The sequence below is a fragment of the Pteronotus mesoamericanus genome, unplaced genomic scaffold (genome assembly GCF_021234165.1).
Source record: "Pteronotus mesoamericanus isolate MK-2021 breed Mesoamerican mustached bat unplaced genomic scaffold, CSHL_Meso_final scaffold_705, whole genome shotgun sequence".
NCBI classification, from domain to species: domain Eukaryota; kingdom Metazoa; phylum Chordata; class Mammalia; order Chiroptera; family Mormoopidae; genus Pteronotus; species Pteronotus mesoamericanus.
Window position 1 is genome coordinate 16,170,161 of NW_026555326.1, and position 143,758 is coordinate 16,313,918.

At 42.7% G+C, this 143,758-nt stretch overlaps 3 protein-coding genes and 1 pseudogene across 5 annotated transcripts in view; all 4 read left to right on the forward strand.

The window, feature by feature from the left end:
- Positions 1 to 29,577: 29,577 nt before the first annotated feature.
- On the forward strand, positions 29,578 to 29,748 carry LOC129062173 (40S ribosomal protein S29-like; annotated as a pseudogene).
- Positions 29,749 to 38,974: 9,226 nt separating this feature from the next.
- On the forward strand, positions 38,975 to 59,934 carry CGN (cingulin). Of its 2 annotated transcripts, none has more exons than XM_054562800.1 (21): positions 38,975 to 39,049; positions 44,210 to 45,092; positions 45,775 to 45,875; positions 46,001 to 46,070; positions 46,172 to 46,267; positions 47,724 to 47,851; positions 48,506 to 48,638; positions 48,895 to 49,107; positions 49,514 to 49,662; positions 49,915 to 50,047; positions 51,735 to 51,935; positions 52,279 to 52,485; positions 52,821 to 53,078; positions 54,003 to 54,173; positions 54,690 to 54,851; positions 56,067 to 56,156; positions 56,615 to 56,698; positions 56,811 to 56,929; positions 57,234 to 57,342; positions 57,729 to 57,892; positions 58,218 to 59,934. In XM_054562800.1, the coding sequence occupies exons 2-21, from the start codon at positions 44,244 to 44,246 to the stop codon at positions 58,357 to 58,359; spliced, it is 3,579 nt and encodes a 1,192-aa protein (XP_054418775.1). In that variant the 5' UTR covers positions 38,975 to 39,049; positions 44,210 to 44,243; the 3' UTR covers positions 58,360 to 59,934. The 2 variants fall into 2 exon arrangements, with proteins under 2 accessions (XP_054418775.1, XP_054418776.1); XM_054562801.1 differs by having other exon boundaries at positions 49,915 to 50,029.
- Positions 59,935 to 61,229: 1,295 nt separating this feature from the next.
- TUFT1 (tuftelin 1) lies at positions 61,230 to 94,233 on the forward strand. 2 transcript variants are annotated; one of them, XM_054563036.1, is made up of 13 exons: positions 61,234 to 61,355; positions 76,093 to 76,167; positions 76,571 to 76,672; positions 79,707 to 79,793; positions 80,328 to 80,417; positions 81,907 to 81,972; positions 84,233 to 84,346; positions 87,688 to 87,816; positions 88,385 to 88,479; positions 90,325 to 90,430; positions 91,118 to 91,201; positions 92,097 to 92,197; positions 92,788 to 94,233. In XM_054563036.1, the coding sequence occupies exons 1-13, from the start codon at positions 61,296 to 61,298 to the stop codon at positions 92,849 to 92,851; spliced, it is 1,173 nt and encodes a 390-aa protein (XP_054419011.1). In that variant the 5' UTR covers positions 61,234 to 61,295; the 3' UTR covers positions 92,852 to 94,233. The 2 variants fall into 2 exon arrangements, with proteins under 2 accessions (XP_054419012.1, XP_054419011.1); XM_054563037.1 differs by lacking the exon at positions 76,093 to 76,167 and having other exon boundaries at positions 61,230 to 61,355.
- Positions 94,234 to 119,099: 24,866 nt separating this feature from the next.
- SNX27 (sorting nexin 27) overlaps positions 119,100 to 143,758 on the forward strand; it is a 78,940-nt gene continuing 54,281 nt past the window's right edge. The window contains exon 1 of the mRNA XM_054563272.1: positions 119,100 to 119,413. Coding sequence (XP_054419247.1) covers positions 119,100 to 119,413 — 314 coding nt within the window. The remainder of the gene's footprint in view (positions 119,414 to 143,758) is intronic.

Below are 143,758 nucleotides of genomic sequence, written 5' to 3' on the forward strand. Positions count from 1 at the left end.
GGTGCGGCCCAATGGCACCAACAACTGTCATTGGAACAAAGGCAGTAAGATGACACTCTTTCTCAAGAGATATTCAGCCAAGAAGCTTTATGGCAGCTTTAAGTGAAGAACTTTTTAAAAGCCATTTTACTCTGAAACCTTTCTGGATTCAAAAATCACACATGATTGCTTATCAGGGTGGTTCGTGTATGAAAACTGCTTTGAAATCATTGTAGTAGACTCAGTAAAAGTACTGAATTCTAAGAAACTATAGACTCCACATCTGTGCTTTTTGCTTCGATTATGGCTGAGATGGATTGCTCAAAAAAATTGATTAGTCCATTCAGGACGACGTTATTTTCCCCAACCTCTTTTGCCGGAAGCTAAGAAATTTTGTCCTTTATTACCTCTCAAGAATATAAAATGTTCGTATTTTCCTTAGATATTTGAGGATGTTGTTGCTCTTTAAGCAACACACAAATAATATTTGCGCCGGAACCAAGAGAGCTTCTGATACCCACAGCGAGAGTCACCTCAAGAGGTCATTTCTCAGCTACGTATAAGAGCAAAGGATAGCACAAGGGAAGAAGATATTATGTACCCTGCCCAACCCAACTTCCTCCTTGGCTTCCATGGCGCTAGTTGCTGATTCCTCAACAAGGGTGGACTCTAAGGCCATTGCCTGGTGACCAGCTCCCTTTGTACCCCATCTCGAGCCCTAACACAGCCACACCGCCCGCCCCCGCCCCTTAACAACCCTCCCAGCCTGGTACTTATAAGGTGAGTGTGGCCACACTATGTGATCCAGTGGAGATCATCGTGCTCTCTGACTTTAATTAGGTGCCTCCACACCAGTCCTGACTCCAAACTGTTTAGAGATAGTATTTGGAGGGTGGCAGGAAGCAGATGACTTAAGGAAGGGATGGACTGAGCTAATCCCCTTTGGGTGGTGTTTCTTTGGAAACAACAACAACTTAAGTTTTGCACAAGACATCAACACGGTTATTTTCTTTTTTAAAAAAATGTATTTGCTCCATTCCAAATGCTAAATCAAAGTACTTGGTGCAAGATTTGGGAGATCTAGAATCATATTTATTTCCTCTCTATATTATATACACTCTCTTCAAAGCACCAGGCTATGAAAATAGGCAGTGGAAGTACGCATTCCAAATTGTGTATTCTTATACATGGGTGCCCACACTGCCACCCATTTTTACTCCACTTCATCCCATTTTATACCAAAAACATGAGTGATTTCAAGCACTCATTCTTAGAACTTCATTATTTGAATTGAGAAAATACTAATCCTTTTGAAAACACTTCTGAAGTCTTTCCATATCTGATCTGGAAAAGCCTATGGTGAGATAATAAAATCAATCAATCAGCAAAAGACAAATTCTACATCAAGCTCTAATCCTATTTTATGCTTTCCTGCAATAATTATTGTAATTTATTATACTGTTATTTGCCTCTTAAGTATTCTTGTTGAAACATATTTTGCCATGCTGAAGTGCCAACTTATGCTCTCTGCCAATGAGGTCAAAACCAACAGACTGTACCACATACTGCTGACCAATAACAATTAGCATACCATACTGAAAATGCATCCCGCATCCTTTCATTCAAAAAATATCTATTGAGTACTCATTATATGCCAAGGAGTGTTCTAGATGCTGGGAATACAACAACAGAAAACAATCCCTAAACTCATGTAACATACTCTAGTGGGAAGAAACATATACACATCAATAAATTTTTCTAATATCTGTTTCTAAGTAACAAATAGCTCCAAAATTTAGTGACTTAGAACAACAATTTTATTATTTCTCATGGTTCTGGGAGGTGATTAGGCTAAGCTAAACAGTCCTCACTTAGAATCTCATGTGTTGGCTGAGGCTGAAGTCATCTCAAAAGCTTCCTTAAAAATCTGAAAGTTGATGAGACTGTTGGCTTGGACAGCAGCTGGGGTTGTTGACCAGAACAGCTGGCTGTTGCCCTGTCAATGTGGCCTGGGCTCCCTCGTATCATAGTGGCTGAGATCCAAGATTGCCTACTCCAAGAGGACCACGCAAAGGTTGTATGGCTTTTTGTGACCTAGCCCCAGAGGTCACATAGCATCACTTCCACCACATTTACAGGCCCACCTTGATTCAAGGAGTAGGGGAACATCTCTTAGAGGGATTACTAGAAACATCGCTTTGTAGGAAAAGTACGTGGAACGGGAAATCTTCTTGTGGATATCTTGGAAAATATAACCTGCCACACCTTAAAGAAAGAAATATGTGTGTCCTGGTGTTTGGTGCTATGGATGGGAAAAAGAGCAGGATGGGAGAATTGGGAGTTTGGTGCAGAGGTGGGGTGGGGAAGTTGTTATTTATTGGGAGGTGGTTGGAGGAGGCTTCATCACTAAGGTGACATATGAGCACAGATGTGAAGGAAGTGAAGCCAAATTCAGGTTTTACTCCCAGTGAAAAGGAAATCATTGGAGGGTTTTGAGCAGAGGAATGTCATGACCTGGCTAACACTTTCAAAGGAACACTCTGGTTGCTTGAAGAGAATAACTGGTAGAGGAAAGGGTAGATGCAGGAAGAGGAGTTGGGAATCTATTGCAGTAATCCAGGTAAGAGATGACGGTGGCCTGGGCCAAGGTGGGAGCTGGGAAGCTGCTACTTCAGCTAAATGAGTCCTTTCTGCCGTGTATTGTTTATTTCACTGTGACCTATTTTTCTGTAATTTAGTTTGTGCCCTGGGAGACAGTTTTCACACATAACGGCTAGCAAAATGTTTGTGAGTGATGGTGCTTACGCCTGCCCCCAAAGAAATAAAGGAAGAATATCGGGCTGAATGTGAAAATGGGAGTTTTGTGGGGACTGTAGGCACCTTCGAAGAAAGTTCAGGAAACAAGGGTAAGGATCAACAGACAATCAGGGAAAGGAGTAAGCTCTTTGACATTATGAAAAGTGTCCTAACTATGCCACAGAATGAGAAAATTGATCAACAGTTGAATGACTGGTAGCTGGAAGAAGTTAGGATAGAGAGCTTCTATAACTCAGGGGATTTGAAGAAAACTCTACCACCTTGCAAAACTGGAGTAGCACCTCAAAAAGAACTATACAGTTAAGGTGCCCATTCCCAGAAACATAGTCACCATTTTAAAGAGGGAATGGCCATATCAATTTGGACATAATGTTGGAATATTGTGCTGTCTTCAGCTAACATACAAGTTTCTAGAGTAAAGTAATAGAACTGATAGTTGTGATCTCTCTTCTATTTGAGCCATCTTGATAATGATGGGAAACCAAAGCAGCAGAATAAATAACCTGGATGGAATCCTTAGAAATCAATCCACGTGTGCCTTCATAACATATTGGAGGGGTCTGTCTGAAAGCCCATCCAGTCTGGTATATTGAAGAAATTGGATCCAATACTGTTGCTAAAAATCTACTCATCTTCAGTAGCCAACTTAGAAAAATTGAATCTTCTCCTTACAGGTTTCTTAGAAAGAAGGTCAAAAGTTAATGGCAGTACCAAGTTGGGCATTTCACAGTTAGATAGCAGGAGAGTGTTTCTTTTCTACATTTCACGGAAACACTTACTTGCTTCCTTGGCTTATGTTTTCTGCCATGAGTTGAAAATTGGAACCACCTGTAGCTTGGAGAGTGTCAAGGCAGAAAGACAAATGATTTCAACATGTCTTCAAAGGGAGTGAGCCATGGGGGGCCCCCTGCTGTCCTTTTGCTAATATACAAACCCAATCAATCACTGACTGCTCAGGTTCAGTGTGAGGCTGACAGGTAGGTGCTGGGGTGGAGAGTGGAGAGGATTGGGAAGTCAGACAAGGCAGAAAGCAGGTTCATGAGAGACAATGCCGGATTTCTTTAAAAACCAGCATCCTGCTCCCTACAGCACACACTCAGGGTGGTCAAAACCAGGAGCTCAAAGAGAGCCGCTCATTTGGGAAAATCTAAGAGCTAGAAAAGCAGTGAAGAAATCTTCACCATCTGAGCATCTCCCAGCTAAGGATTGAAAGCAGATTGCACTGAGCCTGGAAGTCAGTAGCAGTCAACATGTGTGAGTGGAAAGGAGGACACTGAAATGCCTCGCTTGGCAGGGAAATTGTCGTGAAATGAAGGACAAGTGAACATCTCTGTTTAACCAATGTCAATAAAATATGAGGAACTTGGTTCAAAAGAATATGTACACCCCTTTGTTCACCAGAGCTTATTTATAATAGCCAAAATCTGGAAACGGCCCAAGTGTCAATCAGTAGATGAGTGGATAAAAAAGCTGTCATACTTTTACACAATGGAATACTACTTGGCTGTAAAAAAAGAAGGTAATTTTACCTTTTGTGACAGCATGGACGAACCTGGAGATTATTATGCTAAGTGAAATAAGCTAGTCAGAGAAAGACAAATACCACAATATCTCACTTATGTGTGGAATCTAATGAACAAAATAAACTGATGAACAAAATAGAAACAGAGGCATGGAACAGACTGACAGCTGTCAAAGGAGACAGGGGTTGAGGGCTGGATGAAAGAAGGTGAAGAGATTAAGCAAAAAAAAAAAAAGTGGCTATCACACACGCACATATATATATATATATTCTCTGACAGAACGAGAGACAACAGTGTGGTGATAGCCAGAGGGGAAGGGAGGTGGGGCTAGGTGGATATGGGCAAAGGGGGGATAAATGGGGACAGAAAGAGACTTTGCTTTGGGTGATGAATGCATGATGCAGCGTGTACATAATGTTTTGTTGAGTTGTACACTTGAAACCTGTATGGTTTTGTGACCCACTGATACTCTAATATCTTCAATTTAAAAAAATGGGGAACTCCGGAGCTGCTGCTAGATTTTATTTAAGAGCATTATTTGCTACCATCTTATGTTTAGAGTTGCTGAGGACCTTTCTAGGGGCTCAGAAAATTCTCAGGAGGTAAGAAATAGCCAGAGGAAGTTTCAAACTGTAGGTCTCTGAAGGTCTCTGTCTTCCAAATATATTTTGCAAGAAATGCAAGAGCAACAACTTCATCAATCATCAAGACTTCTCTGTGAGTTGCCTTGTGATTTCATGGAAGATAATAATTTAGTTAAACTTTGAATTAAATTAATATTATTTAAGAGGCACTCATTAACAAAGCTACACTTGTTTCATCTACATGGTTGCTACATAGTTGAGCAGGTATAATTATAAAGTAATTGAATCGATTCCATAAAGCTGCATGGAAAAATGAATTGGATTACTTTATAGACACGCCTGTTATGTGGCTTGTTCATTATAATAGGTTACAAAGTAAAATTTAATTAAAATTTCCTTTTTTTTCTCTCTAGGATATATTCTTTTCTAATTTAGCAGTGTTTCCATTTTAATATAGTCATGGATAATCTCCAGAACACAACTGTGGACATTAACTTACTGATTCATTCTTTCAGAGGACAGGAGGATTAATATCATTATTTGATAGATGAGAAGACTGAAGTATTCTCCAGAATTATGGTTTAAAGGTTTCGGGTATAGAAAGTGGTAAATATAAATATACCACTTATTGTCTTTTCTTATTGTCACAGCAGGAGTGAGAGGTAGCAAGGAGGCCATCTCCTGTGACAATCAGACTCATTGTTAATGCCTTTACTATTGACTGAAACATAAAGGTAATAAAACCCAAAAATATGAAAGGTGCCAAGGTTCACCAAGGAAAATAATTTAACCTTCATTCATCCAGGAAATAATCCACATTTCTAGGTTTGCATGTAAGTGCATCAGCGCATAAGCGCTGTGAGTCAGGTGTGACTGAGTTTCCCTTTCCTATGGCCACTGCTTCCTGGTGGCCTCTGAGCTCTGCCTCTCCTATTCATAGATCTTAGTCATATCCTAGAAAAGTAAATCTTAAATTTTTCTGCAATGTGAACCCCTCAAAAAACTCCATGAAAGCCATGGATTATCTCCCCAAGAAAAATGAACATTTGTACAAATATATAAAATGTCAATACATTCAAGCTTGAAACCCATTTGTGTCCCTGTGCATGAACCTGAGAGAAAGAGCCTCCAGACCTGGGCTCTTTGGACAAAATGCTTTACTAGCATTTTGCTCTTCCCATAGAAATGATACATCTCACAATAATCATATAAACATGTATACTAAAAAAAGAAAGTAGAGATTCCTCTCAATTTAACAAGTTAGTTATCATCATTATTAAAGTAGTAATTGTTATTACTATTACCATTATTATTTTGTCTTTATCTTTGCTGAAGATATTCTTCAATATCTAGGAAAGCCCAGGAACCTCTAATACCAGAAAGACAATCAGGTGGTCTGGCTACCTCAGCTAGTTGAATTGATACCATTGGAATTGAGGAGATTATCTTTGATTCAAGTCTTGAAAATATAGAGACCCTCCTGGGATTCCTGATCCTACTTCCCCTGATTCATTGGCTGTGGCTCATTGAATATTCATGGTTGTCTACACTTCCCAGCCTTCCCTGCAGCTGTCTTAGGTAGGGTCTCAAGACTGAATCCTGGAAAATAGGAACACAAGTATCAGTAGTAGGTTACTTCTTGTCCTCACTTCCCATTCAGGGAGATGGTAGAACCCCAAGATGGAAACAGCCTAGATGGCTAAGTCACCCCAGGGAGGACAGCGGAACTAGTTAGTGACTCGCCCAATATACAATGGACTTTACCAGAAAAACAACAACAAACCTTTATTATGCCAAGCCCTCTGAAATTCCAGGATTAGTTTGTTAATTCAGCACAGCCTAGTTATGCTAATACCTTGGTATAAAGATTGGATTAAAAAAAAGAAATTACCACAGAACACTTTTAAGGCTAAGAATGGGAGTCAGTATGGTTCACTGGATAGAGCTTGATATTACCTCCAATGGCAGGGTTATTATATCGGAGATAAAATACATAAAGTGCCTAGGATATTACCTGGCTTATATTAGTTACTCCATAAATGGTGGCTTATATTATTAATTCTTAGCATATCCTGTACCATAATGTAAGTTATTCTATGGGACATGATAAAATTTTACTATACTCATGGATGGCAGGCTCCCTATTCTGATTCCCAGATTTCTCACATTAGCGTATCTCTTCTAAATAGTATGGGTCTTGGGTTCATGCATCTTTTTTATAAAATTGCTGGAAATAATAACTTTCAAGAAATAAGTAGTAATTGTCTTTAATCTGACAAATATTTAACAAAAGCCTATATTTCTTCTACACATTAATTAACAAAATAAAAGATAATATAATATTGCCAAGTGCTAATTTAAGTGGTCCAAGCAATTAAAGAATATGACATATAAAGCGATGCTAACTGTGTGAGACAGAGAGTATATCTGGAAAGAGAAAGGAAAGCTCTATATAGGCTCAAGTCTTCAGTGAAAACTTCTTGAAAGGAGTATGATTCAGATCTTGTCTTGAAGGACATGGCTAAATGAAGGAGAAGAAGGAAGGCACTCCAAGTGGGCAACAGAATGATCAAGGTACTGATTGAAATGAAATGTTATATTCAATCATGTGAAATTGCTGGGCGGGGGTTGTAGGTAAAAAAAATTTTTCTAATATTGGCAATTTTGTATTGTTCAACCTAATAAAAGTAGCATTTGTGGATTGATACTCTGAAAGTTGCGACTATATTGGTAAGGTTTTATTTTTTACACTTAGTGGTAGGTATATAGGTTCCTTATATTGCTCCTTATTTCTGTGGTTCTTATATATTTCATAATCATCTTTTAAAATAATTTAAAGAAAAACCAAAAAAAAGTTTCATCAAATAATTTAAACAATCCCTTCAAGTAACACCAATTCTTTTTAGTAAAGTAATGCTCAGTTTTCTCAGCATTCTCAGACTTTCACCTTTTTCCCCAGCTTTTCTCCAAGTATACCAGGAGACAAGTATGGCTTGTGCAACCATATGGTGAGGGAGAGAGTCCAGAGCCCTACAAGGGCAGAGTTCTTTGACTCCTAGCCTCTAGGGAATCTCCACCTACCTGACTGCAGCTTGCCCTGCTGGTATTTGCAGCTAAAGTTTGTGGTTCAAGAACATGTACGTATAACTTATAAGCTGGCCTCCCTTAGGTCGCTCACGCCTCATGGTTCTCCTTCAAACTCCCCTCAGCTCTCTAGCTCTACAGGTCCCATTATGGTTTGTCTATGAGGCCCATTTGACTTTGACCCCAGGGGAGGTGGTGGGCATGGTTCACTCTGCAGTCTTCACTACTGTGTCACCTTGCCCCCCTAAGTTTGCCCCTCCAGCAAGCTCCTCAGCAAGACATTTAGATACTGTGGTCCTCTCTGACAGTACCCCAGGAAAGCGAGACCTCAGGGCCTCGTGCCTGACTACAGTTTGCATGTGTTTTCACATGATGTGTTATGCCAGAGGTGGATACAGAGCATCCTGTGCCTCTTCACAGGGGCCCAAAAGGGAGTAGGTCCCTGATATTCCCTCTAGTTATCTGATGCCCCTTGTCATCTTTAGACAGAAGCCTGGAGAGGGGAAATCAGGACACACATTTGACTATTCTACCTTTCCCCCTTTTTTCTCTCCCCCTTCTTCTTCTCATTATCCCCAGGACCAGAAAACATAGGCTTCTCTACCTTCCTCCACTCCGTGTCCTTCTCCCATGTGACAGCAGGCTTTGAGGCCTGGTAGTCTTATCAAATAAGAACTCTCTGAGTTAAGTCCTCCAAGATGGACTCTTGAGGGAGTTACAGAAATTTTTTTTAAATCAGCAAAGGAATTTAAGAAATCTTTTCAGCCCGGGCTGGTGTGACTCAGTGGATTGCACACTGGCCTGCAAACCAAAGGGTCACCAGTTCAATTCCCAGTCAGGGCACATGCCTGGGTTTGCAGGCCAGGTCCCCAGTAGGGGGCATGTGAGAGGCAAACACATGTTGATGTTTCTGTCTGTCTCTTTCTCCCTCCCTTCCCCTTTCCCTAAAAATAAATAAATAAAATCAGAAATAAAGAAATAAAGAAGGAAAGAAAGGAAGGAAGGAAGGAAGGAAGGAAGGAAGGAAGGAAGGAAGAAAGGAAGGAAGGAAGGAAGAAAGAAAGAAAGAAAGAAAGAAAGAAAGAAAGAAAGAAAGAAAGAAAGAAAGAAAGAAAAAACTTCTCTGAAGCCACTAACCTGGCTTAGAAAGTTCTTGTCTTGCTGTAAAATCCTATTTTGAATGTCAGAAGCTAAATATCTCAGTATTCACAGACCCCAACACCACCACCATTCCTTCTATAACAAATCCTTATCTCCCTCAGGCAGGTGGAAGCCAAAGGCCAACTAATGTTAAAGCTATTTACTCAGAAAGGAAAAAAGGAAAGTATGCCATTTTTCAAAGTACTACTTTTCTAATTACACTAAAATTCTCCTCATCCCGTTCCTCTCCTTCCGAGATTGCCAACAACTGCCCCATCTCCCCCATAGGTCAAAATCCAAGAGTTATTACCAGGTTGATACTCAGTATGTGGAACTAGCTGAATAACAGCCCTGACCCATGATGAATATGCCAAGGAAATAAAACCAGTTAAGTCAGTTCTCAGTGTTTGCTTTTGCTCTCTCCCAGGTACATGTGTGTACAGCTTTGTGAACATTTACCCTCCTCAGTCCACGCTTGCAATGATCCCCTCCTGCCTGGCAGGGAGATCTGTGGACTGTGCCTGGTGCACGACAGATGCCAGTTAATGAGGCATAACTTCAAGGAACATAAAATATCTCATTGATATCACGACTGTCATTTAGGCAGGAGGCCTTTGGAGGTAAATGCTCAGGCCCAATATTCAGGGAGTGAGAAAAAGTGAAGGAGAGCCTGGCAGCTGGTGAAGAGACCACCAAGTATTCAATGGCACATTACTGAACCTCGTCTAAGCACAGTTTCTTCAATTATGAGATGGAATTACTAGGACATTTCGCTGGCCTGATGCCTAACACAAAAAGGTATTGAGTAAATGTTAGCTACTAATACAGCTGTGAATAATAATATTGTTGTTGCTGGGTCTGTGACCCAGTACTGACAATGAAGAATATTTCTTTCACTATCAGCACACTCACCGACACATACACTTGGGCCTTCTGATGTGGATGTTGAACTAATGAGAATCACAAGAATGAAGTGAGTGTGGGCAGTGGGGACATGAGAGGAATAAAGATAGAAAATTCAGTCACAGACTGCAGCCCTGGTTAGTATGAAAGAGAGCTTCCCTGAGAAGGAATAAAGTCAAATTCAAGCATTTCAGGCTTTCATATTACCTATACAGAAAAATAAAATTTTTAAAATAAGCACTAAGGGAAAAGAAAAATTCTACAGTTGACTCTTGAACACCATGAGTTAGAACTGTGCAGGTCCACTTATAAGCAGGCTCTTTTCCAAAAAATGTACAGTTGGCCCTCAGTATTTGAGGGTCTTTCCCAGTGGATTCAGCCAACTATGGATCCAAAGCAGTATTTTCGTAGTTGGGAATCTGACTATGCATTCGTCTATGCCGTTTCATAAAAGGGACTTGTGCATCTTCAGATTTTGGTATCCACAAGGGTCCTGGAACCAATCCCTCAGGACACTGAAGGACAACTGGGGAGTCAAAAGATACGCATGAATTTTCCACTGCATGGGGTCAGTGTTCCTCACCTCTGCATTAAGGGTCAAATATAATAAATACAAATAAAATAGACACATGGGAATAACTGATTACATATTTCAGCAACCTAGGCTTCCTGGGAATGCACCAGAGACAGCTCTTTTGGACACAGTTGGAATATGTCCATGGCCCTATGGACACTGGGTAAAAGAGGGTCCATCAAAAAAAGAGGAGTTTGGCAAATTTGCCTTCATACTTTGTTATAGCTTTCCTTATGGAAATAACAGCTTTAAAGAGATAAATTATTCACAAATCATTATTAGCAGATGTTGAGATGGGAAGATGATAAGCAAGAAAGATAATTAAAGTCTACACTATTCATGAAAGAATATTCTTTATTAGGTAATATTTTTCTAGCCTTTTAGTCCCACTCCCTTTCCTTCTTTCCTTCTTTCCTTCCTCCCTCCCTCCCTAGTATTCCTTGTCAAACTGATTTTTCCAGTCACAAATTGAAAAATACAGTCTAGTGGATTTTCCTAATTATTAAATATTTCTGCAGGCTAGTTTAGCTATTCTGCCCAAAAAGGTGGTTTCTCTGTTTGACTTTTGTCGCCAGGATTTAAAAAGTCATTCCCAGGGGCCCTTGTTCTCTGGTAGCTGAGCACAGGATTGGGGAGCTGGAGGAGGAAGGGACAGATAACGCGAGAATCAATAGAACGAATCATTTCTGAACACCAGAACCATTAGTCTAGTGGAATCTCTTCTATATTAATTTTTTTAAATCCCTATCTTAAATATTTAGCACCATCTTTTACAATCACCCCGACAATAAAAACTCTGGTTTGGGAGCTCCCAATTACTCATTTTCATGGAAGAAAAACCTCTTTTAAAAAGCTAGGCTCCCCCGGGTTCACCCAGCGCCCGGCCCTCCTCCGGCCTCGGGTAACTTTTCCCTCCAGTTTGGTGGAAGGTTACATTAGAAGAAAATAGTCCCTATCGTCTAGAAACTTTTCAGGGCAAAAGAGGGCGTTTGACGTACGGGTGGGTGGGCAGTCCAGGCCGGGACTGTGGTAACCACGGTAGCCCTGGGCAGGAGGGCGCGTGGATGTAGAGGCGCCGGGCGGCGGGGGCGGGACGGGGTGGGCGGGAAGGAAGGAAGGAGGGGTGAGGAGAAAGCTCCGAAATCCAGGGAAGGCAGTGTCGGTCTGCGCTCCTTTGTGGTGCGCCCGCCACCCGGGAGGGGGCGCTGGCGGCCGAGGGGCTTAGGATGGGGCCGAGGTCTCGTGAACCCTGGAGGGAGTTTGGGTGGTCTTTTATCATTGATAACTTCTTTTTGTCATCATGATCTCTTGGGCTCAGACTGCGTTAAGGGAGCCATATTAACAGTGCAGAAAATGAGGTAGCCTGGAGAAAAAATTAAAATGCCATTTAAAGAATACAATTTTACCAACTTTTTCTCTCTGAAATTAATTTAGATGTAAATTACATCTTGAGAGGCCCGAAGAGCAGGCTCCAAGGCTCTGTCTTCTGCCTTCACCTGGCACTTAGAATAAGATTTTGGTGTGATGGTAATTTGGCCAAGTGGAGGTCGACTCCCCAAAAATCACCCTGGTAAGTAATGGACATTTCCATGGTGATAACTTTGAGTTTTTGTGTCACTTCATTCTAATACATGTTTCTACTTAAAGTGGGTAAGATTATATGTACCAAACTCAGCCCAGGTTTAATTCAGATTATTTTTTTAAATCTCAATGGTAGGTAATTTACCTAGTTTATCCCTATTCATATTTAGGGATTTTTGCTTTATTGCTACATGCATGGGTAAGTATCTTTTGCTATGTTGTTCTTAGTGTAGAGAGAAAGCACTCTATTTCTCTCTCTGCTGGTTGGCACTGTCAACAGACATTTGCAGAGGGCTTAGTTCAGGATACTGTTGGGTACTGCAGATTAAACAATCTGATATACCTGTTGATTTTATTAGAAACAGCACTTAGGCCTTGGCCTGGTAGCTCAGTTGGTTAGAGCATTGTCCTGATATGCCAAAGTTGCATGTTTGATCCGCGGTAAGGGCACATACAAGAATCAACCAATGAATGCATACATAAGTGGAACAGCAAATGGATGCTTCTCTCTGTCTCTCTCTAAAATCAATACATAAATTTTTTTTAAAAAGGAAATAGCATTTAGGATTTCATATACATGCCTTCTATACCATGCTATATGCCAGAAATCTTTGTGAAATGTAAACTCCTGTAGGGACCTGTTTTACCCTTCAGCGAAACGGAGTTAATCTCTTTGCAGTGTTGTGCATTTTAAAGGCTCTAGAGTATAAAAGGGACTCATTAAATGATAGCTATTAGTATTGTTTATCTTGATATCCTCCAAAGTGCTTTCCACATGGCAAACACTCAATAAATATTGGTTGAATGAATGAACATGCCACATCTCATACTATACACAGGGAAAATACCAGGATGGGGGCCGTGGCAGAATGACTTCATTTCATCAATAAAGCTTAGTGTGGAGGTGTCCACCCTATAGCCCTTTTTCCAGACGCAGGCTCTCTTGACCTTGGCATGTGAACACTTCAGATTTCAGGGGGGAAAAAAAGTGTGCTTAATTTAACTGGTAGGGCCTAACCTCTTGTTCAATACGGAACTTGAGAAGTTTGTTTAAATATGGAAAAGCTAAGCTCTCTTGACACTGATCAGGGGAAAAAAGGTTTCTCCCGTTCATGTCCAAAGCGATTAGTGGGCCCCAGCTTCCATTACATCATTCATTAGGAGAATGTGAGCTGGAAGCACATAGTCATGTGATTTGATGGAGGAATTAAAGATTGAATTTTCTTTGTGTTACTGCCCTTAGCCATATTTGCTTTTTAGTATGTTTGGAGAAAACTAAAGGAGAACATGAAGATCCGAAGATGTAGTTTATTTTAATGCTGTCAGACTGCGGAATAGTGGAAACTTGTTGAAGAAATTTACTGAGCTGTTTCCTTAGATTAAAGACTGGAGTGAATTAATTAAAAGCGTTCTTAGATACAACATGCCAGACCCCTGCTGGCTCATAAAAAAATTGTTCTTTCTGATTGATGTGATGTGACAGCTGGGCACAGTGCATGTAAGGCTGCAGGGGAATAAAACAAGAGCAATGCTGATGTGTTCAAAGACATGCAAGTGTTTGACTGCAGCTGGCTGTGACAAAAGTCAAATTTCCTTTTCCTCAAGCACCTGAGCTCAGTTGGAGCACAGACTTTGGCAAGGTGCTGAACTATTGGGTTAAAATGAAGTCACAACTTCAGAAGAGCTTCATAGATTTTGATGTGTAGGTGTTATGTTTCATGTTTTAGTTGTTGCTAAGAACTCACACCTTAAGATGGTCTTCCATTACAGAGTCATATCTGTGCCACTCAGTTTCTGGAGCAGTTGAGCTGAAAGTGGACTATGTCCATAACATAACACATGTCCATACTACACATCTCTGGAATGTTTGAGACAAGTAATGAATTGCAGAAATATCCTAAAATTTTTGGCCAAATTCTGGGCAATGTTTGGGTCTAACTGGTTTAGAAAGCACAGTTTTTTTCAGCCAACAATGACACCAGCATTGTCAACAATGTCAGCCAACATTAAAGCTAAAAACTATCATTGTTAATACATACCTGTAGTTAGAAATTGAATGTGCAGCTGAATATAATTGAGTTATTCATTCAATGCATATTTGTTACGTGCTAGGCCTTGGAGATACCCCAGTTCTCATAGTCTATTATAGTGCTGTTCAACAGGAATATAATTTGAGTCACATGTGTAATTTTAAATTTTCTAGTAGATACATTAAGACATTTAAAAGAAACCAGAGGAATTAATTTTGATAATTTTATTACACCATATATATCTAAAATATTATATTTAATATGTAATTAATATAAATTATTAATAAAATACATTCTTTGTTTTGAGTTAAGTTTTTCAAATGTGGTGTGTATTTTACACTTAGAGTACATCTTACAATGCACTAGCCACATTTCAGGAACTCAAAGCCACATGGGGCTGGTGGTTACCACACTGGGCAGCCCAGGTCGAGAAGAGAATGCAGATCAGTGAACAGGCAATTTCAATACAATGTAATAAAGGTATGGTGAGAGAAGTATAAGATACAGTCAAGATATATTAAAAAGGCTTATTTCCTACAGTTCTTCCTCCTTAAAAAAAAATCCCATCACTGTTTTTGCTTCCTTGCATGTCTGCCACCATTGTAATCCAAGCCAGCATCATTTTCCTAGACTTCCACAATAGCCTCCAAAATTGCCTACTTGCATTTAGAGTAATCTTTTTATTTTATTTTGTTTTTGAAGATTTTATTTATTTTTAGCAAGAGGGAAGGAAGAGAGAAAGAGAGGAAGAGAGGCATCGATGTATAATAGAAGCATTGACTAGTTGCCTATTGCATACCCCCAGCTGGGGACCTGGCTTGCAACCTTGGCATGTGCCCTGACTGGGAATCGAACCAGTGACCTTTTGATTTGCAGACTGACACTCAATCCACAGAGCCACATCAGCTACAGCTAGAGTGATCTTTTAAATATGTACATCAATCATGTCACTCCCCTGCTTGAAACTTTAAATATATGATGGATATGCATTGAACAAATGTGCAGTGATGGACATAAAGCGCCTGGCACAGAGCTCTGCTCACTAAGTTTAATTCTCCCCATATCTCCCTTTCACTCACTTGTGTCTGCCTCTGCCCTTCACCCTCTCCTTCCTCTTATCATCTATCAGTCTCTTATCATCTGAATTTCTTTTATTGCCTTCCACGTTCTTTCTATTTTCTTTTCTTTTTTCTTTATTTTCTCTCATTCCTGCTGTAATTTATTATAATACAGAATTTAAACAGATGTAAATTTTTGTGCTAAAGTTATTTACTTTGATGATTCAAGTTCTTCATTTAAAAATAGGAAGAGCTTGACCTTGTATCAGGATTAAATTAAGATGCTTTTTGTTTCCAAATGTTTTTTGGTTAACTTTTCTTGTAGATTAGAGAGCTTCTATAGAAAAATTACATGCTATCTTCTCCTTCTGGGAGGCAAATAATCCTCTTTCACATTTTGAGCAGGAGAAAATGGTGCAGTTACTTACTCAGGATTATCTAGTGTTTTTAAAAAAGTTTGGCAGAACCCAGGTGCCTGCCCACAACCTGTCTCTTAGGTAGAACAGTACTGCCTCCTCATAGTAGGGCAGTGAGGCAAGTAGATTATTCAGTGTCTGTGCAGTTCAGTAAGTGAATGAAATACCTAGTGAAATAAACCTTAGCAGAGCTGAGAGCTGGCAGTTTCTTTAATTTTGCACACTTTTTTGGGGAATCAATTTTCTTGCCTGAAGGAACAGCCAACATAGGCATATGGGCTGTTCCCTTTTACTTATGAGAAAGTAGATTTTGACTATCTGTGCACTGTACCGATCTGTCTAGCCAACACCCTTTCTCCCTCCCCTGAGAGCAAGGGGAGATTTGAAACTACAGAAAGAAGAAAGAACGTTATAATTCAAGAAGGATAATTCCTGCTGTCACGGCATGGTAGACACCAACACAAAACAAGTGAGGGAGAGTCTCATCCTAAAAAAAAAAATTTCTGTTTAGAAAGGCTTGGGCATTGGAATTAAAAACCAACAACTTGTTAAGTAGATGCTACATCCAAGGCAGCTCCATGAACATCTTTCTAATAAACCATTTTAATTTTTAAACCTAAGAAAAAACTTTAAATTTTTCCCAAGTGGAATTTTATACTAAAATGAGATCCTGCAGAGTGAGACCAACTACAGAAATACTTTAAGGTACCTCCACAGCCTGAAACATTTTCCTACCATTGACCATTGCTCCACGAACATCCAGAGAGTATGGACCACATTCCATCCTAACACTTTTACTTAACCTCTCACTACCAAGATTTACTGAGATTCTTTCTGAACAGAATTACTCTTGTGAAAGAAATAGTGGAAGCATGTTGTATTAGTTAGGACAGACTAATTTCTATAATAAATAAGGAAAATGGCTCAACTACAATAGATAGTTTCTCAGTCCTCGGATGGCAGGGCAGCCCTTTTCCATGCAGCCATCAGGAACCAGGTTAATTGAAGGCCTGCCAGCAAAAGGCATGGAGGAGCACTCGTGGGAGGTTTCCATGGGCCTAGAAGTAGGATACATCCCCCCAAATGCACTCCACAGACTGGCGTCAGTTTGCAAACAATTTGTTAATGGTACCTGACATGATAAATACAGAAATGGTAAGTAAGCCTTTAGAAAGTCTTATAACAATTTTTTAAAAGATCTTATTTATTTATCTTTAGAGAGAGGAGAAGAGAGGGAGAAAGAGATGGAGAGAAACATCAATGTGTGATGGTTGCCTCTCTCATGCCCGCAACCCAGGCATATGCCTGACTGGGAATCGAACCAATGACCTTTCGGTTTGCAGGCTGTCACTCAATCCTCTGAGCCACACTGGCCAGGGAAGTCTTATAGCAATTTTGATAAAGTAATTTTACCTGCTTGTTGAATTTAATACAAATTTTGGGTTTAAATTATGTCTTTTTAAATTTAATTTTCTAGTAACTCATTTGCACTGTATTTTACAAAAATTTTGGTCAACGATGGATTAGAAAGGAAAACAAGTCTTGTCTTTTGCCACATATAGTTTGAGAAGCACTGGTGTACATTACTTCCCTTCATATTCCTTCAGCTAGAACTTTGTCTCATAGTCACATCTAATCATAGTGGAGGCTGGAGGTGCGGTCTAGTTGGATGCAAAGGGAAAATGGGGCAAATGTGGATGTTGGTGAGCACAAGTCTCTGACACCCTTAGCTCACACACCCAGAAACACAGCCTAAAGTTTGAAATGGAAGAGAAAGAACTAAGTCCCCAGGGTAAGGTTGAGCTATGGGCCGTATATCCTTCCTACTCTTGTCCATTCTGGAGACCATTGCCAGTCACTGGCATTAGGTACAGCCAGAAGACTTTGGCTGCTTAGGTGAGAAGGAGCAATGTTGTCTTTATTTAATGTGCTCATATCTTTCACTTTCTAACTTTTCTTTCCATTCTCCCTGCCATGCCCTAATTCATTATTTCTTAAACTATCAAAATAGCCTCCTACAAGGGTAACTACCTCTAGCCTAAAAAAGAAATGGCCGATTGATGTTTCCCTCTCACATTGATGTTTCTCTCCCTCTCTTTCTCTGTCCCGCCTCCTCTCTCTAAAAAATAAATATTTAAAAAAATGAAATGAAGATAATAATAGCACATGATATTAATGATTGGACAATTTCGTATATGTGAAGTCCTTAGGACTGTGCTTGGCGTATAGCTAGTGCTCACTGTTAGCCATTACTGTGTTAGCAACAACATGATTAAATTCGGGGGCCTGACTGTAGCTCAGAAAGCAGGTGAACAGTAAGTGGTAGAGCCAAGATTCAGACCCAGCCTCACGTGAATCCTAAAAACTGCATCCTGAAAGGACCCAACGTGGATAGACTACAGGGTGGAAATGCCAGAAGCTGACTGGATGAGTAAAATCATACCCTTAGCTCTCCCATGACTCAGTGAATCTTCCCATTGGAGTCAACATCCTCATTTTTTAAAATTTTTATTTTTTTCAATTACAGTTTATATTCAATATTATTTGTATTAGTTTTAGGTGTACAGCATGGTGGTTAGACAATCATACCACAGGCCCCCTTGTGGCCACAGGACTCACAGAGCTCTTGGCAAGGAGGAGGAGGAAGCCAGAAGGGGGGGCTAAAGTACACAAATGGCTTGGCTTGCGCATCTATGGGAGAAAGATGGGGTATTCATAGAGGAGGGAGGCAGCTCACAGGTTCAAGAGAATCATGCTTAGCTTAATGCCTATTTTCCCAGTCTCAAGTCCATTCCCAGGGCTAGTAGTGTCTATCTCCCATAAAAATGAGGCCCAGAAAAGCAGATTATAAGACTTTCTTAAGCATGATATGAGGCATTTGAGACAAGAAATAGGAGCTATATTCCCCTCCCTCAAGGAACTTGTCCCCTTCCTCAAGGAAATGAATAAGTTATTCATTTGAGCAATCAGCTGGCAGAATTTATACAGTTAAGAGCCTGACTTTAGAGTCAGACTCTCTGGGTGTGCATTCTGGCTCTGCCAAGTGACCTTGAGCAACTTATTAACTTTCTCCGTGCTTCAGTTTCCACTCTTAAAATAGTAGTAGTAATAAGGTCATCATGAAGATTAAATGAGGTAATATTTGTAAAGTAATTAGAATAATGCCTGGCATATAGTAAGTGCTTAAGTGATTTTTAAATAAATACATTATATAATTAGATCATATATAACGTATAAATGAAGCACTCATTGTGTGGCTTAGCTCTGAAAAAGTCATAAATGGGGAAAATTACAGGAGGAAATAAATGAAGAAAGGTTTCACTGGTAGTGACACTACATAGTGGGCAGGATTTTGATACAGGTGTGGTCTAGATCCAGAGATCAACAGGCAAAGGTGTGGAGGCAGAAACTGGTGTGGCATGGGGGCGGATGAGGTGCAGAGTGAGAAGAAATGACTAGAGAGTAGAGTTGGAATTGGGAGACACGGAGAGTTTAGGCTGAGACCTGACTATGTAAGACTCTAAAAGTTAGATTTGCTATAATAGGCAGTGGAGAATTGTTGAGACTTTTCAGAGGGAAATGACATGCTGAAAGTGGTGTCTTAGGAAGATCCATCTGGCAGTGGTTTTCTGGAAAGATTTGAAAAGAGAAAAGATTAGAAGAAGAAAGGGCAGGCGGTAATTACAATAATTTAGGCTCGAGGTAGTGAAGACCTAATTTAATGTTGCATTACACATGGAAGAGATGAGGGGAATTTGAGAGAGACATGGTTTTAAGTTTATTTTCTGAAAATAAAAATAAGATATGCTTAGAGTTTAAAAAAATTGAATAGTTTATAAAGGTGAAAAATGAAAAACAAAAGCTTCCCTTCTGTTCCCTAGCCCCAGCCTGGCTCCACAAAGGTAACCATTCCTAAAAGTTTCTTGCGTATTTCCAGCACACTTTAAGTACTATATATATGTACATATATAAGTATAATATGTATGATGAGTCATACACACAGTTGACTGTTTTTCTCAATAGTTATGTTCTGTAAGCTTGCCTTGAACACTAAATTAGCAAATACTCAACTATTGCTCCTGGGGGAAATAGACGGTTAGGTTCTTGTAAGCCTCTGATCTTAACATTTTCAATGGATCAATACATAACCTTGTTTTTTGTGTGTTTCTTTTTAAAGACACCTTATTTAATATATATTTTTGATTAATTAACATGGAACTCATGATCAACAGCACTATGACTTATTCCTGAAGGAAGCCTATCTTAACATGCATTTTCTCTGTAAGGCACATCACAGCCTTCTTAGGAACACTAAACAGCACTTCAGCACTACATTTGGAGGCTATTTTAAATAGCAAAAGCACCAACAAAAAGCACACAAAATGCAAAAAACTTGGCACTAACTAGACCACAAACAGGATGCTTGTTTACTGTATGAAAACTGAAACAAGAAGGCAGGGCGTTGCTTTGTCTGACTTCAGCTGGAAATGTGCCTGTCCCTGTTACTCCAATTTTTTGCTGCTCTCTGTATGTCTGTGGATGACCTTGAAAGTGTTGTGAGTAGTACTGATTTGGGGATTACAAATAAATCTCAGCGAGTAGGAGAATTGGCAAATATAAAACCTGCAAATAATGAGGATGAATTCTATATAGAGGACCAACTTCACGGCCTATGGCCTGTGCACAGAACTCTGCATTCAGAAGGGCTGCAGGCTTGGTTTAAAAAGCTCTCTTATCCCGGCTTGAAAGTCTTAACTTTTAAACACGATTCCCCACATCATTTTCATTTTGTACTATTGGGCTACAAATTGTGTAGTTGGCCCTCTATGTATGTGTGCAGTATTTTTAATTTCGTAAATGAGATCATATTATAACTATTGTTGTGCCCTTCCTAACTTTCTTCCTTTCTTCCTTTCTCATGTTTTCCTTTTTAAAAACTCAATATTCTATCCTGGGAGATCTTTTCATATTGACATATACAAACCTACTTTCTTCCTTTTACCATTACAGTATAGATGTATTATAATTTATTTTTTGAGTGTCCTTTTGATGGACATTACTTTGGAATTTTACTTTTAGATATTATGCTGAAAAGACCATCTTTTTCACTGACATCCTTGTAGTACAGATACAGATATAGATACACACATACACAGTTTGGCATATCTTAAAATTATATTCATACACTACAGTAGCAGTAGAATTGCTGCTAGTCAATATTTGTATTTCAAATAATGATCATTATTGCCTGTTGCTTTCCAAAAAGTTTGTATTAATTTTTACTGTTACCAAGAATATTTGAGAATGCCTATTTTTTTTTTCCACAGCTTGCCAACTCCATAAATTTCCAAACACTAAAAAGTTTGCCAATCTGATTGGCAAAAAATGGCATCTTGTATGAGGGGTTACCCAAAGAAACCTGGAATTGTCTTCTGGAGGGCGGGCCCCTTATAATACAGGCCTCCCCCCTTAGGTGAGTGTTCGAAGGATCCATCTGTATCAGTGTACCAGCTGGCATTGTGAGAGGCTGCATTCGGCCTCAGTGAATTCTTTTGAAGACTCTCAACTCTTTTGCCGGTTTCCTGATGGGTGATTTACGAGTGCACCCACCCATACTGCACTGAGTGTTCAGCAGTTTTTGACCAAAGAAACAGCAAGACCCCATGCCCCACCCTTCCTATTTACTAGATCTTGCCCCGGAGTAACTTTTTTTTTGTTTCCCCAGATGAAAAAAGTCCTCAAAGGGGAACCTTTTACTGATGTGGAAGAGGTGAAACAAAAAATGCCAGAAGCACTAACAAGCATCAAAATCAACAAGTTTAAAAAATGTTTTGAGCAGTGGAAAAAATGTCTCTAAACATGTATTGCATCAAATGGAGAATACTTTGAAGGCGATTGAAGTTTAAACATGTTAGAATAAATACATAATTTCTTACAAATAAATTCTGGGGTTTTCTGGGTCCCCCTGTATAGTTGTTTTGATTTGCATTTATTTAATCATGTGTAAAGTTGAACATTTTTTCTATATGTTTATTAGTCATTTTTCTTTTTCTCTTTTTGTGCATTGCTTGTTGCCATCCATTTTTTATTTTCCTATTAGGTTGTTTGTCTTTAGTAAATTAATTAGCCCTTTGACTTATAAATATTATAAATATTTGAATTGTAAATATTATTTGAATTATAAATATTATTCTTGACTCATGAGTTTTTTTCTTTTGTTTGCAGCATTTTTTTTCTATACAGAAACAAAGCTTTTAATGTGATACACTAAAACATATAGATGAGAGATACAGTATTTTAAAATTCAGTCAACAGCATTTGATGACAGTTTAGATGTTGAGGGTTTGGGAGAAGAAGACATCAAAGTTAACACCAGTGTTTCTAGGTTTGTGGAATAATAATAGTGACCTTGCCAGTCCCCTTCAGCAGAGCTTCTCACAGTGATAGGTTCTTCCCCATGAGCTTAGGGAGCCAAAGTTTCAAAATCAAGAATTCATTAGCGTTTACTCTTTTTATTTTTTTTTAAATGAATGATGTAGGAATAGTTTCATATTTACAGAAAAATTGCAAAGACAGCAGCTATAAAGGTTCCTCACATACCCTACACCCAGTTTTCCCTGTTATTAACATCTTACTTTAGGTTGGTCCATTTACCACAATTAATGAGCCAATATTGATACATTATTACTAACAAAAGTTCATATTTTATTCAGATTTCCTTAGTTTTTAGCCTTATATCCTTTTTCTGTTCTAGGATCCCATCCAAGAGTAATAAGAGTTTCCTGCTTTTTATCATTGTCATCCCACATCAATTCACTGACTAATGGGTGCAAAACTCTTTTGAAATACCCATGCCCAACATACAGAGTAGACAAATAGCTGACTCTAGCTCCTTAGGCCACCTCTCCCTCTTGCCCCCAACCCCCCTTCTCTGAGGCTCCAGGCACCCTTCTCTTCCCCTAGTTCACTCTAGTGCTGTGCAGAATTCAACCTAGCAATGTTGAGTCTTCCTTTGAAGCCAAAGACTGCTTTCTAGCCTTCTTTCTTTTTCTTTTTCTTTTTTGTCTTTCTTTTTTATTTTTATTTTTTAGGTGTATTTTATTGATTATGCTATTATAATTGTTCCATTTTTTGTCTTCCCTTTATTCCCCTCTGCCCTGCACCGCACCTCCCACCAGCATTCCCCGCCCCTTAGTTCATGTTCATGGGTCATACATATAAGTTCTTTGGCTTCTCCATTTCCTATACTATTTTTAACCTCCACCTCTCTGTTTTGTACCTACTAATTATGCTTCCTCTTCCCTGTATCTTTTCCTCCATTCTCCCCTCCCCCTCCCCACTGATAACCCTCCATGTGATCTCCATTTCTGTGATTCTGTTCCTGTTCTAGTTGTTTAGTTTGTTTTTGTTTTTTTGTTCAGTTGTGAGTTTGCTGTCGTTTTACTGTTTATAGTTTTGATATTCTTTTTCTTAGATTAGTCTCTTAAATATTTCATATCATAAGGGCTTGGTGATTATGAATTGCTTCAACTTTACCTTATCTGGGAAGCACTTTATCTGCCCTTCCATTCTAAATGATAGCTTTGCTGGATAGAGTAACCTTGGATGTAGGTCCTTGCCTTTCATGACTTTGAATACTTCTTGCCAGCCCCTTCTTGCCTGCAAAGCTTCTTTTGAGAAATCAGCTGATAGTCTTATGGGAACTCCTTTGTAGGTAACTATCTCCTTTTCTCTTGCTACTTTTAAGAGTCTCTCCTTATCTTTAATCTTCAGTAATGTAATTATGATGTGCCTTGGTTTGTGCTTCCTTGGGTACAACTTCTTTGAGGCTCTCTGAGCTTCCTGGACTGCCTGGAAGGGTATTTCCTTTGCCGGATTGGGGAAGTTCTCCTTCATTATTTTTTCAAATAAGTTTTCAATTTCTTGCTCTTTCTCTTCTCCTTCTGGCACCCCCATGATTCGGATATTAGAACATTTAAAGTTGTCCCAGAGGTTCCTAAGCCTCGTCATTTTTTTTGAATTCTTGTTTCTTCATTCTGTTCTGGTTGAATGTTTATCTCTTCCTTCTGCTCCCAGTCGTTGATTTGAGTCCCAGTTTCCTTCCCTTTACTGTTGGTTCCCTGTATATTTTTCTTTGTTTCACTTTGCATAGTCTTCACTTTTTCCTCTATTTTGTGACCATACTCAGTCATTTCTGTGAGCATCCTGATTACCAGTGTTTCGAACTCTGCATCTGATAGATTGGCTATCTCTTTATTGCTTAGTTCCATTTTTGGAGCTTTGATCTGTTCTTTCATTTGGGCCATATTTCTTTGTCTCGGCACACCTGTTACATCGTAAGGGGTGGAGCCTTAGGTATTCACCAGGGGCAGGGCAACTCACCTCACTGCGTTGAGGCACTATATGTTGGGGAGGGGTCAGAGAGGGAACCGTGCTCCTTGCTCAGCTTTTGGCTCTCAGCCGGCTTTCTTTCCCTTCCCCCACTACTCACAAGCAAATTGGGCCCTGCTGGTGCTGATTCCCAGGTGGGTGGGTTTGTGTACATTCTAGGACCCTGTGGGTCTCTCCAATGAACACTCCTGTGAAGCTGGGAGTTTCTCCGGCTGCCACAATCCCCACAGGTTTTTACAGCTAGAGGTTTTGAGGTTTTCCTTTCCCATGCTGGAACCCTGGGTTGTGCAGTCTGTCTCGCTCCCCTGTTGTTCCTCCTGGTTTATTTGCACGTAAATGTGGGACCGCTAGCCACCACCTCGCCTGCCCAGTCCTCCAGCCACCACCTTGCCGCATGCCCTGTCCACCCCAGCTACCCATCTCCACCCTTCCTACCTGTCTGGATGAATGTTTCTTCTTTAACTCCTTGGTTGTCAGACTCCTATACAGTTCTATTTTCTGGCAGTTCTGGGTTTTTTTTTTGTTTTTAAATTTGTTGTCGTCCTTCTTTTGGTTGTGCGAGGAGGCAACGTATATCTACCTATGCCTCCGTGTTGGCTGGGAGTCTGCTCTCTAGCCTTCTTTACCAAAGGTTGTGATTGTCCCCTAAAGTTTACTGATCAATTGATTAAATTTTCCCTTACTCAGGGAGCTGGCTGGTTTTCTTGATAATTAGTGTTTACCACAATTCTAAGTAAGGAGTTTTTCCTTCTGGTATTAGAGGGATTAAAGACTATTATTGCTGAAGCAGAGAAGTTGGGATGAAGAGCTGGTGGACTGAGGAAGTTAATGCACCTGGTTTCTATGTGTCCTAAGTAAAGGTGAGATGCTCAAGTGCAGAAGTCCTGAAGAAGCATAGAAATCCAGCTTCTCTACACCAATAAGAAGTCAGTGCTTAAATAGAGATCTGAGAGTTGTCTGCTATTGGAGGTGGCAGTAGAAAGTAGGAGGGTGGGGGAAAAGAGGAGAGGGCAGCAGGAAGAACTTTGTCCATAGTCAAGGACAGGGAAAGAAGTAACCGTGAAGGAGACAGGGAGGGGCTGGAGCTGCAGAAGATCAGAGACAAAGCAGTGGTGTAGAAACACAAGGAAGAAAGAGTGTGAAAAACAAGGGGCATTCAGAAGAGGGAGGACTGGAGAAGGTCTTCAGTTTCTGAGTTCAACTGCAGAGGATGGATGAGAGGTATAAACTACATGGGGGCTTATACATGGGGTATAAACTACTTGACTCCATCAATGGTGAGTAGAAAGGAAAAAAATAGAACAGCTACAAGTTGCAAGAGCATGAGGAAAGATTCTCATATGCATCTTTGAGGAAAGTAACTCAGAGAGCTACTTATTAAAGACATTAGGGAAGAAAGACTGGTGGAAGTTAGGGTCTAGCTCTTACTAACTAGTTCCCACTTAACTAGGATGTAAGCTCACAAAAGCAGGGATTTCTGTTTTGACTTCTGCTATATTCCAGGAACCTAGAACAGTGCCTGTCACCTGGTAGGTATATAAAAAATGTTACTGAATAGTGGAGAAGAGCAGGAACTATTAAGTCTAGACAGGAGGAGGGGAGGCTGGCTTTGGAAGAAGGATATATAAGCACCTTGTCCTCTTAGACCACAGGGAAGATGGAGAAGTTATAGGTGGGGAAGGACCGAACTCACACCCAAAGCTCTGGGCTGAATGAGTAAGTGAGAACGAACTGTAGGAAGGCAGGCCTGTTAGGGAACTGAGGGCCAGAATCCCCTCCTACACAGGGAAGCCAGAAGCTGGCCTAGGACACCAGTTGGACGCTTTTCCCAGCCCTTTACATTCCAGCTGAGTCTTGTGAGCAATGAAGAAAGGGTGAAGTGACATGATTTAGGTTAATGAACTATGTGTGGGAAGTTATTTTTCTTTCTTCCCACTTTTGTACAAAAATTTTTTATGAATGATGCATCTTGTCTCATTACTCAGAGTACAAATTTGTGAGCTGATAACAAGAGGTTAAAACCCAGGGAGAACACATCCAACCCCAGCCACACCCCTAATTTCTGGTAGATGGCTATGTTTACTAATCTTGTTTGTGACATATATATGTATGTCACAACTGTAAAATTATATATTTACATTTGTGCACTTTATTGTATGTCACTTTTACCTCAATAAAGCTGTTAAGAAAAAGGAAAACAAGAATCTTATATGTAAAATATTTATGATCACATAAGTTGAATATTTATATATGCTTGCATATATAAATTGAAATAAAATAAAATAATTATTTTAGGAAAACAAAGGACAACTCAGGTAGACAAAACACAAGAGCGTCATTGTAGGATTCCCAGGCACACACCAGGATAAATTAGCCACACCCTCTCGTGGGAGGAGAATGAAGCGGAGCTAATCTTTGGTTAGCTGGGGTGAGAATGTTCTGTTCTTTTTGTAAACTTTTTGTAATTCCTTATTTAGCTGGCTGACTCTCTCCCTGTCCCCTCCCTTTCACAGCCTGTAGAGAAAGATGGCTTTCTTCTAGGGAAGGCAGTTGCTCTGCTGGTCCTAGGGTCCAGTTCTTTGTCTGCATATGCCACAGAACTTGAGAGACACCAGTCCAACTCACCAAATGGATGGATCCAGGGCCTGGCTTCTCTGCCTTCAGGACTCAACAATGAACCAGACCCTTGCTAAGGCCAGTCCACTTTGAACTTTTCTGAAAAGGTTTTGGAAACTATTTCCAAAGGATTTAAATTTAAGTGACAAAGTATTTAAATCACTCCCAGTTTGGTCTCTGCTAATGCATTGCAGTCTTAGGGCTTTTATGCTAGACCATAGGCATGGAACAGTGGCAGGGGCTGTTCTTAATCCTAAAGAGACAAAGTTAGCTCTTTTTTTTTTTTTTTTAGCAGTTTTATAGCTTTATTTGACAATAAGCAGTTAGTTCTCATTCACATTAACTGTCTATGGATTTTTGAAAGTGGTGACAGTTATGCAGGTGACCAATATATAAAGCTTGCTTGGTGAATCTTCATCCTCATTACATTTTCTTGGCAACCACACTGGGATACAGTATGGGACATTGTTTATTCCTTTGGCCCAAACAGCTTTGTTGAGCCTGGTGTCAGTGCACACATCTGGAGTCCCCATCTCTTTCCTTGCATATTTCTGGATCTCTTTGAGTGCCAAGGGTACACTTCTTGAAACCCACTCCATGAATGCACTCATGCATGTTGATGGTGTATTCTTTGGTCTCCTCGCTGATGGCAGAACAGCCCTTTTCTTCTTACCATCCTTCTATGTGGGAGCCATTATACTGGACCCAAGTTGAAAAGAGCGCGAGGTATTGTGCATGAGGTTGGTTCTTGACCTTGACTTGAAATTCAGAAACACAAGAGACTAAAATTCCTAGGATGGTGGTAACAAATCAATATTTACTGTGTAAGTTGGAACTGGTCTGCTTAATTGAGTTTATTCATAAGTGGGGAGGGTAACAGTCAACTCACTTGCTGAACTAACAGGTCCCAACTTTACCAAAAATCTCCCAAGGACTCTAGGGAAACGGAGCCAAGGGTGCCAGTAATTGACTTCAGGTTTTGGCTCAAAAGCGTCCTAAGAGTGACTTCCCTGACCACTCTTCATACCTAGTCACCATCATGATGCCCTTCTAAAATTACCTTCAAGTGGGCTCTGTGGTGCAATGAATAGCACATTGGACTTCTAGTGATAAAATTATCTTCATCGCACTTATCAGCATCTTATCAATTAACCCACCTGTTTATGTTCTGTCTCTTGCATCAGAATAGACTCTCCTTGGGTGCAGGGATTTTACATCCTGTGTTCATCACTATATCACCACAATAATGCAAATTAATGGTTTCCCAAAAATGGCCACCTCCTAATGTTAGGGACTCCCGAATATGTTACCTCATGAGGCTTTTGGCAGATGTGATTAAGTTAGGGATTATAAGATGGAGAGAATGTACTCGATTATACAGGTGGGCTTAGTGTAATCAAAAGGGTCCTCATAAGAGGGAGGTAGGAGGATCAGAGTCAGATAAGGAGATGTGACAATAGAAGCAGTGGACAGAAAATGGGAGAGAAATTTGAAGATGCTATGCTCTTGTCTTTAAAGATAGAGGAGGTTTCTGTGAGCCAAGGAATACAGACAGCTTGTAGAAGCTGGAAAAGGCCAGGAAACAGATTTTGTTCTAGAACCTTTATAAGAAACTTAGTCCTGCTGATAAATTAATTTGATGATTTCTGACCTCCAGAACTGTAAGATAATAAATGTGTGTTGTTTTAAGCCACCAAATATATGGTAATTTATTAGAGTAGCCATAGAAAATGATTGGGTTGCCTAAAAAGTTCCTTTAGTTTTCTCTAAAACTAAATAGCTATTTCTACAATAGCTCTAGTAGTGCTTAGATGTCTTTAACTTCATTTGAGACAATTTTGTTAGATTGTATTGTAACAGCTGTCATATCAGCATGCATATTTTAAGAATTTATCAAAAGTAGTGAATTTTTGTGCATTCATTTAAATATTGAAGGTGAAAGAAGACATGCCACATTTTCAGTGTATTATGCTTTATTATTTCAAGAAAGGTAAAAATGCAACTGAAACACAAAAAAAGATTTGAGCAGTTTATGGGGAAGGTGTTGTGACTGATCGAATGTGTCAAAAGTGGGTTGCGAAATTTCTTGGTACTATTGACATTTTGTCCAAATAATTCTTTGCTGTTGGGCTGTCTTAGACATTGGAAGATGTTTAGCAGCATCCCTGGCCTCTACTCACTAGAAACCAATAGCAGGAGATAGCCAACATACTCAAAATATCTAAATCAATAAAGTTATTGGTGAAAATGAAAAACGTGTATTTTATTTTACAGAAAAAACTAAACAGATTTTTTGGCCAACCCAATAATACAAATGGCACATGGTGCACAGTAGATACTCAATAGACATTTGTTGCTTGACCAGCTTCCTTACATCTAGGATCCAAGCGGATAATAAAAATAGCACTTTACAACTTTATAATGTTATACAATAGCAAAATGGATTCATATTTGTAATCTAATTTTATTTTCACAATTATTAAAATTTAGTAGACAAGGAAACTAAAACTCAATTGCCCAAAGTCCCTCAGCTTTTATTTTTTGTGGAATGTAAAAACAACACTGTGTCAACTCTAAAGGACAGGTTTAAAAAATGTGGCCTTGACTGGTGTGGCTCAGTGGGTTGGGTGTCGTTCATGAACCTAAAGGTCACCAATTTGATTCCCAGTTGGTCTAGGCACTTGGCTGGGGGTATGTGCCTGGGTTGCAGGCCAGTTCCCCTGCTTGGCGTGTGCGAGAGGCAACCAATTGGTGTTTCTCCTGCATATCCATGGTTCTTTCCCTCTCTTTCTCCTTCCCTTCTCCTGTCTCTAAAGACAAATAAATAAAATCTTTTAAAAAATTTCATTCACCTTTGCGTCCTTGCATCTGAGAGAGCAAGATGGGTCACCAGCAGCTCTGCTGAAGCCATCCGAGAAAATTCGGCCAGGGTTCTCGTTCTTGCCATATTTTCTGAAGCCCATGTGGTCTGATATGGAAATAAGGTCTCAATCTGTGCCACTAAGGTTTCTGTCAGTACACAAAGGATACAGGCTTCATTAAGTTGGACTAAGTGAACTTCCCTGAATCTGCCCTACTGCAGAAACATATGCTAGCTCTTTGTACATAATTTTTTTAAAACTTCAATTATAAGTGTTTTAATATGAGTGGTATAGTCACATGATTATAGAAATCTCTTTCTTAAAATTTACTATTCTCAGGGGATTTATATTAAAAATTTGTGGCTTATTTTCTCCTGGTTATGTAAAAGTATTCATGATGAAAAAAAATTGGTTCACAATCCTTTTACTCTAATGGATAAACCAGTTTTATTCTGCTATGTCTTCTTTCAGGTCTCATCTATACAAATTCACATTTAAAATATCTCTGTAATTGTAGTGTGTGTGTATTTGTATGTACACATATATGTAGTTTTTATTTTTTGTTTAACATTATTTTATTGCCTGGGTGCCTCAGTTTGGGTCCTCTGGAAAACAGATGCTGAGACAAAGTTGGAAGTGTAAGGTTTATTGGGGTTAATGCCTGTGAAAGAGAGAGGGAGCCGGATTGGACAAGGAAAGCCTCAAGTCATCATCAGCTCTAACGAAGCCTCAGCCAATAACTGCCAGTTAAGGGATAATTATGTTGAGCAGAAATGGACAGTTCTAGTGCCCAAATCATGCTCAGTCATTGGCTGGGGGCTGCCTGGGAAGAATGCGGTCTCACCTTGAACATGATAGTGAATCCCGAAGATGCTGTAGCTGGAATCTGTAAGAGCACTTCACTCTTGGCAGCTGAACAGAAAGTAGTTTCTTGACGGGAATCCAAATGGGGAACCTCCATGGCTGCTGCAGTGCACCCCTTGTGTCATGTGGATTCACTTCTTACATATTTGGTGAGGGTTCCATGGACCTCTGTCTCTGAGAAGAAACTTGGATGAAGGAGGTTAGTGGAATAAAGCACAGCACCCATTGCTGCAGTTGGTCTCAGAACTGCAACTGGTACTCATTTTTCCTTCCTCCACTCTAAATCCCCCTCACACTCAGCCATCACTTCTACTTCTCTAAGTGGCTTACCTGGTAATGCGGCCCAGACCCTAAGTTCTGATGGAGCTGAGGCCCTTTCTCAGAACAGAGTTGCTACACTTGTCCATTCTTGGTCACAAGCAGGCAAGAAAGTGCCAAGAGGTACCCAAGCAAATCACCAATTCCTCCCTGCCCCAGCTGTGTAACACTGTAGCAGCAATCCTATTTCTTCTCTGATTGGGGTAAACTACCCCTGACAACATAGTAATTTCTTTTTTTGCCTGCTGTTCTCTGTAAACAAGAAATCCAAAGTGCCCAGTTGGCAGTCATAGTATGTAATTTAATGTGAACCTGTGGAAAGAGTATGCCCCTTTGGGCATTTGAAGTTCTAACCCTACAGAGCCCAGAGGTGCAAGAGGAGGAAACACAAAGTGCCCCAGTAGGTTACTAAGAATGATGGTAATTTGGTGCTATGGTCTGAATGTTTGTGTCCCTCCAGAACTCATGTTGAAATCCTAACACCCAATGTGATGATGTTAGGAGGTGGGGCCTTTAGGAGGTGATTAGGTCACGAGGGTGGAGTCCTCGTGAATGGGATTAGTGTCCTTGTAAAAGGGCCCCAGGAGCGATCCCTCCCTCCCACCTGCCAAGTGAGGACACAGTGAAAAGACGGCCATCTATGAACCAGGAAGCCCTTACCAAACACCAGATTTGCGGGCCCCATGATCCTGAATTTCCCGGGCTCCACAATTGTGAGAAATAAATGTTTGTTGTTTAAAATCTACCCAGTCAGTGGTATTTTATTACAGCAGCATGAGCTGACTAAGACAATGGTGCTACTCCTTTCCTGCTCCAGGCCGCACCCAGAGCTGGTAGTCTTTTGTGTCACTTAGTGTATAGGACAGAGCAGTGCTCCTAGCATGGAAAGTATTTCCTTCACACCCTGATGAGGCCTTGCTGGTACTGTGATTCCTTCTTTGTGTGGTAGGGACACAAGACGCAGCAATTTGCCTTTTACTTTGTAAAGGGTGTCTTAGCATGTCTCTTAAATACTGGACTCCTAAAAACTTTACTGATGTGGTAGGCCCCTGAAACTTTACCTGTAGGGATTATCTCCCACACTCTGGAGCACATGTATCTTACCAAGGCTTCCAATATGCTAACTACTCTTGCTCATCCTAACTGATTCGCATGATGTCATCAATGTAATGGATCAAAGAGATGTTTTGCAGGATGTCCAAACAGCACAGACTGCTTTTGACTAGATGAGGTGGACCCACTGTAAATTGGACTTTGACTAGTGCTCTATTTATTACTTGCCCACATAGGCTTCCACTCCAACAGGGGTGTGAGGATGATGCTTTGAGTCTCCAGATATCAATGTCAACTTTGATCCTATATCCAGCAGTCCTCAAACTGCGTGGGTGTTCTTTCAGCTTTCGGCTCAAAGAACGCATAGGTGCAACTTTCTTCGGTCATCCCAATCCCAATTTATTAGACACTAGCTGCTTCCACCATGTGGCTAAAGTTTGACCCCCAACAAGATCAAGTCGTATGTCTGAGCTGCAGCAGTGGGGAAGTTGGTGCCACTTCTGCCCTGATCTCCAAGATCAGCCCCCTGGGCCTGTCTCCAAAAACGTTGGTGATGACATGGCCAAAGCAACCAGTGATTGTAAGGGTCAGTGAAACTGACCATTCAGAATAGACAGGCTCTGACTGAGGTAGTGCCTTCTGCCTCTGCCCTGATCATCAAGGCCCTTAAAGAACAACCATGAGACTGAAAGAAGTAAAAACAAAAAACAAACAAACAAAAAACAAGCAAACAAAAACCATTAAGCACAGTGGAAATATCACTTTTGACTAGATTGTCAAAATTGCCCAACAGATGTGGCACCGATCTTTAGCTAGAGAACTCTATGGAACTGTTAAGAAGATCAGGGGGACTGCCCAGTCTGTGGGCTGTAATGCTAATGACCACCACTCTCATGATGTCAACAATAGTGCAGCCCTGGCTGGTGTGGCTCAGTTGGTTGGAGCATTGTCCCTTAAACCAAAAGGTCATGGTTTTGATTCCTGGTCAGGGCACGTGACTGTGTTGCAGGTTTGGTCCCCAGTTAGGGTGCTGTGAAAGGCAACTGATGAATGTTTCTCTCTCACATCAGTGTTTCTCTCTCCTTCCCTTCCCCTCTCTGCAAAATCAGTGAGCAAGTCTTCAAGTGAGGGTAAAAAAATAAATACAATAAAATAATAAAAATAAAAACAGAAAGAGTGGTGCACTAGAATGCCCAGCTAGTTGAGAATTACAAAGAAAAATATTTCAATTAAAGATCAATTTGATTACCAAACCCCCCACCCCAAAACAAAAAAACGAAATAAATGCCTGGTTGTTCTCTTATTTATGGTTACCTGAGTAAATAGTTATAAGTCCCTTACTGGAAGTACTGGGGAATCATTACTGTGTACACTTACCATGGTGTTGCTAGTTTTGGAGACCTGGCTACCTCTTTTTTAAAGTCATTTTTTAAATCTATTTTTAGAGAGGGGGAAGGGAGGGAGAGAGAGGGAGAGAAACATCTATTGGTTACCTCTGGTATGTAACCTGGCCAGGAATCAAACTGGGGACCTTTCGCTTTGCAGGACCCTACCCAACCAACTGAACCACCAGTCAGGGCCTGGCCCCCTCTTTAATCAATGAAGTTTGGGTCTAAAAACTGACTTAGGTTGGGGGACTGACTCATGGTAAGGGATCGTGAATTTAAACTAGGACTCCACCCTTAGGTTCCTGCTCATCTATCTTTGCTTTCTTTTGATTACATATATCCAGCAATACCCTGTTTTTCTGTTGTTGCTTGGTTTATTCGTTTCTATTGTTTTAGCAATACACTCGTTTTGAGTACACATCTCTTTTGCCCTGAGGGATTCCATGTTCTCTTAACCATCTACACAACTCTTTGTGGCAAGCTCCCTGGGCTGTCCCTCTGATCTTCCAGTTATTATGGTAATTGTAAGCCCCAGGCTTCTGGCAGTTAAGTGCTGCCACTTGGCCTTTATTGCTTTGGGCCTCCATTAACCCTCTTGCTATAAAAGAGCCAAGCAGTAGCAGCATCTCCTCTTGTTAGCTCTGGCTTACAGAAGAAAGCTGTTTAGTGAAGTTGGCACTCCTCTCACCAGCCCATTCCAGATGGCCTTGGTAAATGGGGTTCCTAGACATGTAGTGCATCCTTTAGTAGGGCTTCTGGCCTCTTACAATTGACTTTACCTTGCTGTCGTCACTGAGCCATTGAATCCTTCCCCCAACTGCTGCGGCAATTCAGGCAGTTGAACTTCACTCAGCAAAGGTTTTTGTTTCCTCCATGTTTCTAGGAGCCATTGGGGTAGGTCCTTCCCAGGAAGTTAAATCCTATTCCAAGAGAGTTAGCCACAGTCAATACACTCTCCCTTGTTGAATCTTGCATTTCAGCCTCTTGATTTAAGCACCATCAAAATCCAATCCCACAGGTACTCCCCAGCTCTTACCAGTACATGTTGGTTAGTTCTTGCAGCTACTTTTGGTCCTTCATCAGGACCAGCATATTTTCTCTGGACTATGTTGTAACTTAACCCTAATTAAGATCCTGGCAGTCAGGAGAGGAGGTAGAGGCAGATTCTGAGGGGAAGAGGCCCCTGCAGTGTCTTTCCACATGGAGGGAGTGCTAGCTCTTTATAGGGAGGGATGGGCCACCTCTTAAGATCTGAGGGTACAGAGGAGTGTAGGGAGCCAAAATCTTTGGGGGCTCCACCTAGATCTCCATTCCATGTAGCAGGGTCTTGAGTTCTCCAAACCTGCATCCTTGACCTTGGTTAGAGATCTGCCTCCCGGAACTCTCTGAAGTCTTGAGTTTGATCACTAGCTATTTTTGCTCTCCCACTACTATAGATAAGGGCCTCTTTGTAACCCATCTAAGAGGCTCTCTGGCCTTCACAGTTAATTCTTAATGTTTGGTAACTGCTCTCAGCTTTTCATTATCTCTCAGCAGGGCTCAATGCAACTTACTAACAGCCACCAATTCTATTGTTCCTATGTTCACTGGTCCCCCTCTGCCTACCGAATATGCCTGAATTACTGCACCATAGGAACATTGTCCCACTTCACCATTAGTTAAAGTTTTAGCAACTGGACCCCCATTTTGCCCCAGAGACTATCTGTAACTCACATACTTACCCAGGAGAGGTTCTTATTACAAGCAAGGTAGTGAGTAATGCATATCCCAAACCCTATCTTACTGCCTGCTTTTTCAGACCACTCCTGAGTCCATTCAGGTGGTCTGGGAAGCAGATGCTGACAAGAAATTAGGAGTGCAAGCGGTTCATTGGGTGGTAATTGCCTGTGAATGATAAAGGGGAAAGAAGGAGGAGTGGGTAGGGAAAGCCTTCAGATGGTGATGCAAATTTGATACCTGTGAAAGGAAAGGACATAAAGCAAATTGGACAAGGAGAACCTCAAGCCATGATGCAGATCCTTTCAAGTTGCAGTTAACCCAAAAGAAAGCTCCAGAGCGAAGAGTATCCTGTAGAGGAGTCCAACAGAGGGCAGAAATGGCCTGGCCTAATACACATCCTGTACCTAATCACAGGCTAGGGGCCGCTCAGGGAGAGTGAAGTCTTAGCTCTGACACTGTAATGGATCCCAGAGTGATGTAGCTGGAGACTGATAGCTAACTGCACTTTGGCAGTTGAATGACAGATTCTTTCTTAAAGGAGATCTGAGCTGCACATCTCCATGGCTGCCATATCAGGTATTTTTGTCTTTGAGTCCAGTGCTATGTCCATATATCATCTTGCTTCCGTATTTGAGACATTACTTTGAAAAAAAATTCAGATAAAGAAGCTGAGGAAATCAGGCAGTTAGTGGGACACTGCTGAAACTCTTCGTCACAGTGGTCTGTGAGAGAATGTGGGGCTTTGGGAATGTGTGTATAAGTTTAAACTGCCAAGCTTCTGCCTCCTTCGCTGATGAGGAAAGGAAAGTGAGATGAGAGGTGGAATCAGCTGTGGTTTGGGTGTGTGGAAAAAAGCTGGCTCTCTCCTCAGTATGCCGTTTTAACAACTCAGGGGGAAAAAGGTATGTGGAAAGAATCTGTTCCTTTTAGTTTCCATTGGAATTGGAAATATGTAGCCTTCTTGCTCTTTTTTTCCCTTTTAAATGATACTCTTATTTTGCATGCATGTTGCAGACTTCGAACACACTAGAATTTACCTCCTCAGACCACTAGAGATGGGGCAGCTAGGATGATAAAGGGGTTAGAGGCTGTGGGGTGACTTGAGGGACTTGGGGATGAGTCCTTTCCTTGTCAGAAAGTGACTGATTAGGCTAAAAAGGTTGCTTGGAATTCTTTGTCCCAAACAGTCACCCAGTTGTGTGCCAGAAATGGTTACACTTACCCATGTTCCCAGCTGATGAAAAAAGGAGGAGCTGGAAGACAGAATGTAATTTCCCCCAAGAAACCCAAAGGAAACAATGTAATTATGAAATCTGGGACCATCTTCTAAATTTCTCAGAGAAAACTGAATCTCTAGGATTTTAGGAGACGTGGTTAGAATTACAGCTTTCCCAAAAATAAAATTAGAATATACGTCTCTTGATTCCCGATTCAGTGTTCTAAATCAGTGGCTTTCACTCAAGGAATCTCTGTGACTCTGCCTCCCTAGTCAGACTGAGGAAAGAATGGAGGACATGGGTCAAAAAGAATAAAGTATCTTTTGGGGACTCTTGGATATCCTGAACCCAGGATCAAGTGGGTATATAAAGTATATCAAGTGAGAATATAAAGCGACTATTTTTTATTATCTTCCCTAAGAACACTCATAGTAGAAATTTTAGTCAACAAAGAAGAACCTCAATCAACAGTATAATTACATATTATTGCTATTGAAGAGTAGAGTATTTGTAAACAAAGCTTGAGAAAGAAATGATGAGTGATGTGCTAAAGACATCAGAGTGGGTGGTCCCTTTCTTTTCCCTCCCTTTGCCACCACCTCATTGTTGTATTTATCAGAGTAACCTAGATTAACCTTCTGAAGTACTGCCACCTTCTTGCTGAAAATCCTTCAATGGCTCCCCATTACCTACCAATCAAGCCCACATTCCTTATCCGGACACTCAAGGCATTGCATATCCCAGATTCTACCTTTCCAGACTTACTTTCCATTACTCCTCTGTCCCTTTGCTCAGCCTGTAGGTGTTCCTTCTAGTTCCCACAACAGACATTACACTTTCCTGTCCCAGGAACTTTCGCATGTTGTCTTGACTTCATTCCTCCTTTGCTTTCAACTACGTGTTTTTTTAAGGCCCAGATTAGATTCACTAACCAAATTCACTTCTTTGATGAAACTTCTAACTTACCTCAAATGTTTGTCTTTGCACTATTTCACAAAAAGAAAGTTACCCTTTTGAATATCAATGTTGTCTTTTTCTTCTTTCTGAATATTGTATTTTCTCTAATTTTCTACCTTTGCTATATTTATAAACTGGCCATTTTTGCCCAGTTGTAACATTTCTTAAGAAGGGCATCACAAACTCTGGAAAAAGACCTTGGTGTCACCTGATGATGTCCTTCTGAAACTGAGTACTCCCTTGAGGAACAGATGACATGGTGGTGACTCAGAGGGCTCCAGGGTTTTTTTTTCCTTGTAGTCTTAAATTCGGAGTGCTGAGGTGGGGTGTCTCCTTTACCATCCTGACTTTTTGTTTACTACAAATATGCTAAATACCCTAATTATTAAGCTGTTACCCAGGAGAGTTTAGGCATTTCCACGCTTCCAATATCTGTGCCAATTTAACAATCTCACATTTCAAAAAAAAAAAAAACAAAAAACCTTTCAACACTCTCCCCACCCCCCAACCTCATTAGGAGATAAGCACGGTCTCAGAAGGACACTTCGTCTTCAGATCTCCACCCCCACACCGTTTGTGCGGTTCCTTCCCAGGGCAGGGGCCGGTTTGATGACTCTAACCTTACATAAAGCTTCCTTTGGAATGCAGGGACTTTGCATCCTAGTTAAGGAACTGGTAGGTGGACTCTACCCTCCAGGACCCACACCTAGCCGCCAAAGGATGGGGGGAGGGAAAGGAAAGAGCTCCCGTGAGCAAACCGGACTGTCAGCTGTATTAAAGATTCCAACTCAGCCCTAAAGACGACACAATAAGTATTTGTTGAATAAAAAAGGGAGGAGAATATCCAGAGCCCAGAGATGTAAGCTAAATGAATCTCTTTTTTACACATCCCAAAGGTTACAATCTAGGAAGCCAATTTTAACAGCCATGCTGTTTAACCACAGCTAGTGTATTTGCAGTGCCTCTCGCTTTTCTGAGCCCTCCTGACTTTACTCTCCTAAGGACTGGGATCAATTTCCGCACTTTTTAAAAAGTGGATTTAAAATCTGGGGTTGAGTCCTCTTCTGTTTAGAATGAGGATCATTCCTATTTGCCGTAAATTTACATCCCCTTCAATGGAAACTCCATCCCCCGTTCCCATTCATTCAACAGATACTTAAGTGTCTAATTTGTGACATTCCTTGCTGTAGACGTTTGGCATAACGCAACGAACAAGAGATCCTTGTTCTGGGTGGAACTTACCGTAAGACGAAAGACAAACGATGACAGTGATTTCTGAGATTAAATTATATAATTTGGAAAGTGATAAATACTACAGTGAAAAAGGAACAAGGCTGGAAAATGATTTGTGGAGGCCAGGGGATGGGGAAGAGAATCCTAGGTTGGAGATCTGGCCTTAGGCTGGGGAAAAGGGAGGCGAGCTGAGGTGAAGGAGGCTCTGACGTCAGGGGGCTGGGGAAATATTTTCTGGAAAAATGACAGAAGAATAATGTGGGTTTTGCGAAGGTAAGCGAAAGGCATAAAGGGGTTTGGTCTGAGATTCCGGTTAAGAACACCAGCGGCCGGGAGCTATTTTCCAGCTGAGCCTCGGGGATGCTCTTGGCAGGCGACTCCCGGGCCGCGGCCCAGGCAGGGGGCGGTCTCGGGTGGCCCCCAAAATGGCCTCCCGCGGCCCCTCGGCGCCCCGCCCGCCCGCCCACGTGACCCAGTCCGCACCTTCAGCTCGCCCAGGCTGGCGACCCTGGGTCCGGGTCCTTGCGGCCGTGGCCCCGCCCCTTGCGGGAAGCGGACCAACCGGAGGAAGGGTAGGGCGGGAGGGTGGTGATGGCCAATGGGGGTGGAGCTCCGGAGGGGAGTAACAGGTTGGTGGGAGGGAGAGGAACGAGGGAGCGTCGGGGGACTGAGGGGCGGGGGGCCCAGAGCCGCGCGTGCAGCTCTGCCAGAGCCCGAGCCCGGGAGCGCCGAGCCCGGCTGGGGTGAGTGAACCCGGCGGGGGTAAGGGCACCTGAGAGGCAAGCGGGCTCTCAGGTGTATTCCTGCGGGGCGCGGGTCGTGGATCGTGGTGATCAGTGATACGTCCCTGCAGGGCACAGGTGCTGAATTGGAGGCAGGAAGGGGGAGATCAGGTGGGCGTGAGTACTGATCAAGAGCAGGTTCCCACTCTAAGGTGCCAGAGGCAGGTGCCAGGGAAGATGCCAGGTGAGGGGCACCTGAGGCTAAGGTTATTCCCAGGGCATGACAGCGTTTCAGGGCCAGGATCTTTCTGGAGGTCAGACGCCCGACCCAGGGGCAGAATTTCTCTGGGAGTCTGGGGTGGTGGAGGGAAGGAGTTTGTTTCAGTTGGGCGAAGGGAACTGCTGCTAGGTTCAGAGGCGAAGGGGGAGGGCATGGAGAGGTGCTGTTTCCCTGAGGTTTCTGTCCCCTGAGTGCCAGTCTAGCTGCTGCTGACGCCTCTCTCTGGCTTTGAGATGGCTCTGAGGTGTGGAACTTTCTCTAACCTACAGGTGAAGACAGTTGCAAGTAAGAGACACTGAGGGGCAGGGCAAGAGGGCACCCACATCCCTTTGCTAGGTGTGAAACTATTTAAGGCTTTCAGTTTCTGCCCTTTCTACTTTCATGCCAGGGAGAATTTTTTTCTTCTTCCTCTAGAGACGGATATGAGGAAGCAAGATCCCTAGGCCTACAAAATACCTAGAATTCTTTCTAATGAGCCCTCTTTCTGGGGTCTAATGTCAAACCCTCCCTCCTCCCCCCAAGCACAGGTACTTTCTTCTGTGCTGTTAGATAGGGCTGCTGGGTGCTGTTTGGGAGCCTAATCAATTTCTTTGATGCGTCTCAGAAGATCCCCCATTACTCCCTGAAACCCCTCAGGCATCCCTGATTCCTGGACCATGATGGCTGTCAGACTGGCAGTACCCACTAGCAGTGCAGGAAATAGGCAGGACTCTTCAGGAGACCACAAGACTAGGGGAGTTAGCACCTCCAAGTCTCCAGCTGGATGATTGGTACACACCGGGCCCAGCAAGACTTCTGAGGCAGATTCCTTTGCCTTAGGCAGTTAAGGGAACCAGAACCAGCCTTAGCTTGGCCCCTTTGATGCCCTGCCTAAGGAAAGTTGTAACTGGGAAATAATTAGCAACCGCTATGTTGTCCACTGGCTGCCTACACCTACCTCTGCATCTCTTCTTTCACCCTGGGTATTTGGGAGTGGGGGGCTGGCACTAGGGGACTGATAATCCAGAGATTTGCCTGACCCTAAGAGGATTCTGGCTTCTGAGAGCCCTTCCTGACTTCCCCAGGCTGACCTGCATGCCTTCTCCTCTGTGGGAGGTGAGAAGGTGGTAGGGCTGCTTTTCTTCGTGTGGGGGGAGGGGAGAATCAAGGTCCAAGGGAGGTGTTGGAGGTAAGTGTGGGATCAGGAATGCATCTTTGAGAACTTGAGAGGGAGGAGTAGAGTCTTCCTGCCACAGACTTGGTCAGTCACTCACGAGGTTCTTTGTACCTCTGCTCCTCCCTCCTGTTCCCTCTCTACCTTCTGCCTCCTTCAGAACTTTGGCCTTGGCATCTAGGCTAGACAGAGTCCCTGCCCATGGCTTTGCCCCTCTGCCTCCTCTGTGGTGTGGAATATCTCTGCTTTACTAGCTGCCAGTGGAGTGTCCCTGTCCCTCCCTGTCCCCTTGCTTCTCAAACCAGTCCAGCCAGTTTGCAGGGGCCCAGTTCCTCATTGTGTTTTTTTCCCCCACTGGCCAAGCTGCTCTAGCCTGGCTCTCAGGTTTCGGCTTTTTCAGTGGACCGAGCCAGGAATCCACTTGAGGGGTTCTTTTTGGATCCACAGGGAACCTTCTTATCCCTGTAACTATGAGAAAATAGGAGCTGAATGATCAAGGTCACTGAGCTGTCCTTCTGTATTTTAACCGTTTGCTTTCCTTTGTTACCTCTGATGGGAGTCTAATCTCTATTCCGTTTCTGCCATCTTCTAAATCTGCCAATTATGTAGCATTAGCATATTCCTCAGCCCTGGTATATCAGTTCTTTTGGACACCCCAAACCACCCCACCCCTACTTCCTGCCCAGAGTACAGAGACCTTGTCACTCCTAGTTGGGAGCCAGACAGTATGGCTGGGCCAGAGTTGATGGAATTGGGGCAGGGCAAGCTAATGAGTAACTCAGGGGGAAGTGGCTGGTTGGTGTAGGTGCAGTGTCCTCCCCTTCCTTACAGGCAGGAATGGCAGAGGCAGACAGATGAAGCTGAATTAAGTTGTGGCCGAGTCTCTTCACGGAGTACAGTTGGTGAGGAGTGCCTTGGTCACATGCCAGGGGAGGGAAAAGCAGGGTCAGGCATCTGGTGAGAGTGAAGGCTCTGAAGGCTCTGGACTCCATGTTGCCTGGCGCTAGATCACTGTTTACCTGCCTGTGGGACTTACGCAAGGCCAGCCTTGGAGCTGTCCTGCTCCCTGGCCCCGCCCCACTGTCCTCTGTAACTGAAGGCGGAGAGGAGGTTTCGAGTTTTCCATGTTGAATCATTTAGAACCCTGCTTTCTGACCCACCCCAAAGATTCCTTCAGCCCTTCTGGCCCCTGACCCACATGTCCTGGGACTGAAGGTGGTTGAGGTTAGGGATTCACAGGGACGTAGGGGTACGTTCAAAGCTGCCTCTGAACAACTTGGTGCTCTTGGGTGAGCAAGGGACTGTCACTCTCCTGAGCCACTTCAGGAACCTCTTGACCTGGATCTTGAAGATCAGTAGATAAACTGACAGGTTAGAGCTGCATCATGAATAAGTAATGTGATTTCTGAGAGCTGACAGTCTAGGCACATCTGGTTCCAAAACTGACTGAGTAGGACAAGGAGTCCAGGCCAGGAAGAGGTCTTGTTACTAGGATAAATGGCTATAAGGACTCTGGACAAATCTCCCCACTGCTGTGCCAGGCTGCCTTGGTTCAAGGTACAACCTTTGACAAGTATCTATCCACATCTACCTTGTGGCAGGTCCTGGGGACACAGGAGTCAACTGAAAGACATGCATGCATGGTCTTTTTATCCTCTGGGAACTTATAATCTAGTGGAGGAGACAGGAAACAAGTTATCACTGTGATAAATATATAAAAATAAGATGAGGCAGATTAAACTGAAGGACAACTGTACAGCATATAACGTGGTTCTGACCTGGTTTGTGGGAAGGAGTGGTTGGGGAAGGCTTTTCTGAGGAAGTGACATCCTTCTATGAACCAGATGAAGCTAGGAAGGTCCTGTTGGAAGTAACAACGAGTGTGCAGGGTAACATGTTATCAGTTTTGTGACAGGCATACACTGCTAGGTGCATTCATATTTAATATCTTGTCATTTTTATTAAAGTAGACCCTAAGTAAATAAAGTGCAAAAATATTGTGTATAATGATAAATTTTTACAGCTGTATACACCCATGTAATTTTGGTCTAATTCTTTCATGAGGTATTATCATTCTACCCATTATATCCATTTTAAATATGAGGAAACAGAGGCTCAGAAAAGTTGTGATTTGCCCAGGGTTATATGCATCAGGTGAAGAGCAGAGCTAGGATTCCAAGCCTGGTTCTGACTCTAGTGTTGTGCCTTTCCTACTGGATGAGTGGTTTGAAAAACTTACCCTTTTGTCTTTTGGCTTCTTTTTTGGTTCCATTTCTTACCTGAATCCCAACATAGAGCCCTGCCAACTAAATAGCCTGCTCTTTGTATCTGAGTCAGAAGTTGGTTAAGGTCTTCCCCAATGCCTGAATAGTGGAAGAGAAGGGTTCTTGAGCTCATAGGTGGGTTTTAAGGTGTTCATGTGAACCTCTTGAGATTCTGTGGTAAAGTTTGGGTGGGCTGTCTCCTGGGAGGAGGGTGCATTGCTTTCATTATGTTCTTTATGGAGTCTCAACACTGAAAAAGGTATTGAGGGGTTTCCTTTCCCTGCGCCCCCCTCCCCCCCTTCCAGTAAGGTGCTCCTCCCTCCCTGGAGGGGAAGGGCCTGGAATGCTAGGAATGCTCTGCCTCCTACCGGAGGCTCTCCCACCAAGCCCTTTCTCACCTGGAGCTTGGCCCTACCTTCCCCTCTCACCAGTTTCCTGAGCTTCCTAGCACTTCCACAATCCCTGAAGGGGCCCTTGCCAAGTTTCTTTGACCCCAGAGCTCCATGAGGAGGTTGAGCTGGGTATGTTTGTGTCTCTGGCATGTTAGAGGCTCCTCCTCCAGTTTGGTGCTAGGCTCTGGTGGAGATTAGCAGAAGCCTGAGGTCTTATTTGCCTGGAGGAGAACCACTCCTCCCCAAGTTCCTGGAGCCAGGGCATACCTGTCACACATTCCATTTGCTGACACTGGGCTTGGGCAATGTGGTCCTGGGGAGCTGCCCTGTGCGTGGTCTTGTCTCTGGTCCACAGGGGCAAGTCTGCCTGTCCTGGGACCCCTTGGACTGGCACTTTTACACATTATTTACATTTTTTTTTTTTAATAGACAATACATCTGCCTGGTTCCAAATTCAAAAGGGACAAAAAGATACACAAGAGAACGTCATTCATTTCTCCATCGCTGTCCCTAGCCTTCAGTTCCCCTAATCCAGAGACATCACTGCTCAGTTTGAGTATCCTCCCAGAAGTGGGATGGAATAACTTGGAGATCTTCTGTATTTGAAATGAGCTGTTGGAGTTGAGGCCCCTTTGCTCTGTTGGGATGGTAGGCAGGGCTTGGGTTCTGCCTTGACTGGGACAGGGGAGGCACGTGGTGGTATATGTGTATGTGTGAAGATCAAGCAAAATCTTTAAACTCGTGACAAAGCCAAGCTCCCAGGAATGTATCAGAGGAAATAGATCCTTCTGTGTCACTGGGTCTCAAAGTATGGTCCCTGGACCAGCAGCATCAGCACCACCTGGGAGCGTGTTAGAAATGGAAATCCTCAAGCCTTATTTCAGACCTACTGACTCAGAAACTCTGGGGGTGGGCCCAATATGTGTTTTCATAGGTCCTTGGGATGCTTCTGCCACCCAGATCAAGTGTGAGAACCGCTGTTGTACACAGAAGGAACTGACAAGGCAATCACCCTCACAAAAGCAGAGTCAGGGAGGCTTCTGGGTTTCTGCTTCCAGTCTCTCAGCTTACACTCTTTTCTTCATCTTCTAGGACCCCTCCGGCCCATGGTGAGCAGGCCCTCACCATGGCTGAGCCCCGTGGACCTGTAGACCATGGAGTTCAGATTCGTTTTATCACAGAGCCAGTGGGTGCTACAGAGATGGGCACCCTGCGTCATGGGGGGCGACGCCCAGCTAAGGATGCAAGAGCAAATACCTACGGGGTCGCCGTGCGTGTGCAGGGCATTGCTGGACAGCCCTTTGTGGTGCTCAACAGTGGGGAGAAAGGTGGTGACTCCTTTGGGGTCCAAATCAAGGGGGCCAACAACCGAGGGGCCTCGGGAGCTCTGAGCTCTGACTCGGAATTCCCTGAGAGCTCCTACTCTCGGGCCAAGGAGTTTTCTGGCCCTTTGCAGGACAGCATGTCTGATGAGGAGTCTGGGGCCCACTGGAACGGTCGGCTCCTCCGTTCCCAGTCCCAAGCCTCACTGACAGGCCCCACCCGTGTGGGTCTAGGCAACAGGAGCACCAGCCTGCTGGAGCTGGCCCCACAAGGAGCTTCCCCAGGGAGCACCATTGACACTGCTCCCCTGTCTTCAGTGGACTCTCTCATCAACAAGTTTGACAGTCACCGTGGGGGCCAGGCCCGAGGCCGGACTGGCCGCCGCATGCGTTCACTGCCACCTGAACAGCGTAAGCGGAGCCAGAGCCTGGACAACCGGCTCCCACGAGACACCCTTGAGGAACGGGAACGCCTGTCCTCCAATCACTGGAGCCCTGGCACAAAACATGACAACAACATGGGCAGCTTGAAACAACCGGCACAGAGCCAGAGTCCTCCCAGTGGCTTTAGCCGTTCCCGTCAGACCCAGGACTGGGTCCTTCAGAGTTTTGAGGAGCCGCGAGGGAGAACACAGGACCCTGCCATGCTGCAGGTCAGGCCACAGCCCTCTGCAGCTTCCAAGCCCTGGCCCCTTCATGTCAGCCCTGACCCCTTACCAGCCCTGGGACCGCGTGCTTGTTCAAATAACCGAGGGCAGAAAGTCTCTACCTTTTGTCTTTCACTTTTCCCATTCATATGGACAAGATTTCCATGGGCAAAATTGTAAAGGAAATGGAACTCACAATAGAATCACCTGCGTGGTGATTCTGTTCACATGCGTGGACAGTTACTTGTCATTTCGCCACCATTAGCTGTGCCTCAGTCACTGGCACTTGCTAGGTCTGTTGTGTGCCCAAGGCAGGCGTGGAGGCTACGAGCAGCTTCCTGGTTCTCTTGTCAAAACTCCCACCTTTGTCTCCCACTCAGGAATGCAAATAAGTGGGGGAATGATTCTACCCTGAGACAAAATTAAGCCCATTCTAGTAGTCATTTACAAACGAATACATGATCTGTCATTAGTGCAGAATTACTTGTGACACAGCTCACAGCTGGTTGAGATTTGCTTGTTGAGGAAATTCTGGTCTGTGGCTCAGGACTCAGTGGCATTGCCTCCTTACCGTACTTCAGGCTAGTTTATCATGGTTGAAGGGCCTTCTGCCCCAAGCTCACTTCTGGTCCACCTGAACCCTACACAGGCTTAATTTTCCTATTGCTTTGGGTTTACTGTTTTGCAGTTCAAATCAACTCCAGACCTCCTTCGAGACCAGCAGGAGGCAGCCCCACCAGGCAGTGTGGACCATGTGAAGGCCACCATCTATGGCATCCTGAGGGACGGGTAAGGAGGGGCCTCCTTTTCCTTCTAGCTTCCTTTCCCATCCTCCATACTCTTTACTCTAACTTCCCTCATCTCTGTTGCCTCTTTCCTCCACTAACCTTTGCTTCTGTCCTTTTATCCTGCAGAAGCCCAGAAAGTGAAACCTCTGTGAGGAGGAAGGTCAGTTTGGTGCTGGAGCAGATGCAGCCTCTGGTGGTGAGTGGCCTTCTCATGGTGGGAGCAAGGGTCAGGGTTAGGGCCTTTTGGGCCTCAGGATCTGGATTTGGACTCCCTTCCTTCCCCCATGTCTCTGGCAGATGGCTTCTACTGGTTCTGCGAAGACCCTGGCAGGACAGGGTGAACTCACCCGAAAAGTGGAGGAGCTGCAGCAAAAGCTGGATGAAGAGGTGAAGGTGAAGAGACGTTAGAGGCACAGGAGGGGAGAAGAACCACAGGGGAAACAACCTCGGCCTGGGCTGGCTTCTCCAAGCAAACGAATGAACACTCAAGTGTCCTGTGAGACAAGAGTATATGCTAGTCCCAGCAAGAACTTCTGGGCTTTTCTGGAGCTTAGACAGGAGAAGCACATTCATCAGGAGTTCAGCTACTTTCCATTCCTTTTTTTTTTTTTTTTTCCCTTGGCAGTTCCCATCCTGGCTCTGCCACTTATTGGATGTATAAATCTTGAGGAAAATGTGTACCTTGATCTTTTTAATCATCATAATAATCATGGCAGTAATAGTAGCTGTCATTTATTGTATATAATTTTTGTAGTAGATTCTGCCCTGGATACTATGTAATAATTATAGTGACCCTGTAAAGTAGGCATCCTGGACTTTTTTTTTTATGGTGCGAAGTTTGAAAGTCAGAGAGGTTAAGTGAATTGCTAGAGATAGTAAGTTGCAGAGAAGAAATTTAAAAATTCAGGTCAGTCTTATTCTAAAGCCTATGTACTCCCCCGCCTTCAACTCTTACACTGTTGCCTGCTGGTTGTTGTTGGTGCTCAGTAAGTATTGAATTGTAACTCCCTTTGTTTCCTGGAAAGCAGTGTAGTGTAGTAGTTAAATGGTAAACTTTTAGTCAAACCAACAGTTCAAATCCCTGGTACCCTTAATTATTGGCTTTGTAGTGTCTTGGGTAAGTTCTTTAACTGTTCTAAGCCTATTTTCTTGACTGTAAAGTAGGGATAATAATTGAACTGTATTAGTTATCTATTGCTGTGCAAGAAATTACCTCAAAACTAAACAGCTTAATGCAAACATCTCCCCGTATATGGAGGCCCAGAATTGGGAGCAGCTTGGCTGGGCAGTTCTGGTTCAGGGTCTTTATGAGGTTCTAGTCCAAGTACTAGCTGGGGATATAGTTATTGGGAGACTTGACTGGAATTGGAGGATCTACTTCTAAAATGGCTTATTCAATGGCTGTTGGTTGGAGGCCTCAGTTCCGTGCTGTGTGGGCCCCTTCACAGGGCTGCTGGAGTGTCACCGCAATATGACAGCCACCTTCCCCCAGAGTGAGTGAAATGAGAAAGTAAGGAAGAAGCTGCAATGCCTTTTTATAACCTAGTCTCAGAAACTACATGTAATTTCCCCCTTTTTCTACCTGTTAGAAGAGAGTCCCTAAGTCCAGCCCAAACTTAAGTGGAGAGGCTTCATTTTTTGAAAGGAATGTCAAAGAATGTGTGGATGTATTTTGAACTATCACAAATACCAAGGCTTATTATGAGGATTAAATGCAGATAATCTGCAAAGCTCTCTAGTACAGTGCCTGTCATAAAGTGAGTGTCAATAAATGTTAGAATTCCCATTATTCCTGGTCATTCTCAGAGGCTTTCTCTACTCTCTATTTTCTTTTATTTCCATTTTCCAGAAACGGCAGAAGATGGAGCCGTCCCGGGCTGAGCTGGAGCGGCAGCTGGAGGAGAAGGCGGAAGAGTGCAGCCGACTGCAGGAGCTGCTGGAGAGGAGGTTGGGGGAGGCCCAGCAGAGCACTAAGGAGTGAGTGCAGCTGATGGTGCACGTGGGGCTGTGTGGGACCTGGTTGGAGTTAGAGGCTGCCCAAGGGCCAAGGGAGACGGGAATTCTCCAGAAGGTGTAAGAGGCAGACAGATGCTTTAAAGACAGGAGCTCTCTCTCTACCTTCTCTATCAGTAATGGTGATGGTGCATGCATGAGTTAGGCTACCTGGTTTGCCTCTGTGCCTCAGGTTTTTACCTGTAAAATGGGGTTAATGATAGTACCTGCCTCACAGAATTGTTGTGAGGATTCAATCATTGATTTGGCAGATGTTTTTGCAACGAATGCTGTGAGTGAGGCCCTGATCTAGCATCCCTGGGGTACAACAGTGAACCATACAGGTGAAGAATGCTCCTCTTTAGGAGCATAGTTTCAAGTGAGGGGGAACAGACAGTAAACACTAAACATATTCTTAAGTATATTTTTCAAATGTGAAAAGGTGATAAGTTATAATAGAGCAGGAGGGCCGAGTTGTAGGGGAGCAGGTTACAGTATTACATAATGTAGTCGGGGGAGGTCTTACTAAGATTTGAACAAAGACTTGATGGAGGTTTAAATGAATTAATATATATATAAGTGTTTACAAAACTGCCTCGCTCATATTGCTTAATAATGTTGTCTGTTGCTAATTATTAGGCTCCAGAACATGAAGCTCCTCCTGGACCAGGGTGAGCGGGTACGACATGGGCTGGAGACCCAGGTGATGGAGCTGCAGGACAAGCTGAAAAAGGTGCAGGGTCCTGAGCCTGCTAAGGAAGTGTTAAGGAAGGTAGGCAGCTCAGCCTCTGTTTCCTTTCAGCTAGGACGTCATCAAAGTATGGGTAGTAACCCTTAGTGTGCTTTTAGACAGACCCAGTAGAGCCCAGAGTGGTGGGTTTCTGTTCTCCTATCTTGGCATCTTAGGGGGCAGAGAGCACCTGGTACCATGCCTAACAGATTGCAGAGTGCTCAATAAATATTTTTTGATTAGACAGGTGGTTCCTAATAGGTGGTTGCCTCTGTACTTGAACCTTCACTTTCCCCAGGACCTGTTAGAGACCCGGGAACTTCTTGAAGAGGTCTTGGAGGGGAAACAGCGGATAGAGGAGCAGCTGAGGCTGAGAGAGCGAGAGCTGACTGCCCTGAAGGGGGCCCTGAAGGAGGAGGTGGCCTCCCGTGACCAGGAGATGGAGAATGTCCGGCAGCAGTACCAGAGAGATGCAGAGCAGCTCCGCCGGAGCATGCAAGACGCAACCCAGGCATGTGACAAGAGTGGTGGGAAAGAGGGCTGCCCTGAGTTCTTGGTATTTTTGGTCTTTTCATGGTTGTAACTGGAACTCCCCCTAAAAGACACATGGGAGATGTAATGAAAACTTTGGTCAGGGAACCTACGAGGGCAGAGGAAGGTGTGCAGGCCAGGCGTACCAGAGGGTGTGCAGTCAAACCCCATGGGGAAATAATGGGGGAGGCTCCCTGTAGATAACGGAGGGGCGGACTGAGACATGAGGAGAGCTTTCTGCTTGCATCGAACCAGGTTCCACCGGGTGTCAGGGTGTGCAGCTGGTGCTGCTGGGCCTGAGCCTCCTCTTCTGCATACTCACACTTTGGTTTAAAGCCAGCTCTTCCCTCTGAGCCTCCTGGTCCCCTGACTCTCCCCTTCCCTAGGACCATGCAGCATTAGAGGCTGAGAAGCAGAGGATGTCGGCCCTGTTGCGGGGGCTGCAGAGGGAGTTGGAGGAGAGCTCAGAGGAGACAGGGCATTGGCAGAGCATGTTCCAGAAGAACAAGGAGGAGCTTAGAGCCACTAAGCAAGAGTAAGGACCTTGCCCCTCTCCCAGGAATACTTATTCATGATTCTTACATATATCCCACTTCCTTTCCACCCATGCTGCGTTCTCTCCCATTTCTCAGTCTACTCTTTATTATATCCACCTTCTTCCCTCCTGAGACTGGGTACCCAGTGTATTAGGCGCTAGGGAGGTGGTTTTCATTGTCCTGCTAACCTCTCCTGGGCAGGTGGTCTGACCCTGTCCCTTTTCCCTTTTCATTCGCCTGCCTGGGCTCAGACTCCTGCAGCTGCGGATGGAGAAGGAGGAGATGGAAGAGGAGCTTGGTGAGAAGATAGAGGCCTTGCAAAGGGAATTAGGGCAGGCCCGAGCTTGTGCTGGAGATTTTCGCCAGGTAGAGGAGCTCAAGAAGGTATTTTGGAGTTGGGGGACAGAAGAGCAGGTTGGGGTGGTGGGTCCCTGCCTCACCTATCCACAGGGGCCCCCACACAAATGTGGCTCCCTCCCTCATGCTTGGTTTGTAGGCCTCATGCTGCCTGCTCAGCCTTATATCTTCCCCGCACACAGTCTCTGATCCAGCAGGACTGAGGGCTGGTCTCTTGAGTATTGAGGTTCCTAGTGAAAAGGCTTCTCATTGGCCAGGCTGAGTAATATATCTAGAGGCTGCTGGCTTGTCTACCAAGAGGCCTCATGGGTAGTGGCTTGTAGGTGGATTTGTGAAACACCAGGGCCATTTTTTGCAAGCTCGGAAACCTAACTTGGTCACATAAGAGTTGCTCTGTCTCTCAGAGGATACTTATTAGCTATACTTATGAAATAAACGTTTATATACATATAAACCTGAAATCTGTTCGCTATATTAGTTGACGTAGTGAACCTGGACATTTCTTTCAACAACTTCAGTTGATATATTATGCTGGATAAAGCCAAAAAGTAACAACTAGTGTTTCATTTATCTCATACATTAAGTGTATTTTATCAAGTATTTAGCCAATGAACAAAGTATACATTAGTATACATTAGACTAACCCAGTGTAATATAGACCATACACTGTGCTGTGTTTCTTTGTAATTAATTTTGTCAGGTTCTCACATTGAAGACTTACTATGTTATATAACCTTTCAGCCTACTTATGGTACTTTCTGAATTTCAGAAGTAGCTAAGAGCTAAAGAATTAAAATCAGAACTCATATTTAATTTTTTTAAAAAAAGAAATGAGAGCAGCACCAGTATTTATTGTGTCACATATTCTGGTTTTCAAAACATTTTTTTTAAACAGCCAATCCTTTTCTATCCATACCTTCATTTACTCTCACTCTACATAATTTTTTTAATGGACATTTATTTCATGTGCCATAAAATTCACCCTTATAAAAAATGAAATTTAGTGGCCTTAAGTATATTAACAAAGTTGTACAGCCATCACCCCTATTGAGTTAGAAAGCATTTTCATCACTACAAAAAGATCCCCATATCCATTAGCAGTCACTCTCCCCACCCCTGGCAACCACTAATCTTTCTGTCTGTGGATTTGCCTATTTTGGACATTACATTTAAATGGACTCCTATAACATGATTTTTTTTTAATGTCCAGTTTCTTTCACTTAATGTAAAATTTTCCAAGGTTTGTTCATGTTATAGCAATTATCAGTGCTTTAACTTTTTATGGCTGAATAATATTGCACTATATGGATATACAACATTTTATTTATCTGTTCACCAGTTGATGGACTTTTGGGTCATTCCCCCATTGTAGCTATAATGAACAATGCTGCTATGAACATTCACGTACAAGTTTTTTTGTTGTTTTGTTTTTACTTCATTGATTTGAGAGAGAGAGAGATCAGTTTGTTGTTCCACCTAGCCATGCATTCATTGGTTGATTCAACCAACATAGCTACCCTGCCAGGGCTGTTTTCAGTTCTCTGGAGCATATACCAAGCAGTGGAATTGCTGGTTAACTTTTTGAGAAGCTGCACTTTCCCAGGTGGCCACGTGACTTGACATTCCCTCCAGCAATGTATGAGATTTCTGTTTCTCCACTTTCTGATATCCCAGGCTGGCCCTCTGTCCTGTTGCCATTCCCCTTCCCTTCCAGGAGCTGCGCCGGACACAGGAGGAACTTAAGGAGCTGCGGGCAGAGCGACAGAGCCAGGAGGTGGCTGGGCGACAGCGGGAGCGGGAGTTGGAGAAGCAGCTGAGGCTCGAGGCTGATCGAGCCCGGGGGCTGGAACAGCAGAACGTCCAGCTACAAAAGACCGTCCAGCAACTGAGACAAGACTGTGAAGAGGCTTCCAAGGCAAGGGGAGTGGGCACAGGGCTTAGGAGGTGGAGGCTGAGGGGTCTGGAGGGCTGAGGAGCCAGAGGGCGTGGAAAATTCCCTGTCATGGGTATGTACAGACCAGACCCTTGGTCCTAGGTGTGTGGTTAAAGCAGCCAGGATTTGGCAGGGGGAGGCTGGGCTGTACCTGGTGACACCCTGCATCTCTTTAGGGGTGGGGTTGTCAGGGAAGCCTCTGGTTGGCGGCACCACCCTACTTTAAGTCCAGTTCGTGTGGCCTCTTCCTGGGGGTGGTTTTCCTGGGAGCGGTCAGTAACCCTGTGCCCCGGGGTCTGAGCCGCCACTCTGCTCACGGCCGCAGGCTCAGATGGCAGCGGAGGCAGAGGCAGCAGTGCTGGGGCAACGTCGGACGGCAGTGGACACGACGCTTCGGGAGACCCAGGAGGAAAATGACGAATTCCGACGGCGCATCCTGGGTCTGGAGCAGCAGCTGAAGGAGGCTCGAGGCCTGGCGGAGGGTGGGGAAGTGGCGGAGGCACGGCTTCGGGACAAGGTGCAGCGGCTGGAGGTCAGTGCTTCTGGTAACTTCAAGGATGGTTTCCTCCTGGCCCTTTCTCCTCTAGTCCCTGGCTAAATACTCAGCCATCACTTTTATTTTGCCTCTACTGTGTCTCTGCTTGCCTCCAAACCCTCTGTTCACCTTGGATATATTCCCTGGAGTGTGCTTTGGTGTGAATGTCCCAGGCAACTTTTGCATGTTCTGTGTCTTGATTCCTTCGGTACTTCCTCTGAGCCTGTTTTCATGGCTCACCCTTTTCTTCCTCCTCTCTCCCATCTACTCACCTCCAAATGGCTAGAGCTCAAGCTTTGCCTTCTCTCGGCCCCACCCCCACCCCATCCCAGGCAGAGAAGCAGCGGCTAGAGGAGGCCCTGAATGCAGCTCAGGAAGAGGAGGGCAGCCTGGCAGCAGCCAAGCGGGCACTGGAAGTACGGCTGGACGAGGCCCAGCGGGGGCTGGCCCGCATGGGGCAGGAGCAGCAGGCACTGAACCGGGCCCTCGAGGAGGAGGCGAAGCAGCGGGAGACACTCCGGCGGGGCAAGGCTGAGCTCGAAGAGCAGAAGCGCTTGCTGGACAGGACTGTGGACCGACTGAACAAGGAGGTGGGTCACGGGGCAGCCTGGGCTCGGGAAGAGGCCCAGCTCATTCAGAAGCTTGCCTGCGGGGACGAGGTGGATGTGGGTCAGAATGTGTGCTGTTTACTTTCCTCCAGTTCATTGTTGGGAGGCTCAGGTCAAATCTTAAGAGGGGCCCTTCCTCCCTCCCAAAGGTGCTTTTTCCCTTCCCCTGGCATCCCATTCCCTCATGCTCTTGATCCTTGGAATTATCCCCTGGAATTTTCCCTTAGAAGTGAATAAGACTTAAGCATAAGAATCCTCAGTGGGAGGATTTTTTATTTGGGGTAGAGGAAGAAAAAGAAATAAATTGCTTGTTTCTGGCTAAGGTTGTCTTCCTAATCTATCATTTCTATAGTGAACACCTAGAATAGTTCATCAATTCTGAAATGTACTTTTTATCATCTCTGTGAGTTTTGGCTTATAATTGATGATATGTTTTAATTCAAGTGGTAAATTTTTCTTAATGATATACCTTATAATCCTTAGTATTTTGGGTTTGCTGAAATAAGGTTATTTAAGATTTACTTTATATCAGGCACTGTTGTAAGTACTTTACATAATTAACTAATGTCATTCTCCCAACAGCTTTGTGATGTAGGTACTATTATTATCCCATTTTACAGATAGGGAACTGAGACCCAGAGAGGAAGAGAGGATAAGTAACTTGTCTTCTCTGGGAACTTGAGTATCCTCATAGAACTTGTCTATGGTCACACAGTAAGTGGTAGAGCCAGGATTTGAACCCAGGCAATCTGTACATTACTAGTAGCCATACCAGGGTCCTAGGCCCAGGACAGAGCAAGAGAGGGCTGCTTTAGCCGGAAGGAGGCTCTGGGCGAGTTTTGGGAGCCTGGGCCCAGAAAAGGAGCAGAGGTGTCTGTTAAAGAGGTGGGTGTCTGTGTGTCTCAGCTGGAGCAGATGGGGGATGACTCTAAGCAAGCCCTGCAGCAGCTTCAGGCCCAGCTGGAGGACTACAAGGAAAAGGCCCGGCGGGAGGTGGCAGATGCCCAGCGCCAGGCCAAGGAGTGGGCCAGTGAAGCTGAGAAGACCTCTGGGGGGCTGAGCCGGCTTCAGGATGAGGTAGGAGCTTAAGTGACAGGAGGGTGAGAACCGTCCCAGTGTCCTTGATTTGAAGGCCATTGCCTCTTAACTAAACCTGTGGCCCAGGGATCCTGGGAGACCTGGGTTTAGGTCTAACCACTTCGAGTGACATACTAACGTGGCGGGGGAGGGATGGAGGAGTGGGCCACCCTAGCTACAGACATTGTCTGTAGAGCAGGGATTTTCAAATGCACCTGCACATTAGAGTCACCTGGGAAGATTTTTTAAAATTCCATTGCCCAAGCTGCATTTTATACCATTTACATCATAATCTTTGGGGAATCGGTAGTTTAAAATCTCCTCAGGTGGTTCCAATTTGTGCAGAGACTTTTTAAACAGTAAAGAAAATGGACTACAAATCAATCTGCTTTTTATTATCACCATGTGCTGGCAATTCTAAGCAAGGCCGGGGTTTCTCCCTGAAGAGGCAGACTGCTTCCACCCCTCAGTCTCCACCTTACTTCTTTGAGCTGTTGCATTTTCCCTTCTGTTCAGACCCAGAGGCTGCGCCAGGCCCTGCAGGATTCCCAGGCCGATCGAGACACAGCCCGTCTGGACAAGGAGCTGCTGGCCCAGAGGCTGCAGGAGCTCGAGCAAGAGGCGGAGAACAAAAAACGCTCCCAGGATGACAGGACCCGACAGCTCAAGGGCCTTGAGGTAGGGACATTGGGTGACGGCCTGTGATGGTGGGAGGAGACGGGGGGGGGGGGGGAGGAGGGCCTGGGTTCTGGCACAGGTGAGACTTTTGTGGGCTAAGGATCCAGGAGACTCCAAGCTTTCTTCTCTGCTAGGGATCAAAAACTGGCAGCTCACAGCTGATGGATTTTATTTGACAGCAGTGTTTTGTTTTGTTTTGTTGTGGTTTTAATGTTGCTATTTTATTTATTTCATTTTTTAAATTTTTGATTGTTGTTCAGCTACAGCTATCCCCATTTTTCCCCCATTGCTCTCCCCTGCCCCACCTAACCCCTGCTCCCAAAGACAATCCTTACCCCACTATCCTTGTCCATGGGTCCTTTGTACATGACTGTAGTGTTTTAAAGAACTTTGAGTTAAATGCCAACTTTTAGAAACTTATGGATGTCACACAAAGATTTGATTCTGGCTTTTTTTTATGTTTGGAAAATATGGTAACACTGACCTTTGAGTCCTGAGCTTTCTACATGGCAGCAGTTGGCAGGAGCTGCTCAGCAGCAGCATCTCCCCTTGAATAAACAGTGGTCTTCAGTTTATTGTCTTTGGCAACAATAATAACAATAATAGCAAAGGCAACAGCAGCAAACCCTTCTGTATTGTGCTATGAGCTGAGCATTTAAGGCTCATTAAATCTTCAGAATATCCCTGTGGGGAGTAGGGAGTCTTGTTTACTCCATTTTGTAGATGAGGAAAACCAAAACACAGAGAGGTTAAGCAACTCTGTGCCCCCTCTGCTAGGAAGCGGTGTATCTGATTTTCACACCCAGGCTGGCTGGCCCTGAGCCTGTACTCCGAGCCTCTGCATGGTACTGGCTGCCTCGAGTGTGCTCTCCCAGTCTGTACCCTGGTGCGTCAAGGTCTGACTTTCTCCATCGCAGTCTTGGCTAGGGTACTTTGGTTTCTCTGTTTTCCCATTGAGGAAATGGGGCTGCCCCACTGAGGAATGGATTCAGGGGTATGTCATTCTGCTGGAGGGCCAAGACCAGTGCAGGCCCCACTCTTTCCCCTTGATGCCACACCTGGTCAGCGCAGGGCACAAGCTCTGTGGTGGCTCTAGGAAGAGGCGAGGACCAACGGGTTATGGGGAGGCTGGTCTTTGACAGGATCCTGATTAGAGTTTGGCATTCTGGTGTCCAGCATTTGGGGCATAATTAACCTGTTGTCCTCCCTCCACAGGAAAAAATCACACGGCTAGAGGCAGAGTTAGATGAGGAGAGGAACACGGTGGAGCTGCTGACCGACCGGGTGAATCGCGGCCGGGACCAGGTATCCCATTCCTTACCCTACATCTGCATCTGCCCCTAATGACAGAACCTCTGGGCCCTCTCAGAAACAATGCCACCCTCCCTCTTTCATAGTCTAGGGAGTTCTGGCTGCAGACCTGTGCATGGCTGGCTTTGCTTCAGGGTCTCCCCTGCTTCAGGAAAGGTTGGCAGTTTTCCTCAGGTGGAGAGAAACCAGGAATTTGAGTGGAGGAGGCAATCCTGGTGGCCTGGGCTACTCTCTGACCTGAGTCCAGGCTGCTTCCATTCAGGACAGATGTTAATTCCTGGTGGGACTGAAGAGACCCTATGTAAATTCTGCGGCTCCTCCTGTGTGAATAATAGGCCGTGATTTCTTAGTCACCTGGGAACTTTTGGGTTTCAGGGTTCAGAAAGCATCCTATAGTTACGCTGCCTCACTGGGTTCAGCTTGATGGTTTATTCCTCTCACCCATCCGCTAGGTAGACCAGCTTCGGACAGAGCTCATGCAGGAGAGGTCTGCTCGGCAGGACCTGGAATGTGACAAAATCTCCCTGGAGAGACAGGTGAGGGGAAGCAGTGGGGAGTCTTGGGGGTTGATCACAGGAGACGGAGAGAAAGACTGCGGAAGAGATCAGAAGAAGAGTGCTAACTGTGGAGGCTTCCTGTCCCTCTCAGAACAAGGACTTGAAGGGCCGGTTGGCCAGCTCAGAAGGCTTCCAGAAGCCCAACAGCAGCCTCTCTCAGCTTGAATCCCAGAATCGGGAGTTGCAGGAGCGGCTACAGGCTGAAGAGAGGTGAGATGAGCCCATATTTCCTCTTTGTCCCTGGGCTTTCCGCCTCGGGGGCACCCTCCATTGTCTGCCTCAGACTCGGCCAATCTTTTGGGAGAACTCTCTTGATAGAGAGCAGAGTGAGAGTTACAGAAATTCTAAAATATGAGTGATATCAACCTCCCTGGTTCTTTGGACTTGCCCTGGATCCTTCCCAGTCTAACTGTGTGCCTCATGACTAAGAGTTTTTGAACGCACTAGGGAACCACGTAGGGCTCCCTTTAGAAATGATGGCAGCCACAGACATGCCCCTATTCCACCATCTTAGGGAGAAGACGGTTCTGCAGTCCACCAACCGAAAACTGGAGCGGAGGGTTAAAGAGCTGTCCATCCAAATTGATGATGAGCGGCAGCATGTCAATGACCAGAAAGACCAGGTAAGGACCACAGCTGGGCCCAAGCAACCATCTGGCCAGTACATACTGCACTTGCTTGAAGGCCAAGGTTGGCCCCATCTCATAGGTCTTGCAGACTTAAACTTTCCTTGTGTAAGGATAGAGACTTGACTGAAAGGACTGGATTAGAGGAGTCATAGGAAGCACATGTATTGAGTACCTATGATGGGCTAGCTTCTCTTTTTTAAGTGTTACACATGTATTAACTCATTTAATCCCCAGGACAAACCTGTGAGGTTAGGGAACTTGCCCATGCTCCACATTTTTCTAGGGGCAGTAATCCTTTGTCAAGGTTGCTACAGGGGAAGGTCCCAGACTCTGGTGGCAGCATATGCTTTTCTCATGTGGGGACTTGATATCCTGCCCAGCTAAGCCTGAGGGTGAAGGCTTTGAAGCGGCAGGTGGATGAAGCAGAAGAGGAGATTGAGCGACTGGACAGCCTGAGGAAGAAGGCCCAGCGTGAGCTGGAGGAGCAGCATGAGGTCAATGAACAGCTCCAGGCCCGGATCAAAGCTCTGGAGAAGGACTCCTGGTATGGGCTGTTTTTCTGCCCCTACCTTGTCGGCATAGTGGAGCAGAAAAGGGATAGGCGATCCTGGCTGATATTTATGGGGAGGAGAATCTTTCAGATGGGACTTCAAAATTACTTTTTCCTAGCTGGAAGCTACTATGGTTGATTACCTTTTAGCATCTCAGCCCCTATTCTATACCTCACCTCCCGGAATCTGATTGGGGGCGGGGGCAGTATCTTGGGAGTAGCTTTAGGTCTTAGAAGAATTGGAAGTCACTTTAGCATGAAAAGGGTGGCTGTCTCAATTTTTCTACCTCCATCACTAGTATTCCTTTCTCTGACTCAGGCGCAAAGCTTCCCGCTCAGCTGCTGAGTCAACCCTTCAACACGAAGGGCTGAGCTCAGATGAGGAATTCGACCGTGTGTACGATCCTTCCTCCATCGCATCACTGCTTACGGAGAGCAACCTGCAGACCAGCTCCTGTTAGCTTGTGGTCCACAAGGGCCTAGAAACCACAGCTTGAGGCCTGTCCTGGCCGGTCCTGCTCTGCTCTGCCTCAGATTCCCCATTCCCGTGGGGGACCAAATCATTCAGACCTGGGACAGGGAGGGGTGTGAGTGGTGGTGATAAAGAGTGTATCAGCTCTAAGGCGGTAGACGGGCTTTCCTTTTCCTCTGGAGGAGTGGGTACTTTAGGTACTTTGAGCACGTAAGTGCTGAGGCCTCCTTCTCCCTCACAGCAGCAGACTGGTCAGTATATAGGCCGAGGGGGATTGAGCAGGGCAGCAAGGGAGGAAATTGCCATGTATGTAAAGCTTTATTTCTTTAGTCCTTAACCCTTGGGCTCAGGGAAGTACCCTAGATGATTCTGCTCCCTTAACTCCTGCAACCTGCTTTCCTCCCACTCTGGAGCAGGGTGAGGGGAACATTATGGGAATGGACACGCTGGCGTGGCTCTACCTGCTCCTCGATGCTCCTCTTTGCACAGTCATGGGACCCCTGTGGTTGTCCCCACTCCCCTTCAGTCCTATTTTTTGTCTTCTTCAAGCAAGTGGATCCAGGAGACCCTTCCTCCTCTCCTTTCCATCTTTCCCATTCCTAAATTCCTTATTTCCTCTCTGCCTTAGCCATGGTGAGGAATAAGGATGTTCTTGCCTTTTGTACCCACACATTCATACCTCTCCAGGGACCAGCCTTTTCCTGTCCGGGGCCCTCAGCCCTTCCTGTGGCCCTAGTGACTGGTTGAGAGAGCTACTGGCTTCTCGGCTGATGAGCCCCTGGGAGCTGGCCTTTGGTAGTGCCACGATGAGGTGGGCGGCCTGGTTCTGCTCAGGGTTTCCAACCTTCCTCCTCTTCCTCTGTGACTATGGATATGTTTATAAGGTGGTTGGATCTGGGAACACTGACAACTATCTACACAAGTCGAAAAGCAAAAATTTCAGCCCTGACTGGTGTGGCTCAGTGAGTTGGGCATCATCTCGCAAATTGAAATGTTGCTGGTTCAATTCCCAGTCAGGGCACATGCCTGGTTTGTGGGCCAGGCCCCCAGCTGGGGGTGTGTGAGAGGCAGCCAACCAATGTTTCTCTCACACATCGATGTTTCCTTCTCTTTCTTCCTCCCTTCCCCTCTCTCAAAAAATAAATAAATAAAGTCTTCAAAAGAAGAAAAAGAAAAGCAAAGATTTTAGTCCCTCTCTGTATATCCTTTCTTGTGACTTCTCTGACCAGATGTGCCCATCCTCAATGGGGAACCGAAGGACCCTCATTTCAGACGCTTGGACCCGATACAGGGCTTTCTAATCGGGGCTAGTGGCTGACTCTTGGTAGAATTGGGAAGAGGCAAGGGAGGCTTCATTCCTCCTTTGGGTTTTTGGGAGAGCCAAGCCCTGGTGGGGAGCATGTGAGGGAGATGATTCACCTCATTTCTTAAGCGGGCTCTCTGAGGAGCCTGGGGGAAGAAGGCTGTTCTCACCAATGACTTGTGATTTTGTGATTTAAAAAAATTCTCTGCAAATCAGATATTTTCTCCTAAACCAATCCAGCCTTGATTTTTATTTTAAATTAAATATTAAAGTTATATCTATACTGAAATCCTTGGCTTGTTTTTTCATTCTTTTTCCTAACTTACTGGGAAGTCCACAGAGTATGAAGAAACCATTTAAAGTGCACAACTTAGAGGCCAAAGCTGGGGTTTTCTTTATTCACCTTTTAGAAGCCCTTTACAGCAGATCAGATGGAACCTAGGGACCTGGGAAGTGTTTATACACTTCCATTTTCTCCTAAACAAGCTTTTGGGAATAGCAGGGCCAGTAAATGCCTTCTTTGAGGATGAGAGGAAACACCAGAACTGGGTTTTATTCCTTTGGGGCATAGGGATATCCCCAGCATTCACCTCCCAGGTACAAAAACACATCCTTTCCTCCCTGGCACGGGACCCAATCACTACCTAGGAGGAAGGGAAGTTTCTGTCATCCTTGCCCTTGTGTTGCCTTGAAGAGGAAGCTAGCTGTTCACCAGAGCCTAGTGTTGGATTCAGGGGCACTGCCCACTCAAGAGTGTCAGACCTCCTCCTGCCTACCTTCCATGTGGACCACAACCCAGGGGAACAGCCACTTGCACAAAGCAGCTGGGCTGGGAAGAGGCTCCAAGGTCTTGCTTGGCCATCCTCTTTCAGACTCTTAGTTGCTAACCTGGGGTTGGGGAGAAAATGCCACTGGAGGAATTGAGGCTCATCCTTTTACAAGAATACAAATTCCTTTTAAGGACAAGTGTCCCACCTCTCCCAACCATATAAAGGCAGCGTTGGTATAATCGCTTCTGCCAAACAAGCCCCACCCAGAGCCAAGCTGGCTTTGACTTTGGCCTGGGCCTTCTGCCAGGAAAAGGCACCTGCCAGACTGGCTTAGGCCAGTCTGAGTGAGCTTGCCCTTGGTGCCTGCGTTTCTACGGTGGAGGAAATTTGCTCAGCTTCGCAAAGCCTACAGACTGGCCTATAAGTTGGGACAGGAGAATGTCTGGAAGCTCTCTTTCCAACATATTATGTATGCCTAGGCAAGGTGATTCTCTCTTACCAACACATCCTGGAGTTGAAAGGAGGACACAGCAAAACTAAGAATGTTTGAGAAACAACCAGACTGAGACTGACAAAACTTGAATAAAGTATCCTCTGGTAGAACCCAAGCCCCCACCTTTATGTAAATCTGAGCTAGAGCTGATGGGCGTGCCCCGAAGCCTCTAGGCCACGCCCACCTCTCATTTTCGCTCCAGACGTTGAGCGTCCCCCCTTAGGGCGTGTCCCGTGGCCGGTCCCCGCCCCTGACGCACCTATACAAGAGGCGGCTCCGCGCACTCCCCCTACCCCCAACCGCTTCGGAGCCGCGCAGCTGAACCGCGGGCTCGGTTTTGCTACGCATACGGGAAGAAGATGAACGGGACACGGGGCTGGTGTACCTTGGTGGACGTGCACCCGGAGGGCCAGACCACGGTAAGAAAAAGCGGCCTCATCACCTCACTGCCTCCCCAACTCTGTATATTCTTTACCAATTCCGCCGTTCTGACGCCCCGCAGCGAGTTCGCTGACATCACCTGGTGCTGCGCTCGGTTGGGTCAGTTCCTTGCAGCGCTTCCTTACTCTTTTCTCCCGCCCCGCGACGGGCAGTGGGGTTCTTGGGCAGTCGCGGGATAGGATTTTTCTGAGGCTCGGGGACTCCAGGCGTTCCTGCTCTTGGGGAGGACACTGCGGCTCCTGCCAGGACTCGGCGCGGGTGTCCTGTGGGCCGTAGATTCTGCTGTAGGAGATTGAGCTCCAGGGACGAGATCCCTGCGGCTCTTTGGGACTCTGGGTCCCGACGAAGGGGCTTAGGCTTTTCTGTAGGTCATGGTGATTTCAGCAGCCCTTCAAAGAACTTCTCGGTACTTTGGGTAATCAGTAACAAGACAAAGGGTAGAGAGTGAAATCCTAGGGCTTGGACTGGTGGATGGGGGCGAGTGGCACTCCAAGTACGCCGAGATTGGCCGGGGGGGACAGAGCTGTCTCCTGGGAGGTCTCCTCTCTACTCTGATTTCTCCTTCCCCCTTCCAGTTCTCGTGCTCCCTTCCCCCTGCCGGCCCGCTGATAGCTTCCTGGGACCGTTTGTTGGTTTTGCTTCCGCTTCCAGCATCCAATCCCCCAGAAAGGAGATGCCAGAACCTGGGATGAGAAGGGAAGGAAAGTGACCCACGCCAGGATTTGTGGACGGACTGAGGATGGGGGAGAGAGGGGAGTTCTCCGGTGCTAACCGATCTGCCCTGCTCCCCTCACTCCCTGCTTCCAGTCCGTGCCCTTCTCCCACCTTAGCCTAACTTTTGGTTTTTCCCCTCGGAGAGGCAGAAGAAGGTAATTTGTGGCTGAGGGTTTCTAGGCTCTGCTAGGTAACTTAACCCAGAATGGTGTGTGTACTATTTCATCGATTTCCAAGCTGTTGTGGGTGAGAGTGGAATGGGAGCCAAGATGATGCGGAGTTTGTATTCCTCCCTCCACTCTGCATGTGATTCCCTTCCCCTTTTCCTGTCTCAGCAAGCCCCTGAGGAAGCTAAGCCAACTGCACCTAGGTTGGCCCTTCTTCCAAGACTGCCTGCAGAGCCCTGGCCTGTTCGTTGAAGCGTCCTCCCGTGGACCGGTAGGGGCGCCTATGAGAGGGCAGTCGATTGATGTTTCTCCCATAGATGTTTCTTTCTCGCTCCGCCTTCTTCTGTTTCTAAAAGCATTAAAAAAATGTCCTAGGGTGAGGATTAAAAAAGATATTTATAGAATTGTTTCTCACTTCAAGTTAGGTAGAGATGACCACTGTTCACAGTCCCCTCTCCATTCAGGTGATGAGTGTTTCTTCCACCTTACAATATAGGTTTTGCTCCTGCCCAATCCCAGTCCCCTAGTCCCTAGCCTCTGTGGCCTGCCACTCCCCGGCTATGGGATGCTGTAGAGATCGTAAAAATCCATGCCCTATTGTGTCAGGCCCAAGTCCTACACCATGCTCTTGCTCACTGTTTTGATATGGTTGCTCACTGTTTTGGAATGGTTGAGGCAGTGCAATGGGTATGAGGAAAATACAGGAGAGGGGCATTTGTGCTTCTTTTTGCTTACTGTAGGAAGAGATCCAGAAAGGTCTTAAGACCAAGACATTGGTGTTAAGATGAATTTGAATGAATTGACACCCTCTTTCATCCCTTGATGTTTTGCTGCTTGTCCAGTGGGGTAGGAAGTTGGTAGTAAAATCCTCAGCAAGGAATTCTAACCATAGTTTGAAGCTAACAAGAGACCTGTAGAACAAAGGAGACAGAATATCACTTGTATTCCTTCTTCCTAGGCTGGACTTGAGAGTTATTTTACTTCAAAGGTGGGAATGAAATAATCATTGCTCAGATCTGATCTTGGAGACATTCCTGAGCTCTTAAGAGGAAGAAGATGGTAAACATTCACTCCATCATGATACAGGCTTTGTCCCAGATTCCTCTCCTCTGAGCCAGCCTGCAGACAGAATTTATGGCTCTGGACAGTCCCCAGGAACTATCATATATTCACACCATTGAATGAGTGCTCAGCGCATGAGCAAATGAGTGGGTAAATAAACACACATTTCTTCTGATGTTAGCAGTGTAGATGTTTTAGTCAATCTGTGTTCCAGTGGGAGTCGGGACCCTGGGACTCTGTTGGTGTTTCCCCAGCAGCCAGGACATGCGCCTTAGTGTACCACACATGGACATGGAAATATGGCTCGTATACTCTCTGGGTTGTTTTTAATTGTTGGAGGCAGATACAGCAGGTATCAGGAACCAGTATGTTTCAAACTGCAGATCATAACCACCAGCAGGACTGAAATCAACTTGGTGGGTTAGAACCAGTGTTAGAAAAGAAATAGATTTAAACTGTATAAGATTATGGCAAAAACCAAACTATGGAGACAATGAAAAGATCAGTAGTTGTCAGGAGTTTTGGGGATGAGGGGGTGAATAATGGATAGAACACAGGACTTTTTAGGGCAATGAAAATACTCTGATGTAATGATGGATAATGTGTATTTATACTTTGGTCCAAACCCATAGAATGTGTAACACCATTCAGTTTCTTAGAGTTGAACCCTAAAGGGAAATACCAACTTTGGGTGATTATGATGTGTCAATGTAGGTTCATCCTTGGTAAAAAAAAAAAAAAAAAGTACCACTCTGGTGAATGATGTTGATAATAAGGGAGTGTGTGCATGCATGGGTGCAGGAGAAATATGGGAAATCTCTGTACCTTCCCACTGATTTTGTTGTAAACCCTAAAACTGCTCTTAAAAAAAAGGAATAGAATGAACACTCTCAGAGTGTTAGGGTAGACATTTTTGGCAGAACTTTTGTTTCAGTTCTATATATATATACTTATTATGTGTGTGTGTACATATGTGTGAGTACTGGATTGTGATGTAAAATGTATATTTTAGGTTAAAAGTTTGCAAACAACTATAGTTATACTTGCAAATAGAAGCACAAGTCAACCTCAAACATTAGATATTTCCTTTAAGTTCCTTTGGGTGTGGGCAGCAGAGTGACTCCACCTAACTTAAGCAGGAGAGGAATTTAATAGAAGGAAACGGACAGCTGAAGGAATTTAAGGGAAAGCTTAAAAAGTCTGAACCAAGGGAGCTCTGGGGCCTGCGTGGGTGGGAGGAACTGATGGAGGGTTTCTACTTTTAGGTCAATTGCTTCCAGCTGTTTTAGGTCTTTTTGCCATTCTGCTCAAGATTCCAGGAGGAGGGTGCCATTGGCCCCCTGACCCTCTTGGTTGGGGAATGGGGTCCCTTGATGACAGGCCCATCAAGTTAACCAGTGAAGGAGGGAGATTCTCCAGAGCAAAACCCAAGTGCTTTTGTCAGTGGAGGACGGAAGCTGTGTGGCAAAAGCAGCAGATGTTCACTGCCTTAGACTTTGGTGGCCGTATCTCTGATTTTTTTCCTTTTCCTTTTAAAATCACTTTTTTCAAAGGAAAAAAATAGGCATAATTTCATAAAGCTCTAATAGCAAAAGGCTTTTAAAAGAAAAATAGCAAGGAGTTCCCTGCCTCAAGCCCTCTCTATGGAAATAACCACTTTCAACACTTTTAACTTTGTTGTCTGGTGTTTACCGCATGTTTCTAAATAATATGCTTATAATGATATTTATTGAACTATCGGTTTTAGGCATCTGTTGATTTCCTGCTGTAGGCATTATAGGAAAGTTTATACTCCCACCCCTTACACCCTCTCTTTTTCTTTTCCCATCCTCTTAATGTAATTACATCACAATTTTTGGCTAAACTATGATTTTTGTTAATTGCGTGTGGTTAAGAGCCTGGTTTTGGGATTCTGACCCAGTGGGCTGTCATGTCTTTGACGTTTGCCTTGCCCAAGGTCACTTCAGTAAATGACTTAATCTCTTCAGTGTCATTTTCCTCATCTCTAAAATAGGCATAGTAATTGCGCCCTTCTCATAAGGTTGTAGAAATTAAATAAGGTAATGCATAGGAAACATTAAGCACAGTGCCTGGCCCATGGTAAATGCTCAGGCACTAGCTACTTTTTTCTATTTGCTACTTACTGGCTTAGACTAGACTGTTGTAGGCTCCCCTGATACCTTTGGCCAAGGGAGAGAGGAAGAGTCTGGGAACTCACTGGTCTGGTCAAGGTCTGCTCCATCTCATTATGTTGACATTTGTTTGTTTTCTTTTCCTTGGTTCCTCTGCCAGCAGAGGAGGGAGACACCTGAAGATAAGAAGTAGCCTGTAGGTAGACCCAGGGTGAAGACCTGAGTGACCGTTGCTAGTCTCTGCTCAGCCAGGACTGGCTTAGACAGAGTCATGGTCAAGGTTCCTATTTTGGCATCCCCCTCCGGGACCCTTTCCTCCTCCTTTTTCTGACCATGGGCAGGGCAGCTGGTGTGCCATGATGGGCTCTGGGCTCTTTGATAAGGTGATTCCCTTTAAATAATCTATCAGTGTTTCCCATCCTTAGATATATGCACTTTTTTTCATTCTCTTTTATTTTTTATCTTGATCAGTCTTGGCCACAGAGGTTCTCTCAGTGCCTTGTTGGATTTGAGATTTTTTTATATGCTACAGTCAGCACCTTTGTCTTTACCCTGGAATAGGTGTCCTTCCTTTAGTACCTCAGAAAGCTGAATGAGTTTAATACCAACTCTTCCCTGAGCCCCAGTCTTTTTTTTGTTTTTAATACATGTATGTAACTAAAGTTGTGATTTGTTGAAGGCTTTTTCTGAACCTCATTTTTTATAACAGCTTTATTGAGATATGATTTACATACTGTACAAATCACCCATTTAAGATGTATAAGGCAGTGGTTTTCTGTATATTCGCGGAGTTGTATAGTCATCAGCACCGTCGATTTTAGACCATTTTCCTCACCCCATCAAGAAACCCCGATTCATTAGCAGTCCTTCCTGCCCACCTCCTGCCCCAAGCCCTCCCCAACCACCAGTCTGCTTTCTTTACAGATTTGCCTATTCTAGATATTTGATGTGTGATTCTTTGTGACTGACTTATTTCAGTTAGCATGATGTATTTAAGGTTGATCCATGTTGTAACATGAATCAATACATACTTCATTACTTTTTATGGCTGAATAATACTCTATTGTATGGGTACATTATCACATATTCATCATGGATAAACTCTGGTGGACATTTGGGTTATTTCTAATATTTATCTATGAATAATGCTGCCATAAACATTTGTTGACATATCTTTGTGCTGACCTTTGTTTACATTTCTCTCCAAGAGAAATACCTAGGAGTGGAATTACTGGGTCAGAATATTTGCATTTTAAAATAGGATTCATCTGGATTCCTTGGTGCTTACACCAAATGAACGAGTGAATTCTAAAATGGTGGAAGCCCTGGCTGTGTGACACCTGGGTGGGGAAGAAACTCGTGGGCAGAGGAACCTTTCAAGTTTGGTGACTGGCTCTTCCACTCATGACACCCGCCCCGTACTCACACCATAAATTCCTCCTCACACCATTTCATCTCCCTCATTCATTGCCAGCTTCTTCCTTCCAGGGGCATTGCAGCTGATATCTGCAAGCCTACCAGGAATTTGTGGGATCCTGGGCTCTTCCTGAGGATCTGGGAGAGGAGGCTTACTCAGTCACCGTGCATTTGGCACCAGTATTGGCCCACATTTTTCCAGGGTGTATGTGTATGTGTGTACTCAAATGGTTTCAGTTCCAGACACGTGTGCTCAGAGCAGGTGGGACAAGCTTCCTTGCCTGCTGTTAGCTCTGCTATATGCTTCTTTGGGTTATGCAGAGTCTTGTGAAATACATTTGTTTCCTAGGGGTGGGGAGGTTTAGTTGGGGAAATGGGTATGTACTAAGGAGGTTGGTGACCCAGATTTAAGCCTGGCCTGAGGAAGCAGGAAGAGGAGAAGACAACATAGGGTAGGATGGGAATGGGCAGATGAAGGAAGAAAAAGGAAATGGGGGGCACAAAAGCAAAATATCACAAATAAGATAGAAACTAGAGAGGGCGGGGTCCCTGGTGCAAGCCCTTTGAGGGGAGGAGGCACCGAGGAACTCCATGTCGGCTGGGCATCAGGCAGGTTTCCTGGATCGAGACTGGCTCAGCAAAAGGGTGTCTCCTTCAGAGCTGAGGGTTTGGGAGCCCACCTTCCTCTGTGTATACACTCTCCCTGCCAGGCCCCAGCTTTTTCTGTCCAGGGCTCCAGTTAATGGGAAGGCCTGCCCCATTCAGGGTGCCATCCTAATTCCTTTATTCCTATTTCAGCTCCCAATCATCCTATCAGCCCTCTGCCTAAGGGATGTGCAGCCTGTGGTATTGGGCATGTAGCCAGACAAAAAGCGAAACACCTGTTTTGTTGGCTAATCTGTGAGAAGGAGTGGGAATGATTCTTTGTGTTGCACTCAACCAATAAAGGGCCATTTCTGGCCCAGAGAGCTCTGCAGGAGGCAGGACTGAGGGCACCTAACAGCTGCAAGCAGAGTGGGTTGGAGTCTTAGCAGAGACAGGGTAGGCCCCCAGCATCCCATCGGGTCATCTTCTTTGACTTTATTGGTGTTTTCCTCCCCCTGGCCTTTTGGGAGCCAGTGTTTCAAGGGAGTAACTATTCCCATTTCTCAGAGTGGGACAACTGAGGTGGCTGTTACTGCAGGAGCTTCAGAGACCACATATATTTGGATGGGACAAGTTAGGGACAAAGTGATGGAGGAGGAGTGGGTTACTGGGGGAAGATGCATTAAGGATGCTGATTTCCAGCTGCGGGGGTGGGGGGCACAGTCTCCACTTCCCTTATTTTCTCTCAGAAACACCCTCGGCCCTCATCCACCACCCAGTCCTCATGGCCCCCCATCGAAGCCTGGGGAATGGGATTTGGGAAAACCTGGACTTTTTCCATGGATCTTTCCCTGTTCACTTGAGCCTGTGATGTGAGAACCTCTGGGGCCTCCCTGTTTATCTCCCTAGCGTCTAGATCCTAACCCCTCAGCTATGCGTTTACCCCTCCCGGCCCCGCTCTGCTCTGCCCAGTGAGTCACACAGCTGGAGATTTGTTTGAACAGAGTGAAAGGCTGCCTATAATTTGGAGGTGGCTGGGCTTCTCCCCAAGACTATTTCTGGAGTTAGAGGCTGCTTACCTTGTGATTAGCTCTGATCCTTTCTTTCCCCCCTGGAGAAGAATGCTCCACTTTGTACCTTGCCTTTCAGAGAGTCCCCAGTGGGGACCACCCTGCTAGACATTTCTGGGTATTCCGAAAGCTCTCTGAAGCCCATCAAACATTCACTCTTGCTCCATAAAACAGCCAGTGGCACCAAGCAGAGAGGCGCCTGCGTTTCCCTCCTGGGCTCTGGGTTGGGGTCGTGGGGTGAGGTGTCCAACCTCACTGGCTGGGCTCTCTGATTGTGGAGGATGAAGTGTCAGAGAGAGCCCTAGGTTTATTTATAGGCTCCATTTTGACAGTTTGTCTCATTCACCCTTCTCCCTTGAAGGCTTCCCAGAGCTCCTTGGGAAAATAATGCTGTCTCACCTTTGTGAAGTGATTAATGGTTTGCAAAGCACTTTCACCCTAAGGCAGAGTAGTTATTATCATTCCCATTTTGCAGACAGAAAACTGAGGCAAGAGAAAGTGACTTGCTAAAGGATGAATAGCTGTCAGTTGGACTCAGACCTCACCTCTGACTCCAAATTTAGTAGTTTTTCCCCTCTCTTTATTTATATATTTTATTGTAGGAGTGTGGCATGAATACATTCTTGCTGTTCAAGTTTAAAACACAATGAAAGTATACGGAATGAAAGTCTCTTTACTCTTCTGCCCTTCTCTAGTTTAGAGTATGGGAGTTTGGTGCTTTTTCTATGTGCTTATTTTCAAGAAACGCCATGTGGCATGCTGGTTAGCCATACAGACTCTGGAGCCACAGGGCCTGGGTTTGAATCTTTGTTCTCCTGTTTACTAGTTATATGACATTGGGCAAGATACTTCTGTGCCTCAGTTTTCTCATCTGTAAAATAGGGATATTGATTAAAAAAAAACCCTACCATATAATATAGCTGTGAGGATTAAATGAGTTAATATATGTAAAGCATTTAGAACAGGACCCAATAGGGCTCAGCATGTAGTAACTGCTGCATATTTAGGAGTTGGCAATTACTACTACTATGAAAAATATATATATATATATACTTAAATGACAAGGCATATTTTATTAATTAATTTGTGACTTGCTTTTTTTCACTTAATATATCTTGAAGATCTCCTGTTGATTTGTAGAGGCTTATCTATCAGCAGTGTAGTATCTCATAGTATAGATGTTGCCATACTGCTTCATTCACTCGCTCACTTTGTCGAGAATATTTATGCTCTATTCAGTTTTTAACTATTATAAACAGGATTGCAGTCAACAGTTTATACATATATCTTTGGTCAGATAGGTACATGGATTTGCATAGGGCATATTTCCTAAAAGTGAAATTACTGGGTCATAGGATTTACAATATATGCAAACTCTATTAATATTGTCAAATTAACTTCCAAAAATAGTTTTATGAGCTAACATTGTCTCCAACAATGTATGAGATTAGTCCTTTTCCCTTCATCCTCACCAGTCCTGAATTATCAATATCTTTAATATTTGCCACTTAGTTGGTCTAAAAAATAGTATTTCTGCAGGATTTACATGAAGAAAAGCCAGGTGCTTTATTGAAAAGCAGTAAAGACGACTCATCTGTATGGACACCTGTGTACTGAATGCCCAGTTTACCAATACTTTCGAAGCCCCCAGGGTCCCTCCTAGATTCTAACTTTCTGCCTCCTGCCCAGAAATGATGGCTCTCTTGAGTTTTATGTTTATTTCCTTTTTATTATATTTACTACATGCCCAAGTAATATATTGCTTAATTGGACATATATTTAATTTTATATACATGGTATGATTTACCATGTATACCATGAAAAGTTTACTTTTTCACTGAACATGAATTTTGAGATTCATTCATGTCGATGCATGTAGCTGTTCATTTATTTTCACAGCTGTATTTCATTATACTAATGCGCCGGAGTTTATTCATGCATTTGTTTGTCAGTGGACCATCTGGGTTGTTTCCAGTGTTTTGCCATTGCAAGCAATGCTGCTGTAAGCATAGTTCTACATGCCTTATTTTTACACTTCTTAAATCTATAAATTTAATGAAATTCCTCCCCCCAGTGATAACTCATTATTGTTTTGACTTGCATTTTTCTGATTATTGGTGAGGTGGAGCATCTTAATATATCCATTTGTCACCTTTATTTCTTCTTAGAGCTGCCTTTCTTAGTCTTTGCTCATTTTCCCCCTTACATCCCTCTCCTTTTCGTGCCTGTTTTTTTCAGTATTCTATACTGCTTCTCTGCATTGAGGAGTCTTAAAAGAAAGGGAATTGGGAAAATGCCTGACCCCAATCCATGCAACACATTTTTTGAGTACCTACTCTAGGCCGGGCACATGCTAAATAAGCTCTCAGTGCTGTCATGGAGCTCATGATTTCATTGGGGGAGATGAACAAACACACAGTTATGAAGGAATTGGGGGGATGGGGTGGTCAGTGTTAATAGCATAGGATGTTTAGGCCCTGGTTGGGTAGCTTAATTGATTAGAGCATTGCCCTGATATGCTAAGGTTGTGGGCTCAGTCCCTGGTCAGGGCACGTACAAGAATCAACCAATGAATGCATAAATAGGTGGAACAACAAATTGATGTCTTTCTCTTGCCCCCCCTCTTTAAAATCAATAAATAAAAATTTTAAAAAATAGTGTAGGATATGTGGTATGCAGGGAGCAGGCTCTGACTTAGGAGTCCTGGGATAGGATCCTCAGAAAAAGGATGCCTGAGCTAAGCTTAAATTAAGGCTGAGTGGGAGTTTTCCAAGGAGGCACGGGAAGGGAGGGTGACCTGGAAGGAGAAAACACCAGTGGGGAGGCAGGAGCATGTTTTGCATTAGAAGATTGAATCCACAGAAGGAGAGCTTTGGATTGGACGCCTTTCTACAACTGGGTTAGGAAAGTTAGAGAGTAGGGTACAGGTCAGGTACTTACTGGTGGGAGCCAAGACATGTGGTATAGACAATGAGGGGACTTTAATGCCACAATTAGGAGTTTTTCATTTTTGTTTGCCTTAAAAAAAAACATTCTATTTAATAGTAATATGCATCCATAAAAGTGCATATATCATAAATGTACAGTCAAGCAGTTTTCACAAACTGGACACACTCCTTTAACCAGCACCCAGATAAGAAACAAATCATTACCAGCACCACAGAAGCCCCTCTTGTCTCCTTGTAGGCATTACTTACCCTCCACCCGGAAGGGTAGCTAACTCTCCTGACTTCTAAAGCGTATATTCGTTTTGCTTGTTTTTATACTTTTTATATTTGTGGAATCATATACTGTACTTCTGCATCTGAATTCTTTTGCTTAATATTTCTCTGAGATTTATCTATGTTGCATGTTCATTATTTTTTGTGTACAATGTTCCATTGTATGGCAACGTCGAAATCATCCATTCTACTTTGGATGACCATTTGGGTAATTTCTAGTTTTTGGCTATTAAAATGCTATTATGACCATAGTAGTATATGTTTTTATGGGGAACATGTGGGCAGATAGCTAGGAGTGGAATTACTATGTTACAGGACATGCGTATGTTCATCTTCAGTAGATTTTCCAAAGTGATTGTGACAGTGAGCAACCCCACTGCCGGGGTTTGAGTTTCGATTTTTCCAAATCCCCCAACACTTGGGGGTTTTTGTTTGTCTTCATTCTTATGGGTATTTTGTACTATTACCTTGCAGTTCTAGTTCTTTGATGGCGATGACTAATGAGGTTGAACCCTTTTTTTATGTTTATTGACCATTAGGATATCCTCTTATGTGATGTATTTATTAAGGGTATTTTTTGCCCACTTCTCTGTTGGGCATTCTCGCTTGTTCTTTTCCCTCCCCTCGCTGCTTCTCTCCCCTACCCCTTTCTCTCTTTTAAAAGAAAACTTTTTTTTAAGACTTTGGAATCATTTTATATTTACAGAAAAATTGCAAAGGTAGTACACAAAATTCTTGTATGTTCTTCACCCAGTTTCCTCCATTAACATCTTATATAATAACCATGGTATGTTTGTCATAACTAAGAAATTAACGCATTAATGCAGACACAGTATTAACTAAATTATAGACTTTATTTGAGTTTCCCACTAAGGTCCTTTTTCCGATCCAGGATCCAGTGCAGGATACCACATCGTATTTAGCTGTTTATTTTTTATTTTTTTGCCTTGTAGGCATTCTTTATATGTTCTGAATACCCTTTGTTACATATATGTAGAATGAATAGCTTCTGCTCTGTGGTTACCACGTACTCTCTTCATGGTGTCTTTTGATGAACGAAAGTTCTAAATTTTAATATAGTCCTGTTTGTTTTCTGGAGAGGAATTTTTTGTGCCATATATAAGAAAATTTGTGTCTTTGCCAATGTCATAAAGATATTTGTTCTGTGTTTTCCTATAAAGCCTTTATTGTTTTGCTTTTAACATTTAACTCAGCAATCCACTTGGAATTGATGTTTGTATATGGTATGAGGTAGGAGTTAATATACATCTTTTTCATAACAAGGCATTTTTACATTAACCTATGAGCATATAAAATAGGCTTATGGAAAATATTTTTGAAAGGGAGCATTATTTCAAATTTTGAGAAACTGATATTTTTGTGTATCAGTGAGTTTTATGTAAGTCACTACATTCTCACCTAAGCATCATATTCTGTTTTAGCAAGTAATAAACTAAGGCTGAGGCAGAATAAGACCTCTACACACAACAAAGGAAAGCCAGAGCCAGTATTTGAACCAAGGTCAAACTGTTCCAAATGCTATTCTTTTTCTGTAAAGATGAAAGGAGGTCAAGTTGGGCTCTGTAGAAAATGGATCAGGCAATAAATCTGATAGTGATCTAGCTACTGTTGTGTATCATCTCATTTTCTCAAAATATGTTTCTAAATAAAAAAATAAAATATAAGAATTAAGAAATTGATAATCACCTTCATAAGGGGGTAGGTTGAATAATTATTTTAATCTATTCAAAGGACTACTAGTGGCCATTTAAATCCAATTTTGAAGAATGTTTAATGTGATGGAAATTAATGATGAGAAAGTAAAGGGGAAAAAAGCAAGTATATAACTGCATACAGTGGTATGCCTTTTAAAAATACACATAGAAAAATTTTAAGGCATACACTAACATTTTAAGATTGGCTATTTTGGGGTAGTAGGGATTATAAAATTATTTTCTTTGTTTTATTTTAAAATTTTTGTCTCTGAAAGTGTTAATTCTTTTTACCCCCGGATAATTGTAGATTCAGTTATAAGAAACAGTAGCGATCTCCTGTATGCCTTACTTAGTTTTCCTCAGTGGTAACATCTTGCAAAACTATACACAACCAGGATATTGATATCAATACAGCCAAGGTACAGAGGATTTCCCTGAGCACATGATACTTCAGTTGTCCTTTTAGAGCCACACCCACCTCCTCCTCCCCTCTGCGCCCCCCCCATGCCCCCCCTCCACTGTCTTCTCTTTAACTCCTGACAACCACTAACCTGTTCTCTATTTCTGTAATTTTGGAATTTCAAGAATCTTACTGAAATGGAATTATACCCTATGTAATCTCTTGTGCTTGGCCTCTTTCACTTAGCATAATTCTCTGGAGATTGTTGTTGCATGCATCAGTAATTTGTTCCTTTTATTACTGAGTAGTAAGTATTCCATGATAAGGATGTACCACAGTTTGTAAAGCCATTCAGCTACTGAAGGACATCTGGGTCATTTCTAGTTTTGGAGTATTACAAGTAAACGTTTCATGTACAAGCTGGGATGCCCAGCTCTTCCCACTGCCTCCAGGTGTGAGGAGATGATGTTTTAATCAAAGTGCATACCTGTGTCCTGGGGAAAAGTTGGCAGCCACTCTGGCTCTTTTGAAATCATTTCCTCTTTTTTCTTTTGTAATGTTCTCGTGATCTAGACTCCATGGAGCACTCACTATGCGCTCGACCACCCACGAGGAGTTAACGGAAGGGGCAGTTGCTCACAGAACACATATAACTAAGAGGCCGGAGCAGGTGTCACAGGAGGCCCTGTGATGCTGAGCGAGCTCAGGGAGGGAAGGAAGCGTCATGGAAGATGTGGCATTTGTTTGTGAATCCTTGAGCGACTTACCCATGCTCCAGCTGAAAATTGGGAGAAAGGACAGAAAAAACAAAGGGAGTGATGAGAGCAAAGTCACTGAAGCGGGAAAGCATGTATCGGATGAGCACTGGCAGAAGCCGTGAATTGACCCCGGCCGCGGAGAGCCTTCCGTGCCGCACTGAGGGTCTGGCTTTTATTTGTAGTAATTAAATGTTTTTGTAAAACCAGCTACATTGCCAGCATTGGGGAGGCTTAAGGGTCGTGTGGGAGTGGCTTTGCAGCCTTTCCTAAATTTGGGTTTATTCCAAGCAGTGGGGGGAGGCTGCTATCCAAGTACCTCCATCTTATGTGGCAGAGAACAACTTCCACACATTTTCAGTTAATCTTCAACAAAAACCCCTCAGGTGGATGGTAGTATTCCCATTTTACAGTGAGAGCATTGAGAGTTAAGTGTCTCACCACAGAGACTGATTTCTTCTCCAAGTTGCTCTTTCTTGGATAAGGACTATTGCCTGCCATAGAAGCTTCTCCCAGCTCCTTTCCTTCCAACAGACATTTGGAGGGTTAAGAGGGTGTCCTTAAATCTGTCGAGGCTAAGATGGCATTTATACTTCTGGGTTTCAAGGCAGGGGATGACCAGATGACTTCACTGTTATCCTTGGGTAGCTCAGCACCCTGCTCTTTATTGCCTGGAGTATGTACTCCCCCTTCATGCTGTCACAGTATCAAAGCTGGGAGAATCGTCAGAGATACTTAGTCCACGCTCTGGTTTTTCTGGTTGGAACCAGAGGCCGAGCGTGGCTAAGCCTCTCATCTACCTCGACATATCACGTAGGTTTTAGGCAGGGTTTGGTCCATTCTGCCTTGCTGACTGTCTCGCAGTGTTGTTATATTCCCAAATCTCCAGTCCCTACTTTACCTCTTACCACATGGCTTCCCTCTCAGGCTTTCTATTTTCCTCACTATGTGGTTTTTAAACCTTCTTTGAGTTATAAAAGAATATCTGCTTCTTCCTTTGAAATTGGGCTAATCTCTAGATAAATACCTATTATCTTGCAAGCTTTCATTTGGGTAATTTGTGTGTGGCTCTTAGAGCAGGGGTTTGGATTCAGGTACCTTCCAACAGTTTGATTCAAGAAAGCTATCCTTGTCTTGTAAAGTGCATCAACAACTTCTTAGTTGGCTGTTAGTCGCAGAAATTCTGGGTGGGAGAGGACTAATTCAGGGTGCCCTCTTCAGGGCTGCAGAAAGGGGAGTCCACGCAGTGTACTTTCTGTCATCCGAGTAGTCCCTCTGAAGCTGCGTGGAGCAGTGTGCTGTGCCATCTCTGGTGCAGTGTAAAGAGGCCCCAGAGACATCCTGCCACCCGGGAGTGGCCTGATCTTGGACAAACTAATGCCATCTCTCCAGACCTCAGATTTTCTTGTCTGTTAGTGCACCTGTACTGGTAGTAGACTAAAGGTAAAGGTTACTGTTGCTGTCATTGTCATTATTAGGGCAGCATGGACATTCTCAGACTGACTCTCCAGAGTGAACTGACAGGAGATGAACTTGAACATATAGCCCAGAAGGTATGGAGGTTTCTGGTGAGGCGAGGCCTCCTCCCCTTAGCCAGTTCTCCTTCCTTGCCGTTGTCCCCTCATCCCAGGGCTGCTGGGAGCCATCTCTATTGCTGTTTGGGAGCGTTTCTTCTCAGGCACACTCAGCTGACCTCGGCAGGGTGCCCTGCTTTGGAGGATGGGGAGATGCCCACTAAAGTTAAAACTAACCAGCGATTTCTACTAATTTTCCCCGTCTGGCGTTCTTGCTGCTTTGTGGCTTCTGGTAGAGGTTCTGAAATGAATTTTTGGAGGGAAAGTCTGACTAATCCTTCAAGTCTTGGGAGGAGAGGGTTTCTGCATTGGTCAAGATGCAAGAGTTCTGTGCTTGTCATAAGATTCCTGAGTCACTTTTCTTTGTCCTTCTCTCTCTCAGGTGGGCAGAAAGACCTGTGCAATGGTCTCTGGCTACTCAGCCAGTCATTCTCTGGCCTCAGAACTGGTGGAGTCCAACGACGGACATGAGGAAATCATTAAGGTAAGCTTAGTTCACCTGCACGCTTTCTCCCCTCATTCTTTCTCCCTACTGCGTGTGAGAGGGAGTGGCTGACTTTGCCAGAGGGAGCTTATGGTTTGACTAGAAGAACCAGACCTGTGGTGCTAGTTCCTGACTATCTCCTAGAAAAATCTTAAGCACCGAGACCACAGTCTGTCTGTACTGACTTCAGTGCGACCTGGCCCCAGCCACGGGGGATGGGTGGGATGACCTTTCTAGGTGTCTGTCCACTGCCCATGTTTTGGCGCTGAGGTTATGGAGGCAACTGGGAGGTGTGTTAATGAAACTTAGTTTTAAAAATTAAAACAATTTTGGGGATTTCTTTTTAAACAACAGCTTTCTGAGATACAGCTTACATACCATAAAACCAACTTAAAGTGCATAGTTTAGTGTTTTTTAATTTATTCACAGAGTTGAGCAACCAACACCACTATTTATACCAGGACGTTTTTGGTCATTCCTTCCAGCTCCTGGCAATCACCCATTTTCTGTCTCTATGGATTTGCCTCTTCTAGACATTTCATATAAATGGAATCATACAACATGTGTCCTTTTGTGCCTGGCGCCGTTCACTTAGCATGTTTTCAAGGTTCAGCCATGTTGTGACATGTCAATATTTATTCCTTTTAATGGCTGAATAATATTCGCTTACATAACTATCTATATGATATTTTGTTATCCATCCATTAATTGGTGGACATTTGAGTACTAGTAGGTTCTTCTTTCTGGCTATTATGAATAAGGTTGCTATGAACATTCGTATACCAGTTGAATATTCATGTGAACATGTTTTCAGTTCTCTTGGTATATATCTAGGAGTAGAATTGCTAGGTCATATGGCGACTCTACATTTATTCATTTGAGGAACTGCCAGATTTTTCCCCAAATCTAGGAAACTCCATCGAACACTCACACCAGCCATGTATGAAGGTTCCAATTTCTCTGCGTCCTCCCCAACACCTGTTATTCTCTGTCTTTTTTATTATAGCCTTCCTAATGGCTGTGAAGTGGTATCTTGTGGTTTTAACTTGCATTTCTCTAATGACATCTTTTCATATGTTCATTGTCCATTTCTATATTTTTTTGGAGAACTATTTTCTCAAATCCTATACCCATTTAAAAATTCAGTTGGTTTTCATTGGTTAGGTGTAACGAAGATTACATAAAGACATTCTTTATATATTCTGAATGCTTATCAGATATATGATTTGGAAATATTAAAATATGTTTCCTAGTCTATGGTATTTCTTTTTACTTTTTCTCGATGATATCCTTTGAAGCAAAAGCTATTAATTTGTTGAAATCCAAATTATATATATTTTCCTTTTGTGACTTGTGCTTTTGGTGGTGTATCTAAGAAGGCTTTGGCTAACCCAGGGCCACAATGATTTATTTCTATATTTTCTTCAAAGAGTTATAGTTTTAGCTGTTATGAATAGATTTATGACTCATTTTGGGTTAATTTTTGTGATGGTGTGAGGAAGGAGGTCAACATGATTCTTTTGCATGTGGAGCTCTCTTTTTACAAACATTTGTTGAAAAGACTGTTCTTTCCCCATTGAATTGTCTTGGCCCCCTTGTCAAATTCAGTTGATTGTGTTTTTATTATATTATTATTTCTGGACTCTCAGTTGTATCCCATTGACCTACATGTTTACCCCTATGCCAGTCCTACTCACTCTGATTTCTGTAGCTTTGCAGTAATTGTATTCTTTTTCAAGATTGTTTTAGCTATTCAGAGTCCTTTGCATTTCCATATGAATCTTAGGATGTTTATTAGTTACTGCAAAGAAGCCAGCTTTGATTTTGATAGGTACTATGTTGAATCTGTAGATGGATTTGGGGAATATTACTATCTTAATAATATTGTTTTCCAATCCATGAAAATAAGATGTTAGTTCATTTTTTTAGATCTTCTTTTATTTCTTTCAACAATGTTTTATAATTTTTAGAATATAAATCTAAACTTTGCTTAATTGACTAAGTCTTTTTTTTTTTTTCATTGTAAATAGAATTGTTTTCTTAATTTCGTTTTTGGATTGTTCATTGCTAGTGTATAGAAATACAACTAAAGGCAATTTTTATATATTGATCTGGTATTCTGCAACCTTGTTGCATTCCTTTATTTGTTCTAGTAGGTTTTTAGTGAATTCCTTAGGGTATTCTATATATATAACCATGGCATTCCTTAGGGTATTCTATATATATAACCATGGCATATATATATATATATATATATATATATATGTGTGTGTGTGTGTGTGTGTGTGTGTGTGTATATACACACACACACATATAACCTCTTTGCAATCCGGGTGCCTTTCTTATTCAAAGTCATTGCATGGCCCTTGAAAAAAATAAAACTACCCCATAATTCAATCAGTGTAACCATTGTTAACAAACACTTTATTGTATATCCTCCCAGGCTTTTTTCTATGCATATGTATTTTTTCAAAAAATAGAATTGTATTATAGACTTTATTCTGTAATTTGCTTGCCCCTCCTCGCCAATTTAATTGTAGTTTATAATATCTGTGTCCACCTGGCATTCTAATGGCTGCATAGTATTCTATTGTAGAGATACCATAATTTATTTATGTAATCCCCTGTTGTTAGACATTTGTCTGTTTCTATTTTTGCAGCCATAAACAATATTTTGCTGAACATGTTATTAACTTCATAACATGTCTCTTATAACACAAATAATTGTAAAAGATTCAAGCATGGTATACAGAGAAAAATGTAAATTCCCTTTACAATCCTCTTTCCTTGAATTTATATATTTATATATATAAGTTTATGCCAGTTTAGCTAAATTTATTTCATTAGGATAAACTTCCAGAAGTAGATTTGATAGGTGGAAGAGTAAATATAGTTGTAAGTCTTCTGATCACCAAATTGCCACCCAGAAAGGTGGTAGCAATTTACCCTTCTGTCAGCAGAGTCTGAGGCTACCTGCGTGGAATTATTTTAACTGGAGTTTTCTGAACTAAATAGTGTTGTTTCCTTTTTTCAGGTGTACTTGAAGGGGAGATCTGGAGACAAGATGATCCATGAGAAGAATATTAACCAGCTGAAGAGTGAGGTCCAGTACATCCAGGAGGTGGGCACTCTTTCTCTCTGTGAAAATGACTTGGTCATTTCTTTAAATCTCACATTTTTTTGCCTCCCTTCTTTTGTGGGTTCTGATTTTCTCCGTTCTGCTCCCTTCATATCTTCAAAGTGCCACTGTGCCCCATCATGTGTTAAATATAATTTCTGACCCTTTTATTAATCAGCCAGACTTATTAAATACTATGTGCCTAGCACTGTTCCCCAGCCATCCTATCTGAATTTGCCAGCTTCGCTTCCCCAGCTTTCCCTAACTTTCGCCCTGTCGCCAATAACATATCACACGTGTTACTTATTTGTCTTTTGTGTTGTGTGTCCCCCCAACTAGAATGTTAGCTACCTGGGTCAGTGATTTTGCTCATTTTGTTGTTTGTGTAGGAGGGACTGGGGACCCTCCTTCCCCCTGCCAGTGCCTAGAACAGTGCCTGACTCCTAGGGGTACAGTTGGGGGTGGGCACAAAGGTGGGTGAGTTGGTGTGCTCTCCTTCCTTTCCCAAAGCTGAAGCTCCTTGTCCTCCCCTCCCAGGCCAGGAACTGCCTGCAGAAGCTGCGGGAGGATATAAGCTGTAAGCTTGACAGAGATCTAGGAGAGTCTCACCCTCGACAGGAGATACAGGTAATAGGAAATGGTCCTTGGTTGGGTCCCCACTGAGGAGGAGGGGATGTGCCTGTCACCCCGTGGGTGCCTAATCTAACAGTGCTGCTGGGAAAGGAGAGAATCGAGGTGACACTGGCTTCTGCGAGCCCTCTCAGCCACGCGAAGGCGCTCCAGCAGAGGGGCCCCGACATTCACACATCTCAGCCCCTGGGTGAGAACACCCGTTCCGAAAACCCTGTCCAAAAATTGGATTTGTACAAGTGAAATTTTTGTTAAGTTATTTGCAAAGCCTGATATCTGTAAGGATCTCACTGAACCCACTGTGATCCATCTTCTTGTAATGCAGTGTCTTATAAAGCAGTCACCTGTAAATCCAAACCGATAAGTTGATCTTCCTCAATTTGGGTGACACCTGTAGTGTAAATTGAAAGTCCCGGTCCTAGCCGGCTATTTCTCTGTGATATCATTGCTTCTACACTGAGAGGGGAAGCTCCTTGAGGTTCGGCTTCACCCCATCTCTGCATCCCCACACCCAGCAGAGGGGCTGGGATGCAGAAAGTCATCAGTAAATGTTTATTCAGCTGAACTAATGGGAGAAGACTTCTTGGCATAGACACTCCTGGGATCTTGCTTTTTAATTTTTCTAAAATTTAAGGATAGAAATGTCCTCAGGAGAGTAGAACTGTCTCTTCCATGACTTCATCCTCATTCTCCATTAGATTCTGAGTTGTCTCTCCTTCACTTGCATTTGGTTTGGGTGAGGTGGTCTTTCTCCAGCAGCCCCTGCCCTCAGTCTCCTGAGGAGAAGCGTGACCTAGAAGCTAGTACCAGCCAAGTTCCCCTTTGGCTTGGGTGTGCACTGGCTATGTGGCCGAGTCTTACTAATGCATTTGCTTTGGCTGAAGGTGGGACTTTCACTGCCTGAGCTCACATCTGGTTGGTGGGAGGTGCTTCATCAGGTGACTGAAGAACCCACTGCTCAGGGACTGGCCCAAAAGCCCAGGCCCCCTGTTTGCACAGCCAGCATTCATATGATAAATAATGAGGTTGTGGGTTGGGAAGAATTGCAGAAAATGCTGCTTCTCCTTTTGATTTATGCTTTGTCAAACCTGGTCAGGATCCCTAAGGGGCAAGGGAGTATCTCTGTGGCAGGCAGCTGCTTGTGTTCCCTGGGCTGCAAGGAGTGGGCCTGCATATATTCCAGTCTGTTGAAAGGTTTTTGCCTGAAGTTTTCATCTTCCCTAAAAGGCCAGAATATTCCTTCTGAAGGTGGCACGCGTTTCTCCACGCCTCTCTTTTCCATTTTCCCACACAACACGGGGAGCCTTTTTTCTCTTCCTTTTCCCTTTCCCTTTCCTCCTCTTCCTCTTCTCCGTCCCCCTCAATCGCCTTATCTATCTCTCTTTCTATCTATCTATCTAAGATTTGAGATCTTAGAAGAATAATGTTTTGAAGTCTGTTGCTTGGGATTGTTTTCACTACCAATTTTATTTATTTTTTTGTACAGACAGTGCTAGAAAAGCCAAACGGTTTTAGTCCAAGTCCCACGACCCTGTGCAGCAGCCCCCCTGAGGTAGGTGACAAGGAAAACAATGGTAACTACTGCTTAGCCGGGAGGCAAGATAGCCGCCTCCCTGACCCCTTTATCTATTGCTTTTTCTTTCACTACATATAAGAGTTGAACTCACTTGCTGTAAAAATTCAAACAATGGAGAAACAAATGAAACAGAAATTCTTTTCCCTGAATCCCTCTCCTTGGAAGTACCCGCTGTTAACAGATTGGAATGGGTAGATCCTTCTAGAGCAGTGCTCTCAGCCTTAACTACCTGTTGGAATGTCCTTGGGAGCTTCAAAGGACATGATGTGTGTATGCCATCCCTAGAGACTGTAATTTAATTGGTCGGAGATGGGGACTGAACATCAGGACTTTTATGTGCTCTTCAAGTTACTGTAATGTTTAACCAAAGGTGAGTACAAGTGTGCTAGAGCGGGGGCCCCAACCGCTAGGCCACCGACTGGTACCGTTCCGTGGCCCGTTAGGGCCCTGGCCACAAGAGAAGCTTGCCTGAGCTCCGCCTCCTGCCCCTCTCCCCACCCGTCTGTGGAAACACTGGTCCCTGGTGCCAAAAAGGCTGGGGGCCGCTGTTCTAGAGTGTTTAAAAACACAGACTACCATATTTAAATAGCATATGTGTATATGCATGTGATATGTTATATACACATGTACCATATATGCATGTATAAATGTATCTGTACTTTATATATATATTTTTTCACAAATTATAGGGTCATGATAAATAATAATTCCTTACTTCCTTTTTAATTTTTTTAAACTGAAGAGTATAATATAGCTTTCTTTTCATGTTAGTACATGTAAATCTACCTCATGCTTTTGAATAACAACAAAGTATTTCCTTCCATGGCTGTACTCATTCTAATATATTCAATATATGATTTAAATAAGCTTAGTAAATGTGTTTTCAGTTTTCATGATGGGCTTGTGCTGTATTTCCTTGTTTTCCTTTTTACCCGACCCCGTATTATTAGATCTATTTACTTTGCTTTGTTAGAATCTCATTGGTTGTTTCTAACTCCTACATTAAAATTTTCTAATTCCCCTTTTTAAAGTTTTCTCTTCATGAACATTTCTCATGTCATTACATAATCTTCTGAGAACACCATTTGAACTAAACACATCATAACTCTGCTCCAGGAGCTATTGCTCCCCCCTGCCCAGCAGCGTAGGTCCAGCTATGGGGAATGGACTAGGTATCACTTGCTGAATCCTAGATTTGGAGTATTGTGATTCTCCTCAGAGCTGCAGTGTGGATTTTTCTCTTCCTCTGAGTCACCATAGTTGGTAAATGTGCTATCGGCCACAAGTTATAATGACACCTGGTATTATCTGTTCAGCCTCTTTCTTTTTACGAGGTCCAACTCCTACCAGATACTATCTTGTTTTTGAGGCAGTCTGTAAGGCAGGGCGTGGAAAGGAGTCTTCTGACTGGTCCACAGATAGAGAAATGAAGGCCCATGGTGCTAAGTAATAATGCAGCGGCAGGGACCCAGTTGCCCTCCTCCCAACTGTGCTTTGCCTTGAAGGTGCTGCTGCTTCCCACAGTGCAAGCCGGGGAGTGGTTTTTCTGTCAGACTCACAGGGAGCTGGTAACCGAGGTGTTTGATGCTTGTGCTTCAGAGACGGGGGCGAGACCCTACATGCCAGATCAGCCCTAACCACCAACCCACAACTGGGTGTGTCTGCTGGAGACACTTACAGTAAAATCACTGAGACACCTTTTCCTTCGTGGATTCAGATTCCTGGGCTTATTGGGTGCCTTTGCCCTCAACCTGCTCATCCATCAGTAACCCTTTGTATACCCATCTCTGTGAGGTGCAGAGAACAAGGAAAGATGTGCCTCTGGGACTCACCCCTTGTGATGGGTGTGGCACAGTCCTTGCCTTTAGGAAACTGTAGTCCAAAGAGGAACAAGGTATCTGCCCTCAGAGAGCTTGTCTGATGGAAACGGGATGCACACTTGAGGGCAGCATAAACATATCTGTCAGTCAGTTGATACATGTATAAAAATTACTGTGTCCTAAAATAACCAAATTCTAGGAGGCTAGTTGAGGTTTTAGGGTGTGAAGAGAGAATGTTTTCATTTGAATGATTCAGACTCCTGGGTGCCTTAGACTGACTTACCCTTTGTGTGATGTGAATTCTTTTGTGAGGGTGGTCTGGACAAGATGGTCCAAACAAGTGTTTGGGGGGGAGCCTTCTCTTACCAAGTCACAAACATAGTGGCTTCACCTGCCCATCTTTGCTCTGGCTGTAGGTGGACGTCTATCTAAGTGAAGATGTCGAGAGCTTGAAGAAGGCTGTACGGGACTTGCTTGCCAAGCTGCAGGAGGCCGAGCGGCAGCACCAGTCAGACCGTGTGGCTTTTGAGGTGAGATTTGGGATTTGGGGAGAAGGTGCCCAGGGGCTGGGCTGCTGGGTACAGGCACCAGCAACTTTCTCGGCATGGACTTAATGTCTCTCTGGCTGAGTGACATCAACTGGAAAGGTTAGGCTTTGAGGCCTGGGGCACTTGCTGTCAGCTTCTCCCTCTCCTGGATATTTATCATTTTTGCTGTCCAAGGCTAGCCCATAGTTCGAAGGTCAGCTCTTGGTTCTCCGCTCTGCTGAAGTTGAACAGCGGTCCTGGTCTGGGATAGCAGGTAACTCAGAAGTTGTTTCACTACGTGCCATGGTAAGAGTTACTGTGCTCTTGGCACCATGTAGGCAAGGACAGCTGCTGTCAGGTTCACCACTGTAACCCCAGCACCTGCTGCAACACCTGGCATGAGATGGGCACCTCATGTAGACCGGGTAAATGGGTAAATCTTTGCGGTCATAGAAAGAACTGTGCCCAGGCAGTGAGGGGACTTGAGATGTAGTCTTGGTCTTATTATGCAAAGCTTTGTGATCTTGAACTAATATCTCAATTATTATTATAAAATTAATACTAAGTTATTATAGAAGATTTTAAAATACAAGCCTATAAATAGAAAATGAAAGCCCCCCACTATTAAAAGTGTGTGAGGTCTTCCATACTTTCCAGAAAGTTCTTTGAGTATAACCTGAGGAACATTGGGCAAATACTGGACAGTTTTTTTAACTACTCTGTGTGAGATTAACTACCTGTTATCTGCTATTGTTCATCCACATGTAAGGTATTTATGTCATAAATATGTAATGATAGGGTTATGGTCTGCTCAGGCATGCCAGAAGCTGGTAGAAAGATGAAGCCCACCCAAACTCCTCTTTCATGCGACTGAGAGGTCTGAGGGGTGGATTGAGGGTGAGCAAGAAGGGCATTGAAAATGACTGACTGCCTCCAGAGTAGCTGAAGTGTCATTTGAGCAAGGAATTAACCTCTCTAAGCATCAGTTTCAATTTCTGTAAAAAAAGTGGTCATGAAACATGTTTGGTATGTGGATTGAGTGTGATAATAATATGTAAATATTACTCTGGAAGGTCTTTAGAAATGTAAGATACCCTATATTTTTCTTAGTGATCAGTTTAATGTGCAGGTTTTCCTCTCCTAAATAGTTTGGACTTAGGGCAATGCTGAAATTAGTTTGGTCTCAGAATAAAATAGCTGTGCAGTAAAGGAGTTTGTGGTGGGATAATGTAGCTGGTGTTGTGTCAGTTTGGTGACCAGCTGTTTCTACTTTTTTGGAGAAGAACAGGAGGAAGGAGAGGTTGAGGCTGCAGTACTGACCAAACTGTGCATTTTGGAGAGAAATTTCTGTACTGAGAGGCATTGTGAAGTCCTTGGTTTTGGCCACACACAGAGGGCTCTGTTAGCCCTGGGTTTCAAAGCTTTAGCAAAAGTGTCCTGAGTTAAGAGCCAGAGGCTAGAAGGCCCTGGACAGCTGTAGCCACATCTGTGAGGCCTTCTTAGAAGGGCTGTCCTTTAGTCCCCTGGTATGTAACACCCACGTGGTAGGTACTCCTTGGGTTGGTCCCACTCTTATGATGCAGAGGTTTCTTTAGGGCAGGGCTGGAGAGAGTTACAGGAACGGATGTAAACAGATATAGCAGGGGATATGGTGGTTTTCTTTCTCCTTTGTGATCCTGCAGTGGGGTGGGAGGAACCCTGGCTTGTTAACGCTATGCTCCAAGCACACATCAACCCAGGTACAGTGTTTATGTACAGAAATGAGAGTTTTTTCTTTTTTAACATTTTATTATTTATTTCAGAGAGAGGGAAGGGAGGGAGAAAGAGAGGGAGAGAAACATCGATGTGTCAGAGAAACATCCATCCATTGCCTCCCGATCAGGGAACTGGCCCGCAACTCAGGCATGTACCCTGACCAGGAATTGAACCAGCAGCCTTTCGGTTTGCAGGATGACACCCAATTCACTGAGCCACACTGGTCAGGGCGAGAGGTAGAGGTGTTGTTTTTAAGTTCCTGCCCATGCGGCTGGCCTGTTGCCAGCTAATGTGGGATATTCTCAGTCTCTCCTAATGAATTAGACTCTGTGGTCTACTTTTCTGAACCTGGGGGTAGAAAGGGCAAGGTTGTCAATTACCGTGAAAACAACCTGCCATTAAGCCTGGTTTCTTGTTCTACTGGCTACTTGCTGTCAGGAAGGATTTGCAGTGAGTTTGCTCTGGACAGGGCTGGTGTGCAGCACAGACACGTCCCATCATACATCATCCTGTACTTTGCTTTCTCCTCCCTGATTCTGACTTCAGGAGGAGCTGGACAAACTGGCTGCCAGTGTTCTATTTTCCCAGGGCTGGTCAGGCTTTCCAGAGGTTACCTGAGTTCTCTTAGTGACGAGTTGGGGAGTCAGTGTAGGGTAACTGGGAAACTATTGAAATGGATGATGAAGTAACTGGGTTCTAGCTGTGTAACCTCAGAGAGGTCATTTGACCTTTAGTTGGGAAAGAAGAGGGTTGGACTCGATGACCATCAATTTCATTTGTGATTTTATGGAGCAATGATTGTGTGATGGGTACTGTGCTGAACTCTGGAAGGGTAAGGGGGCCCAAGGGCTCGGCCCTCAGGAAGCTGCTGGTCACTGAGGCGGTGCGCACAAGTGGCTGGGCAAAATCTGCTCCGTGCTCTAAGAGGGGAGGGCAGCGTGTCCTCTATGGGTGTCTCACCCAGGCTTGGCGGCTCCCGGCAAACAGGGTGTCTAAGCTGAGGCCTGAGGGATAATTAAGAGGTGACAGAATGCACATGGGAGGAAAGGAAGCGAGTTCCTACTTTACTTTTCATTCTAAAATTCTGCTTCTATTTTTTCCAAATTAGTTTATCATCTTCGATAAAAAAACGAATTCTTTCTGGTGCTTAGCACCTTTGGCCTTTGTATGCAGGCTGCAGTATGGCTTGAAGGGAGGGTAAGGAGGAGTTGGGGAACAGAAGGAACGACATAGAGATATCCTCCCCTGGATTCTCTGATCTGAAAATCACAGGGCTGGGTGACTTTGGGTGGCATTAGAGGACGTGTGGGGATGTTGGAGAAGTCAGCCTTTGGAGAGTAGTGCATGCTTTCCAAGTGTCATCTTAGAGTAGAACTCAACCAACGACATGTCAGTGAACCCTGGAAATGGAGTTGATGCGCTAGTCCCTGAGTGGCCCTGGGACAGTGAGTGGGAGATGGCTGAGTGCCCATCAGGGCTGCCGCCCTTTTCCCACTGTCGCACCCAGGTCCCTAGGTTCTTTTCTAAGGTTTTTATCCATGTTTGGTATTTTTGCCCTCTACTTTATATATCCCCTTCTTGTGTCTTAGGTCACACTCAGCCAGTACCAGAGAGAAGCAGAGGAGAGCCACTTGGCCCTTCAGAGAGTAGAGGACAGAGAGGAGCAGAAAGAGATGGAAGTTGGAGAGCTGCAGAGGCGCCTGCTTGGGATGGAGACGGTAACTGGGAGCCTTGCTCTTCAGAACGCAGATTCTGGGCCGGAGCAGCCCGGGGTCAACTGAGATGCTTGCAGAGAGCCTCCTTCCTGAGCAGTTCCAGAAAAAGACACTTCACAGCATACCTTCGAGTATCTTTTAGCCTTTAAGGAAAGCAAGGCCTTTCTGTCACCTGACTTCAGCCCTTGCTAACTAGAGTTGAGCCCATTTCCATTTTAGCCGGATTCTTGTACAGCTGCCCTTCATGGGTTTTGAACTGTTCTTAAGGAGCCACTCGGCCTGGCTTCCGAGGGCTTGGCAGCCATAGCTGGCAGGTGGGCCTGGGTAATGCAGGGCCAGGCTCTCCCTCTGGGCAGCTGGGTGAGGCTGGGAAGTTTCTGTGTGCAGAGTGTGGGAAGGGTTCTCCCTGACAGGGGAGGGCGCCCCATCAAACCAGCTTGGCCTGCTGCTCTTTGGCAGCTGTCCCAGGCCCAGTAGGGGCTGAGTCCCAGCCCTAGTGGCCACCTTACCCCAAATGCAGAACCTGTTGCCATCTTCACATTCTAGATTTTCTTTCCTTTGGCTCCTCCAGGAGTATCAGGCCTTACTGGAAAAGGGCAGGGAAGGGGAGCTGGCCCTGGAGGAACTCCGGAGCAAGAATGCTGACTGCCAAGCAGAACGAGAAAAGTAAGGGCCCTGCTTGCCTTGCATTGGGGTGCAGGGAGGGGAGGGCGGGCCACGCAGCCTGCAGCTCTCAGGGTAGCCAGACCTGGGGAAGAGGCTGGTGCTGACGTCAGATCTTCCAGCTCTGAGTCAGTGTGTCTGCTCAGGGTGGGGCCCTGCCCAGGGAGATATGTTTGGGGAGCTGCCATCTCTGGGGAGTTAATTTTCCATGCAGTAATAACATCAAGAAAAGGGTTTTATTTTAAGAGCCAAGGTCAAGAGCTGGAAAAGCATCTGCCGTTGCAGCAGGTCATCCCATAGGTTGTTTCCCTGGATGTGGATGCAGGATTATTACACCAGTTTCCTCTCCCCAAAACAACAACTGGCTATAAACTATTTGAGACTAAAATCCAGTAACTTCTTTATAAGTTGTGCTGCAGAAAAATACAATTTGTGAAGAGATAATGATCTTTCACTTGAAGCAACTCAGAAACTGAGAACCACCTGTCAGCATATAGGGGATTTCTGAGATCCTTTGTACTTCGAGGTTAGAAGGTTTTGCATATTCCCTCGGGTCAGAGGGGATCAGAGGCCCCAGACCAGTGAAACCTACAGATCAAATATTGGGCCATTCTGGACCTTCAAGAATTTGGAAATCTCAAATATAACTCAAATTAACATTGGCATATTTGGTCTGATTTTTATCATATCAGTTGGACCTTTTCAGGTTTGACAGACATGACCTGAAGGGCCTTTTAAGGAATTCCAAAGATGAGCAGACACGATCCTTGCCTTCCTGGACCCCTTGATCAGCTGGGGCATTTTCTTTCCTTTGGGATGATCACGATCTAGGCCTGCCTGGCATGGAAAATGCAGACATGTAGCCCCCTTTCTGCCTGGACTTCATTGCAAGAACTGCTTTAAATTACTCACACTCTGTTCCTTAAAGGGCGGGGCTCATGGGCAAATGACAGAGAGGAGTGAACAGGAGAAACAAAAAAGTCCAGATAATCCATAACTGAGGCTTGGGATGACCAGTGATAGCTGCAGTGATGCACCATCAGTGTTGATTTTCTAGATGAACGGAGGCTGAGAGACTACTAGAGGACGGAGGGTGGAAACTTAGAACGTTTGAAGCTAAGGGAGTATGTCGAGGTCCCGAGATTGCATTGTACTCCGCCCCTACCCCCTCATCTTCTAACAGCAGGCACTTGGCTGCTTCCTCTGGTAAAGCTGGAGAGTAATGGGTACCAGAATTCTTCAGAGGTCTTAAACTCCCGGGCACTCTCCCCAGCCACCTGACCTTTGGGCATTTTGGCCTAGTTTGCTTAGAAGAGACAAAGGGAACAGCAGTGTCTAAGAATCAGGAGACTTAAAAACAGACTTGTATGAAAAGGCTTTAAGGATCCTCAAATCTGATCTCCCTCTTGATAAAAAAAATCCCTGCTACCAGCGTGATTGTGGTGGGTATCATAATCCCAGCTCCTGCTTGATTCTTCCCAGGAATAAGGAGCTCACTATTCACAAGCCAGGCCACTTCTGACAGCTTTAGTACCAAGAAAGTCTTTCTGCATTTACAGAAGAACTGCCTCCCTAGAACACCTATCTATTCTGCCCTCTAAGCTATCCAGAACGACCACTTCTCACCTTTCTGAGCCTCATTTCCCTCATTTGGACCACATGGTCTCTAGTGATGCTGCCACTGTGATGTTCTAATGTGTACCCCCATCTGCTCCTTAGGGCAAACCGCTGGGGAGCTGGGCAGAGGGAATCTCACTAGAGGGAAACCCCGAGCCCAGGGCTCTTCCTGGGACTGGGTAGACAGAGAATCTTTTCCTCTTGCCTTAGTTTTCTGCTCTTTATCCCCAGGGCGGCTAACCTGGAAAAGGAAGTGGCTGGGTTGCGGGAGAAGATCCACCACTTGGATGACATGCTGAAGAGCCAGCAGCGGAAAGTCAGGCAAATGATAGAGCAGGTAAGCGGGGTCGGATTGCCCCGGCCCTGGGTTACCCCTCTGGAAGTTGCCACATTGAGTCTAGCCGTGTTTGCCTGTCAAGTCTATGCTTTTATTTATTTCTCTGGGGAGCTTGGCTGATATTCATATACCAAGTCACAATAAACTCAGTTATCTGTGTGCAGACTATCAACCCTGTACCTCACAGCAGATTTTCTGTTTTCCCCTGTCTGCACTGAGGGTAGCATACTCAAGATACGCCGATTTGCAGAATTGTTTTGGGAAAACTTAAGACCCCTACATGGCAGGTCGTGTTTGCTGCACGTCAGCTCCATGAGGGCCAGGATCTTTCTGTTTTGTTCATTGCTGTTTCCGATTGTCTAGAACAGGGCCTATCATATATATAGGAAGCACTCAATAACTATTTCTTAAGTGAATAAAGAAGTTGTATTTCCCAAAGTCAAAAGGATTGGTTTTGGAATCATCCATTATTTTCGATTCTCAGAGTGGTTTACCCCAACACCAGGGGTAATCCAGAGTTTAATATTGACTGAAATGAGGCTTTTACAGAAAAGCTAAGCAAGGCATGTGAATGGTGCAAACTTAGCCTTTAGTCTCTGCCAGCTCCCTCCGGCAGCGGGGTGAAGTTCGATGATCTTGGAATGAGTCATTTCAAAATGAGCTCCAGTGTCTCCCATGTCTTTGCAGCTCCAGAATTCAAAAGCTGTGATCCAGTCAAAGGATAGCACCATCCAGGAGCTCAAGGAGAAAATAGCCTACTTGGAAGCAGAGGTGCGTGCACTAGATAGCCCTAGGGAGGGAGCAGGCTCCCAAGAGGAGAGTGGACATAAGGCAGGAGAGGTTGTGGGGGGCGGGGTCTCAACTTGTCCAACTGCTGCTCAGAAACAAGTATCTGGGATGGCTGGTTGATCTTCAGTTCAGCTGAGGAAACATTTTCTGAGAATCTTCAGGGAGTTGCTAACAATGGTAAGACCTGTCCCCACTCTGAAGAGTTAGGTCACCGTGGTACAAGCCCCGTGCCCTGGAAGCATGAGGCGAGTCCTTAATTCTGCCCATGGGCTTAGCAGAGGAGATGACAACAGAGCTGCACTATGAAGGAGAAGGCATTCTGTACAGGTGGAGTCTCCCCATGGCCAAGGTGATGGGCTCGATTAACTAATGAGTATTCCTGGTGTATTTCCGCCTAACCTCAGAGTCCTTCCTGTCTGCTGACTACATAAAGATTGCTTTGCAGCCACAGCGTGAAATTTCCTTGTGGCAGGGAGATAGAAAGAAATGGGAGACAGGGCTGTTGATCTTCAGGGAGTTGTCTAGAGTTAGAGATAAAATACATTTTTAAAAAATGACATAAGAATACTTTATGAAATAGCATATTAACAAGGGCAAGTAAATAACTGACTCCAGGAAATTAGATAGTAAATGATCAGTGTTGCATAGAGCTATTGAGAGAATACTTCTCAGGGAAGGGGGCTGGAGCTATTCCTGTAGGAAGAGAGCGACCTGAGTTGGGGAAGACGCGGGGAGAGGGCCTCCTGGTAGTGGCACGCATGGTAGGGGTGGGGGTGACTGCCGTGCAGACACAGAGGTAGAGAGACCAGAATAAGCAGTTAAATGTGACAAATGGCAAGCCAGAAGGCCAACTCTAACCTCAGAACTTGTGGTGCAGAATTTAGAGATGCATGACCGGCTGGAACACCTGATAGAGAAACAAGTCAGTCATGCCAACTTCAGCACCCAGACCTGGGCCAAGACCGAGAATCTGGGCAGGTAAGTGGGTGTGTATGCAGTGGGGCTGAGGGAGGAAGAAAAGAAAAGAGGGACAGAGCTGTGGCAAACCTTCAGTGCTAATGCCAAGGCCAAGGCTCTTTTAAATCCAAGTTTATCTCTCAGTTTCTGACCTGACCCCCTCTCTAGCCAAACCATTTTCTAACCAGGTTAGGCCAGAGCATGCTACCCCTACTCCAGGAGGCCCACCAACAGCTAACGGAGGTGTATGAACCCTCTGAAATTGTATCCAAAAATCATATGTGTGTAATATGTGCATATTCCCAGGAAGAGGCCTTTTTGGCCTCACGAGATTCACAGAAAGGGCCAAGACTTTGAAAAAAATCAAGAATCGTGGCCACGCCACTTCTCAGTTGTTCAGCTGCCCTCTCTCTTTTCATCACCCCTGCCACCAGACAAGTCCCACCCCCGAGACTTCCCTTGGATGTCATTGACAGTGACTGTTTCAGAGCATTTGGAACACAAGAGCTCAGCCAGCCCTGAAGTATAGAATTCCAGAGACTGATGTGGAGGGGCTGCTCTGTGAAGGGTGGGCAACAATACAGGTCTCGTGTTTCCAATTGTCTTTTCAGCATTCGGATAGCCAAGCCCCCCAGCCCTAAGCCCATGCCTCTCATCCGGGTGGTAGAAACATGAGCTGAGGAGACAGATGCTGCTGTTGCTGCTGCCTCTTGCCTGTGGAGAAGCTCGCCACCCCTGTAGGCTGTTAGCACTGACTTTGACCTCCTGACTGGTCCCTGGCTGCCATCAGGGCTTGGGGTTTGTGTGCCCTGGTTCCAAACTTCTGTCCTCGGCATGCTGGGTGGATGGAGGATGAGCGCCTCCTCTGGACACTGCAGCCCTGGCGGACAGAATCCTGCTGGCAGGAGCCAGGGCCCCACCCTTCTCCCTGTAGTTACTGCTTTTCTCTTAGCAGAGCCTCCCTTCTGTTGTAGCCTGGAGTTCAGCTGCCCCAGGCCTTCATCCAGTTGGAAGAAGTAAAGAGATGACAAGATTGGCCTCGGCCCTAGAAGATGGAGACACAGATGTCCACAGTGATTGGACGGTGTCCTGGGGGAACAAAGTTCCTTCCAGAAACACAGTGTGGTTCTTAGCAACAAACCAGTTTTCTGCTGGCTCCACCCTGAGCTCATGCTGACCCGGTCTTTTTCAGAGAGACAACGGGTTTCCTCAGCTGACTGGCCAGCCCCTGTTTTGGTGGGGGAGGGAATGTGCATTCCGGGAGTAGCTTTGAGCAGAAAGATTATGCAGGGCCACAGACAGTTAGTGTGACTTCTCTGCTGTGACAACTCCAAGCATCTCTTAGGGATTCTCCTAAGATGCAGTTACAAAGTGCACCTTAGTCATCTTGACTGACTCAAAGCCTAAACACTTTTTTCACTGGATTACATCAATCTCAGCGAAAGTGTCATTGTATTTATTTTGCTAACTTATTGGCATTTTTGCTTATATCTCACAACTGATTCAGTACCAGAGTTCTACACCCTTCTCTTACAATGTTTGGATTTTCTTGACAGTGGGAGAAGAGTGTTCCCACTGGACTTCATTTCAGAACAACCCCGTTATAAATCTTTCTCCCTCCTTCCTCTACTTCTTTCCCCTTCCTCCTCCACATCTGATCTGTACCTTAGGAAGGCAAGTATATTTTCCCTGAGACATTGGGTCTGAGTGAATATTTGGGGGAAGAGGGCAATCAGGATTCTTGGGAAGGAATTGAATTCTCCTCCTAACTCCTCTGCTTCATCGTGGGTCTGTTGTCCTGGCTCCAACTGACCCTGCTATTCATAGTGTGTTCTTGAGGGCTCTTCCTGTAGCCTCAAGAGGGAGAAAAGCATCAGAATGTGGTGCTATAGGACTCAGAAGTCTTTAGTTCAAGACCAGAAGCCTTAAGTCTGAGTGTTTCTGTATCACGCCCTGGCTTTGTCTCTAATGGTGTTCTGATTTCTTCATGAAGTTTCCTCATTTGTAAAACCAGGGTTCAGACCGGTTGATCTCCACGGGCCTTTCCAGTTCTGATATTTTTTTCCTGTACTATATTCTTTGTATGGTAAATTTAATAAATTTGTTAATGTTTCTCTCTGAGCTCCTGGCCTGGTTTCTTTTCACTTTTCAGGAAGGGTGAAAGAACGTCATTTTAGTGCCTCTTGAAGATGGGCACCTTGTTGTCCACTGCTGGGAAGTGTGGTCCAGACATCCGGGTACTATGACATGAGGACGTTGTGGCATTCGGAGGAGTTAGAACATCCCTTTCCAGCAGCTCAGCATCGTGGCCTGAGTCTTTGTTGTAGAGGTGGCCTCTAACTTTAACTTTGACCCCATCTGGTGTGGTGGCCTTGTAGGATCCCTGAGCTCGGCCAGTGTGTGTCCTCAGTGGGAAAAGTACTGGTTAGAGGCATAGATCCCGTGATGAGAGATTTACTAATCAGCACTGGCAGTAGCCAAGCAACTCCATCTCCTCTGCAGAAATGAAAAACCCTCTGGAAATGCTGACTACAGCTATTTAAGGGTTTAGTTTTGGACTATCTCTGGACATCATTCAAGTAGTCCAATGATCCCTTTTTTCTGCCAGGTGCGTTCACTGCAGGGCCTAACAGGGACAGAGCTGAATTTACATAAATCTTTTCTGGACCAAAGAAACTAGAAATGCAATGCCCTTCATCCCTGGCCATTTCCTTTCTAGTCCTCTTTCTCTTTCAAGTAAAACCATGTAAAATTTTCTCATAACTTTCCTTTCTACTCCCCAGGTAACTCATACCCAGGTTTCAGAATGCATTAGAAATCTGATCCAGACCTGAGTTTGTCTTTTGACAGTCCGGGTTCTCTTTCTCTGGCTGTCTTGTTTGGCGTGGGTGTATCCAGAGTGTGCTTGTTTTCCGAATGTGAAGAGGGTGGAAGCAGGGTGGGGTTGCCTAAGGTGCCAAGAAGACTTGCCTGGCTGGAGGAAGAAGGGAATGAGTGTACTGCCCTGCAGGAAAGGGAGGCTCTGGACCTGGGCCTCGCTGATAGGAGCAGCAGAGATACTAGCTGGAGATAATTAAGTGTTCTGGAGACTAGAACGAGGGCAATGAGAGCTTCCTTGGACCAAAAAGGCGCCTGTGTGTATTTGCCAGAGTTCAGTTGTTGCACCACCCAAAGGAGCAGGGGCTTGCCACAGAGGGTAAGGGGGGTCTCGAAGGAGAATGTAGTCAAGGGGAAGGCAGTTTACATCTTGGCAACCAGACCAATTAGAAGAGGACGGTGGGGATCAGAGCAGAATGAGATGAGGCACAGGGCCTGCGAGAGGGTGTGGTAAGTGAGTAAGCTGCGCCTGACTTCGGTGGCCTGGTTATTGCCTGTGTTATGTCATTTGTAAGCCAACTCTTCAGTGCCTCCTGACTATTTTGTGGAGGGGAGATAGAGTCTGACTCCCGGGGCCCCTTGCCATGAAGGCCCATTTTCCTTGAGCTGGGGGTTGAGAGCCACCGCAGCCGCAGCCATCCTCAGCCTCCTGCAAACCAGCAACATCAGCCCTGGAGAAAACAGTTTGCAGGAACATTCCTTGCCTCCCAAACAACTACCCTTGTCCTCCTACTTCTTCTTCTGCCCCCTCCCCTGAACATAAAAATTTTGACAGGGATGTGATATTTCAACCAAATGGTGCATTGGGACATTTTAAAAACTAAGTTTCTAAAGCCGAAGTTGATTTGCTCATGTTCATCTCTATTTAAAAGAAACTTTCACCATGGACCGTTCCAAGATTTACTCTGGAAAGATGTTCTGACATGATCATTTGACCAAGGAGGGTAAAGTCTCCCGGGAAAGAAAAGCAGCCTTCCCTCTTTAATCAGCTCTTCCTATTGTGTTGCTGTTTTATGTGGGGCCTCTAATAATCCCCTGAGCTCCTGCGCTCCTCAGAGCCGAGGGTTGTGGAGCCCGGGCCTGAGCTTGCTCAGGCTCTGACCCAACAGCAGATGTTAGCCTGGGGCCTTGGCCTCTTTTCCACACTTTAATTTAGGACTCTAGCTTTCCATGGAGAAATTGTTTACTAACTTCCCTGTCCCAGTTCAAAGTTGGAGACCTAAATATTTTGTACACCCTCCCAACCCTCCACCCTTCTCCAAGGAAAAGCCTTATCCAGGCTGAGGATAAAGGAGATGTTTTTTAAAGGTGAGCAATTTCTAGCTCTGTGTGCTCTGTGGGGTTGGTTGGCAGAGAGAACTACTTTGATCTCTAAAACGTGTGTGGCCTTTCTGCTCGAATCTTCCCCTTGATTCCTGTGGCACATGGGATTGAGGGGAGATGATGGCAGGGTAATTCATTTCCTGACAGGTCTCACCAAGTCTCAGACCGCAGGATCTCAGACAGCTCGGGGGAACGGAAGTCATTCATCCTCCTGACTTTATCAATTCAGTGCCGATCACTCACATAGGCCGTTTTTCCTACCACTTGCATATGCCTGTAGGAGTTTGGAGACGCTTATATCTGTTTTCTATCTATCTATATGTGTTTGTGTGTGAACTGGCCAGCTGAGTAAAATATATTATTGTGGGGGAAAATTTTTGAAAAACATTGGTGTTTAGAAAAAACTCAGTTTCCCACCTGCATGTCTCCTGTACTTACTACTCACACAAAACTTATGATATATCTGGTCACCGAATGTTTGAGGGTCTTTTTCCCCACACCATGCCATTCTCTGTGACACCAGCTGGGTGTCCTGCAATTGAACTCAGCTCTGACACTGTCTACCTGCAGATAGTGTCAATCCCACAGGTTCAGGGCTCAGTCCCACAAGACTGCCTCCCTCCTTCACTTCCGGTGCCAATCGCAAGTAGACCACCAGGTTACCCACAACTTCTGGCTGATTTGGGCTACAGATTGGAGGTTCCCGTGACCCTCCCTTCCCCCAACTCTGATTAATTTGCTAGAGCTGCTCACAGAGCTCAGGGAAACATATTTACCAGTCTATTAAAGGATATGTTAAAGGACACAGGTGAACATCCAGATGAAGAGATACATAAGGTAAGGTCTGGGAGTATCCTGAAAGAGGGAGCACCTGTCCCCGAGGAGCTGGAGTGTGTCCCCTTCCCCATGCAGATGTGTTCATCAGCTCAAAAGCTGCCTAAACCTCATGCTATTGGGATTTCAGAGACGCTTCCTCCTGTAGGCACAATCAATTTCTAGTGCCTCTCCCCTCTCTGGAGGATGGGGGTCAGGGGGGGTGGGTAGGGCTAAAAATACCAAGGCTCTAATCATGGCTTGGTCTTTTGGGTGGCCAGCCCCCATCCAGGAACCTGCCCAGAGTCTCCTCATTAGAACAAAAGATGCTCCAAGTGCTCCTGTCATTTAGGAAATTACAAGCGCTTTAGGAGCTCTATGCTAGGAACTCGGGGCAGAGACCAATATACACCAGGGAGAATCCAAAAAACACCAGAATTAATTTATAGAAACATGTTTATTCTTACATGTTTAAACTTCAGCCACCTTCAAAGTACTATCCATTTGATGCAATACACATATTGAGATGTATTTCCAGTGCTCAAAACAGTTTTTGAACTTGTCGATTTTCATGTCTTTTAGTGCTTCTCCCGTTTTTTGTTTCACCTCTTCCACATGGGCAAAATGTTTCCCTTTGAGGACTTTTTTCATCAGGGGAAACCAAAAAAAAGTCGCTCAGGGTGAGACTGGGTGAATAGGGAAGGTGGGGCACAGGGGTCATGCCATTGTCAAAACTGCTGAACACAGCACGGTGCGCGCAGGCGCGCCCATAAATCACCCCTCATGAAATGGGCAAACACGTTGAAAGAGTCTTCAGGAAAATTCACTGAAGCCAAACACAGCCTCTCACAACAACACCAGCTAGTACACTGATACCAATGGGTTCCTACAACACTCACCTAACAGAGGAACCCTGTACTACAAGGGTCCCGCCCTCTAGGAGGTAATTCCCATTATTTTTGAGGTCCCCCCTCATGTAATTTTTTTACATTATCTCACAACTGATCTATGGCACAGACCTCTATATTGTCATCTCAGAGTCAGGAGGACATAAATGAACTAACACCCGAACCATCTGCCCTATTCAATCTCACTTCCTCTTAGACAGAAATCACTCTCTTCAGTGATTCAGGCTAGAAATTTTAAAGTCACCTTCGACTCTTCTTTCCATTCCTTTATCCCTTATATACCATTTGTCAACATGTCCTAATGTTTCCTCTTTTGAAATCTCTCTCAGACTTGCCCCTTTCTATGTTCACAGACTCATTGAGCCAGTCTTTAAGCCTGGATTATAACAGAAGCCAGTTCTCACTGGTCCCCCACCTCGTCTAACCTGCCCCAAATCTACCTTCCTCACCTCTGTCATTTGAATCTTTCCCAACTACAGTTTTCATCCTATCAGTGGAGTTGTTCGGCCAGGACAAAAGGAGGCTGATGGGAAACAAGATAGCAGTCTCCAAAGAGATGAAAATTCGCCCTGAGGAAGGAGGAGCAGTTTTTGACTTGTCTGGCTCCAGAGGGAGTAAATCAGGTCTGCGGATGGTACTTGTAGGGAGGCAGCTCAAAAACAAAAGAATGCCGCCCATAAAATCCCAATTAGAAAACAACCTGAAATATAAAATACCTAGAAATAAGCTTTATTTGAAGGTGATTGATCTTCATGAAGAAAGTGGCCATATTTTGTTGAGAAATATGAAGAACTTCCCTAAATGGCAAAGTTAAAATTGTGAATTAAGAATTCCTCCTTAATTTATGTTTAGGCTTTGTGTAGTTACAGTAAAAATCTCAATAGAGCCCTCTTAAACTTGGATATGATTATTTTTAAATTCATCTGGAAAAATAAACAAGAGAGATGGAAAAAAATTTTTGAAGACAGCTTAATTGGGAGGAGTATTAACCTTGACAGAAGTAAAACATTATATAACTTATATCTCAGTTTAACAGACTGGCTAGGCAAAATAGACCCAATTTCACATAAGCATTTTTAAAGGATAAAAGAAGCATTGCAACCAATGGGGTAAAATGCACTTGAACAGTTGGTTAAAATGTTAAAAACAAAAACCAAAAACCTCTAACCTCAAACCTCAAACCATACACCTAAATAAATTCTGGTAAATTAAATATTACAACTTAACTATAGAGAAACTAGAAGAAAATACAATTGAATATCAACTCTGAGAGGAGATCCACTCAGAATTTTAGTATTAAAGGTCAAGATATATGTCAATTATATCTCAATTCAAAAAATAAAGTTCCCTGACCAGTGTGGCCCAGTTGGTTGGGAGTCATCCCACAAAACGAAAGGTCACCAGTTTGATTCCTGATCAGGGCACGTGCCTGGGTTGAGGGTTGAGTCGCCCTTCCAGGTGCTTGCAAGAGGCAACCAATCAATGTTTCTCACATCAATGTTTCTCCCTCTCTCTTTTTGTCTCTCTCTCCACTCTCTAAAAATAAATAAACATATTTTAGAAAAATTAAAAATAAAAAAACAAAGGTTGTGAGGAAAATATTTTAATTTATAAAAATGTAAAACTTCTGGATTAAAAAACTGAAGAAAGACAAAAGAATAAGGAATCAGTGGCAAATATGAGGAAGAGGCAACATTTTTATCGATAAGCTCAAACAAATTGATAAAAATACTAAATTCCTTTTAGATCACTGTCAAGATAAGGGTTCATATTCTTTTTTTCCCCACACATATTTATTAAGCACCAACTGTGTGCAGACTATTATGCCTTGGACAGAGGATTCAGGTGGTGTTATGACAATGAGCAAGATATGTGGTCCTGCCTTCAGAGCCTTCACATTAGGTGGGATGATGTAGGTTGCAACTCCAATTGGCTTAAGCAATAAAGGATCAATGTTACTGACACAGATGACAGAAAAGTTCAGAGAAGCTCTAGGCTCAGGTGGGCCTTTATAGAGCACTTCGAGGTGCACAAGAGGTTTGTTCCAGTGTTTCTAATAATGGTGTAAAATGGGAAACAACATGCCCTGGCTGGTGTGGCTCAGTGGATTGAGTGCTGGCCTGCAAACCAAAAGGTCACCAGTTCAATTCCCAGTCAGGACACATGCCTGAGTTGCGAGCCAGGTTGTCAGTAGTGGGCGCACAAGAGGCAACCATACATTGCTGTTCCTCTCCCTCTACTTCTCCCTTCCCCCTCTCTAAAAATGAGTAAATAAAATCTTTAAAAATAAAAAATAATGGGAAATCACATGTGCCCAACAGCAGAGTAATGGGTAAGTACATTTCAGATGCAGCTAGTCTAGAAAATTACACATTTACTACAAATGGCCTTTATGAAGACTGTCATAGCAGGGAACTGTGCTTAGAATGTTAAGTGGAAAAAAAGTAGGACACAAAATTTTATGGACACTTACTACAGCTTCGCAAAAGAAAAACTGTTTTTAAAAAGGGGAGAAATAGCCCTAGCTGCTGGTCAGTGGGTTGAGCGTTGGCTTGCATATTGAAGGGTCTCCAGTTCGATTCCCAGTCAAGGACACATGCCTGGGTTGTGGGCCAGGTCCCCAGTTGGGGGCGTGGGAGAGGCAGCCAATAGATGTTTCTCTTGCACATCTTTCACACGTCAATGTTTCTGTCCCCCTCTTTCTCCATCCCTTCTCCTCTCTCTGTAAAATAAATAAAATCTTAAGAAAAAATAAATAAAAAGGTGAGAAATAAATACACCTCTCACACATGTCAAAAGAGCTATTTATCAAAAACTCAACAAATGACAAATGTTGGCAAGGATGTGAAGAGAAGGGAACCCTTGTGCACTGTTGGTGGGAATGTAAGTTGGTACAGTCACTGTAGAAAACAGTATGGAGATTACTCAAGAAATTAAAAGTAGAGCTGCCATATGACCCAGAAATTCCATTTCTGGTTATTTATCCAAAGAAAATGAAAACACTAATTCAAAAAGATATATGTAGCCCTATGATCACTGCAGCATTATTTACAATAGCCAAGATAAGGAAGCAACATAGGTGTCCATCAGCAGATGATTAGATAACGAAGATATGGTACATATACCCAATGGAATATTATTCAGCCATAAAAAAGTGAAATCTTGCCATTTGCAACAACATGGATGGACCTAGAGGATATTATACTAAGTGATATAAGTCAGAGACAAATACCGTATGATTTTACTTATATATGTGGAATCTAAAACAAACAAACAAACAAACAAAACAGAAACAGACTCCTAGATACAGAGAACAAACTGATGTTTGCCACAAGGGAAGGGATTGGGGGATAAGTGAAAAAGGTGGAGGGGATTAAGAGGTACACACTCCCAGTTATAAAGTTAAGTCACAGGTAATGTACAGCACAAGGAATCTCATCAATAACATAACAACTTTGTATGGTGACAGGTGGTTACTGAACTTATCCTGGGATCACATAATAAGGTATGTAAGTATAGAATCACTATGTTGTGAACCAGAAACTAATAAAATATTGTATGTCAACTATACTTTAATAAAAAAGAATATATTGAATTTTCAAATATAATACAAAGTGCTGGAATAAGAAGCCAATGACCATATTTATGTAAATCCATAACATTATAATAAATACATACATCTAACTGCTAACCATGTTAGTGAGGCGGGATTTGTTTTTTTGTTTTCTTTTTCTTACCTTTATTCTTCATTTTCCAAATATTCTCCAGTGTTCACTCTTCATTCCTACAGGGCCGCGCTCCCACACTGTTCACGCTGGGATCGTTTCTGTCTGTGCGTTTGCTGGTGTTCTGTCCTTCACCTGAAATGCCTTTCTCTTTTGACCTATTCATTCATTAAATATTCATTGATAATTGATACAAGGGTATTGTGTAGCATATAGAAGATTATGTACATGAAAACACTTTGTAAAGTGTTTCACAGATGTTAATTGTTATTGTTAGGAAGAAACAAAGAAGAGGGAGAGAAGGAAAGGGGAAAAAGCCCTACTATTTGCACAATATTTTGCCAGGTGCTAGGGGAGGTCAGGATGGAAAAATATAGAAGAGCCCTTGCTGTTGTGTCTCAGCCAGTTGGAGCATCATCCTGTACACCAAAATGTGGAGGTTCAATTCCTGGTCAGGACACATACCTAGGTTTCAGATTCAGTCCTGGGTCGGAATGCTTATGGGAGGCAACCAATTGACGTTTCTCTCTCACATCAAGTTTCTCTCTCTCTCTCTCTCTTTCCCTTCCTCTCTCTCTGAAATCAATAAACATATTTTTTAAATGTTTAAAGAAAAATATAGAACAGTGTTGCAGCCCTCCAGCAGGTTGCAACCTTGTCAGGTGGGTGGGAGAAAAACACCACCAGGTAGAACAGGTGAATGATAATGTAACGTGTAAAATGCTAATATGAGAGAGGCAAATAGTGCTGTTAGAGGAAGGGGAGGATGTGGAGCTCCAACCAGGCCCTGAAGGATGTGGGCAGGTAGGTCTAAGGAGTTGGAGAAAAATGTGACATGTATGGAGAGCAGTGAGCCTGGCTAAAGTATCCTGCTGAAAAGTGGTGGGAAGTTAGGGGAGGGGAAAACAAATTAGGTGGGCCTTGCCAGGGGAGTCTGGACTCTAATAGATAATCTTGAAAGCAGCAGGTGTCCATCGGAGTTTTTTGAAACTAGTATGTAAGTTCCAGGGGGGCAGGGATCTTCCTTGCCTGTCTTGTTCAACACTGAATCCCTAGTACGCAGAAGAATGGTACTTGGCATATAGTAAATGCTCAAAAATATTAGTTAAAGGGAAATTGGAATTAATGAATCACAGGAATGACATGATAAACTAAGAAGGCTAATCCAAAAGAGGAGGATAGTGTGGATTACAAAAAAAAGAAAAAAAAAGGGCTGTGAGTGAAGAGACCAGTTAATAGACTGTTAGGATACCTGTAGGTAAGAAGCAATGAGGGGCTGAGCTGGGATAATGTTGGGCTGGAAAATGAGGGACTGGTGAGGGAGTCATTTGGAAAGAACCAACAGGCCTTTGTGACTTGCCAATTGAATGTAGGAGATGAAGGGGAAAAAAAGCAAAGATAACATCAAAGAAAGTTACTCATGCTTCAAGACTTAGCCCAAATTCCTCTTCCAGGAAGCCTTCCCAGAATTCTCAAGCCTGTGGTGTGTGTTTCTTTTCTGAATTCGGTTAACACAAACATGTTTAACCCTGTTTTAGGATGTAATAATTATAACATAATCCAGGCTTTGCATATTTTTTTCCCTAACTAGATTGCAAGCATTTAAAGGTCAGGGATATCTCTAATCCCCAGAGTGCCCAGCCCTAGTACTGCAACAAAGCAGATGCTCAGTAAGTCCTCATCATTTTAGAAAGAACCTGTATTCTTCTTTGTTGAAGAGGGTACTTCTCTTTCTTTTTTTGAATTGCTTTAATCTACTAGTGTGTTTCAGAAAGTGAGGAAGAGGCAGATCCTGAGTACTAGTATCCTCCCCATGTAAGAGTCAAATGCCAATTACTAGCATTGCCACAGCAATAAAGAATTTTGTTCATTGATTCATTTGTTCTTGTATTTAGTGAGTCATTCAGCAATAGGGGGATGGTGTAGCATTGAGCTTACAGAGTCAGCATGGGATTTGGATCTTGCTTATAATCTTAGATTTGCCATTTACTAACCTTGCTGGTTTGGAAAGTTATTTAATCTCTCTCCTCTTTAATGTCCACATCCATATAATAAAGGTAATAATGCCTACCTAGTAAGAAACTTTTCCTGTGTGCTTACAATGTGCCAGGAACTGTCATTTAATTCCCATTTCCCAAATGGGGGAATTGATACATGGAGTGAGTAGGGATGCAGAGGTAGGAAGTATAGAACCAGGACCTGGGCATAGGCCATCCAGTCCCAAAGCCTTATTCTCGATGCTGTAATTTATAACCTCACAGGAGTGGCGATGGTCAACACAAAGCCATGTATAAGGATCATATGTAGCGTGTCTGGCTCACAGCAGACACCAACAATGCTAACTATTGTTAGGAAATATCTTTGGGCATCTAATTTGTTAAAGGTATAGAGTTAGGCTTCAGGGATGTAAAGAGGAAAAGCTACAGACTCTGCCCTTAAGATGCGCCCAGTCTAACAGTGCCACCAAATATTTGTAGGCCAAGAGAAAACAATCATAGACTATTACTGCTAAGAGGAAACTTAGCATCCAATCCAACTCCCTCATTTTACAGATGGAAACGCTGAGGCCCAAAGGTGAAGATGAGAGGACAAATTACTCAGGGTTGAAGCTTGGACAAGAATCTAGATGGGTTGTAGCATAAGAAGGTGCTCAAAAAGGCAGAGACATGGTCCTTAGCCAAGGCCTGTGTGCACTTACAAGGCAGCCTTCCTTGGGAAGCAGAAGATGGAGCGTCACTGACTGATGGAGAGAAGCCCACCACTAAGCCAGAACCTCTCAGCTCACCTGGCTTACTGAGTTTGTCACACTTTAGAATCATTGTGTCTTTCTAAATTTCAAATGACAACTTCCTCTTCCTCTCCCTTTCCCTCTCCCTTCCCTGTTTTCTCAGGAGGGTGAGGGGGGTCCATTCCAGACTACTTCTCTAAGGTATGTCCTTAGCTAAAAGACTTTATCTCTGTGATCCTCGAGTTCCTACTCTTGGGGGAGCGGGGAGGGGGAGCCAAAATATGGGGGTTGGATATAAGGTGTCTGTCAGCTCTGGAGAGGAGATGTGTGGGGGAGCCTAACCCTATACCTTCAGCAAATCAGATATTGAAAAATATTTCCTAACAATAATGAGCATTTTCAGTGTCAGCTGTGTGCTAGACATGCGACATATGATCCTTACATATGGCTTTGTGTTGACCATTGCCACACCTTTGAGGTTATAAGTAATGACACTGAGAATAAGAGCTCTGGGACTGGATTGCCTACAACCAGATCACATTTAGCCAGTGAACCTGACAACAGGGGGATTTTTAAAAAGGTGCTTTGTAGAAGAACTACTGCACCACAGGTTGCAGCCACAAGAGGGCAGCAGGCCCTCAAGCACCTAGCCAGGTGGCCACGTGGCCCCAGAGGAGGATAAGCAGGCTTTCTTCTCAGACCTCGCCGGGGTCCCCGGAGTTTTCCTGTTGTCAATCACAAACTCACTTCTTCAGCAAAGGGCAGCCAGCCAGGTCGGGGTGAGACCAGGAAGCAGAGATGTAAATTAAGTCTAGTACCAGGAAGATAAAGACCAGAACTAAAAAGAAATTGGATTCTAGGAGAGTAAATATTTTATGAAAAAATTGAAAAATATATTCCTGTCCTAGTTTAAGTTGCCTACAGGCAGGCTAAAAGATTATTTTAAAAATTCATTTGTAAGGGTCCTGTGTTAGATCAGCATTTCCTAGAGTTCCTTGAAAAGTTTCAGTTCATTTTGCTCATGTTTAATAAGCCCTTACTCAGGAGAGAATTGGTTCTGGAAGTTTCCAGAAAGCTCAGCCAAGCCATTCACTAATTTTTTTTTTTTCTGGAAAGGATGAAATACCCAGAATTATCGTATGCTTACTGAATGAGGAGCAGCAGCCTGTGCACCTTAAGGGTATGAAAGGAAGGAGAGGAAGCTCCGTGGGGGTGAAAAGGAGGGCCGGGCACAGGCCTGGCTCATCCCGCCATGATGAGACTGGATAGGCCCTTCACCTCCCTGAGCCCCATTCCCTCCTCTATCAAATAGCAGGCTCCTCAGAGTTCAGAGCACACAATGGCCCAAAGATTCCAGGTGAACTATGCAAGGGCCTTTCAGACATAAAAAACCTTGATTGCTAGAGAAGACAATTCCCATTAGTAGATTATAATCTTGCAAAAGATCTAGAACACCACAGAACAAAGACTGTACATAGAAAGATGAAGTTAGTCGCTCACCAGCAAGACAGCTAGAACTTCAGTTGGTTTTGCCCCTTCCCCCAGGGCCATGGAGGGGTGCTGATGCGCAGTAAGCTGCTCACGGGCTTACCCCTCCAGACTCATTGCTGGACCCCTGCCACATTGCCCGTTGTTCCCAAAACACACCACGAACTTCCTCACCTCTCTGCCTTTTGCATATGTTGTTCTCTCTGCCTGGAATTGTTTCCCCTGCCTTACCCTTCTAGCAAGCTCTTGCTCATCCTTCAAAACCCCACTCAAATGACGCTGTTTGGTGACATCTTCCTCCGAAAGTTAATCATTCCTCATCAGTGCTCCCAAAGCAGCTGGTACAAAACTTATCACACTGTAGAGTAACTGTTTTCATGTCTGCCTCTCCTCCTGGACATGAAAATTCCTAAAGGGCAGGGGCTGATGTTTTATCTTGGGTCCCCAGCCCTGGCCCAGTGCCTGGCCCGTGGTGGGTACTCAGTCAATGCTGGCTGAACAAAAATGGATTCCTTTTTTTGTAATCAGCAGGGTGTTTTGCAAGGTGACTGACCAGGATCCCTGAACAAAAGAAAACCACATCTGGGTGGAGGCCTGGGGCTCTTGCCTTGTATCAGAAACTGGAAGTGAATGAATACACAGTTGCTCACATGCAGCGTTTGTGTGTTGGGGCCCACACATCACCTTCGTTGGACACCATTTGCCCAGAATTTATTTTAATTACAGAAGGTCACATGTAAAGAGAAACTGAGATAGTGTGACTAACCCTGGGATGCAAATTCAAGAGAGGGGTGGGTGTTCCATGTTAAAGACCTTCATAACCTATTATATTTTATGGAATAGACTGGAGTGAGGAGATTAAATGTGAATAGAGACCCCTGATTTCAGGTTTATGCGATAGAACTCAGCTCTGGGCACCGAACCTGGGGTGAGGGTGGGGGCTTTGGTAGCATCAGGTGGAATGACCCAGCCCACCATGCAGGGATGCTGGGGTGGGATACACAGTTGCCACTTCTCAGCACAGCTTCTCACAGCTTTGCCTCATTTGCAAACATCTGAGGGATCAGTAAACATTAGTGCATATGTGTTGTCAGTAAATAGACTTTGCAAAAGCTGCCAACACCCGCTGGTGCTTGTGCTCCTGTCTGCCTCCTTGTCCCCGTGGCTCTCGGCATGGAGGCATGGATGCGGGAGAGCCAGCTGTACTGAAAGAGGACTGGCAAACAAAGGAAGACAGCTGCAGGAAGCCTTCAAGGGGAACGTCACTGGGGGTGGCAGTTGCTTCTATTCTGTGCAGAGGGTTCCTTTGCAGGGCATTTTTGGGGGCAGAATGTCTTGCTCTGCACTTTAATCAAAACAATTGCAGGTTTTAGGAGAGAGTGGGAGATGGTTCATGATTGAGGAGGAAGCGATAGCTGAGGCTGGAAAAGAGTTACCGTCCACAAGTTAAAACAGACAAAAGTTCAACATGACAGTTATTCGAACCATGAATGGATAGTGTACAGTTTCTAAGTTTAGCACAATACCTTAAATAACTTCACTGTTTTATTTAAATTTTTTTGTGGCAATGCAATATTCGTAAAATGAAACCATTTTAACCTATTTTAAGTTACAATTCTGTGGCATTAAGCACATTCACACTGTTGAGTGACCATTACCATCATCCATCTCCAGAGTTTTTTTCATATCCTCCAACTGAAACTACTCATTAAACAACAACTACCCATTTCCTCCCCCTCCCAACCCCCACAATCGCCTTTCTACTTTCTGTATTAATTTGACTACTCTAGGAACCTCAGTAGGAGGAACACAATATTTGTCCTTCTGTGACTAACTCATTTCACGTAACATAATGGCTCCTCAAGGTTCATCCATGCGGTAGCATTTGCCTTACTGTTGTTTAATTAAAATATTCATAAGTGTGCCCTTCAAAATCTTATTTCTTGAAGTATCTCCACAGATAGATGAAGTAGGTGTCACCATCTCTAGGCAATAGTTGGAGAAACCAAGTTGAAAAAAAGTTAAGCACATCAGATACAATTGGCTGCTTAATCCAAATTTATCTTCCCCTCACTCGCTCCCTGCCATCCTTCTTTCTTTGGCAGAACTCGTTTTGTTCTTGATTCACTGGCAAGCTATGCACATAGAGAAATGACTACTCTTAGCTCCAGGAGTAAGTCTTGATTGGTTTGAATCAACCATAGTAATTCCAGTTCCTCTGTCAATGACTGGTTCAGGGGATCAGCAGGTGGTACACTTTTGAACTATGAGACATGAGAGAAGTCTGATGCAAGGCTCCTAAAAAGAGTTTCTCACTAAAAAGCTTCAGCATGGCTAAAGAAAACATCAACAAAATGGAAAGGGTACCAACCATACTGGAAAACATATTTGCCAATGATAACTTGGACAAGGGTTTGATCTCCAAAATATATAAAGAACACACACAATTCCACGCCTAGATGACAAACAACCCAATTTAAAAAATGGGCAAAGGACCTGAACAGACAGTTCTCCAAGGAGGACATACACAGGGCCCAGAGACATATGAAAGGATGCTCAGCATCACTAGCCATCAGAGAGATGCAAATTAAAGCCACAATGAGATACCACCTCACACCTGTCAGACTGGCCATCATTAATAAATCAAAAAGCAAAAGTGTTGGTGAGGATGAGGAGAAAAGGGAACCCTAGTACACTGTTAGTGGGAATGCAGACTGGTGCAGCCACTGTGGAAACCAATATGGAATCTCCTCAAAAAACTAAAAACGGAACTGCCTTTCAATCCAGTGATTCCATTGCTGGGACTATACCCTAAGAATTCTGAATCACCAAGTCAAAAGAACATAACCATCCCTATGCTCATAGCAGCATTATTTGCAGTAGCCAAGTGTTGGAAACAGCCTGAGTGACCATTTGTAAATGAGTGTATCAAAAAACTGTGGTACATTTACATAATGGAATACTATGCAGCAGAACGAAAGAAGGAACTCCTACCTTTTGCAACAGCATGGACGGAACTGGAGAGTATTATACTAAGTGAAATAAAACAGGGGGTGAAAGACAAATACCATATGATCTCACCTATAAGTGGAACCTAATCAACAAAACAAACATATGAGCAAGATAGAACCAGAGATTTGGAAATAAAGAACAAACTGACAGTGACAAGAGGGGAGGGGGGAGGGGCATAAGGGGAAGAGAAGGGGAAGGGGCAAGCAAAGGAACATGAATAGAGGACTTATGGGCATGGACAATGGGGGAGGGTTGGTTGTGGGAGTTGGGGGAGACAAGGTAGGGTTGAGCAATGGGGAAAATTGTGGGACAACTGTAACTGAAAAACAATAAATAAGAAAATAAAAATAAAAAAGGTTTCTCTGCTTTTACAAATAGACACAAGAAGAAACTTGCCATTTCCTGCTTTTCAATGTGGTGGCCAAGTGTGTAGGTGATGTCTGGATTTCAGCAGCCACCTTGCCACCATGAGAGGAACTAGCCAAATGATCCCAACAATACACTGAAGATGGCAGAGGAGAGAGATGGAAAAAATCTGGGTTTTTAATATGAATGAGCTGATGAATTCATATTTCTCTGGAACCAACTCGGGAACACCCACTATTAATCTTGCTACTTATGTGAGATCATAATTTCTTTATGTTTAAACCACTTTTGAATTTTCTGTACTTGCAGCCAAAAGCATACTAAAAGACATATTGAGAATTAAAGCTAAATAGGAACCAATACAGAGGACCCAAGTCTCGCACCTTTTTCCATTGGATGATGCTAATGACATGGAAACCCTATTACTCTTTTTGTCATGAGACCTCCCAGCCTAGTGCATGATTTCTGAACTGTTGGCTCTGGGGGGTAATTTCTAGGACAAGACCCCTAGAAAACTGATTTTGGTTTTTAGGGAATAAAAGGGGGGCATGGAGAAAAATAAAGAGTGACAAAGGGAACTCACAGAGGGACAATTGTCTAGGGATTGACAACTGGAAGGATAGTGAAAAACATCAGTTGGGAATGGCCCTTTGATACATGACAGTAAAGTGTGGAGAAAGGGAGTGACAGAAAAGAGCCAGCCAGTGTAGCTGTAAGGGCCAGATAGCCTCTCCCCAAGGGGAAACCCAGCCAATGTCAGAGAAGTGGTGTGTAGCCAAGTGCAAGACAAGGGCGTGATATGAAGATGACCAGATGAAAGGGATTGAAATTCCACAACTACAGAATGCTGATAGAAAACTAACATAATTATAATTGCACACTAAGTAGATATAAATGCTCACTTAGGTTAAACCTATGGTAGATTATAGTAGCTATTCTTTTTAAAAAATTAGTGTATTGATTGATTTTGAGAGAGATATTTGTTCTTCCACTTATCTATGCACTCATTGGTTGCTTCCTGTATGTGCCCTCCCTGGAGATCGAACCCACAACCTTGGCATAGAGGGATGACGTCAAAACCAACTGGGCAACCCAGCCAGGACTATAGTAGCTATTCTTTATAGACTACACAACAGGATTTTTAAAATATATGTGACCAGGGCATGAGGCCCAGGTTTGGACAATCATAATTCTTCATTCTCCAGGTAACTTCAGTTGATTCAAGGAAGGGCCAAAGTCCTTCCCTGAGAAATTATGTACAGATGCTGAGAAAAACAAGGTTGGTGGTGGTTGTTTTTTTTTTTTTTTTTTTTTCCTGATAGAGAAAGACAAGCAGAGGTGAGAAAAAATGAAAGGCAAATGAGAAAAGGAGGGGTGGCCTCAAGTTTTCTGTGTCAGACCATAAGGCCTTGGTTCCTGTAGTACTTACATCCCAGTGTGGCCACCACCTGAGATGGCCCATCTCATATACTGTAATTACAGTGCAACACTGACACCCCTCCCCCTGCACCTGGGCAGACCTTTGTGACCACTTGGACAAAACAGTGTGGTGGAGGTGATGCCATGTGACTTCTGAGGCTATGTCATAAAAATGCAATGTATTACTGTTTTATTCTCTCAGGACATTTGTTTTTGGAACACCGGCACCATGCTTGAAGAGACCAAGTAGCCACATGAAGAGGCTATGTAAAGGGCCAGCTCAACAGCCCCAGCTGAGGTCCAAACAGCCAACCTCGGAGAAAAAATACATTTCCAGATGACTCGAGTCACCAAGTCACCTTAACCTTTGAGTCTTCCCAACTGAGGCCCCAACCATTGTAGAGTAGGGGCAAGTAATCCCTACTGTCCTATCTGAATTCCTGACTCACAGAGCTCCTAGGTACAATAAAATGATGGTTTATGCCACAAATTTTGGGGGTGGTTTGTTATGTAGCTTCAGTTAACTGGAACACCCAATGTCATCCTTAGCAATGTAAACCAGTGAATTCTTTTTTGCTTATGCTAGTTTGCACTGAGTTTCTGCTACTTGCAACTAAAGGAATCTTAACCAATAAATCCTCTAGTCTCTAGGCACTATCCATTCTTGCAAATCAGTTACTCAATTTACTAAGAGAGTAATTTTTCATGTCGTCTTCATGGAAGAAGTGCAGAAAGGTAATGAAAAGGAAAGGAGTCAGAATTAGGGCAAGAGCCTAAAAAGGGTCCCCTTTTTGTTTTCTTCAGCCCTTGAGTCCACAGGTAATGGTATGCCTTGTTGCCTCATTTAAGCCATTTAATTGTTCTTAGTGTTGAGTTCTGGCAACTGATCTGCTGAGTGATTTTTGACAAGTCATTGTACCTTGCTGTGTTTTATTTTTCTTGCATGGTAGTGTGGAGGGAGCTATTTCTTTATCAGCATAATGAGGGAATAGGGCTGGATGTGATATTTATTTCATAAGTATTATTAATAAAAGTTATGTGTTAAGCATTATGTTAGGTGTTTTCTGCATAACTCATTTGATTCCCACAATGTCCCTTTGCAGCAGCTGTTATTAGCAACTTTACGGTCCTTTCCAGGACTAACATTCTATTGACATTTGTTGAGCTCCTTCACTTGTGCTTCTCATACACTCTGAGAGCACAAGTTACATGTGGCAAGTTCCTTGTTTTCAAGAAACTTATGCTCAGATAAGAAAACTATTGAATTATTATGGTCTAAGCTGAGTGGTACTGTCCATGAATGCAACAGGAATTACATTCATTATGTATTTTTTAAATATATATTTTACTGATTATGCTATTACAGTTGTCCCATTTTTCCTCCCCTTTATTCCCCTCCACCCGGCACCACCCCTTCCCCCAGCATCTCCCACCCCCTTAGTTCATGTCCATGGGTTGTACACATAAGTTCTTTGGCTTCTCCATTTCCTATACTATTCTTATCCTCCCCCTCTCTATTTTGTACCTACTATTTATGCTGCTTATTCCCTGTACATTTTCTCCCATTCTCCCCCTGCCCCCACTGATTCCATTTCTGTGATTCTGTTCCTGTTCTACTTGTTTGCTTAGTTTGTTTTTGTTTTTGGTTTTTTTAGGTTCAGTTGTTAATAGTTGTGAGTTTGTTGTCATTTTACTGCTCATAGTTTTTGATCTTCTTTTTCTTAGATAAGTCCCTTTAACATTTCATATAATAAGGGCTTGGTGATGATGAACTCTAACTTTACGTTATCTGGGAAGCATTTTATCTGCCCTTCCATTCTACATGACAGCTTTGCTGGATAGAGTAACCTTGGATGTAGGTCCTTGCCTTTCATGACTTTGAATACTTCTTGCCAGCCCCTTCTTGCCTGCAAGGTTTCTTTTGAGAAATCAGCTTTTAGCCTTATGGGAACTTCTTTGTAGGTAACTGTCTTCTTTTCTCTTGCTGCTTTGAAGATTCTCTCCTTATCTTTAATCTTGGGTAATGTAATTATAATGTGCCTTGATGTGTGCTTTCTTGGGTCCAATTTCTTTGGGTCTCTCTGAGCTTCCTGGACTTCTGGAAGTCTATTTCCTTCACCAGATTGGGGAAGTTCTCCTTCAATATGTGTTCAAATAAGTTTTCAATTTCTGGCTCTTCCTCTTCTCCTTCTGGTACCCCTATGATTCGGATGTTGGAACGTTTAAAGGTGTCCCAGAGGTTCCTAAGCCTCTCGTCATTTTTTTGAATTCTTGTTTCTTGATTCTGTTCTGGTTGAATGTTTATCACTTCCTTTTGCTCCTAATTGTTCATTTGAATCCTGGTTTCCTTCCCTTTATTGTTGGTTCCCTGTATATTTTTCTTTGTTTCACTTTGCATAGCCTTTGCTTTTTTCTCCATTTTGCAACCATACCCAACCAATTCTGTGAGGATCCTGATTACTAGTGTTTTGAACTCTGCATCTGATAGGTTGGCTATCTGTTCATCGCTTAGTTCTATTTTTGGAGCTTTGATCTGTTCTTTCATTTGGGCTGTATTTCCATCTCAGCGTGCCTTGGAGATCATTGGAAGGGGTGGAGCCTTAGGTATTTGCCAGGGCAGGGCAACCCAGGTCACTGAGCTGTGACACTGTCTGTGGGGGAGGGGTCTGAGAGAGAAAAATGCCTCCTGCTCAGCTCTGGGTGGCTTTCAGTCACTTCCCCTACTACACACAAGCAAACCAGGCCCTTCAGGTACTGATTTCCAGGTGCGAGGGTTTGTGTACATTCTAGGACCCTGTAGGTTTTTCCAGCAGACTCTCCTGTGAGGCTGGGAGTTTCTCCTGCTGCCGCATCCCCCATAGGTATTTACAGCCAGAGGTTTTGAGGCTTTCTTTTCCTGCACTGGAACTCTGGGTTGCGAGGTCTGTCTCATTCCCCAACTGTTTCTCCCTGGTATCTGCACACAAATGTGGGACTACCCCGTCCACCAGCCACTGCCTTGCCACGTACCCTCTCTGCCCTAGCTGCCCATCTCCACCCCTCCTACTGGTCTGGATGAATGTTTCTTCTTTAGCTCCTAGGTTGTCAGACTTCCATACAGTTCGATTTTCTGGCAGTTCTGGTTACTTTTTGTTTTTAAATTTGCTGTCGTCCTCCTTTAGTTATGCAAGGAGGCAAAGCGTATCCACCCATGCCTCCATCTTGGTTGGAAGTCACATTCGTTATGTATCGCCATGTAACTAACTCCTACCAATTCAGCAGCTTAAAACAACTCAGATTGATTGTCTCAGTATCTGTGGGTCAGGAGTCTGGGCTAAGTTTCATTTTTTCGTTTTTATTTTTTTAGTCTTCACCTGAGGATATGTTTATTGACTTTAGAGAGAGAGAGCAGGGTAGAGGGAGAGACAAACAGACATATATCTCTGGGTCGCCTCTTGTACATGTCCCAACTGTGGATCAAACCCACAAACTTGTGTCCTGACCAGGATCGAACCCATGACCTTTTGGTGTACAGGACGATGCTCCAACTGTGCCACCTGGCTAGGGTTGAGTTCAGTGTAGCTGGGCTGTCTTCAGGGATTCACAATCTTGTAGTCATGGTGTTGGCTGAGCTGTGTTCTTTAGTGAAGCCCAGTATCCTCCTCCAAGTTCATGTGTTTTCTGGCAGAATTTTCTTGCAGGTGTGTAGGACTGAAGGTCCTACTCTCTTGCTGTCAGCTGGGGGCAACTCTCAGTTCCGAGCACCTTCTCCATAGGCAGTCCGCAACATGGCAGCTTTCTTCCTAAAGGCCATCAGGAGACTCTCTTGCTCCATCCTGCTAAGGAGTGCAATGTAATGTGACTGTAATCATGTGAGTGACACATCATCACCTTTGCCATATGCTATGGCCTAGAAGCAAGTCACAAGTCTCGCCCAGACTCAAGGGAAGGGGATTACACATGACATGCCTGGGGGGTTGTTGCGGGGTATGACTGGAAGGTGTATTTGCTGAAGGAATTTAGAAAAAAGAAATGTCAGAGTGAACTAGAATCCTCACAGGAGGCTTTATGGAGAGACTTTTTAAGCTAGAGTTTAAAGAATGAGTAGAATTTAGACCAGCAAAGAGTGAATGAGATAAGAGGTAGGACTTCTAGGACCAAAGGACATTACGAGCAAAGGTACAGAGGGGGTACTATAACCTGAATAATTCCTACAAAAAGCTAATTGAAACTTGCTGAATTCATATATCACAAAGGGTGGGAGAACGTTTTTTGTTTGTTTGTTTTTAGCTAAAAGGAAGCTGCGTAGTGGAAGGAGTCCTGGTCTTGGTGGCAGAAGATTTGGGTTCAAGATTCAGTTCTGCTATTAACTAGCAATATGACTGGGGCCTGCTGGTTATCTGAGCCTAGGTTCTTATGAATGCTTCTATTTACATGTTACTGTGAGGACTAAACAATTTCTTGGATGGGAAGTGCTCTGCTGATTCTCCAGGTTCTATTTCCAAAAGCAGCTTCATTACCTTCCAAGACCCTCCTCTCTCCCTCTGGATCTCCCAGCTCTCTGACTCCTCTTTCACCCTATCCCCTTTCTCTTAAAGTCTCCTTAATGGTGGGGGTGGGGGGAAGAGGCATTCTCTAGGATCTGGCCTTGGCACTCCTCTCATCTCACTACACACTCTGCCTTGGGACTCTCATCGGCTACCATGTATAACCCAGAACCAATGGCTCTTAAATTCTATGTTCTGGCCCAGACCCCTTTCTCCCCTGTGTTCAACCAATTGCTGATCAGTTCCTCTTGGATCTCCTGCAGGACCCTCATATCCAACATACCCAAAACTGGACTCATTATCTTCCTGGCAAACCACTTCCTCTTCCTCTTCATGCCTGGTGTTAGGGAAATCACACAATCAAGTCAGGAATTGTTTGACATTTCTTCCCCCCACACCCTCATGCCTGAGATCTAAGTGGCAGTTAAGTCTTTTCTCTCCAGGGAACTCCTCTCTCATCACCACTGCCCTAGTTTGAATCTCATCAATTCTCATCTGAATCCTGCAATTGCTTCTTAACTGGTCTATTTCATTTTGTTCTCTAAATTTACTGCAGAATGAACTTTCTGAAGCACAAATTTGATAATACTGCTGTTTCGCTTAAAAGCATTCAGAAGCACCAAAATACTTAGGAATGAAATTCAAACTCCTAAGCATGATATTGAGTATCTTCAGATCTGATTCTTGCCCCCCTCCCCTGTCCACTCCTGTGCCCACTTCCTCCCGTTCCTGCTGCTCCGGTCCAACTGAATTGCTTGCTCTTTTTACACTACACCACATTCTTCCAAATATCTTTGAATACCCTGTTCCCCTCACCAGAAGTGCCCTTCCACCACTATCCTGCTCTACCTTACTAATTCTTCTCATCTCATGATTACCCAGTTTAGCTGTTTCATTTTGAAGAGTCCTCCTATGCGCACTCTTAGTCACTTATGTAGGTTTCTATCACAGCTCTCATTACTCAGGAGTGCCAAGGTCTGTATTATAATTGTGTTTTTTCCTACAGATTCTCTTGCTAGACTGTGAGTTTCCAAGACCCATCATGATGTCTTATTTTCTGATGTTGACACTCTGATCACCTTTTCTGTCAATCTGATCCTTTCTAAATATTTTTATATACTTTATTTTTTGAATAGGCAACATGTTCATCTGTCCAAAAATTCATAAATTACAAAAATAAAATCTCCTTTCTACCCTGTCCCCATCTCTGCTGTCCAGTTCTCCACCCCAGAGGCAAAATTATCAGTTTCTTGTGAATACTTGCAGAGATACAAACATATATATGGTCCCCTTTCATACAAAGATGGTATCATGTTGTACAGATTGTGCTGCACTTCTTTGTCATTTAATTATGTGTGGCCACTCCATTTCAGTACATAAATAGCTTCCTTATTCTTTCTTTATTCACTTTTTTTGGGTTGTATCATAATTTAACCAATGAACATCAGTTATTTCCAATATTTTGTGGATACAAACAATAATGCAATTACTAACTTCATAAAAACATCATTTCACACACGTGCAAGTGTGAGAGTAGAATGAACTCCTGAAAGTGGAACCTCTAGATCAAGGAGTATGTGAATTCACGTAAGTGTGACCATTCATATTGCCCTTCTAGGAGTGCACAGATATCATCTTATTGATCTTTGAATCCCTAGTTACTATGAGAGAGGCTAAAACAGAGTAGGCATTCAGTACATTTTTGTCAAATAAATAAAAGGAAAAAAGCTCTTTCTGTGGAAGCTCCTTTTTTCCTTTTTCTGATGTTGTGTTTTACTGGGTAAGTTCAAACTAAACAACGCTTGTTCAACCAAATGTCATTATTTTGGAGCACAACACTTATTCCAACTTTTGTTAATTTCCATATTTGTGCAACTAATCGAGATCCTTCTTCATTAGGTTGATTATAAAGGTCACATTAATTTTTATGTTCTAATAACATTGAATCCTCATCCCTCATTTTGTGAGATGCCTTAATTATCTTACTGGGTTTTTTTTTTCTTTCTTCCCCTAAGCAATTCCTGGAAATCCTTCCACAGTTCACCAATTCTTTTCAGGAGGCTTCTTGTTGCTTTTATAAATCATCAGACCTCTGCAAGCTAACTTTTACTGTCTTTTAACTTTGTATTACTGTTGCTTCTCCTAGATACACTGCTTATTGGCTGTGTGACCTCTCTATGCCTGTCTATTAATTTATAAAATAGGGACATCTGAGGGTTAAATGAGATTATAGATGTAACAGGTTTAGCATAGTGTTTGGCACATGGTAATATTGAGAGAGATGGTCCTTCACGGGTCTTTCATGCTTCTACCCATCTTCCTGGGAATGCCAAGAATGCAGGGCTTCACTTCTCTAGGGTCACTTCTTAGGGTTGTTTATGGTGAGTAACCCTGAGGGATGAAGTAATGTCTTTCCCCAGGACAAAGAACAGGTTTGCTTACTGCTTCCTATCAAACGGCTGGGCTCTCCAAGCTCAGCGTTCCTTAGTCATGATGTAAGTCCACCAAGGGCAAAGCATTCATCTGAGCCCTTTGTGTCACCCCTGTGCAACCTGCGGGGAAAAAGAAGTTGACACAAACATACTGAAGCTCATGGTGCTTCCTGTGTTATGAGTCCTTTGTCTCTGACCCAAGAATCTTGTGTCTTTCTTCAACATCCGTGGAACAGTAACAGGCTAATTTATTGGACTGCCACTAGGGTAAAATCAAATACCAGACTTGAGTATTAAATCCTTAATATATTTACATTATTTTTGCTCTTGCTCTTCTTACTTGCTTTTCCCAGGTGCTCTGTGCAGTATCTGTTAAGTTTGTGTTTGGGTAGGTAGCCAAAATACATCAATTGCTGCCATTTCCAAGTAATTCTACTGTGTTGTGGAGGAAAACAAAATGAATTAGAAACAAAGGTAACTTCCAAAATCATTGCTCAATTGAAATTACTTGGATACTCTAATATCCAGTTTTAAATCTCTGAGACCATAGTGATAGATATATATAAATAAAATATGTGGGGCATAGTTTTTATGTAGTTACAATACAGGAAAAGAAAGTTGCACAAACGTAACTGGTCCTTAGTTCCTGTTAAGTAATAGCTGGATGACTTTGGGCACTCTAAAGTTCAGTTTCCTAATGTGTGAAATAGAGAAACTAATCCATGATCCAGTAGTCTCACGAAGTTGATGGGGTTATGAAATAAAATAATGTATGTGAATAAGTAAGGTACTGAGCAAATCAGTCACTGGAATTTACAACCGTACTGAATCACAAACGTTAATCTGTCCCAATATTACTGTTTTAGAGGTTATAAAATTAAAAAAAAAAAAGCGCACCACATCAACAGCTAAATCCGTTTGCCACACTCTCACCGCCGAATAGACTAAACGCAGAACTTAAAAGACAAACTACAACTTCCAGCAGGCGTTGCTCCCGAACTGCGTCACGAAACCTCAGCTCCCGCCCGGCCCAGCTCCCTCCCGGCCCCCACGGTCCATAAACTACATCTCCCAGGAAGCTCCACACTGCACAACCGTCCGCTCACCGTCCGCTTTCCCTCCTCCCCCTGCCTTCCCTTTACCCCCCGCCAGCAGCTCCCTGGCTCACTTGGATCCCGCGGTCGGCGGAGCGCGCGCACGCGCGCGCAGGGGGTCGCGCGGCTGTAGGGAACGGCGAGCGCGCACGGGGGCGAAAGGGGGGCTGTGGAGGCGTAGGGGGGCGGGGACACGGCTCGCCTGCTCCAAGATGGCGGACGAGGACGGGGAAGGGATTCACCCCTCAGCTCCTCACAGGAACGGAGGTGGTGGCGGCGGCGGCGGCGGGGGGTCTGGGCTCCACTGCGCCGGGAACGGCGGCGGAGGCGGCGGCCCGCGGGTCGTGCGCATCGTCAAGTCCGAGTCTGGCTACGGCTTCAACGTGCGGGGCCAAGTGAGCGAGGGCGGGCAGCTGCGGAGCATCAACGGGGAGCTGTACGCGCCGCTGCAGCATGTGAGCGCCGTGCTGCCCGGGGGGGCGGCCGATCGTGCCGGGGTGCGCAAGGGGGACCGCATTCTGGAGGTGTGAGTATCCAGGCTGCCCGCCGCCCCACCCCGCCCCGTCCCCTCCGCCTGCCCGCGCATCTCCGCTCTACTCCTGTCACCCTCAGGCCGCACCTCCCCCAACCCCAAACCTGCCCTCGGGACCCCCGGCCGCCTCAGGCCTCGCCCCTTCTGGGGTGATCCTTTTACCTCCCACACCCTGGCTTTCTGCGCCTCCCGCCCCTCTCCCCTGTTTTCAGTTGATGTCTGAGACCTTACCGCTGTTACCCCGCTCGCATTCCTTTGACTTCTCTTCTACTCCTTTGCCTCCCCTTGGGCATTTTGCTTGCCTCTCCCCTCCGCCCCTCGCTTTGCGCTTAATAAACCTCTTCTGCTACCCACTGCATCCCCTTCTCTGACCCCGTCACCGTGTGTCCTCCCCAAGTCCTCATCTTCAGCGGCATAGTTTGTTGTTCTCCACCACCCCTTCAACCCCTGGGGACCGTGCCCTCTTAACCTCTGGCCCGAGTAGGCGGAGCCTCTTGTCTTCTTCTGTTTTTCCTCCGGAAACCTCATCCTTCCACACTGCACTCCTTTTTCTTTCCTTAGTTACTCTCCTTACGTTTAAGCACCCCCTATACATTTTTCTGTCCTTCCGTGTGTCCCTTTCCTCTCTTCCTTTCTGTATGCATTCTGCTAGTATACCTTCGTGCTGTCACTTGCCTGCGAGTTGGTTGGGGTTTTTTTTTTTGTTTTTTTTTTGAGGGGTTTTTTTGGGGTGGTGATGGTGGTGGTGCGGGTGGTGGTGTTTTTGACACTAGTTTCTCTTCACAGTGGTCTCCATATTGCACCATGATATTGGACCTAGTGTCCTCATAACCACATCCTACTGAGAGCATCCCTGTTCTGTCCCCTGTGTTTACCCCTGCGCCATACTCATACTTTTGCCTTGGGCTACAATTACAATCCCCTTCTGGGTCTTGGATCTCCCCACGTTTTTGGGCATGCTGTTTCCATTCCCTCTCCTACTCTATCCTCTTGTATCCCACGCTTGACTTTCATCCCGTTCTTTCTTGCCTCTAGGTTACTTTTCCTTCCTGGCCTTTTTATCTTCCTTCTGCTCCTATGGTCCATCCCCTTGCCTGCCGCATTCCCTCCCCCTGTATACGCCTTCATCTTTACTTGCCACTGCATCCCTTAACGCTGGGGCAGGATGCTGCCCTGTCCCTGGTTCCTGTGCAGACCTCCTCCGCTACTATCGTGCAGGAACTACATTTGTGTTTTTCACATCGTATTAAAATCTATACAGTGATTGCTGGTTGGCTGGAAGATGGTGTATGCTCTCATCACCTCCCTTCTCCTCAGTAGTCTTCAGTGTTGTATCTCTCTCCTTATTGAATCTGTCTTGTGTATTCTTACTCTCACTCCTCTGCCCTCTCCCTCAGTGCTCTCATGAAGTTGTCCTCATTTTCTGTAATGTTATTTTAACTATGATTTCCACAACCTTCAGGCTTTCCTCTAATAAAACAGTAGGTTTGCTCCAGGTTTCAGAGAGGATAGGATCTTGAAGATGAGCATATAGAAGAGCTCATACTTTCTTAATCACCTTATGCCCCCTCCTGCCCTTACCCTTAATGATCTTGCTCTGTGGTATCCACTCATTCTATTTCCTCTTACCTTCCACCTCAAGAAAGAGTAGCTCACAAAAGCAAGTGTTTGGAGCTATTACTGTAAGTTTTCTCAGTCCTTCCTGTAAATAGATGCTTTCTTTTTTTGTTAAGGTCCTACTTTAACAGAATATTCTTAGTCTTTTGGTGGTAAGGGCATTCAGATACAGAAGGCAGCAGTGACCTTCTGCTTTGTATTCAGGCATGTAAATCTTTTCTTTCTGAATAACTCAAATTCTATGGCTGATGTTTTCTTCCGATAGAATCTCTTGAAATTGTCATTTTCCTTTCCTTTTAGAAGTTAACTTTGGATCCAGATATTTGTTTATTTTTATTGCCCTGGCCAGTGTGGCTCACTTGGTTGAAGCATTGTCCTGTAAATTGAAAGGCCGAGGGTTCATTCCTAGTTAGGGCGTATTATCTAGGTTGCGGGGTCAGTCCCTGGTCGGGGAGCACATGATAGGCAACTGATTAGAGTTTCTTTCTGACGTTGATTTTTCTTTCCTTCTCTCTTTCCTTCCCTCCCCCTCTAAAATCAATAAGCATGTCTTGGGTGAGGATAAAAGAAATATTTATTTAAAAGTATAAAATTATCATTAAATTCTAAATCATTTACTCTTTGCAGGGGCTAAAAGGAACTAACCTAAAATAATTTTGTAGAAGACTACAGCTAACATGATTGATTATTTCATATATATGTGTGTATATATATGTATACATATATATGCCAACAAATATAGTTGCTGGCTTCTTGCCTTTATTGTGTTTTTTTTGCAGCAGAGCCCAGATATAAACTAGATCCTGTGAAGGAGACCTCAGATGATACTCTAGGACAGGGCTTGCCTCAGGTCCAGGTTCCAGTCTAGGTCTATTCCTCTTAATAGGTAAAAATGTTGCATTTTTGGGACATCCTAGGTGGTGAGTAGAGAATGTTCTTTTATTGGGCAGGGCAAAAGAACACTCTTTGCTTAGAGAACCTTTCTCAGGAAGGTTGTGATGATCAGACATCTTCTTGACATTGGTTTTTCACCTTCCAGCTGTTTTTTGATTTCCAAAGTCTTTGAAGCTTCTCTGCTACTGTAGTGGAAATAGTGATATTTGCAACACAGAACCAAGCTAGTTGTTAAGTTCCCTGAGTCCTCAACTACTGTTGACCCTGAACATCATGGTTTTGAACTGCATAGGTCCATTTATATGCAATAAGTACCTGTACTGTTTTCATTCTGCAGTTGGGATCAGCAGATATGGGGGACCGACTGCATGCATTGATCTGCACTCTTTTATATAGGGGGCTTGAGCATCTTCAGATTTTAACATCTCGCCCGGGAACCAAACTCCCAAGAACACTGAGGGAAAACTTAAGTTTTTCGGAAGTCAGAAGTTTCATGTGGATTTGACTACATGGAGGTCGGTTCTCCTAACTCCTACCTTCAAGGGTCAGCTGCTTACAGATTCTTTTCTCCCCTTCTTCCAAACAAAGTTTGCATCTTTTCCTTAGGTTTTCAAGTGAAAGAAGGAAATCAGCAAGCACACAGACATGATTCTTCAGGGATATCTGTGTCTGCTACTTGTTTTGATCTTGGTTAGGTTGATACTAATTTTCCTAAAGCATTCTTTAGGCAGCATTCCTTAGAGCATTTTTCTCTCTCCCTCAGGTTCCTTAAGTTAACCTCTTTTGTGCCACAAAAGCTTTCTAAGTTGAGTAAGTGCCAAGTGGGGTCAGGGTTGGACACAGCTAGATTATTGTTATGTAGATATAATTTGTATGAAGTCATAGGTGGATGTATGGACCTTGATAATTGCCTTTTTAACCAAGATGTTTTTCCTATTTTAGATGTTTCTCTCCTGTGCACAAATAATTTTATTCCTATTTTCATATATTGCAGTTGTTCGGACAACTGTTAGAGATGTGAAAGAATAGAGTAACTTGAGATTTAAGGCAATACCAGCTTGGGCAAAAGGAAGAGCATCAAGTTCTTTGTATTTTGAAGTCTTTACCAAGGCCCTGTCCTCATTGAATCTTGGAACAGTTGTTAAACTAAATTCACTATGGTTCATTTTGTCCTTTCTCCCTTCCAAACTGACTAGATACTGACCAGTTGGGAAAGTCATGTTGGAGGGCTTGGTACTGGAGGAAGAACACGCCCTCTGGGTTCTAAATTTTACTACAAATGGCATGTTTTCCTGACTAGCAATGTTAGTTTCTACCTTGTAATTCTCCCCAGTGTAACATATTGAGTGTCTTCCCTTTGATGTATATGTACCTGGAGGCTAATGAGTGAAGGATGCTTTCAACAAATACAACCAAAATAAATATATCTTTGCACTAATTATATAGTATGTGAAGTAACATTTAACTTCAGGTTAATTTTCTCAAGGTTAAAGTAGTTCCAAGGGCTCTTGATTGATTTCTAGAGAGATGCCCTTAGGAGGGTTTATGTGTGTGATTCATGTGGATATGGTACTGTCTATATTTTTGAGGGATTAGGTTTGTCCATTGGCTGGTTTGTTTTATCTCTTTGGTATTAGGATATTGTGGTATTTTACAAGCATGGACACCTAAGGTTGGCTTGCAACCATTCAAAATTATTATACTATATTTATGCTAGGCAGAGAGTATATGACTTTTTCCTTTAGAGCTGTAGGATAATATATTCATCAACTTTCCCAGGTTAAAATTAAACCATAAGAAAAATTAAAGCCATACATATGTAAATAAATTTGTTTATTGAGTTTAAAAAAAATTTATTGGGGCAATGTTGGTTAATAACATTATGTAAGTTTCAGGTGTACAGTTTTATAATATATCATCTGTATATTGCATTGTGTGCTCACCACCCAAAATCTAGTCTCCTGTCACCATGTTTTTGACTATTGAAAGTTAATTTTAATAACTTATAAAATATCTCATGGGCATTCTTCTTTTCTTTGCTTCCTTTATGTGAAGTTCGAAAATGATTAAAAAGAGGTTGCTGCTGCAAGAAGTATTTTTACGGGTTAAGTGTGAGTCATATAACAATGACTGCTAAGTACTTTCTCAACAGCTATTTTCTCAATTGTAGCTGCATTCTACTCTGTTTGGCTCAGATTTTCTAGGTAGTTTTGGAAACGGTTTGAAATCATGGTTTTTGATCAAGGAATTTTATGGCAGTGATTCTCAAGCTTTAGTGATCATAAGAATGACTGGGTGTGCTTGTCAAAAGTATAGAGTGTCAGGCTCACCCTTAAGGATTATGATTCAGTAGGTCTTACACGGGGCTTTGAAATCTTTATTTTTCACTCCCTTGCCAGGGGTGGGTAATGCAGCCTGCACTCAACAGTACCTAGAGTGACCCTGCAGGTTATAGGCTTTAAATTCTCAGTTCATTTTATCTTTATGGTTATATTGAGAGTCATGAGCTAAGACCGTGTAACAAATAGTGATTTGTTAGGCTCCTGAATTTCCTTTAGGAAAATAAGTCCAGCAGTTAGTGGGCTATTATATCTGATCATCTATACTTTATTTATTGTCTTGCTAAGCTTTTGTAATAATTCGAGGTTGCGTATTACAGTTTGCAGTGTTACCACATTTGATCTTCACAATAGCCTTGTGAGATAGGGAAAATACAAGCTCCCTGAGGGTAGGGACTGCATCTATGCTTCTTCCCCCAGCCAAGTGTCTAGTGACACATAAAAGGTATTATTTAATAAATACTTGCTGAATTGAATGTATTAGTATTATCTCTATTTCACAAGAGAGGAAACTGGGTGTTGCACTAATGAGTGTTAACCAAGATTAAACCCAGGTCTTTGGATTCTAAATCCTGTGTATTTTCTATTTCTTTGTTTTCTTTGTTATTAACTGTTAATGATCAACTCTTCTTGACTGAATAGTCATTTAAAATTCTTAAAATTCAGTCACACCTCCGGTGGCTTGGATAACAGTTGAGCTTTGGTTCTATTATTGTGAAATGTAACTTTCTTATATCTTTACTTACCCTGTCTCTTCTATTGTTAAATTAAGTGGGTGATAGGGAACCAAAGCAGTCATTCTTTGCCCTTACCTGTTGCTATCTTTAATCTTTTGGTTATTTGTGAAGAGAACATGACAATCATAATTGTAACCCAAAGAAAAACTTTTAATTCCATAGGTAGTTGAGGTGGCAAAAAAATAAAACTAAATTTGAAAATAGGGAAAGAAAGAGAGAGAGGAAGGAAGGAAGGAAGGAAGGAAGGAAGGAAGGAAGGAAGGAAGGAAGGAAGGAAGGAAGGAAAAAAATAGCATTATATTCCCCTTGGAAATCACTTCCACAACATGGCTGTGACCAGGAAAAGATCTTTTGTTAGTAATATGAAGATTTGTCTGGTTCATACAAGTTATTGTGAAGAACAGTTCTTCCATCCACCTCTGGCTAGTTCAGGTGAGATTTCGTTACCATGATCTCAAGGATAATTATATTTTTAAGATAAGTCTCTTCAGGAATAATTGTTACAATCTGGTAGATAAGCAAAGAGACTCAATTGCCAAACAATCACTTATAATAATTTGTGATCACTGCACAGTACTTTGGAAACATGATCTGTGATGAGTTCATTTGTTAGATGACGGCATTGCTGGCACAAAGGATATTGTGGTGGTTTAGGTGTGAGCCAGTTAGGGTCATTCTTTTCTTCAGCAATCAGTTCTATAGATGATTTCCCTGTGCTTCACTCAGGCAATCCAGTAAGAGCCTACATGTGGGCAGCACAACTCCAGCCCCACATTTGGGAAAAAAAAATTCATGCAATTTTAAAAGATATTTTTTATTACAATTCACAGTAAGAGATACATTTTATATTACAACCCAATACAAATACAAAAAAGCACCAGAAACAAGTTGCACAAAACTATATTTGCTGGTATCATTCATACCCTCTGGTATTTTTCAGTCTGTTTAGTGTTTTAGGGTTTTTGTTTGTTTGTTTTGTTTTTTTGAATGCTGATGGTCTTACATAAAATCTACATAAATTTCATGACTCATTAGGTTGTGATCCACTGTTGGAAAAGCAATGATTTAGGGCCTCACTTTTTTGATGTTGGCCCACTAATATCACCTCATATTCAGTCTGGTTCCACAATTAAGCACTAACTGTGTAAAGTACTGTTGGGCTTGTACAGATCACAGTACTTTAAAATTCTTAAAATTCAGTCACATCCCTGCCCTTGAGAAGCTTGCACTGCATTGGGAAGGTGCCTTTAAGCAATTTACTGTGTGTGAAGCAAAATGAAATAATGGAGATAAATGAAAAACAATGGGAGTTTAGAAGAAAGAGCAAATATGCTTGAGAAAATTGATGGGTAGATGGGTGATAGAGGCCTTTTAAATCTGTGATTGAAGGACAAGTGTAACTTCATTAGGCAGAGAAGGGGGAAGGATTTTATGGGGTTAGGAAACAGTGGGAGGAAGATGTGAAAAGTTCTTAGCATACCTGTAAGGAACCAAAATTGCTGTTTGTAGACAATTGTGCTTGAGGTTAGATCAAAAAGGGCTTTGAACACAGTGCTACCAAGTTTGGATTTTATTCTGTCTTTGAGGTCAGAATATAGTTGTATGTTTATTAATACCCAGGACTCCCTGTGAAAATTTAGCTTTTATTAATTATTTACCCAAAGAGGTTGAATATTTTCCAAGGCCAAAGAAAAATTACTGTTAGAAGAATTTCAGAGCATCTAGTCTCTTGGGCTGTCTTGTACTATATAAAGAAGGGAATGAAGGACAACTAAGCTCTAACACCCAGAGCTGGGGACAGCTGGTGAGGGGCTGGCTGCCTTTAATTTGTGTATGTATTTTACCTCACAGTCCAATCCAGCTTCTCAAATATTCATTTCTTTCTCTTACTTTTTAAATGGCTGAACTTACTGTTGCATTTACAGTTGATAAGTTTGATCCCTATGTGCTGCAGGCCCCCTTATGTTCCCCCCCCCCACCCCCCGGCATCTGTGATACTCTTTTAACTCTGTGTTCCTCCAAGTCTGCTCCTCTGATGTGAAGATGCCTTCTTTAGTTTCTCTCTTTTATTTCGGCATTCAGCATGTTGTTGGGAGTTGAAAGGACTGAAGACAGACAGGGAACTTAACATAGTACTAAGATTTATACTTGTGGTCCACCTTCAAAACCAAAATTCATACAAAGATTCTTTTAAATAAGTTTAAGGATTGACGGTGACTACAAACTGAATTTTTGTTTCCTGTCAGTAATATGAGGGGCACTAAAAATTTTTTTTGTGATATTATATTAGTCAGATACTAGGTAGTGTGTGTGGAGTCTCTTTGGTTCATTACTTACTGCTTTCTTCTAACTAAATAAGGTTCTCATAATATTTGAGGAAATACACCTCTCTGCAAGGTATTAAAGCTGCCGAGTAAGGAACTATATTCGAGTACCTTTATGTCTACTTCCTTTAAGAAACTTCCATTGTTATAAAAATATCTTTTAAAAAAATGATTTATTTTTCATTCCAAATAATTCCACAGTTTTCAGGGAGCAATCTCATCCCTTTCTCACTTTTAGAAGGTAATTTTTCAACTTTGTTCATATTGCCTTTCCCACAGAGGAGGGAAAGAGGTATGGGCTTGCCTTATTGAGCGCCTAACAGCCCAGAGAAAGACTCCGCTATGGGGGTCATGGCTTTGTGCAGAGTACCAGTCAAACCAGGAAGGTGATTCCAGAAGGAGTTAGGTGCCCCCCCCCCCCCCAAAATGATGTTCAGGTCTCAGCTTTAAGGTATTTTGGGGCAGTTTTTTAAAATTAATTTATTTATTTTTTTATCAGAAGTGATCAAACAAATTAAAATGGAGAGACCTCTCTGTCTGATACCAAATCCTTGTCACATTTCTGCCCCCTTCTCAGTGGTTCACAAAATGGATCATGTGCTGCTTATGTTGAAGTGACCAGTTACTTGCTCTCATGCCTCCTCGCAAGAAAGAAAAGTATGTTTTTTGCCACTGATTTAGCCATATGAAATCATCTCATCACCCTTTTCTGGGTCTGAAGCTGCTCTTTCTAAAAGTGCCATCTTGTTGTACTTCATGTCAGTTAGTGGTGGAGAAATCTTGAATAGTTTATGTACAAAACTGTTTTTAGATTTTATATTATTTTGAAACTTTGTTCCTTTGGGGTTGGGGCACACTGGCTGCCCCATTTGGCTGTGGGAGCTCTCTGCAGCCTGGGCTGGCAGTGCGCTGGTCTTTGAGTTTCTCTCCCAGTGCCCCTTTAGTGGTGGGGTTCCTGAGAGGGCTGTTAGGTGCGCATCCTGCAGCTTACTGGCTTGAAATGTGCTCTCCTTTGGTATGGTCTCTTAGGGGGCCGATTGGGAGAAAGAGAAACCAATAGCGCAGCTGTTTTTATACTGAAAATTGACAAATGTCTTTTTAAAATAAAGAACCAGTCCCTCAAAAAAAAAAAAAAAAAAGGCTTGGTTTTGTTTAAACTATCTGAAACTGCAGATTCTAATGTCAGACCTCAACTAAGACTAGAATGACAGATCTATGTATTGTGTGGACTTGAAACACAAGAAAGTAATTAAATTCTCTCTGGAAAAGTAACAGAGCGGTCTGCAGGGAATCAGCTGCTTGTGTGGATATTTTCCTAGCTGCATTCAGGAGGCTGATTACTCTTACAGATCTATTCAGTGAGAATAACCAGAAGTTGTCTTCTTCAACCCCCAAATAGTGCAGTACTTATTTATGCATGTGTTTGTCTAGTTCTAGTTATGTTTATTAGTAAGTTTTAAAAATTGGGAGATTGATTAACCTAATATATAGAGATCTTGGAAAATGTGATGAGCCCCGTGAAAGTTTTGGAAATTTCTTCCACTTTCCTCATCAGTTTTAATTTGTCATCAGTGCAGTTTGTCTACTGAATATACCATGCAGGTTACTTAATTCTTTTTACTAAGTATTATGGTCATTTTGAATTTGGTAGGGTTAAAAACTACTTTTGGGGCCTGTTTTCTCAAGATACATAACCTGCACCTGCCTTTACTTGGAAAAGACAGAGTTTCTTTTTTTTTTCTTCTTTTTTTCTCCTCACCCAAAGGACATGCTTATTGATTTTAGAGAGAGGGGAAGGGAGGCAGGGAGAGAGAGGGAGAGAAACATCGATTACAATCATAGGTGCCCTAACCAGGGACCAAACCCGACCAAACCCGTAACCCAGGCAACGTGCCCTGACTGGGAATTGAACCTCAACCTTTCAGTTTACGGGATGATGCTCCAACCAAGAGAGCCACACAAGCCAAGTCTGGGAATGAGTTTCTCTACCTGGTGTTTTGAATCCAAGGATATATGACAGTGAAGTTTTCCTTTATGAATTATGTACTGATAGGTTATTTTAGGTTTCTCTGTCCTATTCAGTTGCGCTTTATATTGGGGATTCAGAAAAGGTCTTACTGTACCTTTCTTCTTGTTCAAAATGTTGAAATAGACTACAGCTTATAGAAACTGCAGTCTCTGTTCCTTACCTTCCAGAAGGAATTGCTCACATTTGAATTAAAGGATGATATTTGATTGACAAAGGACCATATCTCTTCAAAAATATATCTCTTGCTATTAATTTTAAAGACTTTCATAAAGGAAGGTATTTTGAACTTTTTTTTCCCCAGTAGTAGTGGTAGATTAACAGTTCTTTTCACACTAATTTGAAATACCTCCCGAGACTAAATAAATATTTAGGAAATGGGTGTTAAGATTCAGGGTATAGGCTCTTGCCCCAGAACAAACTTACCAGATCACAAAAGGAATCATTCTTTTCATTACATTCTATAGTAATTCAGAAATAGTAGAGAAATAGAACTTTAAAAAATGAAGATTTCTTCTTTGGTAATTTACCTGACTTGCAGACTAATGTTGTACATAGGAGGGAAGTGAGTGAGGTTAGGGAAACTGTCATGGCTATAAGCAACTTTCTTACCCATAATTAACATTTATTATCCCAGAGTACAAAGTGACCCATCTTCACATCCAGCCTTACATTTGAATAGAACCATAGAGTCGTTATATGCCGATCAAGTTTTTAAAGACAAAAATTGAAAAATAAATCCTGTCAAAACAAAATAAATCAATATTTTTAAAAATATTTTTTATTTCTTTACTTTTTAGAGAGGGGAAGGGAAGGAGAAAGAGGGAGAGAAACATCAATGTGTGGTTGCCTCTTGAGCGCCCCCCTGCCCCACACTGGGGACCTGACCCGCAACCCAGGCATGTGCCCTGACTGGGAATTGAACCTGCAACCCTTTGGTTCACAGTCTGGCACTCAGTCCACTGAGCCACACCAGCCAGGGTTAAATCCATATTTTTATAGTTTTCGTATCAACTTTCTTTAAGACCTTACTGGTAATTCTTTAGCCTCTATTGTGTGAGGAATCCATTGTGCTAACATTTTTTCACTAAGTGTGGTGTACTTAGTCTTCATGATATGGAACTGTGTGATTACAATAGATTATTCCCAAAATTCACTTGAAATAAAAGACTTGCTTTTTAAATGTCACCATATTTATTTCTTATTCTCCTTACCTTATTTTGCTATCCTTGTAATCAGTGTTATATATAAAAATTAATAAAAGCCATTCACTTTTCAATATATTTGAATGAGAAATATAACCTTACTTTGAATTGCTTTCATAATTAAGTGCCAGATTTAACTCTTAAGCATTATTTCTGCTACTTCCCATAAAAGAAAGCGAAATTATCATTAATATTAAAGTTTGAAAAATGTAGAGCTTGCATGATGTTTTTAATATTTCCCTCTAAATAGTGACACTAGTATAAAAGTTAAAAATAAAGAATGACATTATGCATGTGCATGAAGAAAAACCATTATTATGGTGGTTTGCTTGCCTTAATGTTTTTTCATTCATTCAGGGAAAATCTTTAATGAGTGTGTATATACCTGACCAACATGGGATTAGACACCAGGGATAGAAAGCTGAATGATATGTAGCTCTCCTTGCCCTTAGGAAATTTATGATTTGGTGGGGAATCCAGCAGATAAGAGACAACTTCAGTATTGGAGTAAACCCAGGGGACGGTTCGGTTATAAAGATGGCACCCAGCTCCCCCGTTGGATGAACAAACTTAGAGCAATTCCCCCAAGTCTCCTAAGTACTTCTTTGCCCTTAGTTATCTACACTAGTAAATGTAAGTGCCCAGGAACTGTGCATCTTAACAGAAATCTTCCAGACACAAAGTGTACTAAAATTAGGAGGACTGTATAGTTTTTTGACAGTTTTGAAAATAAAAGGGGCCCATTAATTATGCCAGGACAACAGGTGTAAACTAGGTGTGTCCTGGCAACCTAGGACACAGGTTTGTAGCCTTATTAATTCTAGTATAGGAGGCTGTTTTAAAGTGCCAAGACTGGAATTTTGTATTCTATCAGGAGGGAAATGAACAAGTTTGTTTTTATTCTTGGTGATCAGTAGGTACATTGGCTTCACAGATAATTAAAACAAATGGACTTTTCTTCTAAATAGCTTGAATGTAATTTTATATTTATTTTAAAAAATCTTAGCCTTAAGCCTTATTATACCTTTTTCCTGAATGACAAATACAATTCATTTATTTAGAAATAAATCTACCTGTGTAGATTAAATTTGTAAACTGATTGCCTTGGAATGAAAGGTTTGAGGAATCTAGTGCTCCTTCCCAGGTAGTAAACCCTTGTTACTTCTAGCTGGAGGTATTAAGGTTGAAAGACACATGAGCCTTATTTGTACTTTTCCTGCCTCAGGCAACATTCTTTGTCACTATAACACTCAGCCAGGGGTAACAAGTTGGAGTGATGGTAAGCAGCTCTTTTGACAAGTTTTTTATTCCTTTTTTCCCTCTTGGGGAAGACCAGATGCCGACTGACACAGTTTGCAGTCTCAACCCTGCCAGAGCTATACTTCATTGTCGTTAATACTCTCTTTTGCTTAGTGTTAAATATCTGGATATAGGTCCTTTAAATATTGGTATAAATATTGATTTTGCTTTTGATATTTAAAAAAGTTACCAAAAGATTTGTGAACTATGGCTGGAAATCTTTTAATTTGGTCTACATGTAGTTGACATTTGTTTCCCCTCATTTGCTAAAGATGAAGCTTAGAATAAGATGAAAATTTTTTTGTTTTTAGTTTTTGTCTCTAGTTTGAATTAAGACACTACTTTTTTGTATTCTCTTTTCCTAGTAAAGAATAGTCTGACAGAATTATTACAGTATATGATAGTGGCCTTAAAAAATCAAGAAAGCAAACTGATTATAATTTTGAGATCATATAACTTTGATTAGTAGTAGTTTTCTGCTCAATTGTTTTTAGCATTTGTTCGGGCTAGAAAATGGTTACATTAAATCATAACTGAAGAGGGCTAGATATTTTTTGTTTTTTAAGTTGGTGGACAGGGAAAGAAACAGGGATAAGTGGCAATTAGTAAAATTATTTTGTGGATCTAGCTTCCTAAGTAAAAATCAGATTCTGTCTAACTGTTTAAAGCTATGGCATTTTTCTGATTCGAAGATTTCAGATCTTGGTTTGATTTTCATGGCAGAAAAATAGCTTACTCTATCTTGTTTTGAATTATTCACTAAGGAATCATGAATTTTAGTGTTTGACAACAGAGATAGATCCACTTTGATACACACATATACGTGTATACATGTATTTCATCCTTAATTTTTAAAATACATTAATAATTTAATAGGCTTTCTCTTTTAGAGTAATTTTAGGTTCACAGCAAAATTACGCGAAAAGCACAGAGGTTTCCCGTGTACCTCCTGTCCCCTCAGCATGCGTTGCCTCCCCCATTATAGGTATCCCCGACAGAGGGGTACATTTATTACCATCGATGAACCTACATTGACACAGTGTTCGTCTATGGTTTACTTTAGGGTTTGCTCTTGGTGTTAATACATTCTGTGTGTTTGGACAAATTTATGATGACATGTATCCACCATTATAGTACACAGAGCAGTTTCACTGTCCTAAAAATTTCCAGTGCTCTGCTTACTCATTCCTTTCCCGCGAGCCCTGGTGACCGCAGATCTGATTACCATCTCCCTAGTTTTGTCTCTTCCAGATTGCCATATAGTTGAAATCATAAAGTGTGTAGCCTTTTCAGACTGTCCTCTGTAATGCGGTAATATACATTTAATATACATTTAATATACATTTCCTTCATGTATTTTCGTGACTTGATAGCTCATTTCTTTCTAGTGCTGAATAATATTCCATTGTCTGAATGTACCACAGTTCATTTATTCATTCACCTGCTGAAGAACATCTTGGTTCCTTCCAGGTTTCAGCAATTTGAATAAAACTGCTATAAACTTCTGTGCGTAGGTTTTTGTATGGACATGTTTTCGTCTCCTTTGGCTAAATACCAAGGAGTAGAATTGCTGGATCATGTGGCAAGATTATGTTAGTTTTGTGAGAAACTGTCAAACTGTCTTCCATAGTAGCTGTGCCATTTTGCATTCCTACCAGCAGTGAATGAGAGTTACTCTTTATCTATATCCTTGTCAGCATTTGGTGTTGTCATTGTTCTGGATTTTGGCCATTCTAATAGGTGTGTGGTGGTATAAAATTCATTTTTTTAATTATAAAAGTAATATAAATATGTTAGAGAAAATTTGGAGACTAAGGAAAATTAAAAAAATTTTCACCCATCATCTTATCCCCCTAACACAGCTACTTTTGGTGTTTGGCTATCTTTTATTTATGCATTTTTTTATGAAGTTGAAGTCATACTTTATATATAGCTTATATAAATTAAATGATTTTTTAAAATTAATAGACTATTTTCTGTAACAGTTTTAGGTTTACAGAAAAATTGAACAGGTATATATTCCCATATGTTCCCATATATTCCTTTCCCACTCCCACCATACACAGTTGTGTTCATGGATTCTTATTAACTAAAGCCCTTAGTTTATTGGGATTTCCTTAGTTTTTAACCATTGTAATATCTTTCTGTTCCAGGATCCCATCCAGGATAACATTACATTTGGTTGTCATTGTCTCCTTAAGCTCATCTTGACTGTGACAACTTGTCAATCTTTCCATGTGTTTTGATGACCTTGGCAGTTTTGAGGAATACTGGTCAACTATATTATAGGATGCCTAATTATTGGAATTTGTTTGATTTTTTTTCATGATTAGACTTAGGTTACAGTTTTTTTGAGAGGAAGATCACAGAGGTAAAGTACCATTTTCATTTGTTCAGATCAAGGACACATATTGTCATCATGATTTATAACTTATTACTGACCTTGATCATTTGGCTAAAGTGGTGTATGTCCAGTTTCTCCACTGCAAAGTTATTCCTTATCCCCTCCTTTTCATACTGTGCCCTTTGGTTAGGAGTCACCATGTGCAGTCCACACTGAAGGAGTAGGGAGTTGTGCTCCCCTCCTTTAGAGTGTAGTGTCTATGTAATTGTTTTAGAACTCTTCTGAATAGAAAAATGTCTCTTCTGCCCATGTATTCATGCATTCAGTCATTTATTTATATCAGTATGGGCTCATGGGTATTTATTTCACACTTATTTTACACTTTGGGGTATGTAATCTGATACCGCTGCTTTGTTTTCTTGCTCCATTTGTTCTAGCTTTTGCCATTGGTGGCTCTTTCAGTTGGGTCCTGTGCGGTTTTCCCATATCCCCAGCAATGTGTGTTTTGGCTTCGTTTGGTTTTTGAGTACTTCCTTAATTTATGGTACTACCAAATGATACAGGCTCATCGTTGTGTTTCCTGCCCCAGTCCTAGAATCAGCCATTTCTCCAAAGGGCTGTTTCTTTTTATAAGAAAATGATATTAAAAACGAAGGCCTGGGCTCTAGGTGTGGTCATTGCTACTAAGGTATAATTTCTTTACAGCGCTCTCAGCTAACAGCAAAGAAATATATGTGTGAATATTAACCCCCCCCCCCCGTATTTGAGAAGCATACAGGGTGGGGCAAAAGCAGATTTACAGTTGTGAGTATATGAAACACAAAGTTTATTCTTGTGTTATTTATTAATTATTGTATTATTTTCCATAGGAACAACTGTAAACCTACTTTTGCCCCGCTTTGTACATGTATCTGTAAATATTTCTATATGTAACCCTCTGTATCTGTATTAAGTTAAACATGAGTTTTTACTGATGTGTGTGGCTTTACTCCATTGCCACATGGATCATTTCGACTCCCTCCCCTTACTGATTTGTACATTTCCACACAGTGAGAGACCTGGCTTCCCACATCCACTCTTTATTTACTTAATTGTTCAATTCCAGTGTACATGTATAGCAATATCAGAATTGTTAACCTGTACCCCTGTGAGAAATAACTTTATTGATGAATACAGTATGTAGCCTTTTCAGATTGGCTTTTTTTCCCTTAGCAATATGTATTTAAGGTTCCCTCTTGTCTTTTTTGTGGCTTGATAGCTTGTTTTTAAAAAAATTTTGTTTGTTGATTTGAGATAGAAACATCAGTGTATTATTTCATTTATTTAAGTGTTCATTAGTTGATTCTTGTGTGACCAGGGATCAAACCTGTATCCTTTGTGAATCAGGATGCTGTAACCAACTGAGCTGCCTGGCCAGGGTGAATAGCTCATTTATTTTTATAGCCAAATATTCCATTGCCTGTCTCTGAATGTACCACAGTTTGTTTATCCATTCACACATAAAGGACATCTTGGTTGCTTTCAGTTTTTGGCGATTATGAATAAAGCTGGTATAAACATCCATGTATAGGTTTTTGTATTTAACTCTTTAGGATAAATACCTAGCAGTATGATTTTTGGATCTTATGTTAAGACTATGTTTAGCTTTTTAAGAAGCTGTCAAACTGCTTTCCAAAGTGACTATACTATTTTGCATTCCTACCAATACTGAATGAGTTGCTATTGCTCTACATCTTTACAGCATATTTGATATTAACAGTTTTGAAAAAAATTTTAAACATTCAAGTAGGTATGTAATGATACCTTGTTTTGATTTGCAGTTCTTTAGTGATGAATGATGTTTAGTAACTTTTTATATGCATATTTGCCATGATACATCTTCCTTGATGAGGTGTCTGTTCAAATCTTTTGTCCATTTTTTAATTGGATTGTTTTCTTATTTTTGAGTTTTAACGGTTCTTTGTATATTTTGGATACAAGTCCTTTATGAGATATGTGTTTTCCAAGTATTTTCTCTCAGTCTGTGGCTTGTTTTTCATTCTCTTAACAATGTCTTTCACAGAGAGGAAGTTTTTAATTTTAATAACATTCAATTTTAACAGTTTTCCTTTCATGGATTGTGTTTTTGTTGTTGTATCTGCAATTTCATTTTCATACCCAATATCACCTAGATTTTTCTCCTGTGTTATCTTTTAGATGTTGCATTTTTAGAATCCACTTTTTAACATAACAGTAGCTGAAATATTTCTAGATTATTTTGTTCTTTACATTTACAATTTTAAATGATTGCTTTATAGTTAATCAGATTGCTGTGCTCTAATTTTCTTGACCATCTGTCCCCTATTATTGGCTTAAAAAAAACAACCAAATTCGGAAACAACCTAAATAATGATAAACATGTTTGTGCCTACTTCTTCTGAGGTTCAGGATGATTTCATTTGTTTTTTAAAATACTTGAGAGTGGTCGGCATACCACTGTAAAGTTCTTGCCCTCATGGAATTCACAGTTTGATGATTTCTTTAGGATAAATTCTCAGTAATGCCATTTTAGTTGACTATGAATGAACATTTTTATAACTTTAGATGCACATTACCAGTGAAAATTACTTTGAAAGGGTTTTTCTCATTTATAATACTCATCATCTCATTTTTCATATGCTGTAAGTTAACATTAAAAGTAATTTACTTATTTTTTTAAAAAGACTTTTTGCCCTAGCTGGTGTGGCTCAGTGGATTGAACATCGGCCTGCAAATTAAAGGGTTGCCAGTTCGATTCCCAGTGTAGGGCACATGCCTGGTTGCGGGCCAGGTCCCCAGCAGGGGGTGCATGAAAAGAAACCACACGTTAGTGTTTCTCTCCCTCTCTTTGTCCCTCTCTTCCCCTCCCTAAAAATAAATAAATTCTCTAGTTGTATTTTTCTTGTCCTAACAATACATTAGGTGTTCTAGGATGTAAGATGCAAAATGTTATTTCTAAAACAACATTCTAAAAAGTTTTTTAAATGTTTATTTTTCAATTACAGTTTAAATTCTCTATTATTTTGTATTAGTTTTAGGTGTACAGCATAGTTGTTAGATAGTCATATACTTTATGAAGTGTTTCCCCTGATATTTCCAATATCCAACTTGCATTATACTAGTTATTACAATATTATTGACTACTTTTCTATGCTGTACTTTACATCTTCATGACTATTATGTAACTACCAATTTGTACTTCTTAATCCCTTAACTCTTTTCACCCAGTCCCCCAGTCTCTCCCTCTGGCAACCATCAGTCTGTTCTCTGCATCTATGAGTCTCTTTCAGTTTTGTTTGTTCATTTATTTTTGTTCTTTAGATTCTACACATAAATGAAACCATATGGTATTTGTCTTTCTCTATTTCTAGCTTATTTCACGTAGCATAATATCCTCTAGGACTATCCATGCTGTTGCAAATAGTAAGATTTCATTTTTTTTTTTATGGCTGAGTAATATTCCATTGTATATATGTACCACAACTTTTTTATCCACTCATCTATTGGTGGGCACCTAGGTTGCTTTCAGTATGTTGACTATTATACATAACACTGCAGTGAACATAGGGTTGCATATATTCTTTCCAATTAGTGTTTTGGGTTTCTTTGGCTATATGCCCAGAAGTGGAATTGCTGGGTCATAAGGCAGTTCCCTTTCTAATTTTTTGAGGAATCTCCATACTCTTTTTCCATAGCAGCAGCACCAAACTGCATTCCTACCAATAGCACACAAGGGATCCCTTTTCTCCACATCCTCACCAACACTTGTTGATTTATTGATAGTAGCCATTCTCATGGGTATGAGGTGATACCTCATTGCGGTTTTAATTTGCATTTCACTGATGATTAGTGAACATTGAGCATCTTTACATATGTCTATTGGCCATCCATATGTTCTCAAAAAGTTCTTAATATTTAGTTTTCCAAATAGTACTTTTGTGGAGATATATTCAAGCTTCATTTCCTTATGTTTATTGCTTATGTGTATCTGAATCTTTTATCTTGAGTTTAAGGGCAAAGTACAGCATAATTGCTGAGACAGTTAGACAATAAAAATATTCTGATTTGATTGTTTGCCTAAGTAAGATAGCCAGGAAGAGTTAGAGGCAAAGGAGCCAACCTAAGCCAGATTATTTAACTGCAAAATTAAACTAAACTGCGAGGACCATTTCAGTAGAGTGGTCCTTGTTTTTATAGTCTAGTGTCTGATATAGCTGTACCTAACAACTGCGCAAGGAACTAGTGAAAAGTCAAAGGAAACGTCTCTCTTCTAATGAGCCAGGGGTCTGTCTCCTTTTCTCCAACTTGTGGGAGCTTCACCAAATTTCCAAGAAAATATTTTGTGGAGAAAGTAGGGAGTTTGTTTTAAAGCTTTGTGTAATTGACAAGATGCAACAACTATGTTAAATTTTTTAAGTTATCAATCACTCTAACTCAGCTGTTTTCGTATTTTACATTTTATGCTTTTTTTATGAGCAAAAGTATTTTATGTGTTCATAATCAAAATGAGCAGTCTTTAAATTTTTATTTATTTATTTTTTGTATGTTTACATTACCATTTATCCTCCTGTACCCTCTTCCACCTCCACCCACCCCCCTTTTCCCTGCAGTCACCACACTGTTGCTGGTGTCCATGAGTTCTTTCTCTTTTTTTTTCTTTTTTGCTTGATCCCTCTACCCGCTGCACTCCCTAGAGCTGTCAGACAATGAGCAATATTTTTATATTTTAAATGTAAAAAACCCTAAAACAATTTATAGTCTCTTTTGTTTTGTTTTGTCTTGTTTGCATTTAACATAACCTAAGGACTTTTCCATGTTTGCAGATAGTCTTCATAAATATTTTTTAAAAATTACATAGTTCATTTGTTTGATGTACTTCAACATCTTTAAAGGATTTCCTAATCTTATCTATTTGGCTGAACAAATTCTTTTTCAAATACTCTGTTAGAAGAAAATTTTTTACAGACTTGAATGCATAAAAATCTAACAAGAATCTAGGACTTCTTAAAAAAACAAAGTTTAAACTATATCTGTAATGTAATATAATGGTATTAATCCAGTATTTAGTGAATTTGACTTTTATCTCTCACATTATAGCTTTAATAAACTTGAGAGAGGTACTTTTGCACTCTGGCTTGACTTTATAATCATCTGTTGCTGAAGTTCTTAACTTCATTAGGCTCAAAATATATGTCCTATTGTTTATGGGAGGTTAGGTCAAAAAGTGAAAGCAGTAATAGGGATAAAAGCAAACTCTGGCTAATTTTCTTTTCATTATCCCATGTAATAGGCTTGTAAGACTTGGAAGTATGGGTTCACAATAAAAGTTCATTTAGTTTTTTTCCATAAAATAAAACATACATTTTTAATGTTCATCAATTATGTCATCTATTTGTATATTTTGAGAATGTTGGCTATCTCCTGCATGGTATAATGTTGATTGTTTTCAGTTACTGTCTCTATTTGATTGTTATCAACTTCAGCTGGTATATCTGATTGTGGAGCATTGTCCAGCGAGAAATCTCCAGCACAAAACTTAGCAAACCGCTTTTGACACATTTGACCAGTCACAGCAACTTCTCCATACACTGCACAAGTCTTTTGTGTGTGTTTCAGTTGTGTTTTTACCTTTCTTGAAATAATAAAGCATACTATGCCAAAAGTTTTGCATATTTTCTTCCATCATCAATATTAAAATGGCTACACAAAAACTCACCAATTTTGATTTTTTTTTTTTTAATGCAAGCCGATATGACAGCTGTTAGAATACAGTCTAACAATATTGTTTCTAATGAAGTTAAAGACAGCTAAGTGGTACTACAGCCGTCTTACAGAAAAAAAACAATGGACTTTTTGGCCAACTCAATATTAAAGGTTTATCTTCTTTTCCATGAAGATATGGGAGGTGAAGGAAAATGCATGTGTTTTGTCAGTTGAACAATTTCATGTTACAGGTAATGTGTAGGGATCCATTTGCTAGGATCATGATAACAACATTATTCATAAAAGCAAAAAAGAAAAATTAAGAATAATGTACAAGTAGAATAAGGGTTATGTTTCATGCTGATGGACTACTAGTTTATATTTATTAATGAGGATATTGTATAATAATTATTTTTAAATCAACTTTATTGAGGCTTAATTTAAATACAATCAAATACATACTTCTTAAGTGTAGAGTTTTGAGTGTTGACAAAAGTAGAGACCCATTCAGACTCTTTCCTGTCTCACTTTTTAAAAAAAAGATTTTATTTATTTTTGGAGAAAGAGAGGGAGAGAAACATCGATTGGTTGCCTCTTGAACATGCCCCAACCAGGTACCCAACCTGCAACACAGGCATGTGCCCCACTACGGAATTGAACTGGCATCTTTGCTCATCACAGGACAGCACCCAGCTAACCGAACCACATTGGTCAAGGCTGTGGCTCATTTATTCTGCTCAGTGTGTTTTTGAGATTCATCTGTGTTGTTGATGTTGGTAGTTGGTCTTTTTTATTGCCATTAGTCCATTGCATGAATATGCCACAGTTTGTTTAAGTGTTTGCCTTTTGTTGATAGACATTTGGCTGTTTTCAGTTTTGGACTATTGTGACTAAAGCTTCACTGAACATTCAACTACAGTTGTTTGTGTGGATGTGTTTTCACTTCTCTGGGGTGGAATTGTTGGTTCACTTCCCTAGGAGTGGAATTGTTGGTTCATATAGTAAATGTATGTTTAACATTATTAGAAACTGCTGGGTTTTTGCTTTTTGCTCCTATCAGCAGCAATGAGAAGTTCTTCCACACCCTTGGCAAAACTTGGCTTTGTCATTCTTTTCTATATGAACTGTTCTTCTGGACATATAGCCTCTGTATTTTAATCTACAAAATTGAAAAGTATATCTTACTATTAGCAGTTACAGGAATTCATTGTCTATTTTTTATAGGCAGCTTCTGAGGGACTAATTACACTTTAGTTACTTTCTTGAATGTCACAAGGGGTCAAAGTAATATTCTGCTTACCACTTGGCATGGCTCCTTCTTGTGATTCTTACAATGATTGGCTCTGTCATATTTCCATCCATATCTTGTTTCATTATATATAGCTTCCTTTATAAGCACTACACAAAAACAAATCCTGACTATTTAGCTTTTTCCTGCTTCTGGGAGTGTTTATATTAGCTTTGCAATTTCCTCAGCTGGCTAAATTTAGTTGACTAAAAGTCCTATTTGAAAGCCACTCCTATTAGCCAACTAAAGGCTTTTCCAATGGGGCCAAATTTTGGTCTTCTGTAAAAAAATAAGAATTTGATTAAAATTTTCAAGTGTATCTTTATGGTGCTGAAGACAGAGTAAATTGAGTATCACCTAGTTGCCTAAGGAAATAAAATTTTGTTGGGTTGTTGGAGTTTTTTGGTAGCCCTCCCTTCTCCACCCACATTTTATCATGAAAAATTTCAAACATACAGGAAACTTGAAGGAATTGTACAATGAATATTTGCATACCTACCACCTACTCTATACTTAACATTTTGCTATATTTGTTTAATCGCATATTTGTTGAAAAATTTTTGATAGTATGTTTAAGCTCTTGCCTTTCTTTATGGAAGAAGCATATATGGGTAGAACTTTAGTGGGCCGTGGATACTTTTGTGTGGTGTAGGACTTAGTGGTTCTCTGGTGCAGTGGTCATCTTGTGATCCCTGTTATCATTGGTTGAGAGCTCAATGATTTATTTTCAAATGAATTCCAACTAGATTATGTTGCAAAGACAGAAGAAAGGCAAGGGAAGTTGGTTTGTATTATTAGGAGGTCAAAATATTATCAACTTGCTTGCACAACTGATACAAATACTACCACATAAATATTACTGTTTATTGAGTGGTAACCATGTTCTAGAACTTGATCGCATTTTAGTTCTCACAACTTTGATAGCTGCAGGTATTATTAGTCCCATTGAATGGATTAAGAAATTGAGGCTTAGTAGGACTGAATAATATCTTATCTTTTAAATGGCACACTAGGTATTCAAACCTAAGTCTCTCTGACTCCAGAACCCATGCTTTCAACCATAAGTCTGTGCTGCGGAAAGTTCCTTTTACTGCACAATTTCTATCTGATAGTTTGCTTTCGCTTATGTCTTCAGAATTGTCTAAATTGGGCCACACCTAGTTTGAGCCTGGTATAGTAGCATTCTTGTAGAAAAAGAGAGTATCATATGAACATTTTTATGACTGTGAAAGCCCCTTAATTCTTGAGGAGGAAGGGCCCTTTTTGAAATCAGACATTCTGGGGTTTTTACTAACTTCATTTCATTCTCTGAAAAAAGAAGGAATTTCCAGCTTTGTATATTAAACCGTGGAATTCCTTCTATAGTTGAACCAACTAAATACTAGCAAGTGTGTTCAGGAATTCAGAATGTGGCAGCAATAGTTCTCATGTCTTTTTTTTTTTTTTAAAGAGGTCTTAGGGATGATAGCCAATTTGAAGCTTGGTTTTACTATTAAAGAAGTGAAACCTAAGCAAGCTCCCTTACGCCCTGGCTGCTCTTGGAGTAAGCTTCACCTAACTTTCTCTGATGATTTTCGGGGCTTTTTTTTTTCCTGTGAGTGACCCAAGGAGGAATGTATTCTAACTTGAAAACTGAAAGGGTGGAGGTGCATTGGAAGCGGTAGTTCTAAACCTTTCTGGTGATTACATACTACTTTTTGAAGCTGATGAAAGCTGTGAATCATCCCCCAGGGGACAAATACATATGTGCACAAAAATACAATTTTACATACAAATTTTGTAGGCGTTCACTGACTCCAGCCCTATCAATAGAGTAGCCCAGATTAAAAAACTTTTAATAGAAAAAAATTAGGGAGCTGAAAAATAAGATTTGAGCATCAGTTTTAGACTTTTCTTTCTTTTCTTTTTTTTTATAACAAATATGCGTCTCATAAAATTGTATTAACATAAAAATCTTGTTTTAGTATCCAGGATGTTTTGTTCCATCTCAAAGTGTTAGTGTTCCACACTTTGTTAAAAAAAAAAACAACAAAAAAACAAAAAACAAGGGCATTGTGAGCTTGGTAAGATTCCTAGGGATAGCTGAAATTCTCTATGTTGCTTTCCAACTTTCGCTTTTTCAATTGTATCCTACCCACAAAAGGATTTCTCAGAACTACTACCAAGGCCAAAGATCTAGGTAAAATCCTTTGACCATCCCCAACTTTAGGTTTTCATTTCTCTTTTAACGAAAATCTCTTCATAACCAACAGGGTACATAGTACTTCTTTCCTTTTTATACCCTCTGATGTAAGTGCTTAGGCAAGTTATGTTTTATATTATGTTAATCCTCACAACAACCCTGTTAGTGACTTCTTATTGTCCCCATTTTACAGATGTGGAAAGCAGCACTAAAAAAGGTTGAATAACTTGATCAAGACCAATTCTGATACTAAAAAGGAGAGTCAGGATTTGAACCTATGTAAATCTAGCTCCAAAGCCTTTTTTTTTTCTTTCTTTTAATCATCCCATTCTATGATCAGAGTTGACCATTTTTACTTAGTCA

What these genes read in the sequence shown, in the direction of transcription:
- CGN (XM_054562800.1), top strand. Translation starts at nt 44,244, where the DNA reads ATGGCTGAGCCCCGTGGACCTGTAGACCATGGAGTTCAGATTCGTTTT. An exon ending in TATGGCATCCTGAGGGACGG is followed by an intron (nt 45,876 to 46,000) that starts GTAAGGAGGGGC and finishes TTTATCCTGCAG; the next exon opens with AAGCCCAGAAAGTGAAACCT. An exon ending in AGCTGGATGAAGAGGTGAAG is followed by an intron (nt 46,268 to 47,723) that starts GTGAAGAGACGT and finishes TCCATTTTCCAG; the next exon opens with AAACGGCAGAAGATGGAGCC.
- TUFT1 (XM_054563036.1), top strand. Translation starts at nt 61,296, where the DNA reads ATGAACGGGACACGGGGCTGGTGTACCTTGGTGGACGTGCACCCGGAG. An exon ending in AGGTCCAGTACATCCAGGAG is followed by an intron (nt 79,794 to 80,327) that starts GTGGGCACTCTT and finishes CTCCCCTCCCAG; the next exon opens with GCCAGGAACTGCCTGCAGAA. An exon ending in GCCTGCTTGGGATGGAGACG is followed by an intron (nt 87,817 to 88,384) that starts GTAACTGGGAGC and finishes TGGCTCCTCCAG; the next exon opens with GAGTATCAGGCCTTACTGGA.